Below are 143,546 nucleotides of genomic sequence, written 5' to 3' on the forward strand. Positions count from 1 at the left end.
CGGAGGGTCCCGACGGCGGAGAATTCAGCCCAGCGCCTTTTGTCCCTCGCTCCACCTAGTGGCTAATTGTAACATAACATTAACTCTTCATATTCTGTGCATTTCTAATGTCATGAACTCATTGTACTTTGATAGATTGCTGAACTATGGAAAAATATCTGAATTAAATTAAGAAATTTCTTAAATTTTCCAAATCTTTCAGTCCGCTATCTCATTAAATTCCTTTTTGAACACCTCACGCTGACCTTCTGCCTTTGTTACCAAGAGCAGATTTGCCCAGTTTACTGTGAACAATATCTCTCATGTCTCATTGAATTAAGCCTTACTTGAATCTAGGACCTTTGTCGCTGTTTCGCATTCTCCCTTTCAAACATGACGGTGAACTCATCCATATTATGATTTCTAACAGATAAATGTTCACAAACCATTACGCTGCAAACTAAATCAGGCTCATTACTCAATATTAAATCTAAATAGCACACCCCCTTATTAATTCTGGGATATATTGCTGCAGAAAACTATCCTGGATACGCTCAAGAAATTTATTAACATTCTGACATGTGCTCACGGTACATCGCAAACTTAATAAATGCTAATTCATCTCCTTGCTGTTCATGGTACCTTGCATATTGGCTGCTGCATTTGATCAGCAGGTGGTAAGAGCACTTCTGCTCCAGGAGTGCTGAAGAAGACATTTATCTTGTGGAGCAGGCAGGTCTCATCTCCCTGGCGAGGTCAGGATATCTGATCTCCCAGGGAGCCTGCGCAGCAGGATTGAATTTTAATTCTGATTGCCAAATGCCGTGGTCACCCAATTTAAATATGTTAATTCAGAGTCCCACCTGACTACTGAAGGACGCTCTGACAACTGGATATCCAACACCATTTTTTAAAAAGGCAGCTGGCATGGGCATGCGTTCCCTGTTTTCTAGTCTTTCATCTCTCCCTGACCCTGTCCTACCCATTGTGGAGTGATGGGGATGTAGGGACTGGGTGTGAAGGAAGTGGTATGGTATTAATGTCAAGATTCAAAACCAAAAGGACTGGGAAGCTTTTTGGAACCACTTGAGGTCATAGAAAATATAAATACAAGACCCTGCTTTCAAACTGGAGCCATAAAAGTAATAGAGCATTTGGGGAACAAGGGGCAGGATTCTCTGACACCGGACCGGGTCGGTGAACCGCCGTTGGCACGATCCAGTGATTCACGCGAAGCCGCTCTGACGCCGGTCCGCCGATTCTCCGGTCACAGGAGAATTGGCGCCACTGGTGCCGGCGCGGTCGGCGCAGTGCAGGTCGGGGGCTGCTCTCCGCGGCCACCCACTCCCGGCGATTCTCCACGCGCGATGGGCCGAGTGGCTGCCGAGATAGGCCAAGTCCCGCAGGCGCTGTTCACGTGTGGTCCTACCCGATGGGATCTTGGCATTCATCCTGCAAGGGGGGGGGGGGGGGGGGGGGCGGCCTGGTGGGGGGTGGGGAGCTGACCCCGGGGGGGGGGGGGGGGGGGGCTCCGATTGGGGCCTACCGATCGGTGGGCCGGCTTCTCCTGGTGGGAGCCTATGTTCCTCCTCGCCGGGCCCCTGTAGTTCTCCGCCATGTTGCATCGGGGCTGGTGCAGAGAAGTAAACCCATGCGCATGCGTGAATTCGTGCCGGCCGTAGCGCGCATGTGCGGACCCGCGGCGCCCGTTCTGACGCTGGCATCGGCAGCTGGAGCTGCATGAGTCGCTCCAGTGGCATGCTGGCCCCCTGTGAGGCTCAGGATCGCTGCTCGTAGGGGCCTGTTGACACATAGCCTCAGGATCAGAGAACCCGCCAAAGATACTCAGAAAGTATTTGAATTACCAGTAGCTTGCTATTGTTTTTTTCAACTTTGAAATTCATTGGTTTATGCCATCACTCCACTGAAAGGAACCCCTTTTATACAAGTTAAGGAAAACTTGTATTTTCAGGTCAAACCAGGAAACAAAGTATGAATCTGTGTAAAATCCTTTAATTCAGAGCCTTGAGCTAAATGTTTTAGCAGAAGCACGTCCTGAAAACTTGTTCTGAAATACTTTGTATATTCTGTTATTAAATACACTTTGGGGCAAAAATACATGGGATGAAAAATGTTTCTCAAATGTTCAAAACCTTGGACTGACTCCACTGCTCCTCACTGTGCTGTGTAAAATATATTTAAAATTAAGTTTGATGTAAATAAGCTCTGACAATTGTACTTCATTTTCACCATTGAGATCTGACATTTGGATTCAATTAAACTTTCTTTACAAACAAAATGGTCTCATTTGCTCTCCTTTCATGGAGTTTAACAAATATTGGATTTAAAAATGCATGGAAACGTCTGGCGGTGTCTCCATCTGAAAGGGGAGCCTGCTGATCTCTATTAGTATTGCTTGGAAATGTGTTGGAGGCCAAGTAGCATTCCTGTGGGGAAATGACTCCGAGAGACCTTCCTTCCAGTTTGGGGCACAGCATCTCAGAGCATCGAAGTTTTGGCCTTCATTCAAAGGAGCATTACCATCTCTGAAAAGCGTGTTTCTACGTTTTTATGTCTTCGCCCAAAGTCAGTGTAAGCACTTTGCAATGGGGTAGCGTTGGGCAGCGCTGGTACAGCTGATCCATACAATGCAAAGTCGGAACAGTACGTGAAGTGCTCCACTGTATCCATCAAAATCCAAGATTTGTCTGTACAATTTAACCACTGTGCTTGAGGGAGACAAAGACTTATAACAGAGTCTCAAGAGATTTCAATGTGGAATGGTTGTGGCAGAATAGGCCATTCAGCTCTTCATGTCTATGATGTCTCTCTGCAAGGGCAATGCAGCGGGCCCCATTCCCCTGCCCTTTCCGTCGTCTGCAAATGTTCCCTATTCAGATAATTACCCAATTGCCATTTGAAAGCCCCAATTGAACCTGCCTCCGCCATAAATGTCAGGCAGACTCAAAGCACTCACTGTACAAAAAACATCCTCATGTGGCTTCTAATTCTTTTGCCATTCACCTTCTGCTTCTTGGCGCTCCTGCCAATGGGAACATTTCTCTGTATGCGCTCTGTCCGGACCTCTCGTGATTTTGAACACCTCCTTCAGATTTTCACTCCACTTTCTCGAAAGACAACAGCCCCAGCCTCGCACTCCATCCAGATAACTGAAGTTTCTCATCACTGGAATCATTCTCAGGAATTCTTTCTGCACCGTCGCTAATTCCAAAGATGCGGTGCCCAGAATTGGATGCAGTAATTCATTTGAGGCTTTGTAATGGTTTACTTGCTTTTGTACTTTTTATTTTTTGTTCATTTTACGAGATGTGGGTGTCATTAGTTCGGCCAGTATCTATTTCCCATCCCTAGTTGCCCTTCAGAAGGTGGTGGTGAGCTGCCTTTTTGAACTGCTGCAGTCCTCAAGGTGTAGGTACACCCACTGTGTTATTAGGGAGGGAATTCCAGGATGTTGCCCCAGCGATGGAGTGGAGTGACTTGGAGGAGAACCTCCAGGTGGTAGGGTTCCCAGGTATCTGCTGCTTTTGGCCTTCTAGATGCTAGTGGAGGTGGGTTTGGAAGGTGCTGTCTAAGGAACCTTGGTGAGTTACTGCAGTGCATCTGCCACGGTTTGTCGGTGGTGGAGGTTTGAATGTTTGTGGAAAGGGGAAAAATCAAGCAGCCTGCTTTGTCCTTGACGCTGTTGAGCTTCGTGAGTGTTGCTGGACCTGCACTCATCCAGGCAAGTGGAGAGTATTCCATCACACTCCTAACTTCTGCCTTGTAGATGATAGGCAGGCTTCCGGGGGGGGGGGGGGGGGGGGGGGGTCAGGAGGTGAGTTACTCACCATTGGATTCCTAGCCTTTAACCTGCCTTGGTAGCCACAGTATTAATATGGCCTGTCCAGTTCAGTTTCTGATCCATGGTAACCCCCAGGATGTTGATTGTGGGGGATTCAGCAATGGTAATGCCATTGAATGTCAAGGGGCGGTGGTTAGATCCACTCTTGCAGGAGATGATCATTGCCTGGCACTTGTGTGGCAGAAATGTAACTTGCCACTTGTCAGCCCAAGCCTGGATACTGTCCAGGTCTTGCTGCATTTGGACACAGACTGCTTCATTATCTGAGTCGTCGCGAATGATGCTGAACATTGTGCAGTCAACCACACACATCCCCAATTCTGACCTTATGCTGGAAGGGAGGTCATTGATGAAGCAGCTGAAGATGGTTGGGCCTAGGTCACTACCCTGAGGAACTCCTGCAGTGATGTCCTGGAGTTGAAATGATTGACCTCCAACCACCACAACGATCTTCCTTTGTATCAGGTATGACTCCAGCCAGCGGCGAGTGTTTCCCTTGATTCCCATTGACTCCAGTTTAGCTAGGGCTCCTTGATGCCATAAATCAATCAAATGCTGCCTTAATGTCAAGGGCAGTCACTCTCACCTCACCTCTGGCATTCAGTTCATTTGTCCATGTTTGAACCAATGCTGTAATGAGGTCAGGAGCTGAGTGATGCTGGCAGAACCCAAACTGAGCGTCCGTGAGCAGGCTATTGCTGAATAAGTGCCACGTGATAGCACTGTTGATGGCTCCTTCCATCACTTTGCTGTTGATGGAGAGTAGACTGATAGGGCAGTAATTGGTTGAGTTGGATTTGTTATGTTTATTGTGTACAGGACACACCTGGGAAATGTTGCACATTGCCGGGTAGATGCCAGTGTTGTAGCTGGACTGGAACAGCTTGGCTAGGGGTGCGGCAAGTTCTGGAGCACAAGTCTTCAGTACTATTGCCAGGATATTGTCAGGGCCCATAGCCTTTGCAGTATCCAGTGCCTTCAGCCATTTCTTGATATCATGTGGAGTGAATCGTATTAACTGAAAACTGACATCTGTGATGCTGGGGACTTCTGGAGGAGACCGAGATGAAAGATTGTTGTGAATGCCTCAGCCTCGTCTTTTGCACATATGTCCTGGGCTCCTACAACATTGAGGATGGGGATATTTGTGGAGTCTCCTCCTCCGGTGAGTTGCTTAATTGCCCACCACCATTCAAGGCTGGATGTGGCAGGACTGCAGAGCTTAGATCTGATGCGTTCGTTGTGGAATCGCTTAGCTCGGTCTTGCTGCTTATGCTGTTTGGCACACAAATAATCCTGTCTTGTAGCTTCACCAGGTCGACACCTCATTTTTAGGTATGCCTGATTTTTCTCCTGGCATGCTCTCCTGCACTCTTCATTGAACCAGGGTTGATCCCCCTGGTTTGGTGATAATGGTAGAGTGGGGGATATGCCAGGCCATGAGGTTGCAGATTGTGGTTGAATACAATTCTGCTGCTGCTGATGGCCCACAGTGCCTGATGGATGCCCAGTCTTGAGTTGCTAGATCTATTCAAAATCTATCCTATTTAGCACGGTGGTAGTGCCACACAACACGATGAAGGGTATCCTCAATGTGAACAAGGGACTTTGTCTCCACAAGGACTGTGCGGTGGTCACGTCTACCGATACTGTCATGGACAGATGTATCTGTAGCAGGCAGATTGGTGAGGACGAGGTCACGTATGCTTTTCCCCCTTGTTGGTTTCCTCACCACCTGCTGCAGTCCCAGTCTAGCAGCTATGTCCTTTAGGACCCGGCCAGCTCAGTCTGTGGTGTGTAGCCACCGAAGTTGGCCATTCCCTCAATACAAAATGGAGGAACGCAAAGCTTGCAGGTTAAAATGGACAAAGTTTGCAGCACAAGCAGGCTGCACCAAGCCAATGTGTATTCTGTCTGCTAATAGAGCAGACAGCACCGAAACGAACATTCCGCATACTAATGTGGCAATCTCCAGGATAGTTAACATAGTAATGGAACGATCCCAGGGACAATGGACACAAATAGGGAAGTGATTGCAACAGTGTATGGGAAACCAGACACCCCGGCACCAGCGGGGTTCGAAAACAAAGCACCTGAAGGCCCGCCCAGTAGCCGAGGGACAGCCTCAGTATTGGGGGGATTCAAACAAATCGATTAGGAAGAGACCCAATCAATTCCCAGCGGGTAAAGGGTCCACCCAAAAGGGCGCGAAGCCCTGGGACCTATAAAAGACAGGTCCCACACTTAGTTCGTTCTTCTTGACCAGCCCTCCTCTCTTGACCAGCCCTCTCGACCAGCCTTTATCGAAGAAGACCTTGACCGAGATAGAGAGGAGAGGTTTGGGACAGCAGCCGCCAGCAAGTAAGTGTCTCACAACGATCGCTCCCAAAGATAGACACTCCTGACCCCTTTTTAACCCGTACCGACCTGAAGTCTGCGGACCAGTGCAGTGCAAGAGGCCTTCTCCCCTGATCCGGCAGTTCCTTTAAGATAAGTATTGGTTTATTTAGTGGTAGGAATAGTTTAGTCATCTTAGCGTGTGCATGAGTAGATTGTAATTGTATTATAATAAACTCATTTGTTTGAACTTACTAATTGGTGTATGGTTTTATTGCTTTGAACTTAACCTTGAAACTTGTGGCAGTATCTTAACGATACCTGGCGACTCCAGAGCTAAGTAACGAAACAGAGCCAAATTGAGTGTTAAGCACACTCACCCAGAACGAGCAACAGGTGATACTACCGAGACACTCTTGGTGATGGACATTGAAGTCCCCCATCCAAAGCATAGTCTTCTCCCTTGCTCCCTCAGTGCTTCCACCAAGTGGTGTTCAACATGGAGGAGTACTGATTCATCAGCTGATGGTGGCCAGGATGTGGTAATCAGCAGGAGATTTCCTTGCCCATGTTTAACCTGAAGCCATGAGACTTCATGGGGTCCAGAGTCGATGTTGAGGACTCCCAGGGTAACTCCCTCTCGACTGCATACCACTGTGCTGCCACCTCTGATGGGTCTGTCCTGCCGGTGAGATAGGACATACCCAGGAATGGTGATGGTGCTATCTGGGACATTGTCTGTAAGGTATGATTCTCAGATATGACTATGTCAGGCTGTTGCTTAACTAGCCTCTGAGACAGCTCTCCCAATTTTGGCACAAGCTCCCAGATGTTAGTAAGGACGACTTTCCAGGGTTGACAGGGCTGGGTTTGCCATTGTCCTTTCAGTTCAATGCCGGTTGGTCTGCCCGGTTTCATTCCTTTTATTGTGTTTTCGTAGCGGTTGAATACAACTGAGCGGCTTGTTTGGCCATTTCAGAGGGCTGTGAGGCTGGAGTTACATGTCGGCCAGACCAGGTAAGGATGGCAGATTTCCTTCCCGAAAGGACATTAGTGAACCAGATGGTTTTTAACAACAATCAACAATGGTTCGATGGTCATCATTAGACTTTTAATTCCCGATATTTTATTGAGTTTAAATTCCATACCCTGTCCTGGTAGGATTCAAACTCTATGCCTCTATGATTGGGTTGGCCTCATTAACCACTTTCTTGACCTGCACTGCCACCTTCAACCATTTCTGCACATTTCCCTCCAAAATCGCTCTGCTCTTCAGTCCTTTTTCAAAATGCACTCTTTACTTTACATCACCTCTCCTTGCGTCCCAAAATATATCTTTTCACACTATTCAGCATTGAATTTCACCTTCTACCTGTTGGGATGTTGAAAGCTGTCACTACCATCCTTTCAGTTCACAACATTTCCAAGTTTGATGTCTTGAGCAAATTTTTGAATTGTGCTCAACACAGCCAAGCCTTGGTCAGTAATAAAGCTCAAAAAATACAGCGGTCTTAGTACCAGGCTCTGGGAAACCCGACTGTATCTTCCTCCAGTCTATTCCTCTCACTTGGCCAACTTTGTTTCTATGTTGCCGGTGTTCCTTTTCCTCCAATGGGCATTGACTTTGCTGACAAACCTGCTGTGTGGCACTTTAGGGCTGAAAATTCAGCGTGGGAGTAGATATGGATTCTCTGATCACAGTCTGTGCAACTTTGCTTGGTGGAATTCAATGTCCTCAGAATTGGAAGATGGGAGAGCGTGGCTGAATGTCTTCCTGACACCAAAATTTTTAAGAGGGAATCCTCTGCCCCCTGGGGAGATTATTCAGTAAAACCTGGCAGCCCTTCTGTGGGATCTGAGGGTGGAGGTGATGTTTGATTTGATTTGATTTATTGTCACATGTACCGAAGTACAGAGAAAAGTATTTTTCTGCGGATGTGGCGGTGTGGTAGCACAGTGGTTAGCACTGTTGCTTCACAGCGCCAGGGGCCTGGATGCGATTCCTGGCTTGGGTCACTGCCTGTGCAGAGTATGCACGGTCTCTGTGTCTGCATGGGTTTCCTCCGGGTGCTCCGGTTTCCTCCCACGAGTCCCGAAAGACCTGTTTGGCAGATGATTTGGACATTCTGAATTCTGTGTACCCAAACAGGCATGGTGGTGACTAGGGGATTTTCACAGTAACTTCATTGCAGTGTCAATGTAAGCCTACTTGTGACACTAATAAAGATTATTATTATGTCCCTCCCATTCCAGTGCTGTGTCCCACATAGAGCTGCCACACAGAAACACCCAGCACCTCAGTCCCCAACAGCTAACCGTCCCCCAGCCGCTCTCAGCCTCCAGTCTGCCAGCCGTTCTCCAGAAACCCCAAACCCTCTCACCTTTGGGTTGGATGTAATCCCAGCCATGGCACTATTCCCAATGGCGCTGCTGGATCTGCAGAGCTGCCGGCCAATCAGAGGGGGCAGGAGTTCATAATCTAAATGGACAGGAGCTCTGCTGACTGCTCATTAGCTGCCCGATTGCCACAGAATGTGGTCAGGACTCCGTAAAATAGTGACGCAGGGTTACCCCCGGCCTGTTGGAGCGTATTATCCTGACAAAGGTCAGCCCTGCTGTGCCCCTATCGGTTGCTGCACCTCCAACACCACAACAGTGATTACACATCAAAAGTGCTTCAATGACTGCTGAATGATTTGGGATATCCCCAGATCATGGCAGGCACTGTATAAATGCAAATGTCATCTTTCTTATGCGTACTGCATGAGAATCAATCTTGGCATTCACAATCCCAAGAATCTCTCTGCTATGTTAGTAATGCCATACTAAACATGTCAAAATAGGAAAAATCATTAATATTTGATTTTAACACAATATGGGAACTGATGGCCAGCCAATTTTCAGCAATGACGCCTTGCACAATGTTTCAGAGCAACAATTTATCCAGTTAGAGCCTGTTAATCCAAAAATTGACTTGCCAGGAAATTCAGAGTCATGGCCAGATAAAGATCTTTTTCTGTAAATTTTAAGTATTTAAAATGCTTTTCAATAATACACCAAATACCTTATTGTGCATTTACAGTACAGACTGATAAAGTTATTAACTCAATGATAACATTGTGTCACCCCCCTGCATGTTCTAATAGCAAATAGCATAGATTTAACATGAAGTTTAAAGTTAAAATAGAATTAAAGGCACAGAAGGACCATGTTTGGATCGGAGATTCTGTAAGAAGGGACTGATTGGAAAATGAAGTGTGTGTTAGAGTGCAGGCCTGATGTCAAAACTGCACTTTGACCTGGTGTCTATTCATCTTGATTTGTCTGGAAGGAAAATGCTACTGATTAGGTGCAAGAAACTGTTATAAGTTGCTGCTTTTGACAGTGTTAACCAAAAAGATTGCTTCATGGTTTTGGAAGCCATGCCTAAAGCTCTTTCGGGTAACACAGCTGGTGGATTATCCGGCTTATATAAAAACAACTGGTTGCAGGGTTATGGCGCTAGGACTGCCTTCCAGTGAGAATTGCTTGCTGCTAAAGGGAGCTGGTTACAGTTTCTTGGCCAAGGCTCATGATGGGAGTAGTGTGGATTTTTTTTTTTTTAAGCACAGAAATTCCGAAGCAGAACAATACCATTCAGCCCACATTGCTACTTGTGCTAACCCTAGCTCACAACAGCAGCCACAACTGGATTTCCGCCAGGTGAGGATGACTCTCCCTTTAAAACTGGGCAGGTCCCAATCCTGGGATTCCCGACCACCATTCCCAGGGGTTCCAATTTTCCACAGGTCGTTTGAAGGATACAGGTTGGTTCGGGTTATGAGCCAACGCCCTCCACTCATGGCTCTGAAGTGAGATAGGCATGTCCAAGGTCTCCACAATTATCATAGACTTGGGCAGCTTTTCAAAGAGTTGTGGTTCACGGCACTTCAGGCTCCTCTCCAATTCTCGACTGGAGGGTGAAAATCGAGCCCATCTTCCCAGATTACGTTCACCTGACATTTTTTGCGACACTATTTCTCTTTGATGCATTCCATATTCTAATAGTCTTCCTTTGGATTATGAAAACCTGAAGAGGAGAATTTAAAATTTAGCCACTTGTCAACTATGGGTTAATCTGTAGCTGGTTTCTACTGATGGCCGTGTGGGTTCAAGTTCCATTCCAGGGAGCACAAAATCTAAACTTGTCTTACGCAGAGGGGTTGAGCAGTTTAGGCTTAACTGGAGTTTAGAAGAGTGAGAGAAGATCTAATGGAGGTATAGAAGATGCTAAAGGCGATTGAGAGGGGAGATGTACAGCTGTTTCCACTTGTTGGACATTCTAGAACGAGAGACCATAGTTTTAGGCGAAGGGGTGGCATTTTTAAAACAGAAATGAAGAGGAATTATTTCACTCAAAGGGTCATAAATCAGTGGAATTCTCAACCTGTGTTCAGTGGACGTCGGAACACCAAACAAATTTGAGGAGATGGGTAGGTTTTCAATTAGCAGCGGGATGAAGGGTAATGGGCAGAAATGTAGCAATGAGGCCAAGATGATGTCAGCCATAATTGTATTGAATGGTGGAGCAGACTCGAGGGGCTGCCTGGCCTACTCCTGCTCCTAGTTCTTCTGTTCTCATGTTCTAACACACCAGTGCAACATTGGGGAGTTTGTACTGTGGGAGGTGCCATCTTACAGACATGACATTGAACTGAAGCCTCATCTGTCCTCTCAGGGCGGGAATAAAAAGTTTCACAGCACTATTTGAAGATGAGATGAGTTTACAGTGTTCTGGCCAACATTTAACTCTCAATCAATCTCACTGAAATGGATGATGTGGTCATTACCTTATGGGTGTGGGAGCTTGCTATGTAAAAGTAGTTGCTGTGTTTCCTACATTGCAACAGTGACTGCTTTTCAAAAGTCACTCATTCCGTGTGAAGAGTTGTGTGACTGGCTTGAGGCCTTGAGAGGTGCTATATAAAGTTAATTTTTCTTTCAAAATAGGTGTCTACCAGGCAGCATGGTGGTGCAGTGGTTAGCACTGCTGCCGCACGGCACCGAGGGCCCGGGTTTGATCCCAGCCCCGGGTCACTGTCCGTGTGGAGTTTGCACATGCCCCCCGTGTTTGCCTGGGTCTCACCCCCGCAACCCAAACGTTGTGCAGGGCAGGTAGATTGGTCCCGCTAAATTTCCCCTTACTTGGAAAAAAAATTGGGTACTTTAAATTTATAATTTAAAAACAGTATCTACCAATGCAGTTTCCTCCACAAGCTACAATAACATTTGAAATATTTGCTCGACTATCGGATCCAGATGTTTTTACTGATGCAGCACGTTTCTGAACATATGAAAAAGTAGGCCATTTAGCTCCTTGTGCCTGCTCCACCATGCAATAATGGCTGATCTGTTCGTGTTTCAAATTCCACGTTCCCATCTACGCCCCGGTATGCCTGCAAACAATATTGCAGATAGTTGGTGATACGGCCTCCAACCAGCAAGTGGCAGTCTTGAGGTATTGGCCAACTGACAAGGCACTCGGATACAAGTGCGGGCCAATCCAGTGGTCCTCAGATGGTTAATATGTACAGGACAGTCCTGCATAGGGGTAGTTCCAGGGGAGCACAAAGAAACTCCATGATAACTGGCTCTGTATCAGATTGTTATCTTACCACATGTGTATTCATAAACATCCTGGTTTGTCAAGTCACAAGCAGTTCTGTGGATTACTTGCTAGACATCAAACACACCGATAACCTCTGATTTCATTGCCCGACAAGAATCCCTTGCCCGACAAGAATCTATCTACCTCCACCTTACAAATATGCAATGATCTCCGCCTCCGTTGCCTGCTGAGGCAGAGACTTCCAAATTTGCACAACCCTCAGAAAAACATTCACATCTCTGCCCTAAAAGGGCAACTCCTAATTTTACAATGCCCCTTAGTTCTGGACTCACCCACAAGAGGAAACATCCTTTCCACGTCTACTTTGTCAAGACCATTCAGGATCTTACATTCTTCAATCAAGTCACCGCTCATACTTCTAAACTCCAGTCTGTTAGTTAGCTAAATCTCTACTCACGTTAATATATCACTCCAAAATTATGAACTCTTATCTTATGCAGTAACCTACCGTCCCTTACGGCTTCCTGACCATTGGCCCAGAAACTCCAGGTCACAATTCAATGCCAGGACTTGTTGTCCAGGGAAGGAAGGTTCTACGGGCCGATATTCAGCTTGGGAATCCTACCACCACTTCCCCTCCATTATTTCCCAAAGGGTAAAAAAAAAGTGTGGGTGTGAAGATACACATGAAACAAAAACATGCTTCCTCAGGTAAATTAATCAAAACACATCTGGTATCTTGCATTCTACTACTTTGTAAGCCAAGTCTATTTGAAAATGTAAAAAGCATTTAATTTTGTACTTCATGGGCGAATATGGCACAGTGGTTAGCACTGACGCCTACGGAGCAGAGGACCCAGGTTTGAATCCCGGCCCTGGGTCACTGTCCATGTGGAGTTTGCACATTCTCCCCGTGTCTGCGTGGGTTTCACCTCCACAACCCAAAGATGTGCAGGTTAGGTGGATTGGCCATGCTAAATTGCCCCTTAATTGGAAAAATAAAAATAATTGGGCACTCTAAATTTATTTTTTTTAAATGTTGTACTTCACAGAGCAAACCTGACACAGCTTATCACCATCCGTTACCCATCAGTTCTTTGGTGGGGGAGTTTAATGACATCCGCAGTCACCTCCAGACATTCCTACACATTTACATAGACTAGACATTTCATCAACTGGCTAGATGAACTGTAGCCGTCTTCCTGGTCTTGCACTATTTTAATTCAGCGAGAGATCTATAACAAGATAGAAAGCATAAATTCCCACTGTTATATTTGCATATTAAAATACCACTAAGGTCCCATTAGAGCTCCCAGTCAGAATTTACATTTATTCTGTACCTACAGCCATCTTCCAGCTCTGTACAAAAACAGTGTCAGCATCAAAATATTCAGAAATCAGAGGCAGATACCGGCAATACTATGCAAATTAATATTTAATATATTATGTACATTCTTCATAAATGGCATCAGCAGTTGCTTCAGGTACCTCTTAAAACAGATTATGCATCATTCCAAAAACACAATGATCAGAAATAGACCATGGCACCACACGTCGAGAACTTGTCAAACAGTGGGCAAAACAACAAAAATGGCAGTTTTGTAGAAACATCATTTTATGTAAAATGACTATGCCCATATTCTGCAATACCCAATACGATGTGCAGCATGTTAGCATTAAACAATATCACTAAACTTCCATCCAATTCAATTTTGCAATAAAAGCACTGACACTCAAGCTAATTTAATGTTTCACATGTTTCATTACATTATGTTATCATTGCACAATGTTGTATCTACAAAGGTAATGCATTCCTTGCCCCCAGATCAAAAAAGTATAGTCTAATCCCTTTTAAAGCGTTAAATTTTAAGATTTAATACTGTAGGCATATACACGAGAGCTTGCATATGTTAAAATGGTTAGTATTGCAGAAGCACAAATTAACAAAATAATTCTTTGTGCTTGTTGAGGAAAGGCATTTGTTTAGGGGAAATGGAAGAGTTCTGACTTTACAGTAACTGGGCATCCGAGTCTTCCAGGTCAACCTGAATATCAGCGTTTACCAGTGTCCCCCCTTTCACCTCAAGTCCCAACAACATGCACTGAAACAGAAAGTGTACGCAATGAGGAAGTACAATCCAGTCATGAATTTCAATCATTTGACAATTTAATTAACTTTTAATTTAATTTTTTAAATTAATTTATTAATTTAACAGGCGTCTGAAGTGCTCATTCCTGATCGCATGCCCAAACATAATGGAAACCTATCATTTTGAATTACGGTTGTTGCGCGACTTTTCTACTTTGGAGACAGTAGACAGATACAGTAGTTGGTATACTGGCTTAATTTAACTTGTAGAAAAACAGAGGTTGTTCGGTGAGAGAGAGTTCAACAGGAATCAACATATTATTTAATAATTTTCAACAAAAACAGTTCTTACAAGTAATGGCTGAGTGTTGAACGACCTTTGGTGTGGCAGTAAATGCACTTACATAAACAATTTAAAAGGGAGCCGTCCCATAATGTTGTTTATATGGGTCAACATTGAACCTTTTGCTGGAAACGCAATACAGAAGACAGGTACAATTGAAGATTGAATATTAAATACAAGCTGAGTAAAACTTTATCTATAATCCACAAACAGAATGCATCCCCAAAACACATTTTTTGAACTCATCGGCCTTTAGCACGGAACTCTAGTTGTTTGTCTGCACTGTTTACCGTATGATTTTCATGGTGAACGTGTCAAAAAGAAAAATGTATTTCAGGTATCCTGTATTTATTATCCAGTATGACATCCGACTATTCTAGCCATTTTATTTACTTTTAGACTACAGCTAGCCTAGGTTTAGGCTATGGCAATGTTAAGTTCATGTTCAGAATCCAAAATACGGAATTATCTGAAATCCGAAATGCAATTGACCCCCCCAGTGTTTCGGATAAAGGATACCTCGACCTGTACGATGAATGATAAAGATTTTGTAAATAATGCAAAGTTTCGCGGTCCTGTAAATGTATTTCCGTGGGGAGCAGTCACTGCCCCTTCCTTTTCTAATTTTGCTGGAAGCTCGATGTGGATGCAAAGTAAAATTTAAGGAGAAACCAAGGTGATTGATGTCTTATTAGCGTTAAAAGCAAGACCTTTTAACAGCCACCCAACTGGTCTTAAAGATATTAATGCAAGCAATCATTCATCAGGATTGGTAACATGTTACTCAGGTAGTGGGATTTTTTTTTTAAATGTCTGGTTGCTTCAGATTAACATCCAGGCCCCTAATGAATCTGCACATCCATCTGTTGAGCAGCTAATATGACTTGCGTTTGATTAAAACCATTAACCCTCTGCTGTGATGATACACACCATAGTACTAATATTTGAGCTTTATGATTAAAGTGCACATGGGAATTATTTTGCATTGTAAACTATTCCCTAGTTTCCTTGCCTTTTAAATACAAAGTTCAGGAAACAATTCCCTCTACTGCGCCACTGATATTTCCACTTTCCATACCATTTAATCACTGAAAGGCTGCTCATTTTCAAATTAACTGTGTTGTAAACATGTAGCTGATAGAAATTAAACACAGGCTGGTGAGATTGGCAACTCTCAAAACGGTATTCTGCCCGAAAGCCCCGAGATCCGCATTCCTCTAATTCCAGCTCTGCCACATCCCCATTTTAATCACTCCACCAGTAGCATCCATGTCCTCAGCTGCTTACACCTGAAGCTCTGGAATTCCCACTCTATGCTGCTCTCTCCTTTAAGATGCTCCTTAAAACTCTTTGACCAAGGTTTTGCTCACCTGTCCTAATGTTTCCCTACGTACCTTGCTAGTAAATTGTGTTTGGTGACACTCCTGTGAAGTGTCTTGGGATGTTTCACTGCAGTAAAGATGCGATACAAGTTGTTGCCAATTGCGAAAGGGGTATTCCATCCAGCTCTACCATTCAGCTCTTCCTTAATTTTATCCAATGCATTCGTTCATTTGGCCCTTGATTTGCAATTTTTTTTTAATTTATTTTTTTTTTTTTTTTACAATATTCGGCCGAGCATATGCCCCAGTCAATGCACAGCACAACTGCAACACTGTATTAATGGTATTGCATACATTTCTTTGGATTTTTCCACAGTAGGTAGTTTGACATGCACTTTCCATGAATCTACAATCTGACAATATGAAGCTTAATAGAATTGAGAGACAGGTTGACTGGAGTGAACCTATCAACCATTTTTAACACTTGCTTCCAACAAAAACACACTGTAATAATATTAAACATACTTCAACAGCTAAAGAGTAAATATATCCTTTATAAACAATTCACAAAGTAGTTGTCCCACAAATTCCTTTTTGTAGATGGAGCAAAATGAACCTTTTTTTCTAATTTTCTGGAAGCACAATTCAGCTGTAAGGTACAATCACCGGGGACAATAAGAACAGCTTGCTACGGACAAAGGCAAGTACTGCAAACATGTGCACAAAGGAAGTCCAAAGTATAAAGCTATGCTTATTTTTAAATAGGGAAACTGAAAAGACAGAATAAAGAGGCATGTAAAGGCGCAAAGAAGAAATAAAATTGTGACACATTCACAATCCTGCTAAATGCATTGATAAACAAATAAATTATACATTAAAATGTTCACTCTGACTGGCCCTCCTCTTATCTTGACTGTGTCTCAACCTTGATCTGGTTGGTGCCCTTCCAATGTCTCATCCAAGTAGGCATTGCTCTCGTGTCAGAACTGGTAGCAATGTCAGGAGATAAGTAGATTACGTGGGGCTAGGGTGGAATTTCAAGTCTCAAGGGTTTAGGCAACTTCAGTCTCAAGGGTTTAGCACTGGTTTTGAACATAGAGCCAGCTGGTAAAATGATATTCTTTGTGTCATACACATTCTTGACAAGTCGTCCTTTATCTAAATTCTACAGCCTTGCAGATAAACATGAATATACTCTCCAAATTTCAGTGTGTTGAACTGTGAGCTGCCAAAATAAGATCCACAGAATCCCTACTGTGCAGGAGGTGGCCATTTGGCCCATTGAGTCTGCACTAGCCTTCGAAAAAGCACCCTACCCAGAGATACAATGCTTTCCAATGGTAAGGTGTAGTAAAAGCAATGGCACTCTACTGGCAGTCTCCCAGAGAAGCTACAAGAATAGTTGGCGGCAGAAATAGGTCAAGTAATATAACTGCTCTGAAATTAATATGAAGTTCCATTGTTGAGACACAGTTTTATTCTGAGCATGACCCACGCTACACTGGAATTAGAAGCATCGGATACGAACTTTTAAGTGCAAACATAGAATAGTATTGTTATGTCCTGCATGCTTGCCATCATACCTTCGACAAAAATTACAAAGGCTTTCCCGGATGGGTCAACTGATTTAATGTTTTACCTTTATAAGTTTCAGAGTTCAAATTTACAGGCTCAGCGATGGGTATGTTGAACCCAATATTGACAGCCGAGAAATTAAAGAACATGCACTGGTAAAGCACCTTTCATGATCGATCGACATCTCAAGCGTTGTTAAGTCAATGAGATGCTTTTCTGAATTGTATTCACTGAAAATCCAATAGCCAATGTGAGACGAGCAGGGCACCAAAAGCAGTAATGAGATAAAACAGTTGTTCACCCAAATCCTTTAAGTTACTTTTGTTGAGGGATACAAATTGGTCAGAACACCTCGAAAACTCCCCTGACTCTTAACTGTGGAATCTGTGGACAGCACGGTGGCACAGTGGTTAGCATTGCTGCCTACGGCGCTGAGGATCCAGTTTCAAATCCCAGCCCTGGATCACTGTCCGTGAGGGGTTTGCACATTCTCCCCGTGTCTGCGTGGGTTTCACCCCCACAGCCCAAAAGATGTGCAGGGTAGGTGGATTGGCCACGCTAAATTGCCCCTTAATTGAAAAAAACAATTGGGTACTCTAAATTTTAAAAAAAAACTGTGGAATCTGTTATGCCTAATGAGAGAATATAATTTTATCATCTCATCTGAAGGATATCATCTCCAATAGTACACTACTCCTCCAGTAATGCTCTCAAGGGTTAACCTAGATAGGGCAGCACGGTAGTGCAGTGGGTTAGCCCTGCTGCCTCACGGCGCCGAGGTCCCAGGTTCGATCCCGGCTCTGGGTCACTGTCTGTGTGGAGTTTGCACATACTCGTGTTTGCGTGGGTTTCGCCCCCACAACCCAAAGATGTGCAGTGTAGGTGGATTGGCCACACTAAATTGCCCCTTAATTGGAAAAAATGAATTGGGCACTCTAAATTTATTTTTTAAAAAGAGTTAACCTCGATTATATGCTGGAGTAGAATTTAAAAGTGTTAGCGAGCTCTAGTCGGTAGCTCTTTCATCTGAAGGTTGTGGATTCAAGTTCCACTCCAAATGCTGAGTACAAGAATCTGGGGTGACCCTCCAGTGCAGTACTGAGGGAGTGCTGTACTGTCACGGGTGCTGCCTTTCAGATGAAACATCAAACCAAGGCCCGATCTGTTTTCCATGGTGAACATAAAATTTCCCCATGACACTTTCAAAGATCAAGGAGTTATCCCCTCTTGTCCTAGCCACCATACATCCTTTGATCAACATCACAAAAAAAGATTATCTAGTCATTATCATATTGTTGTTTGTGGAAGCTCTCTGTGCACAAACTGGCCACGGTTTAAAACTTCACGGGACCACCCAAGGTCATGCAAGATGCTATACAAATGCAACCTTCTTCTGACTAAAGGTGCAATCCAAAGCTGACACCACCTCAAAGAAACTTGGGCTCATACACAAAATCAGGCATCACATCACCCTTCTTTAACTACTATACGACATTTCTTTTTTTTAAATATAAATTTAGGGTATCCAATTATTCTTTTTTCGAATTGAGGGGCAATTTAACACGGTCAATCCCCCAACCAGGCACATCTTTGGGTTGTGGGGGCGAAACCCACGCAAACACGGGGAGAATGTGCAATTATACTACATTTCTAAAACAATAACTTTCACAATCATTTAATCTTATCTTCAATGATCTAATATAAGGGAAGCAACGTAAATTTTATGAGGCCGATGATGGTCTTCACCTGCACAGGTTGGATTTAAAATTCTAGTCTACAAACCCAACCAGGATTCTAACCCCAGGCAAAACTCATGAACAGCATTGGGAAAGCTGTGGCACTGTTGGCAGCCCACAACAGTCACCATATTCACTGACAGTAAAGCAACAGGCACTTGACCGAGATAAGAGAAAGCCTCCCATGCTCATGGAATGACAACCAGAAAACAAGTCCCCACTCTCAGGAGAAATGGAAAAAAATGAACTCGGAACCTCAAACAGGAAAATAAAATTAGTTTGCATTATTAGAGTTACAAATGAGTTTGAAAATTACTACTTTAGCTTCATTGGTCTTCAGAGGCCCGAGGAGTTTATCGTGTCTATCCTCAAATAATAATGATAATAATCTTTATTGTCACAAGTAGGCTTACATTAACACTGCAAATGAAGTTACTGTGAAAAGCCCCGAGTCGCCACATTCTGGCGCCTGTTCGGGTACACGGAGGAAGAATTCAGAATGTCCAAATTACTTAACAACACGTCTTTCGGGACTTGTGGGAGGAAACCGGAGCACCAGGAGGAAACCTATGCAGACACGGGAAGAACGTGCAGACTCCGCACAGAGTGACTCAAGCTGGGAATTGAACATGTGACCCTGAGCTGTGAAGCAACAGTGCTAACCATAGTGCTATCATGCTGCTCAGTCTCTTTTGATGTTAAATAACTCAATTGCACAATACCGGGAAAAATACCCAATCCCAAGGCTGAGGATCAACTTATCTTCAGTTCTATCATAGAATTTACAGTGCAGAAGGAGGCCATTCAGCCCATCGAGTCTGCACCGGCTCTTGGAAAGAGCACCCTACCCAACGTCAACAACTCCACCCTATCCCCATAACCCCACCCAACACTAAGGGCAATTTTGGACACTAAGGGCAATTTATCATGGCCAATCCACCTAACCTGCACATCTTTGGACTGTGAGAGGAAACCGGAGCACCCAGAGGAAACCCACGCACACACGGGGATGTGCAGACTCCGCACAGACAGTGACCCAAGCCGGAATCGAACCTGGGACCCTGGAGCTGTGAAACGATTGTGCTATCCACAATGCTACTGTGCTGCCCGTTCTCACATTTTGACGCAGACACAGAAACACCCAAGTCATGTTAATAAAGAACCTGAATATTTTTGACAAAATTAAGAGTTTGCTGTAATGAACTTTAATATATCCAAGATTATGTCGCTGCTTAGGCTAACCACAATATTACACATTAAATCCGGGATGGATAACTGAGAACTTAAACGGTTATAAATCTGCAGATGTAGGTCAGATAGAACACAAGTTGTGGAAACAACAAACAATTTATACAAAGAGTTCTGTTGTATGCTGGCGATTGCTGGCTCTCTCACTGATACAGTGAGATGTAACTAGAATAATGTACAACAGAAAGGCCTGGAGTGACTCCACAGTCTGAGGTCCAGAATTGTACAAATTATTTCAACAGAAACACAATACAAAACGTGACAAATCATCAGACCAACATCGTCTGCACACAAATTACAGATCTCTTGGCACTAACCTGCATCAAACACATTAAGATTATATTCTCCGGGCATGATTGAAGAAGATTGCTACTCTTTATCCATGCAGCTGAACTATCTGTCCAAGTTATTTATTCCCATTTTAGTGCTCAGTGAAATCTATTGTACCTTTGGGATTCAACTGAAAAATCCTGTGCTTCTGAACACCAGGCCACTAAAAGAAGCTCAAACCATATCCACTCAGAAAAATGAAAAAAAAACAACCTCAGAGGCACATCTTGGGCTGAGATGACTTCATCATCAAATAAGAACATTAATTTCAAGATTCAACCAAGTGTCTTGCAGCCAAATTCCTGATAGTTCAAAACTATAACAAAAATCCTAATGGGCTCCAAAGGCCTTTGTCTTTATAATCACGGGACATTTCTAAGGATTTTATATGGAATTTATCCATTCGCAACAGGAAGAGTAAAATCTCCCAGTTATTAAACCAATGTTTTTGTTTCTGTTTAGATTCACAATTGCTTAGCAGATCTATTTTTAAAATTAAGGGGCTTTATCTCCAAATCGCTCGAGCCTCGTGGAGTAGGTGGGGACTAGAGGTGGCCGAGGTAATCACTTCATTCTTCTCCCAAAACAAAGGAAAAATGAACCACAGTGAAGCTTGGCCACCACTGGTGCTACCTTGGTCATATAGTTAAATGCAGCAACAAAGAGTAAACTAAACCATTTACCATCATGGCAGGTACCACATACAATAGTACAATAACTTTACAAGAGGCAGTCCAGTTATAGTAGGCTTCAAGTATGCAACACTGCAATTGTATTTCTTTGGAATTCTATTGAAGAAATGTTATTTCCCCCCACCCCCAAGAGAAGATTGTATGGAAATCCATTAGTGTACAGCTTGCAATTACAGAAGTCCCAGTAGGATTATGAAGGGATAGTGAAACTCAGCAGCATCTATAAATTTATTTTGAACTGTAATTATCCAACACAGATCTCAGTTAAGTGCCAGATATCCTAAGCTTACCTCGCGTGCTTAGTACAAGTATTCGGAATTATGTTTTTTTGAGAGGTGGAAAATGTTCTACATCTTGAGCCAATCCTTCCCCAAGTGGGTTGTGGGCTGGCATCCTTGCAACCTTCGCATGCTTAGCTAGCCTAACTGAAAGCGCATTTACCAGGTATAAATAATGCTTAGGAGACTTTGTATACCCTGCAGAAGGCCTCTCTGTGCTGGTCTATAGTGGCATTTCACTTTAAAGTGCTGTAGTGGGTTGCTCCAGTTTTTTCACTGTTTAAGGAGGTCTTTAAGTACAGCCCCCGCACTGGAATCTGGAGACACTGGTAGGGGCGTGAAGGTGGGAAGGGCATTGGAGATTGGTTTCATGAGGAGATGGGGGGCCCCAGCACCAGTAGAGGCTGCTGATGTGATGAGAGGGATGGCGGCAGATCGTGGAGCCAAGAAAGGATTGGAGTCAGATTTTTTCACTGAACCTTCTGATGGACCTGCAAATAAAATTCAACAGCATTACTCATGATAATGATTACTTTGCCAATTAAACAAGATACTGAACAAATAAAAAATTTGTACTGGACATCTAGCTGCTGATGTTGGGACTGCAGTAATACGAACATTATTACTATACACATATTTTCAAACACTTAAGTAACTGGATAGTGCCCCTGAGCTCTGGGCTCCAAAGTGTCGCAAATCCAGTTAATGCAAACTGCAGACTGGCCAGTATAACAAACCAGATGGCACTCGGCATTGGAAAAAGTCAAAAGTGGAAACTCCTGGGGCTTGCCTTAAAACTTTCTGCTTGGTAACTAAACATTCGGACAAATGGTTTTGTTGTATTAGCTGTCATCATCCAAACAATTTAAAAACAAAGTTCTCTGTGTTCACTGAAAGGACACAATAACATTGTCTTTTGCTTTAGATTTACGTGGCATATCATTTTCTTGTAACAGATTGTCAACTGAATAAAGGAAGCATTCAAATCATTTGAAATAAAGCACAGAATGAAATGGCAGAGAAGGCCTTTTAAACCCACTGCCTGTGCCAGTTATTCTATTAGTTCCACTCCCTGGCTCTTTTCCCATAAACCTGGAAATTTTCCTTCTCAAATATACAAGCATGCTCTGAAGAATACTGGTGAATTTCAAGGGCTTGTTTCAGAGTGTGACCACATTGCATTGGATACACAGCAAAGAAACAGACCGTCAGCCCAGGGGAGCCTCCTTCCACCTCTCTTCACAAAATCCTGCCTATTCTATTCTTTTCACTCTCGTAATTGCCTGGCTTCCCCATAGATGCATCTCTACCATTCGCTTCAGCTACTCCATGTAGTAGTCAGTCCTGAATTTGTATCACTCTTTTAAGTTAAGTGTCTCCTGAATTCTCTACTGGATTGATGACTGATTATTTTATATTCATGGCCCCTGCTTATGGTCTTCCCCACACAAGTGGAAACATCTCAACATCTACCCCATTGATATCATACTTCAAATCTTTCCCTTTCTAGAGAAAACATCTTTATCCCCAACATTGATACTTGCAATTATTTGAAGATCTGTACCCTTCTACATTTTAATATTAACACAAGAAACATAGAATGTAACAATATGAATGCCTGTACCTGCAGAATGGCCAGTAATGCTATTGGATGGCTGGCTGCTTCCAGAGGGGGCTCCAATTGAGTGCATATCGTAAATTGGAAGCTTTAGAGGAGGAAGAGAAGGTCGAGATTCTACTTCCAGGAACTTCACAAACATTTCAGAGAAAGACTGTCAGGAAAAATGCAGAGAGATACCTGATATGATAACGTACTTTACCAATGCGGAAACCTTCATTACAGCAAACCACGCTGGTCTGAATGAATCCATTTTTAACTGGCTTGCACACCTGAAGATTTACTTTGATTCGTAACAGAGGACCATTTGCCCCATCATGTTTGTTCATTTACTTCCTATCTCAGGTATCTACTTTAATCCAATTTTCATTCTGTCCCTGTGCTGCTTAATATTTTTCCTCATGCATTAACTTAATCACATTCACATAATAATGAGGATGAATTATGCAAGTGATCCATCGGTAGCAAAGAATCTTGGGTCACTGGGGTGATGCTAAAAAAGGTACCACATAAATAAAAGCTCTTTCCATACTTGCAATTTGAGAAATGTTTCCTTTGTCTTACTTTCTTGAATTCCCTCCTGATACTCCTGCACAGCCCTCTCTCCCTTGAAAAACTCTCAAGATCCATCCTTTCAATCGGAGTGATAATCAGCTCTCATACTTTGCTCGACTCTGGCTCAGCGTCATTCATTTAGCTCCTTCCATTGGGATCTTGATACAATTCTAATTCATTAAGGTAGCACATTCCATATTGTAAAAAAAGTCTTAAGTTCTAAAAAATTTAGCGAGTTGCACACAACATTTCCTTGGGAGTTTTCTGAGCAGTAGATCTATGATGGTGGGGAGAAGAGCAGGGGGTGAGTGAAAGGATGAAACAAGAGATGAAAACAGAGAAAATGGGCGGCATGGTGGCACAGTGGGTTAGCACTGCTGCCTCACGGTGCCGAAGACGAGGGTGCAATCGGGTCACTGTCTGTGTGGAGTTTGCCCAATCTCCCCGTGTTTGTGTGGGTCTCGCTCCCACAAACCTCCAAAAGGATGTGCAGGGTCGGTGAACTGACCACGCTTAATTGACCCTTAAATCGGGGGGAAAAAAAGAATTAGGTACTCTAAATTTATTTTAAGAAAATAAAGAAAAGAGATGGCAACTACTCAGAAAAAGGGATCGGCATCAGGTTTATGGTTCATTTCCAGTATTGGCACAAGTGGGGCCGGCCTTGCAGGGAACCCGGATGGCGGTTGTAGCGTACCACAATCCATGACTCCCATCATTGAAGACAAATTCAGTGGAGGGCCCGGAGAGCTCCATTTAGCCACTGCCTGGCTTGGTGTTTGCTACACACGCCAATAAAGAAATTCCAGTAGACCAAAGATGGTCTTTCAATGAGGAACACTTCAACCTATCTTGAAGATGCAGCTGTGAGGTCTGAGGTAAATGCCTAACTGCTTCACCAGCTATGGGGAAAATACCAATCTTGGAAAATACAATCAGAGTCCAGAGAAATAAATGAGTGAATCGGTGTGTCACAGATAGGTGCAACCAAATTACAATTCTGGAAAATTCAACAGAAAGTTTGTGCGTGGACAAGACTAATGTTACACAATGTTATAAAAACGAAAGGACTTGCATTTATATGGAGTGTTTCATCAACTTAGCCATTCCAAAGAGCTTGCATAGCTAAATACTTTTGAAGTGCAGTCACTGGAGAAAAATAGGCACAAATATGCACCCCCAACAAGGAAGGTAGTCACAAAATAATGAATCTATTTTCAGCGATATCCATTGAGGGATAAACGTTGGCAAGGGAACCAGGGAAAAGGGTCCTTCTGTTCTTTGAAAAGTGCTAAGAAAACTAAGATTTCTTACAATATGGAATGCATTACCACAATGAACTACCACGCCTGCAATTTAGAAAATGAAGCGAGATCTTTTGCAATCCACCTGTGAGGGCTAGCAGGCATTTGACTTAAATTCTTATCTGATTATTGTAGCTTCGACAACACCATGCTTCTTTTGTACTAAACATTGAAATATTAACCTGGATTTTCTGTTCAAATGTCTGGAATTGGACTTGGACCTGGTCACCAAGCCAACGTTGACTTTATAATTTCAATGCTGCTATCAGAAAATAATACATTGTACAAACATGTGACAATTATTAAAATTGTTCCCATGCATCAGCTGAGTGCAGCCCCTTATAATGATCACCATATAACATGAAACCTTACTCCAAGAGTTCAAGAAAACAAACGGTCCCAATTTCTCAAATCTTTTTATGTAACTGAAGTTCCTGATAACCATTCTCATGAATCCTTTCTGCACCTTCTCTAACAACTTCACATCCTTCCGAAAGTCCAGTGTCCAGACATAATTCTCCAGGTGAGGCTGAATTAACTTTGCGTATGCTTTGGCCCCTATACTGCACATTTTAAAAATCAGGATACATTAATGAGGATATATGAAAAGCGAGCAGAACTTACACTGTTGAAGATTGTGCGCTGATTTGGCCTCTGCGGGGTACTTGGGAAACTTTGGGTTCCACTAACTCGGTTACCGCCAAGCCAACTGGTTACCCACCCAGTAACACCACGATTCTCGCCATCCAAGAGCTTGTAAAAACATAGCACACAAGGGTATACTTTTAAATGTAAAACTATTACAACTGAGCTACAGAAAATGCAACCATCAACTTTACCTGATGCAAGGGCTCGCCTTTTGATTTCTGTGTCCGCCAACGTTAAGAGCATGGAATAGGTTCTCTTCTCTAACCTAAATAACAAGTATCTAGCAATGTGTATAGGACTAAATTATAGGTTAACTAGTTGTTACGTGAATAAGTGTGAAAATATCAAATATGGATGTCTGAAAAATGTAGACCCGAGGGCTGATTGGAGAATGGATGTGATTTTTAAAAATCCTTCGAGGGGAATATTGTGCTATTCTGTTAAGACGACTGTGTGTTGGTGTAAATTATTTAATTAAGCTGGAAAAAAGATTAATGGAAACCATTTGTCTGGAAGAGTTAAGGAGTAAAAGTGCTAGAAGAATGCATTTGTCATTAGAATTTCCTCGTCAAGTGGTTTATAAGTAAATAGGCTAGGTTTCAAAATTTGCACGAGGAGATACAAGGCATTCTGTTGTTTTCAGCTGATAAAGCATTTTACTTCCCTTTGAAATTTATCAGCTTGCATTTTTCATAAGTAAACAAGGGAAGGTTATTAAATGTTATTTTATCCCAAAAGTGGGGACAATAGAAAAGGCAACTTTTATATTTTGGAAAAGTTGAATTCAAAGAAGTGCTGAGGACAATGGAATTGAATAGGAAAGGGGAAAATGATATTAAGAGGTGTTGAGAGTATTTGGGGTTGTCTGTGTGAGCAAGGCCTGCTGGAAACAGCTCTGGGTTGGAAGAAGATGAGAAGTTCTAATCAGCCATCCAGTGAAGCCAGAGAAGTTCTGGCCTGCAAAAAGTAGTCTTGCTTCTTAAGGTTTCTTGCATTTCCACAGCAGAGTGGAAGTTAGTCTGAAAGGTTGTGGGGTAAATCTTATTAACGCTACAGCAGTTTAGGGCAGCACGGTGGCCTAGTGGTTAGCACAACCGCCTCACGGCGCTGAGGTCCCAGGTTCGATCCCGGCTCTGGGTCACTGCCCGTGTGGAGTTTGTACATTCTCCCCGTGTCTGCGTGGGTTTCGCCCCCACAACCCAAAAATGTGCAGAGTAGGTGGATTGGCCACGCTAAATTGCCCCTTAAATGGAAAAAATAATTGGGTAATCTAAATTTTTTTAAAAAACGCTACAGCAGTTTGTCTTGGCAATATTACTACATTCATACAGTTAAACATCTATACCGAATTATTGCCTGGATGGTGTTTACTTGTGGGTCTGGCCAAGTAGTGTGTCTTTTGGGGGGGGGGGTATGCAATGCAGGTATATACTGCTCAGGAACTGTCTCCTGATTCTCAGCAGACTGAAGCCAGAGTTCCTGTCTGGCAATTTGTAATGCAATTATGGTGTTGGTGATAGCATTTCTAAAACACAGATAGGCTGGTTTATATAATAAAGGTTTATATAATAAAATCAATCAGACTTTTCACATGAACTTGACTTTCATAGGAATGTCACGTTTGTAAGAAGGGAAAACTAGAAAATACAGCATTACTGAAGATTTGGAACACCACAAAACTAAGGTTAAACTAAGAGGTCACAGTTTGCATTATTTTAGTAGGAAATATATTACTGCATATAAACATAAAGAGCAGTATCCAGGTGGGAATTTTGGTTTCAAGAAAACAAGTCGCTCAAATGCCTTGCAATTTTACTAACTGCATTGGAAATACTTGTGGTCATTTCATCATACCTGATTGATCTCTTCTCTCTTTAGTTCCAGAACACTTCCTAACAGCCGCATTGCTTCATTACGTTTGCTCTTTGGTGTATGGAAGTAGCCCACGAACAAATTTCTCATCAGGACCCTTCAATAGAAACGGGAATGGCTTAGAAACATGAACACAATAAATGACAGGCCCATACTTGGGCTGGTTGGCACGCACGATAGCAAAACTTTCAATGGCACTTCTTAAAAATACACATTCCAAACATTACAAATTGAGCTGTTGAATTTAGGGGTTTAAAGTTTTTATTTAAGTGATCAAAATTGTGTTCAATGATTACTGCTTTATTCACTGTTCAATATTTCCTTCAGGACATTTCAATAAATATATATAATCAACTTTTAGTAGATATTCACCTGCTGTGTGAAATGTGAGGCTACTGCTGACCATTTTAAACATCCCTGCAAATTCCTCAGTCGCTTATGGATTTTTAAATTAAACAGCCAATTTTATTGAGGTATTTTTGGCATTGTAAACAGTAACAATATACATTAGTGTGCAGATACCAATTACAAAAAACATAGTGCAAATAACAGTATCACTCTCGCAGATAGACCCGCCTATTCTTCCCTCCTACTTTACATTATTCTACCCCCCCCCGCCGCTGCCGATTAGTTCCCCGCGAAGAAGTCGATGAATGGTTGCCACCTCCGGGCGAACCCAGATAGTGATCCTTGTGAGGCGAACTTGATTTTTTCCAAGCCGGGAAAGCTTGCCATGTCCGACAGCCATACTTCGGTCTTTGCGGGCCTCGAGTCCCTCCAGGCCAACAGAATTCATCGCCGGGCTATCAGGGAAGCAAAGGCCACAACGTCGGCCTCTATCCTCTCCTGTACTCCCGGGTCTTCCGACACCCCAAAAATCGCCACCTCTGGACTCATCGCCACCCTTGTTTTCAGTACCCGGGATATGACGTCTGCAAATCCCTGCCAGTATCCCCTAAGTTTTGGACACGCCCAGAACATGCGGACATGGTTCGCTGGTCCTCCCCCACATCTAGCACACTTGTCCTCCAGCCCAAAGAATTTGCTCATCCGGGCCACCGTCATGTGGGCCCGGTGAACCACCTTGAACTGAATCAGGCCGAGCCTGGCACATGCTGCGGTTGCATTTACCCTCCTCAGAGCTTCAGCCCATACGCCTCCCTCCAACTTCCCACCAAGCTCCACCTCCCACTTAAGTTTCAGTTCCTCGGTCCCCGTGTCCTCCGCTCCCATAAGCTCCTTATAAATATCTGAGACTCTCCCCTCTCCTACCTCACCCATGGAAATTACCCTGTCCTGAATCCCCCTTGGTGGAAGGCGTGGAAAGGACGGGACCCGTCTACATACGAAATCCCGCACCTGCAAGTACCGAAAGTCATTCCCCCTCGCCAGCCCGAACTTCCCCTCCAGCGCCCTCATGTTCGCGAAGCTACCTTCCAGGAACAAGTCGCCCATCCTTCCCACCCCTGCCCTCCGCCACGCTCGAAACCCGCCATCCATCTTCCCCGGGACAAATCGGTGGTTGTCACATATTGGGGACCAGACCGATGCTCCCACTTCCCCCGCATGCTTCCTCCATTGGCCCCAAATCTGCAAAGCGGCCACCACTATAGGGCTGGTGGAGTACCTGGCCGGCGGGAGCGGCAGGGGAGCCGTGACCAGGGCTGCCAAGCTGGTGCCCCTGCATGAAGCAGCCTCCACCCACTCCCAAACCGACCCCGTACCCACCATCCATTTCCTTATCATGGCTATGTTAGCCGCCCAGTAGTAGTTGCTGAGGTTCGGCAACGCCAGCCCCCCTCGCTATGGTTCCGTTCCAGCATCACCCTCTTTACCCGTGAGTACTTCCCCGCCCAAACAAATCCCAGGATGATTTTATTGATTCTTTTAAAGAAGGACCGTGGAATGAAAATAGGGAGACACTGAAAAATAAAGAGGAATCTCGGGAGGATCGTCATCTTCACCGTCTGTACTCTCCCCGCTAGTGACAGCGGGAGTGCATCCCACCTCCGAAACTCGCTCCTCATTTGCTCCACCAGCCTGGACAAGTTCAACTTATGCATCTTACCCCAGTCACGCGCCACTTGTATCCCTAGATACCTAAAACTTTCCCCAACTAGCCTAAATGGTAGCTGCCTCAGCCTATTCTCCTGACCCCTCGCCTGCACCACAAACATCTCGCTTTTTGCCAGCCCGAAAACCGGCCAAACTCCCCTAGAATTTCCATAATCCCATCCATCCCTGCCGCTGGATCTGACACATACAAAAGCAGGTAATCCGCGTAGAGCGAGACCTTGTGTTCTATCTCCCCCCTGACCATTCCCTTCCATCCCCTTGCCGCTCTCAGAGCAATTGCCAGCGGTTCTATGGCCAACGCAAACAGCAGTGCAGAGAGGGGGCATCCCTGTCTGTCCCGCGGTGTCATCTAAAATACTCAGATGTCGTCCTGTTTGTCCTTACACTAGCCTCCGGGGCCTGATATAGCAGTTTAACCCAGTCCACAAAGCCCTCTCCAAACCCAAACCGTCCCAGCACCTCCCAGAAATAGTCCCACTCCACCCGGTCAAAAGCCTTTTCGGCATCCATTGCCACCATTACCTCCACCTCTCTGCCCTCCGGGGGCATCATAATTACATTGAGAAGCCTTCTTAGATTGGCTACTAGCTGCCTGCCCTTAACAAACCCCGTTTGGTCCTCCACAATCACATCCGGTACGCAGTCTTCAATTCTGGACGCCAGGATCTTGGCCAGCAGTTTAGCGTCTACATTAATCAGGGAGATTGGCCTATTGGACCCACAGACCTCCGGATCCTTATCCCGTTTTAATATCAGCGATATGGTGGCTTGCAACATCGTCGGGGGTAGCACCCCATTGTCCCTCGCCTCTTTAAACACCCTAACCAGCACTGGCCCCAGTATACTCGCAAACTTTTTGTAGAACTCCACTGGATACCCATCCGGCCCCGGGGCTTTACCCGACTGCATGGCCTTCAGGCCTCCCCATTACTTCTTCAGCTCTAATCGGGGCCCCCAGCCCCTCTATCATCCCCCCTGCCCACCTTTGGGAAGGTCAGCCCATCTAAGAAGCGCCTAGTCGCTTATGGTTTAATAATTCCAATGGTCTGCTATTGACTCTCAGATAATCGGCTCCCAGATTTAATCTCAAAGCTGATGATCTCAAATTAGACAACAATAGAGAGATCCAACTACTGGCCCGGCAATCAATGGTGTAAAACAGAGAGGGTGCAATGTTGGGAAGAAAGAAATCAGCTGGAATTCACACTTAATGACTACCCTTTAACCCCTGCTTTAAAGTATGAATATGTGAATATTGTGTGACATCAGGATATAGCTTGAATGTATTGAACTCCATAGATTAATAGTAATTGGCAGTCTGTGTGTAGGCTCACAAATAGAGACTGGCTGCTTTAATTAGGTAATGCAGAGTGCAGTTAACTGTAACATCATGTAGCAATAAGCAGAGTTGACAACTAGCATGGATTTTCCGTAATTTGGACATTCTGAATTTTCACTCCGTGAGAATAGGTGCCGGAATTTGGTGACTAGGGGCTTTTCACAGTAACTTCATTGCAGTGTTAATGTAAGCCTACTTGTAATAATAAAGATTACTATTATTAGAATTTTCCCCACTACCGACATCAGGCTGACTGGTCTAGAATTCCATTTTTTCCTCTACCTCGCGTTTGAAATAGTGGGCTTACATTAGCTACCATCCAATCTGCAGGAATTGTTCCAGAGTCTACTGAACCTTGGAAGATAGCCGCCAATGCATCCACTATTTCTACACCCACTTCCTTAAATGTAGATCATCAGGCCCTGGGGATTTATCAGCCTTCAATCCCAACAATTTCCCCAACACTATTTCCCTACTAATACGGATTTCTTTCAGTTCCTCCCTCTCACTAAACTTGTTGTTGCCCCGCATACCTGTCCTCCTTTGCTGATTTCTAAACTGTTCCAAATCCTCAGGTCTGCTGTTTTTTCTGGCCAATTTGCATGCCTCTTCCTTGGATTTAATACTGTAATTTCCCTTGTATGCCATGACTTGGTTATCTTTCTAGTTTTATTTTTGAGCAAGAAAGGAATGAACAATTGTAGCAGTTCACCCATGCACTCTTTGAATGTTTGCCATTACCTATTCACCGTTACCCCTTGAAGTAACATTTCCCAATCCATCATGGCCAACTCGCACCTCACACCGTTGTAGTTTCCTTTAATTCGATTCAGGACTCTAGTCTCAGAATCAACTATGTCACTCTCCATCTTGATGAAGAATTCTATTATATTATGATTGCTTATCCCCAAGAGGCCTTGCACATCTACATTGCCAATAATTCCGTCCTCATTACACAATATCCAGTCTAGAATAGCCTATTCTCTAGTTGGTTCCTCAAAGTATTGGTCCAGAAAACCAGTCCAAACACACTCTTGTACAGTATTCCTCTTGTACAGTATTATTACTAATTTGATTTGCCCAATCTATATGCAGATTAAAGTATCCATAATAGCATACGTCTCTAATTTCATGTTTTATGCCATGCCCAACATCACCACCACAGCTTTAGGGTCTATATGCCATCCCCACCAACATCTTTTTCCTCTTGCTGTTTCTCAGCTCTACCCATTCTGATTACACATTGTTGGAGCTAATACCCTTTCTCACTATTGTGTTAATTTCCTTTTTAACCAGCAATGCAACCTCACCACCTTTTCCTTTTTGTCTGCCCTTCGTAAAGAGCGAATACCCCGGGATATTCAATTTACATCTCTGGTCACCCTGCAGCCATGACTCCGTAATCCCAACTATTTCATACTCACTTACATAAGAACATAAGAACTAGGAGCAGGAGTAGGCCATCTGGCCCGTTGAGCCTGCTCCGCCATTCAATGAGATCATGGCTGATCTTTTGTGGACTCAGCTCCACTTTCTGGCCCGAACACCATAACCCTTAATCCCTTTATTCTTCAAAAAACTATCTATCTTTACCTTAAAAACATTTAATGAAGAAGCCTCAACTGCTTCACTGTGCAAGGAATTCCATAGATTCACAACCCTTTGGGTGAAGAAGTTCCTCCTAAACTCAGTCCTAAATCTACTTCCCCTTATTTTGAGGATATGTCCCCTAGTTCTGCTTTCAGCCGCCAGTAGAAACAACCTGCCCGCATCTATCCTATCTATTCCCTTCATAATTTTAAATGTTTCTACAAGATCCCCCCTCATCCTTCTAAATTCCAACGAGTACAGTCCCAGTCTACTCAACCTCTCCTCATAATCCAACCCCTTCAGCTCTGGGATTAACCTAGTGAATCTCCTCTGCACACCCTCCAGTGCCAGTACGTCCTTTCTCAAGTAAGGAGACCAAAACTGAACACACTACTCCAGGTGTGGCCTCACTAACACCGTATACAATTGCAACATAACCTCCCTAGTCTTAAACTCCATCCCTCTAGCAATGAAGGACAAAATTCCATTTGCCTTCTTAATCATCTGATGCACCTGTAAACCAACTTTCTGTGACTCATGCACTAGCACACCCAGGTCTCTCTGAACAGTGGCATGCTTTAATATTTTATCGTTTAAATAATAATCCCGTTTGCTGTTATTCCTACCAAAATGGATAACCTCACATTTGTCAACATTGTATTCCATCTGCCAGACCCGAGCCCATTCACTTAACCTATCCAAATCCCTCTGCAGACTTCCAGTATCCTCTGCACTTTTCGCTTTACCACTCATCTTAGTGTCATCTGCAAACTTGGACACATTGCCCTTGGTCCCCAACTCCAAATCATCTATGTAAATTGTGAACAATTGTGGGCCCAACACGGATCCCTGAGGGACACCACTAGCTACTGATTGCCAACCAGAGAAACACCCATTAATCCCCACTCTTTGCTTTCTATTTTTGAGGAACTACTTTTCAACATCTATTTGGTTGATTAATTCATCCACTTTATTGCGAATACTCCATTCATTAAGGCACAAAGTTTTGAGCGTGGTCTTTTGAACATTCCTTGTCCCATTCCCATTATTTTTCACTGTGGCCCTGTTTGATTCTGGCTCTCAATTTCCCCGACTGTCACTTCTTATTCTCCTTTTTGTCTTTTGTTCTTGTCCGTGTTTCCCCTTCAGCTGACTCCTTGTATAGGTTCCCATCCCCCTGCCGTTTTGTTTAAACCCTCCCTAACCACTCTCCTTCGGGCATCAGTCCTGGTTCGGCACAGGTGTAACCTGTCCAGTTTGTACTGGTCCCACCTCCCTCAGATCCGGTTCCAATACCCCAGGAATCTGGAAACCCTCCCCCTCGCACCATCTCTTCAGCCACGTATTCATTTGATATATCATGCTACTTGTGCTCTGACGACCACAGGGCACTGGTAGTAATCCTGAGATCACTATTTTTGAGGTACTACTTTTCAACTAACTTTCTAACTCCCAAAATTCTGCTTTTAGTACCTCATCCCTTTATTTTAACTTATGTCTTTTTGTATCAAATGTGAGATAAATGTAGGATTTCAGATATATTGTATTCTAAGTATTTGGTAAAGCAAGAGTTAAAAGCCTAGATTATAGTGTATCTGACCGCTGAAATCAAGTTTTTAAAGATTTTTAGATTGTGTATAAAGGACTTTAGTTGGCGGATTAGTTGCCTTAATACCCTGTATTCATTTTAACCAGTTGCTTGCCTATAATTCATGGAAGTAGGCACTTGGCAAAGCATGATGGATATTTAGCCTTACCTCAGTCAAGAGTTTTGTATGATATAGTCAGAAGGTCATACAATGTAAACAAGCATATAGCTGCACATTGTTTTGCTGACAGCATACAATTATTATTTTTCTTAGGCAAGGAACCCAAAGCCTGTTATTAAAATCTAACTCCGGCCTACTCGGTTTTCTGTCTCTTGCTAATCTAAAGAATGCTTTCTGTCCTAGGTATTGCTTACTGTATCATATAAATTGCCTGCTTTTACCTCTGTAAAGGGGGACATTTAGAGTGACTGTGGATTCTCCAAACCCCTCACGAACTTGTGTTTAATTAAAGGACTTTTGGGAAAAAACTCAAAAGTGCTGACTTATAATTCCGTCGACAGATTGAAATACAACTAAGCTTTTGGGAGCCAGAGGTGCAATTAACCATCGTAAAAAGCTTGGGTTAATGCAATTTTGTCTTGATTCAGGGTATTCCCTGTGGAGTTAATTAGTTTTCAGCTTGGTGAGATTATGTAATTGCTGGGTGGAGCTACGGCATCAGGCTTTTTGAAAAAGTATTTTCAGTTCAGTTCTTTCAGTTCAGTTTTAGGCACATGGAGCACAGCAGAATGACAGGGCATGGGAAAGCTTGATTTTGGTTTCAGACAAAGCTCAGCACAACATCGAGAGCCGAAGGGCCTGTTCTGTGCTGTACTGTTCTATTCTGGATGAAGCTGGGACCGCAAGTCAGGGTTTGCTCTCTGCAGTTTAGTTAAAAAGTGATCTACAGTCTTTAAAGCAGTGCAGACTTGTTGGAGGACAAGGGGGAGCTGAAACAAGCCAGTTGAAACAGCTTTTGAAGACACACAGCCAGAATTTCTGACAGGAGTTAGATCTTTTCTGTAATGCAGTGTCAAACGGTCGCTTTCTCAAAGAATAACTCTAAAGCAAGTACTCTGTGCAATCGGTATTTCAGGTGAATTGAGAGCAGAGATGGTTGTTTTCTTGTTTAAATGGGAATAAAGATAGCAATCACGGGTATTGTATTCACTGTATCAAGTAGTATTGTTTATGGGGTAATTGTACGCTATTTTCTAGAGTGATGTTAAAGATTTTAATACTGTGTTAGTAATAAGGCTTGTTTTAATATACCATGTCCTTTTTCTTCGTGAAGTATCCTTTTCCCCACAGTTTTACAAAATTAAAATTAAATATTGGGGTTTCAGTCTAGTATCCTAGCCACTGTTGTGGTCTGGTCTGGGATCGTAGTAACAGGCACTGGCGGTTCACCCTCCCTCTCTGGAATGTCATGGAGCCACTCTGAGATATCCTTGACCCTAGCACCAGGGAGGTAACATATCATCCTGGAGTCTCATTTGTGGCCACAGAGTGGGACTGAGCTATACAAATCAAGTTAATCTTAAGTTCCCTCTTCTGGACATTGCCTGGTACTAAAATGGTTCAATGGCCCTCAGATTTGAGAGAGAATGAAGGGAACAATTAAGGATCCTTTGCCCGAGTACCATTCAATGACTACGGGAAAATATGTTCATGTGAACATCGGACAAGTGCAAGTTTGGGCCTGGTGATCTCCACTGTGAGCCATTCAGCTGAAAAAACATTGGCAAGCTCATTCATTGAGGATAACTACTTAACAAAGAGTTACTGGTCACGATGAGCTGTACCCTCAGTCAAGGTCAGGAAGACAGATCATGTTGGAAGTACAAAGGCACAAAATAACACCATGGTGGAATCAGTAGGGTGCAGATGATCTCGGCATTCAGATTATGGTTTACAATGATCGAAGAAAGCTTGACACCAGCAAAAGGCCCCAACCAAAATGAGAGTTTCAAACCAAAATTGAACAGATGATTAGCTAATAATTCATGAATTAACAAGCATTCAGAACATTATAAAATGCAAATATCACACACAGCCAGAGGACAAAAGGCTCAGGCCAACTCTAGGTTGTTACAAAAGTCAAATACAGAGAATGCTGGAAACAGAGAATGCTGGAAATACTCACCAAGTCAAAACAGCATACGTGGAGAAAGAAAAATAAAACTAACATTTCATCAGGACTGTAATAAAGTTAGTGACGTAACAAGTAGGGAAGGAAAGGAAGGGAAAGGAAAAGAAAAGAGGTCTTTGGCCGGGTTGAGGGCAAAAGAGATCAAGAGTTAAAGAAAAAGGCAAAAGATGATGATAATGGCCAAGAAACAACGGTAAGGTGAGGACCCGCATTCGATCCTGGCCCCGGGTCACTGTCCGTGTGGAGTTTGCACATTCTCCCAGTGTGTGCGTGGTTTCTTCCGGGAGCTCCGGTTTCTTCCCACAAAGTCCTGAAAGACGTGCTGTTAGGTGAATTGGACATTTTGAATTCTCCCTCAGTGTACCTGAACAGGCGCCGGAGTGTGGCGACAAGGGAATTGTCACAGTAACTTCATTGCAGTGTTAATGCAAGCCTACTTGTGACATTAATAAAGATTATTATTATTATAGGTGAATTGGCCATGCTAAACTGCCCCCTAATTGAAAAAAAAATTGATATTCCAAATTTATTTAAAAAGGAGAAACAACGGTAGGTATAGAGTAGATTGTAATAGTTGTTTAAATAAGTACCACTGAAAGTCAAATGTTTCCGAACATTTTTCTTTCTGATAGTAGGACCAAACTACTGTTACATTTCAAACTGAATTACTTCAATCCTGAGTTATCAGAAATCTTCTTTTATAATAATAACAATCTTTATCTCAAGTAGGCTTACATTAACACAGCAATGAAGTTACTGTGAAAAGTTCCTAGTCGCCACATTCCGGCACCTGTTCAGGTACACCGAGGGAGAATTCAGAATGTCCAAATTACCTAACAGCACATCTTTTGGAACTTGTGGGAGGAAACCAGAGCACCTGGGAGGAAACCTACGCAGACACAGGGAGAACGTGCAGACTCCGCACAGACAGTGACCCAAGCTGGGAATCGAACCTGCGACTCTGGAGCTGTGAAGCCACAGTTCTAACCACTGTGCTACCGTGCCACCCATTATTGAATGATATAACTATCACACCCATTCGAGGTGCATTGTTTGCTGGAGCATGGCCACATTAGGACTGCAAACAATCTATTCAATAAGTAAACGGCCATACATTTCTGGGGGAGAAAATCGATCAGTGCTTACTTGTCAATTCTACCTTCACTGTTGTTGACCAGGTTCAGTAGTTTTTTCTGAGCATCTTCCAACATGTTGTGTTGAGCCACAACTATAAAAGAAATACAAAAGATTCATGGAGGGAGGTTTCCTTTGGGTCATTTGCCATATAGAGGAAATGCCATTTAATCAAAAGCACCCCAGAAGAACCCAAGTGTTTCAGTCCTGTATGTTACCCACATCTCCTCTGCTTTGCTGAGTTTCAACAGTTCCAGAAATGGAGCCGATGCCGGTGAAATATTCTTTGGGCCATGGATTTGAAGATGGGAATGAGAATTTCAAAACATAAACATTGCTAATTTGGCCTCTTTTTTTTACAGAATTCAATCAGATTAGTGAGGCAAATCTGCAGTTGATTAAAGTTATGCTGGGATCCTCCAATAACTGTCAGCTCTACCATCCTTTTTCTCCAATGTGCTTTTAACATTTTAATAGCACCTTTATCAAGCCGATCTGCATCTTATGCACACACTAACCCTCCTGGCAGTTATTGGCTTTGTACGAAGTTGAACGCTTCTTTGAGAGTCATTTTAACAATATTAATTTGCATACATATAGTACCTTTAACACAGAAAAATATCCTGAGGTTCTTCACAGAAATATAATTAGAAATAAAAGGACACCGAGCTAAGGGAGGAGATATTGGAAGGCGTGACATAGCATCATCGGAATTGGGTTTAAACAAGGGTCTTAAAGGAGGACAGCAAGGTGGAGAGATTTAGGAAGGGAATTCCAGAAATGAAGACAGCGTTGTCAATGCTGGGCAAAGGACTAATATGCACAAAGCCAGAATTAAAGGAATGCACTGGTCTCTGGGGTTTTAACAGTGGGAGGAGAAAGTTCAAACACCCCTGAGTGATGGGTGAAGGGAATTTTCTTTGTGAAGCACCCCCTCCCCCACCCCAGTTAGGTTTCAATTAGATTACAAAAGACTAATTTGCACATGTATCTGAAATCCAATGCTACAGATGCATCGCCATCTGGATGCTTGATACCATTACCAAAGACTCAATGTTATAAATCTGTTTTTTCTAAAGTTAGTATTTTCTCTGCTCAAGATGTGGGCCTGATTAACATCTATCTATTTTTCTCCCTAAACACTTAGTGAGCTGCAAACTACAGAAGACCATGGCTGATCTGCTTATTTCTGTGAGCAAACACGTACAGATAAATTAAAAAGCAAATTAAAACTAACCCATACAGCAGATTTCCATGGTAACATGGCACACTTAGGATACTCCCAACAGAAATCTAGACTAATTATCTTCTCACTTCAAAACAACTTTGATTCTTTTCAGGACCCACACAAATAATTTAATAATTAAATAATCTCAATTAACTGCCCTCTCTTCAGACCTGCCAGTTCCATGAAGAAACCCTTTTGTTCACAAAGGTGCTTGTAGATCTGGGATCTACAAGAAACCCAGGAAAAATAGTCCACCGTTTAGCGTTTTCTTACTTCGACTTCCGATCTCTTTACCTAAACGTGGACCACCCTTTGAATGGCAATTATCTTAGGGATGTTTACCAATTTCGCAAACCCAGATTTTCCCCACTTATCTTGCGTTTAACAGTTTAACCCTCACGCTAAAAGTTATACTTCTAAAACAAATTATAAAATCAGATATTCATAACACCTCCCTTAGATAATCAAAACTGTGCACAGTACTTTGGGCGAGTTCTTACCAAAGCCGTATGCAATTGTAGTAAAACTTATTTATTTGCGTGCTCCAAGTGCCTCGCTATAAATGCCAAAATTCTATTGCCTACTTGCTTGCTGTACCTGTACGCAACTTCTACTCTTTGCCCAAGTTCGCCAAAAGTCTCTCTGAACATCTACATTTGGAGGCTACATGCCTTTAAAAAAAATTCTGCTTTTCTGTCCTTATATTAAAGCAAATAATTTGCTTCTGTCCTCAAAATAAACACATTTTGATGACTTCTGGTGGTGGCAATGAGTTGTGCAGTCACATGAAAGGTGACTCCCTCGAAGGAATTAGAATTAGAATTAGAACAGTACAGCACAGAACAGGCCCTTCGGCCCTCAATGTTGTGCCGAGCAATGATCACCCTACTCAAGCCCACGTATCCACCCTATACCAGTAACCCAACAACCCCCATTAACCTTATTTTTTAGGACACTAAGGGAAATTTAGTCTGGCCAATCCACCTAACCCGCGCATCTTTGGACTGTGGGAGGAAACCGGAGCACCCGGAGGAAACCCACGCACACACGGGGAGGACGTGCAGACTCCGCACAGACAGTGACCCAGCCGGGAATCGAACCTGGGACCCTGGAGCTGTGAAGCATTGATGCTAACCACCATGCTACCGTGCTGCCCTTAACTTCTGGTTAGACCTTCTAATCCCACCAAATGGTGACCAAAAGTGCAAAATGTTCCCCAGTTAAACCCCCCCCCCCATCCACTGCTTAATCAACCAGGCTGCCAACAAGCCAGCAATCAAGCTGCAAAAACAGTAAGAGCAGGGAGAAGAAAACCTCAACCATTGAACATGGAGACCCGCATGGTGGCCCAGAACCGAACATGGCAGATCCAACGGGATCACCAAAGCCAACCCAGGTGATGATAGAGAAGCTGATGGAGATCATCACAACGGAACTCCAGAAACACAGAAGCGGTGAAAGAGGACCTCATGGAGGTGGTGGGGTCAGCAACAGAGGCTGCGTTGGCTCCATAAGGGAGGCAATAGACAGAGCAGAGCGGAAACGGGGGGCTTAAGAGGTAATGGTGCAGGACCTAAATAAAGCAGCCACAGACCAGGGGTAGCGGATCGCTTCACATGAAGCCATGGTGGCAAGGTTGGTCATGACCCAGAAGGCTTTAACAGGGAAGGTTGATTACCAAGAAAACAGGTCCCGTCGGCAGAACCCGAGGATAATCAGGCAACTAGAGGGCATGGTGGGGAGGAACACAAGAGTTTGTGGCATCGATGCTCGGAAAGTTAGTCAGGGAGGAGTGCTTCGTCAAGCCCCTGGAGGTAGACCGAGCACACTGGTCGCTCTGACACACCCAGGTCAGGGGAACCACCATGGGCAATGAGAGTTCCACAGATTCCAGGATAAAGAGCGGATCCTGAGGTGGACGAAGAACACGTGGACGTGCAAGTGGGACGGACACATCATCCACTTGAACCAGGACATTGGGGCGGACCTGGCCAAGTGCTGGGCAGAATTTAACTGTGCCAAAACCACGCTGTTTAAGAGCAAAGTGCAGTTCAGTACGCTGTACCCGGCCACACTATGGGTCATGTACCAGGGCAAAGAACAATATTTTGACTCGCCAGAAGAATTCCAAAAGAATGAACCCGGGACGAAGCAGTGAGGGACAATGAGCTCGGGACGAAGCAGTGAGGGACAATGAGCTCGGGACGAAGCAGTGACGGACAATGAGCTCGGGACGAAGCAGTGAGGGACAATGAGCTTGGGACGAAGCAGTGAGGGACAATGAGCTCGGGACGAAGCAGTGAGGGACAATGAACTCAATGTGGACTTTAACAATCCAGGGGGGAATGGGAAACTGTTCTTGGGGCTGTGGGGGGAGGGGGGTCTGGTCAAACACACCCGCGATTCTGGTACTGCACCCAACTCAGCAGGTTCTGGACTGTCTTCTTCGAGGTCATGTCTAGAGTGGTGGGGATAAAGGTGGAGCCAAGCCCTTTAGTGGTGGTCTTTGGGGTATTGGAGCATCCAGAGCTCTATAATCGGGAGAGGGGGGTCACTGTCCAGGCCTTCACCTCCCTAATTGCCCGGCAGAACCCAACACCACCTAAGAAAAAGCATCCCACTTGATCAACAACCCAACCATCATTTTAAACATTCATACTCTCCACACAGCACACAGCCATGCCATGCCATGCCGTCTTCAAGATGCACTGCAGCAATTTACCAAGCTTCCTTTGATAACTTCCAAACCGGTGATCTCTACCACCTAGGACGAAGACAGGAGGCCTTTGGGAACACCACCACCTGCAACCTCCCCGCCACATCGCTGGCAATCCCAAATTAGAACAAAACCATCATTCCTTCACTGTCACGAGGTCAAAATCTTGGAATTCCCTCTCTACAGGACTGAGTACATCTGCACCAATTGGACTACAGTGATTCAAGAAGGCAGGCCACCATCATCTTCAAGGGCATTGGTAACAAATGCTGGCCCTCACCAACAATGTTCACAACCCATAACTGAATAAAAAAAATAGTTGCCCCAGAATAGAAAAATAAACCATAGGAACTTGCTGGCCTGGGCAAACAAAAACACACAATGCGTGCAAAGCTTCAGCAGCATTAAAGAATAAATGTTAGATAGGAAACTGAGAAAAACATAAAAAAGCTCCCACTTGTGCGAAAAACCAAAATGCATGTCAACCATAAACAGCAAGGAAACAGGGAACACTGCCATTTTATTTGGAGTATATTTGATAAGGTTCAGTTTACTAGACTGGGTTAGTTCAATACAAATTAAATAAGACAAGCAGCTCCATATTTAGCTTGGCTTTGACTGTCAATCGATATTTTCCTCTCTCTCCTGCCCCCCATAGCTTTTCTTTGGCTCGTCAACTGTTTGTGTTTCAATGAATATTTTACCACTGAGTAATCAAGGTCAGATCATAAGCCAATAAATGAAGCAGAAAGAAGGAATGAAGTTATGCAGGAAACATCACTGGCAAACAGAGTCCCTCAGCACATGAAACATCTATATTTATCACAGATTAAATGGAGTTCTATGTAGTCAATCATGTTCAGTCAAACAAAGAAGTGGACAAATGCCATTGATCCAATTGACATGAATGCCATCAGGACATCGCTGGTTTCTACCAAATTACAGAACTAATTGACTTATTATTCTCTTGAAGTATCCATCCATTTTAACTTCGCCTTGGATCACTTCAGCATGGAGAATTTGCTGCAATCTTGAAGTCGGCTTTGCTGGCTCGCCTACTTTTGTACAAAATGTTTATTAGTAAATCAACTGGCGCTGGTCAAAATGAGTTTATTCCATCTTAGAAACACGTGAAAAACCTTCTCAATCGTAAATGTATTTCACCATGTTTTGTTCACTTTCCCCCTCCACCGCCTCGAACTTTATTGGTACTTACCTCTATCCTCATTCTTATATCAGAAAGTGATCTGTACACTTGCATATGGAAAGTTTTTGCCAATACTGCAGCATGGATTCAAACCGTCAAACTGCTTGTTGCATCACCTACTTCACTAAAGCTCAACTCTTAATGGAATAGAACCAAAGTACATTGTGGATCACAGGTAAGAAATGCCCAAATCTTGGTGTGGAGAGGTAACCCAAAAGACTAAAAGATACTAATTTCCATGATGGACCCTTAACTTCATTCAAAATTATGCACTGAACCAAAAAAGACATCCTTCCAATTAAAACTCTCCTCAAAATATTTGAAAACAGTCCAGATAACTTACAGCATGGCAAATTGTTTTCAGCAATCCAAAATCAATTCCACATCATTTTAAACATCACTTGAAACATCAATTCAGCTTTGCAATGGCAGCCAAATGTGGTTGAAGGTTTTTCACACTAGCACCCATAAACCGTTACACCGAGTCCCTTATTACTCTTCATAAAAGCAGAACGATGAATTGCACCAATAGAGGGCATTTGGCCCATCAAGTTAATCAGCGTTTAACTAACAGCATCTGCAGTTTTCCTTATCTTAAATCTTGTTTTTAAATCAGATATGTGTCCTGATTTTTGTTTTTAATGTTAATTGAAACAGCATGAACCACTTCAACGGAGAACCGAGTCCTCATATACATTATTCTACTGAGAAAAAACTCTCTGTATTCCAAACATGTTCATCTCATCTTTTCATTGAATAAGAGTATCATAGAATATCTACAGTGCAGAAGGAGGCCATTCGGCCCACTGAGACTGCACCAAAGCTCTGAAAGAGCATTCTACCTAGACACACCCCCCTGCAATCCCATAACCCCACCTAACCTTTGCACACCAAGGATCAATTTAGCGTGGCCAATCCACCTAAACTGCACATCTTTGGGTTGTGAGGGTGTGACCCAAGCAGACACGGGGAGAATGTGCAAACTCCACTCGGACAGTGACTCGGAGCCGGGGTTGAACCTGGATCCTCGCCACCGTGCCACACCTGGACTTACTCTGTTGATTAAAAAGAGGATATTGATAAAATATTGAGGAAAGATATTAGTACAGATGATGTGGAATAGAGTTACGAAACATCAAGGGGCAAGAACATTCGTAGTTGTGGTATACAGAATACCAGACTGTAATGGTAATGTTGGGAATAGCAATATACAGAAAATCAGAGTTGCATGTGATAAAGAAACATCTGTGATTATGAGCGACTTTAAGCTGTATATAGATTGGGTGAGTCAAATTAGTCACAGTACAACAGAGGAGTGTTCTGGACAAATATATTGATGAACCAACAAGCGAATAGGCCATCTTGGGCTGGGTGTTGTGCAATGAGAAAGGATTAGTTGGCAATCTAGTTGTGAGAGAACCCTTGGGGATGACTGACCATAATATGGTAGAATTCTTTATCGAGGTGGATAGTGAAGGAGTTGATTCTGAGACCAGGGTCCTGAACCTCAATAAAGGTAACTCTGATGGTGTGAGGAATTAGCTGGCTATGACGGACTGGGAAACATTAATGAAAGGAAGGATAGTGGGCAGGCATTCAAGGAACAAATCAATGAACTCCAAAAGTTGTTTATTCCTATTTGGCTCAAGATAGAAAGGGAACTGTGGCCAAACCATGGCTTACAAGGGAAATTAGAGATAGTGTTAGATTCAAAGAGGCATACAAATTAGCAAGAAAAAGCAATAGCCCTGAGGATTAGGAACAGTTTAAAATTCAGCAAAGGCGGACAAAGTGATTGATTAAGAAGGGGAAAATATAATTTGAAAGTAAGCTAGCAGGGAACAGAAGTACTGACGGAAAAAGTTTCTATAGGTATGTGAAGAGAAAAACATTGATAAAAATTAATATCTAATGTAGGTTCCTTACAGGGACAGCACGGTGGCCCAGTAGCTAGCCCTGCTGCCTCATAGCCATGAGGACCCTGGTTTGATCCCGGCACGGGGTGGCTGTCCGTGTGGAGTTTGCAAATTCTCCCAGTGTCTGCGTGGGTCTCACCCGCACAACCCAAAAAGATATACAGTGTGGGTCATGCTAAATTGCTCCTTGATTGGAAAAATAAAGAATTGGGTACTCTAAATTTATAGAGGGAAAAAAGGAAAATAAAATGTAGGCTCCTTACAGTCAGAAATGGGGGAATTCAGGGAATAAAGAAATGGCTGAAGAACCAGATTTGTACTTTGCTTGTCTCTTCACAAAGGAAGTCATGATTAATGTACCGGGTGGCAGCACGGTGGCTCAGTGGGAGCACTGATGCCTCATGGCACCGACGTCCAAGGTTCAATTCTGGCTCTGGGCCACTGTCCATGTGGAGTTTTCACATTCTCCCCGTGTTTGCGTGGGTTTCGCCCCCACAACCCAAAGATGTGCAAGGTAGGTGAATTGGACACACTACATTGCCCCTTAATTGGAAAAAATGAATTGGGTACTCTAAATTTTAAAAAAAAATGATTAATATACCAGAAGTTCTGAGAAACAAGTTTCAGTGAGGAAATTAGTATTGATAAAGAAATGGTTTTGGGGAAATTAATGTGTTTGAAGGCGGATAAATCTCCGGGGCCTGATAATCTTTCTCCCAGAGTACTTAAGGAAGTGGGCCTATAAATTGTAGATTAATTAGTAGTCATTTTCCAAAATTGTTTGGAGTCTGGAGTGGTTCCTACAGATTCGCGGGTAGATAACATAACCCCGCTATTCAAAACAGGAGGTAGAGAGAAAACAGGAACTATAGACCAGTGAGCCTAATGTCGGCAGTGGGGAAGTTGCAGAGCCCATTAACAAGGATTTGATAGCACAGCATTTGTAAAGCAGTGGTGTAATCAGACAAAGTCAGCATGGATTTACGAAAGGGAACTCATGCTTGACAAATCCATTAGAATTCTTTGAAGATGTAATTAGCAGAGTTTGAGCAGGGAGAACCGGTGGATCTGGTTTATTTAGACTTTCAGAAGGCTTTCAACAAGGTCTCACCTAACAGATGACTACAAAGTTAAAGCACGTGGGATTAAAGGTAGCGTCTTGAGATGGATAGAAAGCTGGTTAGCAAACAGAAAGCAGAAAGTTGGAATAAATGGGTCTTTTTCTGATTGGCAGGCAGTGCCGAGTGGGATACCGCAGGGATCTGTGCTAGAACTCCAACTGTTCATATCATATATTAATGATTTGGACAAGGGAACTAAATGCAGTATTTCCAAATTTGCAGATGATACAAAGTTGGGTGGGAGGGTGAGCTGTGAGGAGGATGCAGAGATTCTTCAGCGGTATTTGGACAGGCTGAGTGAGTGGGCATATGCATGGCAGATGCAGTATAACGTGGATAAATGTGAGGTTGTCCGCTTTGGTACCAAAAATAGGAAGGCATATTATTATTTGAAAGGGTGTAAATTGAGAGAGGTGGATACTCAACGAGATCTTGGTGCCCTCGTACATCAGTCGCTGGAAGTAAGCACACAGGTACAGCAGGCAGTAAAGCAGGCAAATGGTGTGTTGGCCTTCATGGTGAGAGGATTTGAGTATAGGAATAGAGATGTTTTATTGCAATTGTATAGGGCATTGGTGAGGCCACACCCGGAGTATTGTGTGCAGTTTTGGTGTCCTTATCTGAGGAAGGACGTTCTTGCTATAGAGGGAGTGCAGCAAAGGTTTACCAGGCTGATTCCTGGGATGGCAGCACAGTCATATGAGGCGAGACCAAGTCGGTTAGGATTATATTCATTGGCATTTAGAAGAGCGAGAGGGGTTCTCATAGAAACATACAAAATTCTAACAGGATTAGACATGGTAGATTCAGAAAAAATGTCCCCAAAGGGAGAGAGGGGGGGGTTCAGAGCTAGGAGTCATAGTTTGAGGATAAGAGGTAAATTTTTTAGGACTGAAATGAGGAGAAATTTCTTCACCCAGAGAGTAGAGAATCTGTAGAATTCAGTACCACAGAAAGTAGTTGAAGCTAAAACACTGATTTCAAGAAGGAATTAGATATAGCTCTTGGGGTTTAAGGGATATTTTGGGGCGGGGAGGCGAGGCAGGATCAGGGCATCGAATTTAATGATCAGCCATGATCATGATTAATGGTGGAGCAGGCTCGAAGGGCCAAATGGCCTCCTCCAGCTTCTATTTTCCATGTATGTATAAACTTACATCCTTTGCATCACTTTTTTTTTACATGTCCCAGATTGATATCAATGTCAAGAACGAGGAATATTTATCGACTCATGTGATTTTAATCAAAGTTATATGCTTGTTTTACTACCCGGATAACTCTAAAAGACCCATATGTAGATTTGGTTCAAAAGTTGGAATAGAACATAGAACATAGAACAGTACAGCACAGAACAGGCCCTTCGGCCCTCGATGTTGTGCCGAGCAATGATCACCCTACTTAAACCCACGTAACCCGTATACCCGTAACCCAACAATCCCCCCATTAACCTTACACTACGGGCAATTTAGCATGGCCAATCCACCTAACCCGCACATCTTTGGACTGTGGGAGGAAACCGGAGCACCCGGAGGAAACCCACGCACACACGGGGAGGACGTGCAGACTCCACACAGACAGTGACCCAGCCGGGAATCGAACCTGGGACCCTGGAGCTGTGAAGCATTGATGCTAACCACCATGCTACCGTGAGGCCGTGAGAATGTATACAGAAACATACCCTCTAAAAAAAGGAATTGAAATGAATGTCATGCAAGTCTGCATAAGAACCTGTATAGAACATAGAACAGTACAGCACAGAACGGGCCCTTCGGCCCTCGATGTTGTGCCGAGCATTGTTCGAAACCAAGATCAAGCTATCCCACTCCCTGTCATTCTGGTCCATGTGCCTATCCAATAACTGCTTGAAAAGTTCCTAAAGTGTCCAACTCCACTATCACAGCAGGTAGTCCAATCCATACTCTAACCACTCTCTGAGTAAAGAACCTACCTCGGACATCCCTCCTATATCTCCCACCCTGAACCTTATAATTATGCCCCCTTGTAACAGCTACATCCACCCGAGGAAAGTGTCTCTGCACGTCCACTCTATCTCCCTCATCATCTTATAAACCTCTATTAAGTCGCCTCTCATCCTCCTCCGCTCCAAAGAGAAAAGCCCCAGCTCCCTCAACCTTTCCTCATAAGACCTATCCTGCAAACAAGGCAGCATCGTAGTAAATCTCCTTTGCACCCTTTCCAATGCTTCCGCATCCTCCCTATAATGAGGCGACCAGAACTGCACACAATACTCCAAATGTGCTACGGTTTTCATCAGTTCAGATAACAAAAAAAAAATCATACTAGGTGTTTTCCTCAACTAGCAAATTTTTCTTTTTTATTAGATTTACCAAGCCAGAAAGTGATGAGATATAAACGCACACACAGTTAACGGCATCTTTAAATACAGTCCACTTAACTCAAATGTTTATTAAACTTATAAAGTTAATGGCTCTGTATGGCTGCAGCCAATATTATTCTCCTTGAAATCCTTCTCCATAGATCTTCTGCCCTTAAGGTTAGCTATTTCTGTTCTGCATGAAATTAATGGCTCTCATTTAAGCTGAGATTGTTAATAGTTCTCTGTAATAACCCTCACAAGACCACAGGGCAGTCCCGATTATCCAGTGAAGGTTATTACACACTCTGATTTTGTCCCGTTCTCTTTCAAATCATCACCCAGCTCCTCAAAACGTTATACTTGACACCTCTGTACAAGCAACTACGCCACCTCCAACCTCTCCATTCTCTTCCAAAATCCTTGAATGCATTGTTGTCTCCATGCAGACCATTCCCAGAACTCCAACTTTGAATTCCTCCAGCGCCAAAATGGCCAGTTACAAATGTGTTTGATTCGGATGGAATACGAAAATTTATTACCTTTCTAATAAACCAGTTTACACCAGCAAAGCCAAGCGTTACCTTGTTTCTTAAAATCTTCCAGCTGCTCCTCTTTAAGATCCAACTGTTCAGCTAGTCTTGATGCAGAATCTAGAGCATCATTTGCTTCCTTTAAATGTTGCTGGAACAGGAGGAAAGCAGTTAACAACCAATTGTAAAATACATGTGGAAAAAAAATAGTTTCTAATTAGCGCTGAGAATTAGTGCTGTAGATGTGCTGAATTTTGGATAGGAAAAGTTGTCTACTCCCAAATTAAATTCACAATGGAATCAAAATGCGAACAAAATTCCAAAGTACTCTCCCCAGTGCCAGACCCGCAGGCTTGTGGCCACTCCCGATGGCAGACCCTTCAAATTGTGGTCTCTCCCTATGTCCGGCCCTTTAGCTTGCAGCCATTCCCCATACCCAGTCCTTGGACATGTGACCTATCCTCCTCCCAGATCTTTAGTGTGGACTTCGAGCCCCACCCACCCTCTCTCCAAACCTCCCCAACTAGTCTCTTTGCTCTCCTGAACCTGCATTTCAGTTCAAAATCCAGCTCCGATTTGAAGTTGGAGCTCTGTGGTTTTGAAGGTGAAAGTCTCAATGGTGCAGAAGTGCAAACAGGATCTGTTATAGAACACAGAATCCCTACAGTGCAGAGGACGTCATTCAGCCCATCGAATCAGCACTTTACCCATGTCCAACCCACCCTATCCCCATAACCTAACTTGCACATCTCTAGACTCTATGGGGCAATTTATCTTCACAAATCTACCTAACCCGCAAATCTTTGGACTGTTTGAGGAACCTGAGCACACGGAGGAAACCTACGCAGACACGGGAAGAATGTACCACCCCCATGCAGCCAGTGGCCCAAGGCCGGAATTGAACCGGTGCATGGCACTGTCAGACAGTAGTGCTAACCACTGTGCCACCTTGTTATAATCCATGTTTCTTTTTTATAAATAACTGTTATGCTGATTTTACTGTCTCTCGCCACTCTGGCGAGAGTTCAGGAAAGGGAAAAGGTGAGCGGGAGCAGTAAAAAAAAACATGGATAACAACAACCCGAGCTTGAGCTTGGTACACCTGCATCATCAGGACTTGAACTTTCACAGCCTGAGCTCAGATCAGATCGGATCTGGATCTTGAATGGATGCACAGGCTCAGACGAGGTGGCGAAAATAGGGAGAGTCAGTGTTGGGTTCAACAATTATAGAGGGGGGGGGGGGGCCCTTTAAAATATTAGCTAAAATATTCTGGAAAATAAAATGATTCTAGAAAATTATTGAATTTGTAGAAATATAAGTTATAAAATTGGCTAATCTTTTGAATACTGTCCATGATTGTCTCACATCTTACCAATATTGTACTGCAAGTACTCTTACTGAAAAAGATACAAGGGTATATTCAACGAGTTTGAAACAATCTCGTAACGGAGACCGGACACAACGTAGGGAGTTTGAATGTGGGACAAGAGTCGTGGGAAAGATAATTAATTTGGAGTAATTGATTGTCTAATTAACCAATCGCTTGTTAAGTGACTGACACTTTGCCATTTACCTGAACGAATCAAGGGGGTCTCAGCTGAGAATTAGAACCAATGAAACTAAGTAAGGGGCTTAAATCCAAATAAGGATTCCCTTAAGAATGTGATCCGTTTGACTGATGAGAGAAAGATTTTAGCTGGAGAATCCTTGAAGCATTTGTAAAAATTACTTTTAAGGCCTTTAGTTGAAATGACTTCCAATTTGTAAATCTGGAGTCACTTTTATCTTGGAAGTTTTTGCTTTCACTCTTCGGTGTCTCAAGGATATTTCAAGGCACGCAGGAAAAGTCTTCAATTTAATTGTGTGTGAATGTACCAAAACGAGTTGTTAAAGAAATAAACAGTGCTTGCATATTCATTCAAACCGGACTGAGACCTTATCTATGAGCGAGAGATAAGGGGAATCTTAGCAGGAAGCAGGAGGTTTGGCGAGAGGGTGGGTCAGGCACAGGAGAGGCCGCAAGTCGGAGAGTCAGGGAGGGGAAGGATCTGCAGCGACCAGGAGGATCAGGGCGATTCGGGAAGCAGGATTGGTGGCGAGCATGAGGTACTGCAGGTACAAATCTTGGGGGGATTCTCCGCCGCCTGCTGCCACTAGCGGAGTTCCCGATGCGCGGAGAATCCCATGTTGTCCAGACCCCACTTACGGCAGCATTAGGTTTGCACATACCAGCGGGAGGATGCAAATGGGTCAATGGATAGGTGCAAGTATTTGCCAGCTAGGCCCTGACGCAGTGGAACTCGCAGTGGGGCACGTACCATATTTAAAGTAGATGCCCCCAAAATTCATTGGCGGGCACCCTCCCAAGCAAAACCTGCCTATCCCAGCATATCCTGCCTACCCCCTCAGCACCCCCTATCAGACACCCCCCTCCCCCAACCAAAGATCCCCCACCAAATCCCACATCAGCCACTGCCCCATTTCAGAGAACCCCTCCCCCATCCACCAGTCAGCTCAGTCCAGAAGTTAAAGAGTAGTCCAGGCTTAAACAGTGATATAAACCACGTTATTGACTCACCTGTCCCTTTCACCTGCTGCCTCAGACAGATGTCTAGAAAGCAGCATCTATTACTTTATAGAAAGACAAAATTGCATCACAAATCTTTAACGGCTTCCATTTACTTCAAAGATAAATTGCTTTTAGTAGGCTGCAGTTGAAAGCTTTCAGGCAGCCAGATGTCTGGATTGTTCATTTTCATTTCCCCTCTCCCTTGAATATGTCTCAAGTAGCCTGCTTTGAAACTAACCACAATGTATATAACACCTCAGAGTTAAGTGCTTTCACTTCCTCTTTTCCTCAACAGAAAACACTTAACTGCTTTTGATGTGGTCAGGAGCTATCAATCCTAGCTAGATGTTTATAAACAATGCGGTTAGGTCCTCTGATATGGTGGGGGGGCCTCTGATTCGGGTGCCTCTGATTGGTTGGGATGGGGGCCTTGTGTCACCATAATGCAGCGTATTGTTGTTGGGTGGGGGGTTTCACCCAGCAATTCCTGTGGGGGCTCAGGGCAGTCACCAGACCTAACTATTGTGATGCACACTCAAAATGACAGCCCAATAGCTGGATTTGCGGTGGAATTCCTTGCAATCCCCGCCATGCATAAATTTGCATGGCTGGGAAGAGTCAATCGCTTGTGGGCACCACTCCCAGTGCCAGCACAAACCACAGGCGATTCGGCTCCAGCGAGAGAACAGTCTTCCAAATGGCAAATCCAATCCTTTACATTTTTCTTCACGTTTACATTTATTTTGTTTTAAAACTTATTCAATTTACCAACATGGTAATTTAGCACAACATAGTAATCTAGGAATGTCAAGTCAGGGCAGCACGGTACACCATGGTTAGCACTGTTGCTTCACAGTACCAGGGTGCTAGGTTCAATTCCCGGCTTGGGTCACTGTCTGTGCGGAGTCTGCACATTCTCCTCGTGTCTGCACGGGTTTCCTGCGGGTGCTCCGGTTCCTCCCACAAGTCCCGAGAGATGTGTTTGTTAGGTGAATTGGACATTCTGAATTCTACCGCAGTGTACCCGAACATGCACTCGAGTGTGGCAACTACGGGATTTTCACAATAACTTCATTGTAGTGTTAATGTAAGCCTACTTGCGACACTAATAAAGATTACTATTATTTCAACTTGCTTGCAGGGTGTTTTAGTGGGTTTCTTTCTGATAAAGAAGGGCCTTTTGAACTTCAGCCTACTTTAAATGCCGACTCCCAAGGGAATCCATATTTCACAAAGTCATGATTTTCAGGAACAACTTTAAATGAGGGCTTACTGTACATAAAACCAAAAAATATACTGGGAGTGGTTAAAAACAAATAAAATGCAGGCTCATTTTTGTTCCTTTTGACTGCAACATTTTCTATTAGAGTTTGTATACTTTCTTAGCTACACAAATTACTTTAATAGTTGGTCCAAATTCCCTGCTGGCACTTTATGCCTTGAAATAATTGATGCTAAGCACGCTGCTTTTTCTTGTTACTGTCAGCTTAATTGAGTCAATCCAGGCTTTTCGCAGATGTCAGCTGGACAATACTTCTCACCATATTTAAATAGATGGATTTAACCCAGAGATCTAAAACTAATTTAAAACATTTCTGAATGCAACATTCATGGCTTTTAATGCAGACATTTTCGAGAAGCAGCATTGGTGCAGCAGTCAGGAAAATATTAAACTAGTTTAAGAGCAAAACTGCAATCAGCAGAACTAAGCTGCTGATGTCTACTAAATAGAGAGATTTCAGAGGAGTAAAAGCCTACTGCCTCTGAAATCACTAAAGCTATCTTACAGGACAATAAACTCGATCTTGCAGATTAGATCCTCCCACAGTCCAAAGATGTGCGGGTTAGGTGGATTGGCCATGCTAAATTGCCCGTAGTGTCCTAATAAAAGTAAGGTTAAGGGGGGGGTTGTTGGGTTACGGGTATAGGGGGGATACGTGGGTTTGAGTAGGGTGATCATGGCTCGGCACAACATTGAGGGCCGAAGGGCCTGTTCTGTGCTGTACTGTTCTATGTTCTAGAGTAAAACATATTCTTTCTTCGAAAATCCTGTCTTAGAAACAATTGCTCTTAAATACAGACTCTCCGAATTGAATCTACTACCATCCTTGAATACAGAAACTAATTCTCCCACTTTTTGGGATTACTGGCCCAACTACAAATGTTGGGGACCATAATTTCACAAACACCAAACAATAACCTCAAGATCCAAAATCTTAACTGGCTGTTGGGAAGCTCCTGTACACTTTAACAGCTAGAGACCAAAGTCATGCAGCGACGCATCAATAATGCAAAGTGCTAAAATATGATGCTCCATCCCCACTCCTCTTTGACAAAATAGTACAAATAGCCTGCTGTCGTACTGTCTTTTGACAGCAACCCATTTAAGCAGCAAGGGAAAGAATCATTGTTTTAAGATTTTATGATATCCTATCCCTCCCCATACCCCACAAAACATGTAGATTGCCGAATAAAAACAGAAGTGAAAGATTTAATGACTAAACCAGTGTTAACATCACTGTATATTGGGAACTGTTATTCTCTACATCCCATTTGTGTGGTCTTATTTTTTAATCATTGTGCATAGAGCAGAAACACAACTATAGACCAGTTGGGCCAAATGGTCTATTTTCTTTGCTGTATTGTTTTACATCATTCTATGGATGATATAATTTTGCTCCCGTGTTTGCTTTTCTCTCCCTACCTTCCAAAATTAAAAAAAAGCCTGTCTTCAGAAACAATGAATCAATGTAGCTTCTTATTGGCTAGGCCATCCAAAAAGGAACAACAGCAATGCTGAATGCACCCTTGGACTCTTGTTTTCACAGGAATATGTAATCGCCATGTTAAGATTAGCGATAGCTGGCAGAAACTACTTTTGGCAGTATTGAACTGAACGTACTCTCGGTAGAATTTCAGCAATCTAAACAAATCTTGCAGTTTAAAAAAAATCAATGACACTAAAGAAGCCATGTGTAGATGACATGATCATAGGGCAGTTTCATCAACTAGTTCGGATGACATTGTGCATGTTCAAGAACTGGTCTAAACTAATTACTGTCAAACACTCAAGTTATTGAAGCGAAGAAAAATAACTGATACAATAGAGGACCCTACAGGACATAACAGGTGTAAAACCTCACAAAATAGCAGGTATTTTTTAAAATAGCAAATTATAGAAAGATTCACTATCCACTTATGAATCCTTATACTCAAACCTGGCTAGAATATCAAACGGTATTTTTTTCCTTACCTCTAAGTCTGTGACTGTTTCCTCAAGACTTGATGCTTTCTTCTTCCACTCGGCAATGTCCTTCTGATATTTCTCCAATTCAGTTGCATACATCGCTTTCTCCTCTACACAGGCATATGAATAGGCACAAAAAATACAAGTGCCGATTAAATGTTTGTCTCCAAAAGGAACCTGGAATTTACTACCTTAATTTAGGCTTTTAAAAAATGAATTAACACAAAGTGGACGTCACTGGCAAGGCCAACACTAATTGGCCATTCAAACTAACCAGTGGGAAGCAGGAGGTGGAAAAGTTCACTTAAAGCTTTTTGTTTCAGCTTTTTAAGACAACTGACTTGCTTGTTAGATCACAGTTAGAAGAGAGTTAAGAATAAACCAGGTTATTGTGGGGTCTGGAGTCAGCCAGACCAGGTAAGGATGATGGGTTTACTCCCCCATAAATGGGTATCAGTGAATCAGGTGGGTTTTTATGACAAACCAGCAGCTTGAAGGTCTCCATTAATGACACCAGCTTTTTATTACTGATTTTTTAAATTAACTACACTTAATTTCCCAACTCCTGTGGTGGGATTTGAACTCTCATTTCTGGATTATTAGTAACAAGCAACATAACTACTATGCTACTGCATCTTAATCGAGATCCCTTACCATTAAAAGAAAATTAAAGATTTGTAGTGAGTTGTTATAGCAGGCAAGAAAAATAAATCACAACAGAAACCCATTAAATAACGAAGGACCATTTTACAATAACCTTTAGGGGCAAATAGACTACTTAATAGACACTATTTTATCAACACTGAAGAAACAACGATTTTAGATAGTCGAAGCTGGGGTTTATGCATTTGAAAAGATGATGAGGGTGGAAATACATATTGGGAAACTGAACACAAATTCAGCAGCAGAGATGGGTTTGGGTGGAGTTTTAAAAAGTTGAATTTTCACCATATATACACACACAAGTATTTAGAATATGTGTACACTACTGATTACCAAACGGTTCCAGTTTGCATTTAATGACTACTAATAAAATAGACAATTATAGATTTAAAGAATTAGTAATCAGTAACACAGGGTGCAGCGGACAAACAAAAAGCAATTGCGCAGTGAATCACATTGTGGAGGAACATCGCCTACGGTTTTATGTAAATAGATAAGCTAAATGAGCTGTAAAGCTACAACACAAAACTTGCAGCATGAAGTGTAGCACTACATCTTTCCTCCCTGCTCAACCATGAGCATTGATCATCACGGGGTCTTGTGTGATGAGAGTACATGTACTAATATTAACTGAACAAAGACATGCAGAGCGAGATCAAAGATTTAACCTTTCATTTACTTTGAGTTAATTGATCACAATTAGAGAGTTAGTGGAGCTGCTACATTTTTCCTCAACATCCCATAAATTAGTGACGGAGGATAAGTGAGAGGTAATGCACTTGGGCAGGACAAACAAGGGAACACATCAGCAGGACCCTGGGAAACATTGTGGATCAGAGGGACCTTGCAACTTACAAGTGACAATTTTTTTTTTCTGTTGCCACATCTAGCTGTGGCTTAAAAAATCCTTGTGTTATAGCTTCAGCTGCTCTTCTAAGTAACCCATTCCAACTACTAAGCTGGATTCTTGGCTGTATGGGCTTCATTCTGAAATATTATTGAAATGTATTTCTTCCTGGAAAACCCTTTGTGCTCCAGATGGCCAAGAACAAATGCTTTTCAGCTCTGATTCCACAATTAGTCTGATCATTTTAGCATTCATGATGCCAGTTATCCAGAAGACAGTACATGAATTGAATGCTGTCAGTGGACTTTGAATATTGGTTACATCACTGAGGGGATTAATAAGGCATTTACAACCATGCTTACAGATTATTCCACATTTCCTGGTAAAACACCTTTGGTTTGAAAGAGTTTGCCAATGTAGTCAAAGACACTATCATGAAGTGATACTAAACAGGATCATGTGCATCTCTCACATAGCTATTCCACATTATGGTGAGGCCACTATGGAAGATGCTGAGCCATGATTATTTAATTTGAGGATGTGGGAAGAAATATTTTAGAACTGGAGAAACTCTCCACACATACCACCTCTGCCCCCTACTGTCAGATTTAAGAGTACAACAGGCAACTTGCTCCTATGCCTTACTACATAGAACATAGAACAGTACAGCACAGAACAGGCCCTTCGGCCCTCAATGTTGTGCCGAGCCATGATCACCCTACTCAAACCCACGTATCCACCCTATACCCGTAACCCAACAATCCCCTCTTAACCTTACTTTAATTAGGACACTACGGGCAATTTAGCATGGCCAATCCACCTAACCCGCACATCTTTGGACTGTGGGAGGAAACCGGAGCACCCGGAGGAAACCCACGCACACAGGGGGAGGACGTGCAGACTCCACACAGACAGTGACCCAGCCGGGAATCGAACCTGGGACCCTGGAGCTGTGAAGCATTTATGCTAACCACCATGCTACCCTGGGATGCACATGATCCTGTTTAGTATCACTTCATGATAGTGTCTTTGACTACATTGGCAAACTCTTTCAAACCAAAGGTGTTTTACCAGTATATGTGGAATAATCTGTAAGCATGGTTGTAAATGCCTTATTAATCCCCTCAGTGATGTAACCAATATTCAAAGTCCACTGACAGCATTCAATTCATGTACTGTCTAGTTTGGACAGAAAAGTATCTGCCGCATATGATGATCTTAAAATAATTAAAGGGGGAAAGGAAAGCTGGCAAAATTAAAGTAATCAAGTAAAACTTAGTTAACCTTGTATCGGTCGAGATCCATCCCCAAATACAGTCACTTTCGATATATGCACAGTTTAAATAATGGCTTACCCTGTTGAAATTGCTCTATCACCATCTGCAGGTTTGTCAGTGACATTGCATACTGCTTCACTTGTTCCTGAGACGTATTCAATTGCATCACTGCTTCATCTCGCTGTTTTGCAATGGTTTGAAGTTGCTCCTGCAAGGACTCCACTTGAAGGCTGGCTTGGTGGCTGGTAGGGAGAAAAATCATGCAGCTTGGGTCATTTGGATTGTCTAAGACACCCAGAGTATAACTTCTGCATTAAGAGCCTATTTAACTAGTAGCAAGAAGGCCCTTCAAGCCTGCTTCTCCATTTAATAAGATGACATCTGATTTGGCTGTAAGCTCCCGCTGATCATCAGCCCCGATAACCCTTCATCCTCTTGTTTACCAAGAATCTATCTACCTCTGCCTGGAAAACATTCAAAGACTCTGCTTCCACTGCCTTTTGGAGGAAGGATGTTCCAAAGACCCACTACATTCAGAAAAATTCAAAATTGGTTTAGAAGCACTGACATGTGGAGAAGCTGAATTTATATCTATATTATGGCAACACTGCACAGTCATACATGTTACGATTCATGTGGAGGAACCCTAAACCAAAATAACTAAAAATTACCAAATGATCCCCAAGTGAAGAAAGTGACAAGAAGATTTCACTTTTTATAGATTTTACTTTTAACTGGAATCAGAATTAACAAACTAAACATGATTTAACAGGTAAATAAATTACGGGTAATATTTATAGTGTGAGCTATAAATTACACATGGTATAGCAGATACAACAAGGACTATCTCACGAGATTACATGCATTCACATCACTCCTCGCACAAACGTGGCCCACGAGCAATTCCAAGGTCTGCCCATCTCCAGTATGTTGGATCTCTAACTTTTCTCCCTCAATGGATTTGGCCACGTATCACCTGCAACAGTAGTTCTGTGCCTTCTCAATTCCAGGAAGATAGTCGTCCCCCAAACCGCATACTCCTTAGCGAAGGGTGACCAAGTGTCCCAGATTTTCCATCCCGTAATTTGACCTTTTGACCCATGTCCCGAGTCGCTATCTTGAATTTCTGGTGTCCAGCAGTCCTTTTCTTCACAAAGGCATTGAACAGGGCAGGTTAGTAGCTTGTGGGGTGGCACAGTGGTTAGCACTGCTGCCTCACGGCGCCAAGGACCCAGGTTTGATCCCGGCCCCAGGTCACTGTCCGTGTGGAGTTCGCACATTCTCCCCATGTCTGCATGGGTCTCATCCCCTCAACTCAAGGATGTGCAAGGTAGGTAGATTGGCCACGCTAAATTGCCCCCGGATTGGAAAAAAATAATTGGGTACTCTAAATATACTTTTTAATAAGTAGCTTGCCGTCAGAGCTGGTCTGCAGGTGCCCAAGGGGTGGATCCAGCAGGCGATAGCATCAGATTCAAGGCAGGTTGCATGCTTGTGGACCATCTCAGCTCCAGGTTTCACCACCATCCCCATTTCCTCCATCCCACAGGTTTGCCAGCATGCTACCCCTCCCCATTGCATCCATTCCCCTCCCCCAAATTCGCTACACTCTCACAGGTACCAGGCTCCCAGCTTTACCCCCGACGCCCACCCATCGACCCCTCATGTTCACCAATCCACTACCCTCATACCCATCACTCTCATGGCTTCACCAGCACTTGTACAGCAAAGTGTCCTTTATTTTTACGACTACAGTTGGTCACCGTGCCTTAGCTAGGCTCATGACAGTCTCAATGGTGCAGATTCCACCAGACTCTGACTGATGTGTACTCTTTAGGGCATCATTTGCACGGAGAATGTTTAATCACTCAATTTATAGTGTTTCAATATATTTCATTCTGGTCCCTGCTCATGTACAAAATAAAGGCACACAGCTTTTGCAATTTTATACACACTGTTAAGTTAACTTGATCTTTTTCTACTTGGGTGAATCCGATGCATTACATCACCTCATCACTTTGTTACCAATCGAACCAAACCAGGAATTTGTTCAAGCTCAACTAATGGATTTGAGCACATAAATCTAGGCAGAGCTACAAAGGGAGTGTGGCATTATCAGAAACAGCATCTTTTGGATAAAAGTTAAACTATGTTGCTTATTCAGAGTGTGCAGTCAGATGTAAAGATCAATGATACTATTGAAAGAAGAACAGGAAGTTCTCCAGGTCTTGATCTGAGCTCAGCCTTCCTCTTTGACAAAGCTTTTGGTCATCTAGCAGCTTTCATGTCCAATTTTGCTTTGTAATATTCCTGTAAATGTTTGATATTAAAGATTCTAGCTAAATACATTTTGTTGTTATTCTTCCCTTGATCAACACCACCACCAAAATTGTTGGTGAACACAAAGACTCCATTGCATATTTTAAATGAAAGACAAACATTTATATGTTGTTATTCTGGATCTTCCCCAAGCACCTTACACCCACTGAACTACTTTTGAACTGTTGTGATGCAGGAAGGATGGCAGATTTTTGTGCACAGTAAGCTCCCACTAACAGCAATGTGATGTTGATTAGATAATTTGTTTAAGTGATGTTGATTGAAGGATAAATATTGGCCTGTTCCTCTACTCTTCTTTGAAATCATGTCCTGGGATTTTATACACCTCCCTCAGAGGACTGACAGTGATTGGGTGTTTTAAAATCTCATGTGAAAAACACTTTGGAGCATTTCTGGAACACATGATTAGCGATTATCATGAATGAAACTCTTTATTTCTTCCTATTCCAATATTGACTGGACATGTGTATTTGCCAGGGGTTGTGTGCTTAAAGATCAGGGCTATCAACTGTAGTTTATCTTTCTCCTCTTCTTAGCCTGGGACCATTGAGCTGACTGCAATGAACTCACGGGGGCACTAAAATGAGCCAACTCTATGTACAGCGAGAACTGACTCTGGATGCTGTGTGACGCAATATCATTCACCTATTTTTACAAACTTATTACATTAATTATCCCCCTGTCCTGAACACTGGGCAATTGTTGACTGATGGGCAATCAGGTATATCACCTTTATCGCTGCAGTTAGCCCAGTCTTTCACATGATGCCGTAACTGAGATTAGAGATATGGGGAGGCAGTGGCATAGTGGCATTGTCACTGGTCTAGCAACCCAGAGAACCTGGGTAATGCTCTGGGGACCCAGGTTTGAATCCCACCGTGGTAGATGGTGAATTTGAATTGAATAAAAATCTGGAATTAAATGTCTAATGATGACCATGAAACCATTGTCAATTGTTATAAAAGCCCATCTGGTTCACTAATGTCCTTTAGGGAAGGGAATCTGCCATCCTTATCTGGTCTGGCCTACATGCAAGTCCAAACCCACAGCAATGTGGTTATTTGTCAGTTCATAAGAAATAGGAGCAGAATTAAGCCATTTGGCTCCCCGAGTCTGCTCTGCCATTCGATCATGGCTAATCTCGTCCTGGCCTTAACTCCACCGTCCTGCCCATTCTCCACAACCCCTTAACCCATTACCGTTTAAAAATATGTCTAACGCCTCCCTAAATGTACTCACTGTCCCTGCATCCACTGCATTCTGAGGTAGCGAATTCCACAGATTCACAACCCTTTGGGTTGTATTTTCCCCTCAACTCTGTTAGAAATTTGCCACCTCTTATCCCAAGATTATGACCTCTCTTTCCAGAATGCCTGAAGAAAGGAAGCATCTGCTCCACGTCTACCTTATCCATACTGTTTTTCATCTTGCATACCTCAATTTGATCTCCCCTCATTCTTCTAAACTCTAGACAGTATAGGCATAAACTGGTCAATCTATCTTCATATGACAAACCCATCATCTCTGGAATCAATTTAGTGAACCTCCTCTGAACTGCCTCCAATGCCATTACATCTTTCCTCAAATAAGGGGACCAAAACTGTGCACAGTATTCCAGGTGTGGTCTCACCAAGCCTTGTACAGTTGCAACAACACTTCCTTACCTTTACACTCTATTCCTTTAGCTATAAATACCAACATTCCAATTGTTTTCTTTATTCTTCAATTACTCTTAAATGCCCTCTGAACTGATGTAAAAAGCCATTCTGTTAAAGAACAATTAGGAATGGGCAATAAATGCTGGCCAACCAGCCTGTCCAGTCATGAACAAATGAAAAAAACCGTGGAGCCAGTCATAGTCCAAATTTATGTCATATGGTGCATATAGGACATGTTAAGTACTACAGCATCTTTAATAATCACAATTAAAATCTTTATTTATTTTAAAAGGCTTTGCTTCTACCTGGCATTTTCCACAGCACAAGACGATGATGCCAACTTTTCCCCCAGGAAATTAGCCCTCTTCCTTAGCTCAGCCTCTCGGTCCTCAGCTGCTAAGGCCTCTTTGGTGTATGACTCTTCCATCTCAATTAAATGATGTCGCAACCGCTGCAAATCCTGGTTCAAGCGCTGCTCCTTATCACGAGTGTGCTGCAACTGAATCAAGAACGGACATTACTATCGCCATTCCACTGCGTTTGATTAAGATTGCTAATTGTCTTTCTCCAAGATAACAAACTACGTAGAAATTAGAGACAAATAGCTAACTTAATAGAATGTCAGGACTAGAGGAGAGTGAGACTAAATACAGTAAGTTTCAATTGTACCAAAGTGCAGGTGAAAGCGAGCATTGAGCTAGTCCTCCACTCCAGCCTTAAGTCTGCACTAACCAAATTTAACTGATAAGAAAGCAAAATGCTGCAACTCCTGGAAATCTGAAATAAAAGCAGAAAATATTTGAAATACTCGGCAGATCTGGCAGCATCTGTAGAGGGAAACAGAGTTAACATTTCAGGTTGATGACTGTTTCTGTCCACGGTTGCTGCCTGAATACTTCAAGCATTTTCTATATTTACTCCTTGGTCCTGGCGTTAGCAAGAACCCAGATTATTTTCCGCCTAACAATTTACCTCTTGCTTCACTAAATCAATTGAGCCAACTGCAGGGTACCATTAAACATTTTCAGTTACAGTACAATGCGCAACTTTGAAACTTGGTTATGGCTTATGGCACAAAAATGCCCCTACAAGTAACATACCATGCTTCTTTTTCTGCGCTATTAGTTCTCACACTCATTGGCTTCATGCCGAGTTGATTGAAGATTTTTAAAAATAAATATCTTCCGCAGTTGTCAGCAGAATAGTGCACAACTGTATCAGGATGTGCTATTTTCAGCCTGCTCCCTACAAAGCCTAATATTATTTAAGCCATGAAGAGTTGCGGCAGGCTGCAAATATAAATAAGGAAAGACAGTATGTGGAGAACATGTTCCCAAAATTAAATATTGAATCAATGGAAAAGTTCAGAAACTATACTCGTATGTTTAAACATTCCCAAAAGTTCAAATAGCTCAGGGATGGGGACATGTGAGACCTTTAAAAAGAGATACACAAATACCCTGTTTGCTGTGCTTTGGGATGGCTCATGCTGATGACAAATAATTAAACAGAACTTTCTGTATCATTCATAAACGTTGTCCTCAAATAAACCCTAAATGGTTTGTTTAGGCAGGCTCAGAAAGATCCCAACATATGTAAATACACCCAGTTGCAAGAAAATGGACACTTTTAGAATATTTGCAAACTACCAAAGCAGGCTTTGCAGCTTGCAGAGTACTGTCCATCAATGAATGCGCTATTTCTCATCAGGACTTCTGCCAATGTGATGTGAAACTAAATCTGAACCGCTTCCCAGTGGATACATTTTACCAGTGCATTGGCTATGCAGGTAGTGTTGCCTTGAATGCACCATTCCAATTGCAAAGTTTTTTGATCTCTGCATAAGAAATTTCCCACACTTCAGCTGTGCTTAGAACATCAGAGAAAACCAAAATAGGGAGGGTAAATATGACTTCAACTTAAAGCTGATTACTAGGTTCACTATGGCTAGATGTTATATCTTTGAGCCTGCAGTAGATACCATCTCAATGTCAATAGCATCAGACAATTTAGACTTTATTTATAATGGGTGTTGACTCACTGTCCAATCATGACTTAGGTGATAACACACCTAGGGTTACATTTACATTACCTCATGACCAAAAACAGATATTTATGTGTTTTGCATAAACACTTCTTCAATCGTTGTAAAGATGGACTAGGCGAGGAGTCAGTCAGCTACTTTATTTCACAGCAAGTGACAAGATGGAACAGTTACGATCAGATTCACTAATTTCAATCAGTAAAACCTACCTGTGCATAATGATAATAAAGAACACATGGCACCTCCTCACATCAGTTAGTCATCTTAATGAACTTGAACAAGGTAACAAACAGCTTTCTTTCTTGACTGCCTTGTTAAAGCTTGCTCCCCAGATCCATCTACTTGAACCTCTAACAAGTGCTGGAGGCTCACACATTTCTATGTCACCAGACAGGGGCAATCCAACCAGATGTCACTACTGTTCCCCTTCCTCTTTCTGATAAAGCCACATCTCCCTCATGCCCATCCATTCCAGTCCTGAACCTCCACCTTGATCTCCCATCTTCTCCCCACTAACCCCCACCCATCCCCTTTCGTGAGTGCATTTAATCTTCAAGACTCATCTATTATTTTCAAATTGTCGAACTCCCAATTTTCCTTCTCTTGGACCATTGTAATTGGCTCATTTAGTCAGGCATTGCTCCCTCCCTTTTCAATCATAAGTTCACTGCTCAAGATTTTTAATCTTGCAATTACTGCCTCACAGCCAACCTCCCAGTCATGTCTGAAAAATGTTTTCACTCAAAGACCCATGATCATCTCCCCCATGGGGTTTCTGCTTACTCCACATTATGAATACAGTCCTAAGTGGAGGTGTCAATAACATCCTCAGTAAACACCACTGTGGAGCACTATCCTGCTTATTCTTTCAGCAGCATTGACTTCAATTTCCTGAAAAACATTTCCTCTGTGGTCTAGTTTAGTGGGACTGCCTTTACTTCATTCTACTCTTACCCAGTCAATCGCAGCCAGATCACATTCAGCAATGGCTTGCTTCTCTTCCCACTGCTGTACTGTCACTTTCTAAGTCTCTAAAGGATCCATTCTTGGACACTTCTTCCATAGCATTTAGCAATTCTGGCATATTCCGTACATGCACTGCTAGAAGACTGATGTGTGGAAATTCTAACAATCTAAATGCTCAACTCCATTAGGAGCCCAGGGTAATGTCAGTGCTCTTGCCCAGAAGGCATTTAGTTTCATGCACAATGTGGCACCACAACTCAGAGTTGTACAGCAAAACTGGAACAAAGCAAATTTGGCTTGACAAGAGTGTCATTCTTTCTCCCCAGGCATGAAGGGGCCCCTGGCGTAGGCCCTTGCAACATGTTACTTTGATGACTATGATGTTCTCTTTTGCTGGAAGAATCTTTCTCAGACATGAAGAGTTTGTGTTTCTTTGTTGAGTTGAAATGTAGATAGTTCACAATCTGGCTTCCAATGAGCAAAACACTCAAACGTGAAAGGAACGCAAGCACAGAGCATGCTCATGTCAGGTCATGTGTTGCTTGTGCTTAATAAGACTTTGCTAATTCGGTGCAGTTTTACAGCCTGTTGGTACCACTGGCAGATTAGTGCCAAATTCAAAGATTAATTAACACTGTGGACTTGTGTTTATCTGGTGTTAGACTGACAAAGCTTAAACCCGCCAATCTGCACAAGATTTAAACTCAAATTCCCGAGTTGTAATCATCACATCCCTTTCAGCTGTGCTCAATAGGTTTTACTACATCTACAATACTTGAATGTAATCACTATTTGAATAATATTTTACCTCATTCACTAATGCAGAGTTTTCCATCTGTTTCTGTTTGAGGGCCAGCATTACTTGGTCTCGCTCACGCTGAAACATCCCAGCTTGCTCTTGCATTGATTTCACTTCATTTAGCAGCTGATTTAACTCACCGGTCTTCCCCTTCAAATTATGAAATAGAACCGATCAATTCTATAATGAAGCTCGAGTCTAGCAAGATAGAAGTCAGCAAATCTCTTTAAAAACCATTTAACTATTTGGTCATTTAAGCCATTAAGTAGTGTCCAGAGATGTATTCTTTTGTTTCACACCATTACTGAACTTTGACATTTAACGCTGTCCTTTTTTCTGTAACAGTAAATTGGAGGAAGGCAGAGCCTAACGTGGGAGAGGGAAGGTTAGTTTCAAGTATTATAAAATAAAATAAAGAAATAATCTTTATTGTCACAAGTAGGTTTACGTTAACACTGCAATGAAATTACTGTGAAAAGCCCCTAATCGCCACATTCCGCGCCTGTTCGGGTACACAGAGGGAGAATTCAGAATTCTCAGCTGGTACGGGAATTGAACCCGTGCTGCTGGCCTTGTTCTGCAACACAAACCAGCTGTCTAGCCCACTGAGCTCAACCATTTCCTAACTAACAGGAGATAATACCTCAAATTTCTTCAATGTTTTAATTTACCTATTTTATTGGTGTAATAAAGGTTTTTTTCTTCCCCAGCATTTGATATTTTGGGGCTACATTCACTGAAAGAATCCCCGAACAGCTTCAATGGAAACAGTGGCACGACGGAGAGGTAGAAAAACCACTTCAAGAGTCAAGCTGGAAATTCCAATCTAGGGAAACCATTCTACTGGATGGGTATACAGATTTCTCAAAGAATAACATGGTTCCTGGATCAACTTTCAGACCAATGAAAAATGGTGCCATGTTAGGAAACACGAACAATCCCTTTAGTTAACATCACAGAAGTCACCTAGCAGGGAAGCAGACAATCCCAGGATTGAAAGCCAGTTGAGCAATTTGGAAATTCTTTCAAATGGCAAAGAAATATTTGCCGTTTTTTCACAAAAAGTTTTCCAAACTTTTCTTACGCTTCATAAGGAACAAAAATACACTTCCCTGGAGCAGGCTGTGTGTTTATATGAGAGTCATGGGGTAGAACACAAATATAAAAGTAAAAATACTGGAAATATTCAGCAAGTCAGGCAGCATTTGGACAGAGAAAAATTAACTTCATGTTTTCGGTCCGCGACCTTTCGGCAGAAGACTTAGTTAATTTGATCCAGAAATACAATTCACAGATTTAACTCATCACATTCAAGACTATCTGGACTAGCAACGGCACAGTCACATTGGCTCAGCCTATGCTTACAATTTAGAAGTTTTTCCAAATCTTAGACCAGGGGCTTTTCACAGTAATTTCATTGCAGCTAATGTGAGCCTACTTGTGACAATAAAGATTATTTATTTTATAATACTTGAAACTAACCTTCCCATCTTGCTGTCAGCTACATGGGTCCATGAATTAGATCAATGTTGGAGGTGTATCTCAAGAAATTCTTCTGTTCCCTGTGTCTGCGTGGGTTTCACCCCCATAACCCAAAGATGTGCAGGTTAGGTGGATTGGCCACACTAAATTGCCCTTAATTGGGAAAAAAAAAATTGGGTACTCTAAATCTACAAGAAGAAGAAAAAAGGAATTCTTCTGTATATCTCATGCGTTTGCCAGAAACTGAAGAGTAATTGGAAGGAGGTAAGAAAATTAGAGACATCCAACTCACATTTATGAATTGGGCGAGTTAAGTCAAGTAGATATAATGCAATAAGAAAGCAATTTTATACATATTGTGGGCAAAGAATCTCAAATGTATTAGGATTTCCATACAATTCTCATATACCCTCCCAGCAACCTGAAGACTAGATAGAAACAGCTATTAATGCAATAATTTAAGATCGAAAATTAAGTTATCCAGTGAGTCTTTAAGTCTGTGTCTGATAAGTCATCAGTCTATAATTGATATATATGTGGGGTGCATTTGCTTCGTTGAAAGTAAAAATTGGTCACAATACAAACTTTGCTATTCAATCTTACAATTGTATGCCGTCCATCAATGCTGACCAAAACTAAAATAAGCTAAGACTCTCAGAAATGTCTCAATATGGACTTCCGGTGGTGGCATGTAGGAAGAGATCGCACATTGAATGGCTCCTGCTCGAGGCTGGATTTTTTCAAATTTAATGCTCAGTCCCAGGGGCAATTTTTGGTTAAATAAGTGCAGGAAGATATAAGGAAGAAAGATGAACAAAATCAAAAGGAAAGCTGCAATGAAGAAGGGCACAACTGAAAATTCGTTACTGAGTGGAAGGGTCAGCTCAGCAACTGGAAGGATAGCAGAGGCTGGGTCACTAGGTGCGGCCGCACTGTTCACGGCAGAAAAGATGACCGAGGTGATGGCTTTGGAACTTAAAAAACAGCTCGCAAAGCACATGGAGGTAATGAGGAAGGCAATGATGGCAGCATTGAAGTTGCTGATGAAGGAGGCGATTGTTCCGGTGAAGGCGGCGGCGTCGAGGACATCGGCCGAGGTGCGGGAGCAGGGTGAGAAACTGATGGGAGTGGTGGAGGCCTTGTCGCAACACATTGATCAGCTCACATCGATTGGTGAGGAGCTGCAGAGGGTGGTGGAGGCCAACAAAGGTCCGCGAGCCAAAGAGGAGGACCTGGAAATCAGATCTAGGCAGCAAAATCTGAGGGTCTGCCCGAAGGGGTGGAGGGCCTGAGGCAGAGTATTTTGCCAGGATGTCGGCGGAGCCGTTGGGGGAGGGGAAAGATCCCTCCCGGTATGAACTAGATAGGGCTCAAAGGGCATGGAGGCCAAAACCAAAGGCAAATGAGCTGCCAAGAGCAATGATTATTTGTTCCCGTAGGTACCGCATGAAGGAGAAGGTCCTGTGTTGGGCAAAGCAAAAGCAGGAGGTGCAGTGGGCTGGAGCTGGTATATGTATATACCAGGACTTTACTGTGGAGTTGGTAAGGAGGCAGGCGGCCTTCTGTCGAGTGAAGATGGTACTGTATAACAACAGTGGGTTCGGCATAGTGTACCCAGCTCAGTTGAGAGTGACCTACAACTCTAAAGACTTTTATTTCGAGATGGTGGAAGCATCCGAGGCGGGTAGCACAAGTGGCTACACAGCGCCAGGATCTCAGGTTCGATTCCCCGCTGGGTCACTGTCTGTGCGGAGTCTGCACATTCTCCCAGAGTCTGCGTGGGTTTCCTCCGGTTTCCTCCCACAATCCAAAGACATGCAGATAAAGTGGATTGGCCATGCTAAATTGCCCTTAAGTATCCAAGAGGGTTAGATGGGGTTATTGGGTTACGGGAATAGGGTGGAAGTGAAGGCTTAAGCAGGTCAGTGCAGACTTGAATTGCCGAATGGCCTCCTTCTGCACTGTATGTTCTATGTTTTTGAAGGCAGAAGGACAATGGGTGGTGTTCGTGAACTTAGAACCATGGTCCCTAGAAGGCATTTTTGGGGGATCGGATCAGCTTGGGGGGGGGGGGGGCTACTTGAATTTCTTTGACTCTTGGGAAGATGAAGGGGATAAAGGTAGGGTTTCACAACTCATGGGGGCTGGTTATTATGCACTTCAGAGAATTGGTCGCCATTGAATATTCTCACCGCCTTGTTGTCTCTTGTTATACTGTTTACGGATTAATTGTTAATTTGTGCTTTTTACATGAAATGTACAGGTGGATATTTTGGTATGTATATTGAGCGAGATGGGGGTTTGTATGTGGGGGATTGTTATTGTATTTGATTTTGTTTGTTCTTTCTTCGGTTGTTTATCGATGGAAATGTTGAAAATGAGGAGAATAAAAAGATTTTTTTTTTTAAAAAAAGTATCTCAATATATTTGTACTTAGCATTCACCATAACGAAAATTAATTCTTAATATCTGCTCCGTCTATATTGCAAGCATTCATTAAGATTTTGAACTCACCTCTTCTTTCACCTTTAGCAGTTTTTCCAATGTAGAAGCCTTTTCTCTCATGGAGTTCTTTTCAAACTCCCTTTCTCTCAACATCATAGAAAACTGCATGTTAGTCTCCTGCAGAGCTCGAAATTCGGTTTCCTTCTCTCTCGATTTAGCTACAATTTGGTCATTCTCCTCTTGGACTTTACGAACATCTATTTCCAAGAATGAAATCCTCTCTTTCAGATTAGTGACAGCTTGCTTCAAAACTTGATTTTCACTGTCCCTGTTCCTCAAACTTTCAGTCACTGATGACAACTGATCACCTTTAGATTTGATGAACAGATCTTTTTCCCTGAACGATCTTTGTAGTTCATCATTTCTTTCTCTCATTTGCTGAATTTCCAGAGCTGCTTCCTCTTGTTTCCTCTTCTCCATTTCAGCAAGAGGGCCAGATAATTTGGTGCTATTTTGAAGTTCTACTATTGCAGCCTCCTTGCCCTCCACTGTTTTATTCAAACGTTCTACCTCTTGTTGCAGTTTTACAATTTGGTCCAATTGTCCTTCTGATGAGCATCCACCAAAAGAAACTGGGGCGTGCAACACTCCTTCGGCTGTTGCAACCGCCTGCGGTTCTACAGGTACTCCATCCAACTTGTCGAGTATAAAGTTCTTGGTACTGCTGAGCTGCCCAATGCTTTGCTGGACCTCCGCTAGTTCTTGACTTAGGGTTTGCAACCTCTTCTCTTTTTGCTCGTAACTATGAATTAAACTGTTGTAGTCTATTTGAAGCCTAGAGTTGCAATCACCATCAGTCGACAATCGGCCCTGAAGCTTAAGGAGCTCATCCTGGAGCTGAGCAGATTCATGTTGCATGTTCTGAACAGTGGTGATCACCTGTTGCTTCCACTCCTCCATCTTCTTTACCTGTTGTTTTAGTTTGTCACGTTCTTGCAAAAGCTCTTCAAACTGGTTACTGCTCACCAAGCCCGACTCACCACCAGACCCCATTCCAGATGTCTGTAGGATGGTCACTAGAGTTTGGCACTTCTGGGTAAGAGCATCCATTTCAATGTCCTTCTCACGGATAATCCGAGACAAATTCTGGATAGTTTCGCGTACCATGTCTTGACTTTCATTCTCATACTTATTGACCATTTTCAGATTTTCTTCTTGCAGTTTCAAAAGAGCGGCTTCCTTTGCAGCTACAATGTCCATAATTCTATGATATTCAGTCTTCAGTTGGCTGTTTTCCCTCGTCTTTTCATTTAATACCGCTAGCATTTGCTCTCTCTCATTCACGTACGCCTGCAATTGCTGCTGTAAGTAGGCCACATCTGCACCAACCTGCATATACGAGCCCGGTGTCACCCTTGCATGAAGGGACTGGATCTCCAAGTTTTTCTGCTGAATGATTTGAGTAAGTCTTCCCACTTCATCTTTAAAAATGGGTAACTGATCCAACTGCTTATTCAGAGACAAATATTTTTCATTCAATACTTTTATCTCCATTTCTTTTTCTTTTAAACCATTAACCAATCTGTCAATCTCCACTTTGGACAAATCATGCTTTTCATTTCCATTTTCTCCATTCACTATTAGCGTTTTAGTTTCTTGCAGAATGACTGGAGCATCTGTCGGAGCGACCTGGAGTTCTCTCTGAAACTGAGTTCTCATTTGATCAATGGATTCCTGAAGGCCGTGGATTTCTTGGTCTTTCTCGGAAATTAATTTTTCATATGTTGAAGTAATTTCTTCACGTAGGGTTTTTGCTTCATCCCCTTCTTTCCCTTGCGTCTGTATGGAACGTTGAAGCTGCAAAACATTTTGCTTTTGCTCCTCAACCATATTTTTCTGAAGCCTTATTTCCTCTTCAAGGCTGTTCATTTTGTTGTTCAGCTCAGTTATCTCTGTCTCAAGTTCTATTATTATATCAAGGGTCTTGGGCTCAGCAGTAGCCGGAGGCTTGTTTTGTTGGTCCCTGAAGCGATCCATTTCTTCCTTGAGATGGTTATTTTCTTCCTTCATTGTACTTAATTGCCGGTCTTTCGCTTCAAGATTTTGCTTCAAGGATTCATGCTCTCTGAAAACTTCGGAATTCTTTTCAATTTCTTGTTGCAATTCTGAACTTCTTTCCCTAAGCGTTTCAACGAATACCTCCTTTTCATTCAAAAGGTCCGTCAATTGTTGCTGGCCCTCCAGGCTAGATTTCAGCATTTCTCTGGTCTCTTCATGATCGGTTTCCAACTGTTGGACATTGCGTTTCAATTTTTCAATCTCAAAATCCTTCTCCTGATTCGACTTGATCAGTCTATTGTGCTCTTTCTGCAAAGCTGTAGCATCTAGATTTCGAGCCTTTGCTAGCTCATTGATGGTGTGCTCATATTTTCTTGCCTCTTCGCTTATCCGTTTTTCAGCCTGGTTGAGTTCGGACTCCAGCTGGGTTTTCTCCATCCGCAATGCCTCCAGCAGAGCGGCATTCTCCTGGGAAATCTCACTTTTACTGGTTACAGCTTTCTTAAGTTGTTCTTCAACTTCATTTAGATTTAGATCGACTTCCCTCTTTTCTGCATCCAGCTGTTTATTTTGGATTTTGAGATCATAAAATTTAGTTTGCAACTCATCACTTAGACATTTTGTTTCTGAGAGCTGTTTCCTGAGTTCTGAAATTTCGTTCTCTTTACCTTGGAGCAATTCCTGGTCTAGATTGCTGGGAGCTTGTTGAACTGCTTGTGTTAATTCCACCTTGGCTACTGACAGTTCAGATTCTGCACCCTTTAGCTTGTTCAACAGACTTAAATTGTCAGCCTTCAAGTCTGAGCATTGCAATTTTGATTTGTTTAGCTCCTCCATTTGGTCTTTGATCTTCATTTCCAGCTGCTGTTTGCTCATGTGCAGTTCATTAAGAGCAAAAGCACTCTGACGCAGCTTGTCCCTTTGAGATTTCACCTCTTGCACCATTAATGCCTTATCAGCTGCAAAGGTCTCCAGTTCCAATTGCAATTCTTTGATCTTTCCTTCAGAATCTTTTCGCTGCTGCGCCAGCAGATCTTTCAATGTGATCAGATGCTTCAGGAAAAGTTAAGAAAGTACAATGTTATACAGACATGTTTCAATTGCATTTGTTGGCTGTATAACTTATTAAAAGCCCATTTGCCAATGTTATAAATTGCTTCTGTTTGTTTAGTCATGTTAAATGGAGTTAAGTGCCAACTGGAGGAAGACAATTCTTCAGAGTGGGGGAAGGAAGAATAGAATGAATGGAGGAAAGAAAATGAACCAAATATTGGTGCAAACTGCTACACCAGGCCAGCACTTGGATGAAGAGCAGGACCAACAGAAGCCTGTGTGGCTAATCTCCAAGATACAAAATGCTGGGTGACAGAAAAATGAAACAGAAAATTACTTCAAAATAAGGAGTCATATAAAAAAAATCTTAAACTTGATCATTCGTATTTTCTCAATAAGTGAATTTTTAAACAAATGTTTAACAATAAAAATGTGCACATTTTTTTTTTTTTAAAAGAGGAAGACATATCCATATTTCAGTTGTTATAAAATATATTCCATGATTGAGAACACAATTAATTCCAGGTCTCAACAGTTATTCTAATGCCACGGCCTTCTTCTTCAAGAGAAAGCTGGGGAGAGATCTGACAGAGGGGTACAAGATTGCAACAGGTTTTAATAGAATTCCTACAGTGTAGAAAGAGGCCATTTGGCCCATTGGGTTTGCATTAACCCTCTAAGAGTACTTCACCCAAGCTCAATCTCCCGCCCTATCCTATTAACCCCTTAATGTAACCTACACATCGTTTGGACACTAAGGGCAATTTAGCATGGCCAATCCACCTAACCTGTACATCTTTGGACTGCGGGAGGAAACCGGAGCACCTGGAGGAAACCCATGCAGACACAGGGAAAAAGTGCAAACTCACACAGACAGTGACTCAAGGCCGGAATTTAGTACTGGCTCCAGGCGCTGTTAGGCAGCAGTGCTAACCACTGTGCTACCGCACCACCCCAAGTTTTGATACGGTAGCCTGAGAAAAGCTGCTCCCATAAGCTATTGGTACTGCACCAGGGGATACAGATATACGGTTTTCTGATTCAGAGGGGTAATCCGTGAGGAAGAGTTCTTTTAAAGATGCAGCGAGTGGTAATGACCTGAAACACACCATCCACAAGGTTGGTAGAAACAGGAGAAGAAGATGAATGACTTCAAAAAGGAAATTGGATGGGCACTTGAGGGGAATAAACTTGCAGGGGCTAGAGCACTCAAATGAAACTGACTGGTTTGCTCCAAGACAGCTTTGACGGGCTGAATAGACACCTTCTGTGCTTTTTTTTTTTAAATTTAGAGTACTCAATTCATTTTTTCCAATTCAGAGGCAATTTTAGCGTGGCCAGTACACCTACCCTGCACATCTTTGGGTTGCAGGGACGAAACCCACGCAGACACAGGGAGAATGTGCAAACTCCACACCTGGGACTGGGATCAAACCTGGGATCTCAGCGGCGTGAGGCAGCAGTGCTAACCACTGTGCCACCATGCTGCCCTGAAACAATTGAATTAAGAGATAAATTCAACTGTTCCACCGGTTGCATTTTTGAAGCATTGAGAAGGGGTCGGGAGTGGCTTATCGGATCATCTTCTCAATCTAGAATGGCGAATGGGGGAAAAATGCAACCAATTAAATATACAATCAACTTTACTTTCAACATCATTTTCCAGGGAACTTTACTTATTAAGTATTTGTAAAAACTATTAGAAATTAAATAGTTACAACTGCAATATATTAAATTCTTATTTAAAGGAACCAGAAACTACAAGAAGAAACTAGTTATTACGAGGGTACTACTACTCATGCCATGCATACCTCAGTAGCTTCTTGATTCTGCTTGTCCAGTTCTTCCAACTCAAACATTAATGTGTCTTTCTGCCGAGAGACCTCTGTCAAGTCACTCTCTTTAGTTGACAAATTATGCTTTAGCTCATTCACTTCCATGGTCAAACTACTCAGGTCCAAGAGAGCATTTTCATTCCTTTGAGTAGTCTGCAGGTTTGAAAGTTCCTCTTGGATAGCCTCCTGGCATTGGGGTGAAAAAAACAACTGTCAATTTGCACTCATTACTGTAGAGCAGATCACCTTTTAACCAGCTGTACTTAAAGAAAGACAACTATCTGACCATGGTGTCAGTTCCAACAAAGTTTGGATTCAGAGATTAATCTTCATCAATCAATCTATAAACTGCAAGTGAAAGATCCTGGGCTGGATTCTACGCACCCAGACACAGAAATCTGAACCGGCTGACCGGCCGAATTTTCAACAGCGTATTTCTGATGTGGTCCTGCCATTTGGGAAACTTGCATGGCTCAGTCCGCGGCCGCCACAATTGGGGGCGGGCCGATCGGAGGGCAAGGGGGAGGCCTCATTCGGGACTGGGGTTCTTTTGTGTGGGTGGTCTGAGCCAGGTGAGCGGGGGCACCATTTCAGGAGTCCAGGTCCGTGGGCCAAGTCCGCCATGGAGCACGGCGCTGGCCACTCGAGGTCGCTGCCGTGCGCATGAGCGGCCTCTGACCCGTATCGGCAACTGGAGCTGCGTGCTCGACAGTAGTCTGCTCGCCCCCTGCAAGGCTTCGAATCTGTGGCCTTTTGACGCCAGTTTTCCTGGCGTAAAAGACCACAGTTTTCACAACGGCGTGAGGACATAGTCCTGAAAACAGAGAATCCAGCCCCCTAAAGTCCTGACACTGATCTTAGTGCATTAGTGTCATGCGAAAGTATCTTTGAGAAATGGGTGTTTATAAATTGGTGTATATAAATATCTGTAGTGAGAGTACCTTTAAGAAATGGGTGTTTATAAATTGGTGTGTATATAAATATCTGTAGTGAGAGTACCTTTAAGAAATGGTTGTTTATTACTGCAGTGATGTCAGAGAGTGGGTGGAGCTGGGCTGTCTGTCAGTTTTTTACTTTCGTTTTTGAGCAGGTTGCAGAGTGTTTTTTAGTTTTGTTTTCAGAGCTGGATAGCTGCAGTTACAGCCAGAAGGTGTATGAATCTCTCTCTGTAATCTAAAGACTGTAAATCCTGGTGATTTAAAACTAACAACAGTAGTGACTTTAACCTGATGTGCTTCTGGTAAAAGGCGTTTTAAATCTTATGGATGTTAAAGGGAAAGCTTAAATGATTACTTGGTACTGTATTCTTTGAGGGTTGTATTTGAATTGGTGGTTGCTAAGATGTTCACTGTATGTTTTAGTAAAAAGGTTAACTTGAGTTCATAGAATAAACATTGTTTTGCTTTTAAAAAATACTTTTCCATTTCTTCTGTACCACACCAGTAGAGTAGGCCGTGTGCTCCCATACCACAATCTATTAAAAGTGGTGGGTCAGGGGGACTACATGATACACTTTTGGGTTCTCTAAACCCTGGCCCATACATTAGTACACTGAGTAAGGTTAGAGGCTATGGATCCTGTGGTGACTAACTCACCTCCTCAAAGCCAATCCACATTTACAAATCACAAGTCAGGAGAGTCATGGAATACTTTCCACTTGTGCAAAGAGTGCAACTCCAACAACACCCAAAGTACAACATCATCCAGGAGAAAAGCAGCCCACTTGTTAGGCACCCCATCCACAACCAACACATAGTAATAGCAGTGTACCATATGCAATATGCACTCTAGGAACTCACCAAGCCTCTTTAGACAGCACCATCCAAACCCACTACAATCTAGAAAGGTAAGTGCATCAGACATATGAGAACACCCCCCCCCCCCCCCCCCCCCCAACCACAAGACACTCACCATCCTGACTTGGAAACATATCATTGTTCCTTCATTGTCACAGTCAAAATCCTGGAAATCCCTCTCTAACAGCACTGCGGGTATACCCATACCACATGGACTGTAGACCTTCAAGAAGTCAGCTCACCACCAGCTTCTCAAGGGTAATTAAGGATGGCCAATAAATGCCGTCTAGCCAGTGGAGTAATGAAGAGGATCATGTGATCTGAGAGAAAAGAAGACAGAGATATGGTGGTCTTCTGCGAGCTACCAGATGGAATGCGGGAAGGAGGACAGTCTCTAGTCGAAGAGATGAATTCCCTGGCAATCTAATGATTCTGGACAATTTTCCATGATGAGACTTACTGCTAATCATCAATTCAAGTATTCTCTGAAAACTGAGAGAAGAGCCTTACAACGACTCAGCAAAATGAGGAGATGTGAACCTATTGAAAGCTGTAAGACGTCTTACAACACCAGGTTAAAGTCCAACAGGTCTGTTTCAAATCATTAGCTTTCAGAGAGCAGGTGAGGAAGTTACTTAAACTCACTTAAATTGTAGCCTTCAAATGGAAAAAAAAAAACAAGATCCTATGCCCACCTTTTCTTTTTGTAGTTCCTCCTTTTCATGGTTCAGCAAATTCAGACTTGCTTTTAGCTCTTGAATATCTTCCTTTCCATTATACTTAGCCTGAAAAGGAAATTCAAAGCAATAATTATGAACCTGGACAATTTTTATACTATACATGAGAGCACTTTACACGAGAAGTAATTTTAAACAGTTTTTGATTTCTCTCTCCCCCCCCCCCCCTCCCCCCCCCCCCCCCCCCCCCCCCCCCCCCCCCCCCATCATTTTCTGATCTCTATTTTGATAAACGGTGTTCTATGTGCATAGTTACCCTTGCCCTGGATTATAACTCCTGTAAATATATCCAACCATGATCTCTTCAACAGAAAGACCACATTTTCTACCACACAGAAATTGTGGAACCGAGGACTTCCGGTGGCGGCGATGACGTAGGAAGCCGCACATTTGGGAGCTCCAGTTTTAAACGGACTTTTCGGCTCTTTTTAGAGCCCAGAACGGAAATTTTTTGACATCTCCCGGTGGGAGAAGGTGTGCTGATCGACTTTCCCCGCAGTCCATGGCTCGAACTCGGAGTGGAAAGGGGGAAAAAACGGCAGCAGCTCCCCAGAAAAAAAACGGGGGAAGGAATCCAAGATGGCGGCCGGCGGAGCTCCAGAGGAGTGGAAGCAGTGGGCCCTGGAGAAACAAGCTGCTCTCCTGCGCTGTTTTGCAGACTTCAAGGCTGAGGTACTGAGCTCTCTGCAGGAAATGAACAAAAGGCTCTTGGAGATTTAGACAACCCAGGGTGCTGCCATCAAAGAGCTACAGACGCAGGCCACTGAACGAGAGGAAGAGGCCGGGATCCTCGTGAGTAAGGTGGAGGGACACGAGGCGCTCCACAAGAAGTGGCAGGAACGCTTCGAGGAGCTTGATCACCGCATGAGGCGGAAAAATCTGCGGATCTTGGGCCTTGCGGAGGGGCTGGAGGGGTCGGATCTGACAACCTACGTGGCTATGATGCTGAACTCACTAGTGGGGGCCGGGTCTTTCCATCTGCCCTTGGAGCTGGAGGGTGCACACAGAGTACTGGCCAGGAGGCCTAAAGAGAATGAACCCCCGCGTGCGGTGCTGGTGAGGTTCCACCGGTTCAGTGATCGGGAGTGTGTGCTGCGCTGGGCCAAGAAGGTGAAGAGCAGCAACTGGGAGAATGGGGTAGTATGGATCTACCAGGATTGGAGTGCGGAGGTGGCTAAGCGGCGGTCCGGGTTTAATCGGACGAAAGAGGTGCTTTACAAGAAAAAGATAAAGATCAGAATGTTGCAGCCTGCGCGCCTGTGGGTAACTTATTCGGACCGGCATTATTATTTCGATTCCCCGGAGGAGGCGTGGGCCTTCGTGCGGACGGAGAAACTGGACTTGAACTAGGGGTTGGGGGGTCGGTTGTAATACTTTATTGCTGGATTCTGCTGTTTCTTTTTCTGTACTTTTGCAATTTTGATATGGTTATTTATGGGGGTGTTGTTCTGTTATGTTTTTTTGCTGTGGGGCATTGTTTGAGTTCTGTATCTTGCGGGGAGGGTTGGGGGGGTTTGTTGTATTCTATGTCGGGTTGGGGGTATGGAGTGGGGCTGGTATTTGGGCGCTGCGTCAGAAGGGTGTGGTGAGGCAGTGTGAAAGCGCGGGCTTTCCTCTGGTTTCCCGCGCTGCGGGGTGGAGACGATGATGGGGGGAGGCGGGGCCTTAACTAGTTCTTCCCCGCACTGGAGCGGTGCCTGGAGGAGGGATAGATTGGGGGATGATCCCACTCTGGGAGGAGTCGGGTTATTGGCGGGAGTTCCCGGGGTCAGCAGAAGTTAGCTGACCCACAAAGTACAATGGTAGGGTCAGGAAGGAGCTGGTGGGGGCCGGGGGGACAGAGGTGAGGTGCTGTCGCTGTGGGGACTGGGTCGGGCAGGGGGTGCTGGCCTGGGGCGGGCAGCCCTCTGATTCGGTTGGTCACCTGGAATGCGAGAGGATTGAATGGGCCGGTGAAGCGGTCGAGGGTACTTGCTCATCTGGAGGGGCTAAAGGCAGATGTGGCAATGCTTCAGGAGACCCACCTGAAGGTGGCGGACCAGGTCCGTCTGAGGAAGGGATGGGTGGGGCAGGTTTTCTACTCTGGGTTGGATGTGAAGAACCGGGGAGTGGCGATTCTGGTGGGGAAAAATGTGTCGTTTGAGGCATCGGAGGTGGTGGCGGATAAGGGGGGTAGATATGTTATGGTTAGGGGCAGGCTACAAGGAGAGAAGGTGGTACTTGCTAGTGTGTATGCCCCAAATTGGGACGATGCGGGCTTTATGAGACGTATGTTGGGATGGGTCCCGGATCTGGAGGCGGGAGGTCTGATCATGGGGGGGGGGGACTTCAATACGTTGTTGGATCCTTCACTGGATCGGTCCAGCTCTAGGACGGGTAGGAGGCCGGCGGCGGCCAAGGTACTGAGAGGGTTTATGGACCAGATGGGTGGGGTGGATCCATGGAGGTTTGTGAGGCCGAGGACACGGGAGTACTCTTTCTTCTCCCACGTACATAGGGTCTACTCTCGGATAGACTTCTTCGTGGTGAGTAGGGGACTGATTCCGAGAGTGGAGGAGGCTGAGTATTCGGCCATTGCAATCTCCGACCACGCTCCGCATCGGATAGAGTTGGAGATGGGGGAGGAGCGGGACCAGCGCCCGTTGTGGCTGTTGGATGTGGGGTTGTTGGCGGAGGAGGAGGTATGTAGGAGGGTCTGGGCAAGTATCGAGGGGTACCTCGAGGTGAATGATACGGGGGAGGTTCAGGTGGGGGTGGTCTGGGAAGTCCTGATGGCAGTGATTCGTGGGGAGCTGATATCCATCCGGGCACACAGGGAGAGGAGCGAGAGGGATAGACTGGTGGGAGAGATGTTGGAGGTAGACAGGAGGTACGCAGAGGCACCAGAGTAGGGACTGGTGGGGGAGAGGCGCAGCCTGCAGGCTAAATTTGATTTGCTGACCACTAGAAAGGCGGAGGCACAGTGGAGGAAGGCACAAGGGGCAGTGTACGAACATGGTGAAAAGGCGAGTAGGATGCTGGCTCATCAGCTCCGCAAGCGGGATGCGGCTAAGGAAATTGCTGGAGTGAGAGACAAGAGTGGGAATGTGGTGCGGAAGGGGGTAGAGGTGAATGAGGTCTTCAAGGACTTTTACGGGGAACTGTACCGGTCGGAGCCAACGGGGGAGAGGAGGGGAATGGAGACAGGCTTTCTTTCCCGAAGGTGCAGGAGGAGCAGGTGGAGGGGTTGGGTGCGCCGATTGAGCTGGAGGAGCTAGTTAAGGGGATCGGGCAGATGCAGTCAGGGAAGGCACCGGGGCCGGATGGGTTCCCGGTGGAATTTTATAAAAAGTTTGTGGACCTAGTGGGCCCCTTGCTGGTGCGGACACTTAATGAAGCATGGGAAGGGGGGACTCTGCCCCCGACGATGTCGCGGGCGCTGATCTCGTTAATTTTAAAGAGGGACAAGGACTCCCAGCAGTGTGGTTCATACAGGCCCATATCTCTCCTCAACGTAGATGCCAAGGTGCTGGCAAAAATCCTGGCCACCAGGATAGAGGACTGTGTGCCGGGGTTGTACACGAGGACCAGACAGGTTTTGTGAAGGGAAGGCAGCTGAACACGAATGTGCGGAGATTGTTGAATGTCATCATGATGCCAGCGATTGAGGGGGAGGCAGAGATAGTGGTGGAGCTGGATGCGGAGAAGGCCTTCGATAGAGTGGAGTGGGGGTACTTATGGGAGGTGTTGGGGAGGTTTGGATTTGGTGAAGGGTTTATTAGATGGGTGAGGCTGCTATATGAGGCCCCGATGGCGTGCATGGCCACGAATGGGAGGAGGTCGGAGTACTTCCGGCTTTACCGAGGGACCAGGCAGGGTTGCCCCCTGTCCCCCTTGTTGTTTGCACTGGCAATCGAGCCGCTGGCGATGGCTTTGAGGGACTCAGAGGTGGAGAGGTTTGGTGCGAGGTGGGGAGGAACATAGGGTGTCGTTGTATGCCGATGACCTGTTACTGTATGTGGCGGACCCGGTGGGAGGGATGCCGAGGGTGATGGAGCTGCTAGCTGAGTTTGGGATCTTTTCAGGTTATAAACTAAATTTTGGCAAGAGTGAGGTGTTTGTGGTGCACCCTGGAGACCAGGAGGAAGGAATTGGTAGGCTCCCGATTAGGCAGGCAGGGGAGAGCTTTAGGTACCTGGGGGTGCAGGTGGCCAGGGACTGGGGGACTCTTCACAAACATAATTTCACCAGACTTGTAGATCAGATGGAGGAGGAGTTCAAGAGGTGGGACATGCTGCCATTGTCGTTGGCGGGGAGGGTGCAGTCTGTCAAAATGACGGTGCTTCCGAGGTTCTTGTTCCTCTTTCAGTGCCTGCTCATCTTTATCCCCAGGACCTTCTTTAGGAGAGTGACTAGCAGTATCTTGAGCTTTGTGTGGGCACATGGGACTCCGAGAGTGAAGAGGGTGTTCCTGGAGCAAGGGAGCGATAGAGGCGGGCTGTTGCTGCCCAACCTTTTGGGGTACTATTGGGCGGCCAATGTGTCAATGGTGCGTAAATGGGTGATGGAGGGGGGAGGGGCGGCGTGGAAAAGAATGGAGATGGCGTCATGTAGAGGTACGAGCCTGGGTGCCGTGGTAACGGCGTCGTTGCCGCTCTCCCCTAAGAGGTTTACCACGAGCCCGGTGGTGGCGGCGACCCTAAGAATCTGGGGACAGTGGAGACGGCATAGGGGGGAAACAGGGGGCTCGATGGAGGCTCCATTGGGTGGCAATCATCGGTTCATCCCAGGGAACAGGGATGGGTATTTAGGGGGTGGCAAAGGGTGGGCATCAGTAAATTGAGGGACCTGTTTATTGGCGGGAGGTTTGCGGGCCTGGGGGAACTGGAAGATAAATTTGGGCTTCCCCAAGGGAACATGTTCAGATACTTACAGGTAAAGGCGTTTGCTAGGCGACAGGTAGAGGGATTCCCTGTGCTGCCCTCGCGGGGGAAGATGGACAGAGTCCTTTCAGGGGTGTGGGTCGGAGAGGGGAAGGTGTCTGACATCTATAAGGTAATGCAGGAGGTGGAGGAGTCGTCAGTGGAGGAGCTGAAGGCTAAATGGGAGGAGGAACTCGGGGAGCAGATAGAGGACGGAACTTGGGCGGATGCCTTGGAGAGAGTCAACTCTTCCTCCTCATATGCGAGGCTTAGTCTCATCCAATTTAAGGTGCTGCACCGGGCCCACATGTCTGGGACTAGGATGAGTAGGTTCTTTGGGGGGTGAGGACAGGTGCACCAGATGTTCGGGGAGTCCAGCGAACCACGGCCATATGTTCTGGGCATGCCCAGCGCTGGAAGAATTCTGGAAGGGGGTGGCGGGGACGGTGTCGAGGGTGGTTGGATCCAGGGTGGGGACTCGCGATTTTTGGAGTTGCAGTAGAGCCGGGAGTGCAGGAGGCGAAAGAGGCCGGTGTCCTGGCCTTTGCGTCCGTAGTAGCCTGACGAAGGATCTTGCTGCAGTGGAAGGATGCGAGGCCCCCAAGTTTGGAGACCTGGATCAGTGACATGGTGGGATTTATAAAATTGGAAAGGGTCAAATTTGCCCTGAGAGGATCAATACAAGGGTTCTATAAACGATGGCAGCCTTTTCTGGACTTAATTTGGAGATTACTTTTATGTATTCATACATCTAATATGTACTAATGAAACCAAAATGACAGAATAGCTGATCATTTGCCTGCACCCACGTTAAATATACCACAAACCGAGATAGTAGTGTGAATAAAGAATACAAAGAATGAGTGCATTACTAGGTAGAGTAGATATTTCAGATACCCGTCAGTTCTCCCGTCACTGAAGCAAGCCTCTGTTTTCTAATAACTGTCTCAATTTTGAAACAAATATACAAGTTCTTTGGGTACCTTATCAATCAAGACTGTAGCTCTATATTTACACCTCAATAGAAGGAAATACACTGTTTCAAATAGTGATGACACTATTCCTCACACGTTATGCGTGAAGCTTAAGGTTTACTTAATAATTGTTTCACATATATGCACATTTTAATTATTGCGATGTCAATTGAAATATTTCTTCAAATGAATGCTCAAGTCATGATCACTCCAAGCCCTGAGTTTAGCTTGATTCATTTTATCGCAAAGGAATATACCATTAGAACATTTTTCTTCAAAGTGTCCATAATCATCTTTGACTCCTTTCAGTTGATTTTTATTTAAGGTACACATTTACACAGAATCATGGTGCACTACTGTACCCCACTCATGGATAACACTATCACTCAGGTGTTATAGAGACAGCCTGATAAAATACAAATTCTATCTCAAACAGAAATATTGAACACAAATTCAAGGTGGCAACATTCATGCAGCTCAGAAAGCCACTTGCAAATACATACTTCATTCATGTTAGACAGTCTCTTCAATTCGTTCTCTGCATCTGCAATAGTCAATGGAAATGTGAAAACAGGTTAAAACCTTAACATATAGGACATAAAAATCCACCTTTATTGATCATTACAATTTTCCTGGAAGAAGCACATACCTTCATAGAATTATCTGAGCAAAAGATACATCAAATCAGAAGCTTCTTGAAAATAAAATCTAAGCTGACCTTGCCTGTCATTGGAATATAGATTAAGAACTTTGGATCTAACCAAAAATTTGTTATCTCATTTATAAAAAGTTTAAAAGAGTCTGGTGGTTCCCATACTTCACGTATTCAAGAAGTACTGGAATCAGATTGGCAAAGTGTGTTCCAGTCCAGTTGAAGTAGTACCACATAAGTATCAACTAAAGTGATAGTTTTGCATCGATCCACTCCTTGCATTAAATAGTGTTGCGGTGCAGAGAACAATTTACCAGCTACAACTTTTAGAATTCTACAAATGAAGAGTTTAAATCAGGCAGTGTGAAGAGTTGGATGTGATGTCCATTGGATTAGCATATTTTACTTTCCGTTCTGGAACTGCGTTTAAATCTGGTCCAGAGCAATGGGATGAAAGTTAACGTCCTTAAGAGAGGTTAAATTATTCTGAGCCGCCTGGATCCAGATTCGAATATACACTTCAATGCAATTACAATAAATGACCTTGGTAAACTCGCTTCTCAACTTTTTTGTTCAGTCTACAGCCTCCAACATACTTGACCACACCATCCTCCTCCAATGTTTTTCCTCCATTGTGCAGCGGATTGAAATGGCCATTATTATCTAGTCTCTGTTACCTATAGAATCATAGCTTCTCTTCCCACTCCTGCACTATTACCTTTGGAGTCTCCCAAGGATCTATTCTTCACCTGCTCGAACATCTCATCCACCTCTGGTCTACTGTCTCTGATTTGCTTTTTTGCACTTTGTCCTAAATCTAGTACCGGATGATCAGAAATTTACTCCAACTAAACACTGCCACAAACACGACCACTTCTATCAATTCCCCATTGCAACAGGGCAGCAAGGTAGCACAGCGGTTAGCACTGTTGCTTCACAGCACACCGGTCAATTCCCGGCTTGGGTCACTTTGTGCGGAGGCTGCACGCTCTCCCAGTGTCTGCGTGGGTTTCCTCCAGGTGTTCCTGTTTCCTCCCACAAGTCCCGAAAGATGTGCTTGTTAGGTGAATTGGACATTCTGAATTCTCCCCCTATGTACCCGAACAAGCACTGGAGTCTGGAGACTAGGAGATTTTCACAGTAACTTAATTGCAGTGTCTACTTGTGACAATAATAAAGATTATTATTACAGCTTGAAGTGAGTCATGCCTTGGTGTCGTGTTTGACCCCAAGATGAGCATCCAACCTCATATCCACTTCTTACCAAGGCTGCCTACTTCTGCTTCCACATCGCCAGACTCCATTGCCACCTCAGCTCACGTGCTGTTGAAACTTCATCCATTCAGCGAATCAGAGGAAACTGTTAAATAGCAACCCCTTACAATCTGTGGAGGGAGCCCCAACCATCTCCCGGTAAAAATTAGGTGTTGATTCTCATTCTAAGAAGAATGGAGCCAGTCGAGTTGAGAGTTCAAAACTTCTACCTCCCTTTGAGCATAGAAGCATTTCGAAATTTCACTCCTGAAAGATTTGGCTCCAATTTTTAGACTAGGCTCCTGATATGTGGACGCTCTAACCTTTGGAATCCTGCTTACCTATCCCACTGGAGTGAAATGCAGAATTTGAGGTGGTGCGAGAAACCATTACATACATCACTAAAACATGTTTTGCTGAAAACAGACAGTAATTGAGGATTACTCTTATGTGTACCATTAATGATCGATTGCTTTCATTCTATGGAAACTACACATTCTGCACAAAAGATTGATTTTACAGTATTTCAAGTGAAGCATTAACCTACTTGTACTCCTTTCAACTTAATATACAGTATTCACAGCACATATCATAGCCTCCCCTACACTGGGGAGACTAAATGCAGATTGGATAATCACGTTGAACAACTGTCCCTTGCTACATTGTTTAGAATTAGTAAGAATGAGAAATGATCTAATTAAACAGATAAAATAGATGCTGAGAGGCTGGAGAGTCTAAAAGAAAAGATCATAGCCTCAGGATAAGATGGGAGCCAATCAGGACAGTTGAGGAGACATTTCTTCACCAAGGAGTATTGTGAATCGTTGAAACAGTAAACTGTTTTTTGCTCAATTGTTGGGTGAGATAGAGACATTTGGACACGGGAATGAAGAGGTTTAAGGATTAAGCAGGAAAGAGGAGTTGTGCAGGAGATAAACATTCTTTCCGAATGGCAAATTCGTCTTCAGGGCTGTAGGGCCTACTGTTGCTCGGACCTCCACCTTTTAATTCAAAATATAATACTCCACTGTATTTTCACAAATAAACATGGTTCATTTGACTACCTGGGAGATCAGCAGGGAAAAAGTAACTGTTGTAGGATCCCTATCCTACCTCTCCAGTAGCATGGTCTTCTTGGGTATAAAGCAGCACAGCAGCTACAATGAAGAGCATATTGTACCTGTCACAGCCTGCCTTAGCCGGAGCACTTCTTCCTCCAGTGCCACTTTCCCTGACAGTTGTTTTTCCTGTTTCTCCACTTTACCCTCCAGCTCCATCATACAGTTCTGTGACTTCATGTGTTCCACCTGCAGTCTCTCGCACTCCTTCTTCAGCTGACTGATCTCTGCTGAAGCATTGTCCCTCTCTTGGAGCAAACCAACAGTCAGTTCATCATCCTTGGTCTTAACTTGCTGTTCCAGCTCTTCTCCAGATTGCTTTCTGGCTACCAATTGAGTCCTTCTCCCCTCAGGGAGTATTGACTGGTCTGAGGACATGGCACCTGCTTCAGCTACAAGCACAAAATAGATTAATTTACTTGAAACACAATTTCTGAATCTGGGCAAACATCCTTCTGGACTACTTCTTCAACCTCAAGTCCAGATGATGCAATCATTATTTTGATTGCCTAATCCAGCAGCGATAACATTGCCAAGATCACAAAATTAGATAAACTGGTTTGTTGTTTTATTGGGTATATATGATGGCCTAAACTATCAAATCAAATGACCAGAATTCCACACATGTTCCAGTTAAAAGATGCAGCATATTTTTTTCAGTGATAGCTGCATGGAAGGTGATGCTAAATTGACTTTGTGCACAGCAAACATTCCATGCTTCGACCACACCCCACACTTCAAAAGGGAGATGGGACATTTAGGTAGCTTTTTTTCGATAGAACGTGCTTTTTTAAAAAATATTTGCATTTCTTTAATGCACTCTTGAATCCGGCACAGTCAGCAGCAAGCCAACTGGAAATCTAAGGATTTCACTGGTGATTGAGGACAGTTCTGTAGATCTGCTGGGCTGCCAAATCTAGCAAATAAGCAGGGGTTTATACCATTAGTATCAGTGGCTTCCAACTAGCTAGGAAAGACATTTCTGATAGGAACTGTCCACATTAGCGTGGGTCTCACACAATGCAAAATCATTACGGTAGTTTTCCCTTCCTCCACAACTTAGGTACGGCATATTTTAACTACACTTTTCCGGATTATTCCTGTGTGCAAATGAATTGCTGCATTTCCTATGTTACAAACAGGACTTCTCTTCATTAGCTATTAGACACTTGAGGGTGTCCCGAAGTTGTGAAAGAGAGCTATATCAATACACGGCTTAGTTTTTTCCTTTCTAGTAGGACATTTGATTATGTTTTACTGATATCCTTAACTGCAATCCCCTCACTGCAGTGGGCTGTTAAGCTAATGTCAGAGGAAAGAATATTCAACACTGGGCAGCTCCTCAATCCAGAGTTCAATGTCCATGCAGTTAATCAGCTTTCAATAGGTTGAAGACAGGCTGATAAATCATGTTTTTACATGTCTACGTGGGGCTATGGAAAATAGATTTAGCAATGCAAATGCTGTCAGCCAAAGCACAGGCTTCCATAATTCAAAATTAGTGAAGCTACTGATTCTTTGACATTTATTTAAATTGGCAATAGCTGAACAACTATCTGGAACAATGAGGCCCAAAATAGCAAGTGGAGTAAGCTAAGAATATTCGCCGCTCATGAGTTTTTCTTTAAAGCGGTTACTTTCATGTTATCTGATTGAGGGGTGTGGTGTTCTATTTGAAAATATGCCCTCCTCCCCTCCAACAACGTCGACTCTCGCTGTGATACAGTTCTATGCTAATCCTCTGGTACCATGACCAAGAAGCCATTCTTCATGTGTGAGCCTGTAGAGTAACTCCTGCCCTAGCAGAATCCTGCCCTCAGCCAATTTTCGCATACACTCACTCGGCAGCAGGTGGCTTCCAGATGGTGATCAGGAGCATGAATCTTTATAGCGGAGACTAAACTTCTTCACTAATTCAACAAGTCAGTTAAATAAGCACCGGTTGTGAAATGAACCTGTCTCTACTGGACTGCAAGGCTCATCAACTGGCATCTGTAAACACTGAATACAGCAAACACAAATTTAACAGCGTCTCACTACACGGAGCAAAAGGAAAACTTAAAATTTTAAAAGTTCCGCTGCCCCACAACCAAACTAACTTTATTCTTCTTTCGCCATGTTAAAAAATATAAATTGACACTAATTTCATAATTGGAAGTTTCAAGACATGGCACTTTTTACTTGAACACATATGTTTTACTTTAGGACTCCGCATATTGCCAATTATAAAATAGTTCAGAGGAAACAGGGTCATGAGGAGAAATAATTTACAGTAATCACACAATAGTGCAAAAGATTGAACATTCACATAAGCAAATTACTCTAATCCTCAAATGCTTCCCTGCAAAATTAAACACAAAGTACAACTGCACACGCGATTACTTCTAACCTTGCAACTGCTGCTCCAGCTCCTCAATCCGTTCTTCATATTCTGCAAGCTCAGTCCTATGTCGGAGCGTGAGACTGTTTAGTTTCTGCCGATGTGCGTCCTGCAGAGCAGACAGCTCATGCTGATGTTCATCAATCTCCTGACTAAGTTGCTTCTTCACCTCCTATAATAATTAACCAGCTGGATATTATTAGAGATATACCAGCCAATTATTACCGTAATCAAAATATCTCACGAGGAACATCAATCATGAACTAAGTGATTCTAATTTAACTGGGAAGCGGGCTAAATGTTTCATTCAGCATTCCATACACAACACACAAGCATAATCAGAGCGCTGAGGCTTACAAGCCGTTACATTTTCATACAAGGGATCATATAATTTACAGTGCAGAAGGAGGCCATTCAGCCCATCGGGTCTGCGCCAGCTCTTGGAAAGAGAACCCTACTCCAGCCCACACCTTCAACCTATCCCCGTAACCCCACCTAACCTTTTTTTTGGACACCAAGGGAAATTTTTCATGGCCAATCCACCTAACCTGCACATCTTTGGACTGTGGGAGGAAACAGGAGGTAACCCACCCACACATGGGGAGAACGTGCAGACTCCACACAGACAGTGACCCAAGCCGGGAATCGAACCTGGGACCCTGGAGCCGTGAAGCAACTGTGCTAACCACTGTGCTACCATGCTGCCTGGATCACGTGCATGCTTTACAACAGGCAACATTAAGAACTCTCAAATTAAAGATTTAGAATGTAAAACCTCTGCAAAGTGAAGCGCACTTCTCAGCGTCAACCAGTGACCATCACTGGGAAGTGCGGGCACCAAGCGAGAAGAAAATTGGATTTATTGGTGATGCCATTCTTTGTAAATTGGTATAAAATTGTGAGAAGTCACATAAGTGAAGCACCAAGTGACTGACAGCAACTATGGTATCATCTGCACATCAGTGCCGAACAGAGAGAGGAAACAAAAATACAGATAGGATCCATGATGATTTCAACAGTTATTTCTTAAGGTGACCGCTGGAACATAGGTCATTCTTCGCAACTTAGTGAACAATTTGGTTGAAAAGGTCTTACCTCGATTGTCTTTTGCAATTTGTAATTATCATCCTGACCAGAGCTGACTGCCCCTTGACCCTTGGGTGCCTAAAAATAAAGTTGGTAAGGAGTTAACTTTTCCCCCAAAATTGCACTGTGGCACAAGCATCCAACAAGATCTAGAAAATAGAACATACAGTGCAGAAGGCCATTCGGCCCATCGAGCCTCCACCGACCCATTTAAGCCCTCATTTCACCCTATCCCCATAACCCAATAACCCCTCCTAATCGTTTTTGGTCACGAAGGGCAATTTATCATGGCCAATCCACCTAACCGGCACGTCTTTCGACTGTGGGAGGAAACCGGAGAACCTGCAGGAAACCCACGCAGACACGGGGTGAACATGCAAACTCTGCACAGACAGTGACCCAGCGGGGAATCAAACCTGGGACCCTGGCGCTGTGAAGCCACAGTGCTAGCCACATGTGCTACCGTACTGCTACAATTGCTTCAGTAAAATGTAGCAGAGATATAATGGTGTATTGTCTTGCTTTGTGTGCTGTACCTTCTTAGATTCTATTATAAAGGGAGGGCAACAACCAAAAATAAATCCTTCCAGAATGCAAAACTCCATATTGTCACAAATGATCAGAAAATCCTCGGCATTATTCATATCAAAACCTTCATTATATATCCCCATCCAAAGACAATAATCACAAAAAACAACAATAGTAATGTTATACAATGATAAATGATATACATTCACTATTTTGGGGAGGGCATCAAAAATCTACATTTCTCCAGCGAATTTTTCAAATTCCCCACATTCACTGTATTGGGGGAAGTCAGTGGTGCAGTAATCCAGAGGGACATGGGTTCATGGCTGCTGGCAGAATTTAAATGCAACTAATTAAATCTAGAAGATAAAGCTAGCCTTGGTGGTGGTGGTGATCACAAAACTATTAATTGTCTGGTTCACAGGGCGACATGGTGGGGCAGTGGTTAGCACTGCTGCCTCACAGAGTTAAGGATCCAGGCTCTGGGTCACTGTCCGTGTGGAGTTTGCACATTCTTCCCGTGTCTGCGTGGGTCACACACCCACAACCCAAGGTGTGCACGGTAGGTGAATTGACCTCGCTAAATTGCCCCTTAATTGGAAAAAATTATTGGGTACTCTAAATTCATCCAAAAAAAAAAAATTCACATTGGTTCACAAATGTTCTTTATGGAAGGAAATCTGCCATCCTTACCTGGTCTGGTCTGTGACTCCATAGCTATCTGATTGAGCCTTAACCACCCTCTGTAAAGGCCAAGCAAGCTACTCAGTTCAAGGGCAATGAGGGATAGACATCAAATGCCGGCCTTGCCCACAAAATATTTTTCTTTAAATGCTTGCCTTTACTTCTAGAATCTGCCTCCAAGTATTTTTGTTCCTATTTAATATTAATTTAATATCAATTTAATATTAAGTTGCATGTTTGGATTAAAATTATATCCAACTCTGCTGTGTAGGGGTATAGTGTACCCATCCTGGTTGGTCAGTGTGGCGTTGGTCGTTTGATGCCCCCATGCATCAAATAATAGGCTTACCCGAGAGGCGACAGATTACACAAATCATTCAGAACGCAACGCTGGTTGAGCACTGGCATTCATTTGTACTGACCATACAGATTAATGAAGCAGCATGGGAAATCCCATAAAACTACATCAACAATTATCTAATTACTCCATCTTATGCTGGATGGCATTCACTGACCTGTGCTAGCACTTTCCAATGGGAAACATCAGCTTCCAACCTGGAGACTTCTTTGGAAAGCCGATTGATCTCTTGCTGGGACCAGATGACATCACCAAAATCCATCGTATCTCCGTGAAACGTGGTTGGGCGAGACATGTCCACGGGCAAGAAGGTGGTGGAGGTTGTGCTCGAGGCAACGCCAACTTGTGATGGCTGTGCGGCAGATTGGAGCTTCTGGACTTGATCCTGTAAGGAATTGTGCCTGGCTTTCAAATGGCTTATCGTAACCTTAAAAAGGACAAAATAATGAATAAGACAGCCAGCCACATCCACTGAGCTGAATTAAAAATATATTCTAAGCAAGCTAAAACTGTAAGTGGAAAGTAACATTCACAAAACAGAAGTGTCCCAAAGTAATCACTGTGAACAAGAGAAATCCCGACCATTTCCCCTTCACTGGCAACAGCACCCACTTTGCAGTCCCCAAACTACTAAGACTGTCTTAACCAAAACCTGAACTGAATTACCAAGTCTGATAGAGAATGGAGAATGGGTCAAATGGCATGGACAAGTTTGGCCAAAGGGCCTGTTTTCATGCTGTAAACCTCTATGACTACACCAATAGCTGTCTCTTGACATGGGAATTAAGAAAGGACACTTTATTTCTAGTACGAGATGTTTACAAAGTAGGTTTCTTTGGTTCTCGAGTTGCACTGATTAATTTCAAAAAAGGGAATAAGTACTTCTACTGAACGACCCTGTTGCAATGTCATACCTGCAGAGGAGAACTGGAGGGAATGCCATGCTCATGTAAGAATCCCATCATTTGTCAGTTGGCAAGGTACACTGCTAAACAATGTGAATAAGTGGGCCCCACAATGCCAGTATGTTTAAGACTTTACAAATCTAACTATTCGGGATACCCGCCTTGCCTGCTTCCAAGTCGGCAGAGTATTTCTGGAATTTAACCAATTAAAATTATGGAGTCTACTCTCATGGTAACTTCACTCTATTTCTCCAGTCACAACCACCTGTTAGAAGTCATAGAGACCGTACAGTGCAGAAAGAAGCCATTTGGCCCATCGAGTCTGCACCAACCCTCTGAAAGAGTACCCTACCGAGGCCCACTCCCCAACCCTATCCCCATAACCCCACCTAACCTCCACATCCTTCCACTGTGGGAGGAAACCCAAGCACCCAGTGGAAACACACGCAGACATTGAGAGTCCACAGAGACAGTCACTCAAGGCCGGAATTGAACCTGGGTCTCCGATGCTGTGAGGCAGCAGTGCTGACCGCTGTGCCACCCACATTGCAGTTGCAGATAATTGGTAATCAATTTTTAAAAGTACCAGCACTCAGTAACAAGGAAGCATCTCCTACTGCCGATGAAGCAGATTAACTCAGCAGCATGCTCGAGGAAGAGCTACCTGCCCCGACTACCAAACTGTTGAATTTGCCACAGAGGGTTGACTTGGTTCTCGCTCCTCACTGCCAGTTTTGACCTTCTGTAGCTGTCCAACAAGTGAAGAGAATTGAATTTTTAGACTATTACAATGGACTAATGATTTCTTTCTGACATTTCCAAACATTTACCAACAAGCTTTGGAGATTTGAAAGTGACATTTTCCAGTTTTTAAAGGGATGTATCATATATATTTTATACCATGGGCAGCATGATAGCAGAAGTGGATAGCACTGTGGCTTCACAGCACCAGGGTCCCAGGTCCCACACTGTGGGGTGGGGGGGGGGAGGGAGGGTGGAAGTGAGAGCTTAAGTGGTCAGTGCAGACTCAATGGGCCGGGTGACCTCCTTCTGCAGTGTGTGTGTTCTATATGAACTCACAGCAGAAGTAGGCCACTCAGCCCTTTGGGTCTGCTATGCCATTCAATAAGATCCTGAGCTGATCTGACTGTAACCTCCTGCCCATCTGCTGCCTCACGGTGCCGAGAACCCCGATTCAATCCCGGCCCCGGTCACTGTCCGTGTGGAGTTGGAACATTGGATTGGTTTATTGTCACATGTACCGAGGTACAATGAAAAGTATTATTCTGCGTGCAGCTCAAACAAATCATGCCGTATATGAAAAAACACATAATAGGGCAAACAAACTACACAATGTATATACATAGACACAGGCATCGGGTGAAGATGTGTGAAGAGATCAGTCCGCAGACACATTCTCCTTGTGTCTGCATGGGTCTCAACCCCACAACCCAAAAAGATGTGCAGGGTAGGTGAATTGGCCACACTAAATTGCCCCTTAATTGGAAAAAAAGAATTGGGTACTCTAAATTTACAAAAAAAATAATAATAATAAAACTCTCGTGCCACATCCCCTTGTATCTCACTCTCCACTGCAACCAAGAGGAGGGACAAAAACCCTGTCAGTACCATCCTGAACCAGCCCTAAAATATAATAGTCAGGATGACCAGTCTTTCCAGCTGATAAGGCAGTGCTTGGTATGTCCAAATGACAGGACAGGCAAAATTGACAGATAGCATGAAGTGCAAACCTGCATTCTACTATCAGATTCCATTTGTTGTGTCTCCTCATTAAGCCTAATCAGGTACCATTAACATTTGAGCTGGCTACGTGTTCCAATATCATTCTTACTTCAAGCTTGGACTGAAAGGCATAACAAGAATTTTTAACTCTGAAAAGGTCCACTTTCATTCTGTCCACGATAGCTGCACAGAAATACAAACTGGTTGTGTGAAATAAGAATCTTACTAACTTCCTGAAGTTTGCTTGCCATGCAGGAGCATTATTACAAAGCAGTGCTTACAAAACTCCTTCTCGTGGCAATAAAAAAAGAATGTTAAATCCTGGTTAGTTCAGCTCCTATTATACTGCAGTGATCACGTTGAGCTTTTAAACTGGCCAGGAGCTGTGCATTAACAAATTATTTTGGTAATTAAATCTAGTGACTGTGTCAAATCGGTTTTTCAAATACAGTAAATTATGAAGAGTCTAATTTCCTGATTACGTGTGCTCATCCTCGGAACACACACCACATAACCCAACATTTACAATCCGGTACCCTTTCTTTTGAGGGTTTCACCAAATGCCTCTAATGCAATCCACTTCAGCAATTCAGATCCAGATAACAGGATGCATTTAAAAAAAAATTAAAAGTACAATTTAAAATGTACAATTTTTATTTTTAAAAAAGCAAATAAAGCCATTTGTTTTATGGGAAACAGATCTAGGATTCTGAAATTAAAAGCTGGGGGGGGGGGGGGGACCTTTTTACTTTAGAAATAGCAATTCACACACACAATTTGAAATGATCCTCAGTTTCTTTATCCATATCAGACTGGCTGAGCCATCAGTGGGCGAAGAGGAGAAAAGGAAACTAAAGGTGTGTTTGAATTTGGACTTTGATATTATTCCAGGGGAGGAAAAAAATCCACATTTAAGAACTCAAAAGCATTTACATTGATTAACTAACGACATCACATCAAAAAGTAACTGAAAACTTCCAGCCCTGACCTGCAATTTTTGCTATGGTAACTATAACTGCTAGAGATGCTACAACTGGTCTTATTTTAGCTTAATAGTGGGGCTCCCAGACCAATGGGCTGCACAGTAGCATAGTGGCTAGCACTGTTGTTTCACAGCTCCAGGGTTCCAGGTTCGATTCCCAGCTTGGGTCACTGTCTGTGCAGAGTCTGCACGTTCTCCCCGTGTCTGCGTGGGTTTCCTCCGGGTGCTCCGGTTTCCTCCCACAAGACCCAAAGGACGTGCTGTTAGGTAATTTGACATTCTGAATTCTCCCTCCGTGTAACCGAACAGGAGCTGGAATGTGGCAACGAGGGGCTTTTCACAGTAACTTCATTGCAGTGTTAATGTAAGCATACTTGTGATAATAAAGATTATTATAATTATTAGCCAGCAGACCTAACAGCCAGTCACTGGGTGAGATAGGATCTGGCAAATGCATAAAGCCTCGTCATCAAGTAGCTTGCCAACACTCTTTTTCTATGTTCACCCATGAAACATGATCACTTTGGCAAGTAGTGAAGACAGACGAGTATCCACAGAGAAAAAGTTTCTCCCATTAAACAAAAACTTCAACGTCTTTGGATAAGGGGAAAATAACAGCATGGAAAAAATGAAAGAAAATTAAATCTGCTGCAGTAGCCTTTTTCTAACAATGCACTTAGAAATTCATTTGATCTTGGAACAAGAGGTTCCACTGTAAGGAACAGAAATGCATAAAGCCTTTGACCTACATCTTTCTGCTGTAGCTGACTTCTGTATTCTGAAGATAGGTGCTTTATCTGGAGCTCTGCTGCTGCCTCTTTCTCTTCTAGGTCCGAGTAAAGTTTCCTCAACCGTTCGTACTGAAATTGGAAAAATGAATCTACTTTAACATGAAGGAGCACATGCAGATATGTAAAGGAACTTTTAATACACAGCTTTGTTCACCAAAGTAATCATTAAGAGATTTGGAGAACGTAGACTTAAATTCCTTCATTAGCTTCTATAAGATGACATGCACAAGTTCTACCATTCCATTTGTTTCATGGACCAATTACAGAGCGTTTATGACAGCTCAAAGGAATAAGCACCAATCACCTTAGAGAAAAAGGGGCTGGGAAAAGGTGCTCTAATGGTCTGAATGCTCAAACCACAGCCTGGAAATGTAGCATTTGTTACCCTTCCTTTTCTTCCCTCCTATTCACAGAGCTCAATCGTGCATCTCTTGGTTTCACTGTAGGCTGTTAGAAGCTACACTTGAACATGCTACTACATTTGACTCTAATAATGCATTCACACTCCACATGGTCAGAATAAATGCCAGAACTGTGTGTACAAATGCCATCTTTGAGAAGTTAAATTGCATGAGATGACCTGTCCAATGTAGGGAATCTTATTCTTCTTCACTCCAATATTATATTAAAGATTCCATTTGTTCTTCAATGAATCCTGTCTCTACTTCAAGTTAAGACAGCAATGTGGCATAAAAATGACCTTAAAGTCTTTGAAACTCTCCGGTTTGACCACTTCCATTTTGAGGTGGCAAAAGGAGTCCAGGGGCTTCAACTGTTAATGTGTGATGTTTCATGGGAAACTCAGTTCCAAAATTTTGGGACTCAAATTCTATAGATTGGTCCTGTTTTGATATAGTTGATATAAGTTGCGGATTCTAATGATAGTTTTTTTTTTTAAATGGTATTTTGCTCCTTCTTTGTATTTAACATGCTTATGAATAAAGTAAACTGTTTCAATCATGTGATGTTTTCTAACTTTTGAAACAGAAAATGGGGAAAGGACAGGCACCAGTGGCACAGTGGTTAGCACTGCTGCTTCACGGCGTGAAGACCCGGGTTACATCCCAACCCCAGGTCACTGTCTGTGTGGAGTTTGCACATTCTCCCCGTGTCTGCATAGGTCTCAATCCACAACCCAAAAAGATGTGCAGGGTAGGTGGATTGGTCACGCTAAATTGTCCAGTGTTTGAAAAAAAAATGAATTGGGTAGTTTAATGTTTTTTTATTATATTGGGGAAAGGAGCTTTTGCATTCATACAGGAGACGTGGCTTCATAATAATGGCCTGCACAGTAGCACAGCGGTTAGCATTATTGCTTCACTGCGTCAGGGTCCCAGGTTCCAATCCCACTTGGGTCACTGTATGTGCGGAGTCTGCACGTTTTCCCAGTGTCTGCGTGGGTTTCCTCCGGGTTCCCGGTTTCCTCCCACAAGTCCCGAAATATGTGCTCGAGGTGAATTGGACATTCGGAATTCTCCCTCCGTGTACCCAAATTTTCATTTCAAATAGACACCAGAGTGTGGCCACAAAGGGATTTTCACAGTAACTTCATTGCGTTGTTAATGTAAGCCTACTTGTGACAATAATAAAGATTATTAATAATCTTTATTATTGTCACAGGTAGGTTTACATTAACACTGCAATGAAGTTCACTGGCTAGGCAAATATTTATTGTACATCCCTAGTTGCCTTCGAGAAGGTGGCACCGCTGCACTCCATAAGGTGTGGGGACATGCACAATTCTGTTAGGGAGGGAGTTCTAGAATTTTGATCCAGCAACAGTGAAGGAATGGTAAAATATTTCCTAGTTAGGATGGTGAATGGCTTGGAAGGAAAATTGTAGGTCATGATGTTCCCACGCACCTGCTGCCCTCGTCCTTCTAGGTGGTAGTGGTTGTGGGTTTGGATGGTGCTGCCTAAGTGTCCTTGGTGAGTTCCTGCAGTGCATCTTGTAAATGGTACAAACTGATGCTGCTGTGCATCGGTGGTGGAGAGAGTAAATGTTTGTGGATAGGGTGCCAATCAAGTGGGCTGCTTTTTTCTGGATGTTGTCAAGCTTCTTGAGTGTTGTTGGAGTTGCACTCATCCAAGCAAGGGGAGAGTATTCCATCATATACCTGACTTGTGCCTTGTAAGTTATGGACAGGATTTGGGGAGTCGTGAGGTGAGTTACTCGACACATGATTCCTAGCCTCTGACCTGCTGTTGAAGCCACAGTATTTATATGGTTAGTCCAGTTAAGTCTGTGGTCAATGGTAACCCCCATGTTGATAATTGGGGATTTAGAGAGGGTATTGCCACTGAATGCCATAGGACGATGGTTAGAACCTCTCTTGTTGGAGATGTTCATCGTCTGGCACTAGTTTGGCGCAATGTTACTTGTCACTTGTCAGCCCAAACATGGATATTGTCCAGATTTTGATAGTTAGACGACATGGACTGCTTCACAATCTGAGGATTTGTGAATGATGCTGAACAGCAGCGAACCTGGGGAATCATCAGGGAACCTCTGCCTTATGATGGAAGGTCATCGTGAAGCAGCTAAAGATGGTTCAGCCAAGGACACTTCCCCTGAGGAACTCCTGGAGTGAAGTCCTGGAGCGGAGATGACTGACCCCCAACAAGCACAGCCACCTTCCTTTGGAATATGCAGGATTCTAATCAGTGGAGAGCTTTTCCCCCTGATTCCCATTGACTCCAATTTTTCTAGGGCCACTCGATCAAATGCACCATTGATGTCAAGGACAGTCACTCTCACTTCACCTCTGGAGATCTGTTCTTTTGTCCATGTCTGAACCAAGATTATAATGAGGTCAGCAGTGGCCCTGGCAGAATCCAAACTGTGGATCAGTGAGCGCGGGTTATTGTTTAGCAAGTGCTGCTTGATAGCATTATTAATGGCCCCTTCCATCCCTTTACTGATGATAGTGTGTAGACGGATGGGGTGGTAATTGGCTCAGTATACAGGACATACCTGGGCAATTTTCCACATTGCTCAGGAAATGCTAATATTATAGCTGCATTGGAATGGTTTGTTTAGGGACTGGGCAAGTTCTGAAGCACAAGTCTTCGGTACTATTGCCGGAATAGTATCAGGGCCTGTAGCTTTTGCAGTATCATTTCTGTCATTTCTAGGTATCACCTGGAGTGAATCAAAATGCCTGAAGACTGGCATTGGTGATGCTGGAGACATCAGGAGCGGGCAGCCTACATGATCTCATCTCTACTGCACCACGCCATAGCAAAAGGCTAATTCACATCCCATTGTTATACACAAGGACGCAAGTTTGTAGATTTACAAGATACGAGTCTGCTAATTGAAAATCTATTTTATGGTTAACATGAATTGTAAATAAAGGAAGAAAACCTAACTTTTAGCAGACGTCACAAGACCAACAAGCATACGTATCCAAATTATAATAGCTCTGTCTTACTTCCTTAAATGTAGATGAAAATGAAATAAGCATAAATAACCTGCAATAAGTGGCAAGTTACACAAAGAGCAGTGGGGACAAGCCAAAATAAGGCACAGAAGATGCTGTCTGCAGAAACTATAGCCAGAGCTGTGAATGTTGCTGCCAGAGAATTTCCAGTACCAGTTTGTTCCTACAATATTTCAAGATTCATGCAAAAACTGCATTCTTCACCATGTACAAAGTCCTAATTATTCAAGTTAATCTTGTAACCTCTAGTGGCGGTTCCAGGGATCTTTTTTCCAGGGATTTGACAGGTACTCGAGGAGGAAGAGCTTGCAGAGTTCTGGAAAAAAGTCAGGGGTGTGGGATTAAGCGCCACTGCTCTTTTGAAGAGCTAGCACAGGAATGATGGGCCAAGTGGTCTCTTTCTATGCTGCAAAGGTTCTTTGGGTAGTTGCATGTAGCTTACAGAGCAACTTTGAGGAAAGTTAGTTTTCAGTCGTCATCATTTAAGAGTTATTTTAATTTTGCAGTGTGTACCTTAGAACAAATCATGCCGAGGTTGCAAGAATTTCAAAATGTACTCCAGTGTAACACTTGCAACTGACACTATCAACAGCTTTAAAGCATTAAGACTGAGCACATGCAAGTACAGACAACCTGAAATAAGAGTCTAAATGCATTTCAATCAGGATCTAACATACAAAATCAATCTGAATCCAAAGCACCAAATGCAAATATTTTAATGTACAGGGAAAATTGAGAGCTTATTCTAAAAGGTAGCCAAAGTAGCGCCTCGTAACATTTTATTACTGAAGTGCCTGTAGCATAAAGTATTCACATACCAACCTCTGATTTTTGTGCTGAGTAAGATGTTTCAACATCCTTCAGTCTGGAATTCGATACATGTAATTCACTTGCAGCATCTGAAATTCAAGCACAGCACAGCTATGGGCATTCAATTTCACGTAGCTTATTGTTAGACCAATAATGCAATAGAATATACGATGTTAGAAATATTTCACTTCAATCTAAAGATGTGTTTTCTTAAAATAAACAGTTTGACTGAGGGAGCTCTGGCCATATACGGTGAACAAAATATCACTGAGGGTGGGAAAAGATCTAGAATGTTATTGTTTTCATTCCACTCGGAGGAAGCTACCGGCGTTTGTATGCTGCTGGCAGCTCGGGGCAAGCTTGGAAACCCACTGCAGACGAGTGTCTGCAGGAATACCAGTAAACTATCACCTTGAAGATCAAGGGCAGGAGTTGCATGAGAACACCATTAACTGCATGTTCACCATAAAGCTGCACACCATCCTGACTTAGAACTATGTTGTCATTGCTTCATCATCACTGGGTCAAAATCCTGGAACTCGCTCACCAACAGCTGAATGGCTGGAACAAAGCACATGAACTGCACCAGTTCAAGAAGGTGGCTCATCCATTGGCTTCTCAAAGGCAGTCAAGGATGGACAAGAAAGGCCACATTCCATGAATTAATATAAAAGAAGCTCTTGTGCCTGTGAAAATTATTTCTCAAAGGTCAAACATGAGGTGTTCAGGGGAATTGAAAAATTATTCTACATTATACATTATGCTGAATTGTCTGCAGATCTTCCCTTCGATATTAGCTCCATTGCAGGGTGATCTATATAGCATTGAGATTTATACAATTCCCTACTTCTAAAGTTAGCCTGTAATTTTGGCATGAAGCAATTAGAGGCCATCCTCGCGCGTAATGATTACGATGGCAGTGGTTAGCACTGCTGCCTCACAGCACCCGGGACACGGGTTCAATTCCAGCCTTGGGTCATCATTTGCTTGGAGTTTGCATGTTCTCCCAGTGTTTGCGTAGGTTTCCTCCGGGTGCTCCAGTTTCCTTCCACAGTCCCAAAATGTGCAGGACTGGCCCTGCTAAAATTGTCTCGTGTCCAAAGATGTGTAGGTTGGGCAGTGCGATGGCCTAGTGCAGTGTTCTTCAAAGTCGGGGGGCACGACCCGCGGGTGGGTCACGGGCAGGTGTCGGGAGGGTCGCGGAGCCGTTCCGCGGTGCTCCCGATCGCGCAAATCCCTGCACAGCAGCCGGCTTTTCATAACGCCGGCTGCAAGTGGCCGCGAACATGTTTTTAAAAAAATTTGGCCGCATTGCGCATGCACGCACGATGATCGGCACGCACACGCATTCCGCTAACATGTAAAAAAATTCAGCCGCATTGCGCATGCGCGCCCAATGAACGGCGCCGATACTCGCGAACGCATGCGCAGTGCAGCCGCTTTTTTTTTTTAAAAAACGGTTGCAGCTTTTTGTTTCATAAGTTCTGTAGTGGTTTTTATTCATTTATTTTATTCATTTAATTTTATTCATTTCATTTTGTTTTACAAGTTCGGGGGGTTTATTCATTTTTTTCATTTATTTTACTCATTTTATTTTTATTTTTTTACAAGTTCAGGGATGGCGGGGGGAGTTTATTTGATAACATTTTACAGGAAGAAAATTCAGAACTTTGGACAGATGGACACTCCATACTTTCCGACACCGGAAGGCTTCACCTTCATCCAACAGGTTCCATTGGAGGAGCGTGTACGACGGCCAAAGGGACCCAAAACCATTTCCTCCATTTTTGTCAGCAGCAAACAAGGTAAGAGAAAATGGTGGGTCGCGCAGGTCGGCCAGCGTGGGTCGGCCGGTATGGGCCGCGAAGGTCGGCCAGTTGGTAAAAATGGGTCCCCGGAAAAAAAGTTTGAAGAACACTGGCCTAGTGGTTAGCACAGCTGCCTCACGGCGCTGAGATCCCAGGTTCGATCCCGGCTATAGGTCACTGTCCGTGTGGAGTTTGCACATTCTCCCCGTGTCTGCGTGGGTTTCGCCCCACAACCCAAAAATGTGCAGAGAAGGTGGATTGGCAATGCTAATTTGCCCCTTAATTGGAAAAAATAATTGGGTAATCTAAATTTATATTTAAAAAAATAGATGTATAGGTTATGTGGGGTTAGGGAGATAGGGCAGGGGAGTGGGCAGAGCTGCTCTTTCGGCAGGTCAGTGCAGACACATTGGGCAAATGACCTCCTGCTGCACTGTAGGGATTCTATGGAACCCAGCACAGAAGGAGAAATACTGAGCGGGACAATCCTTGCATATTAATATTATTTCAACTTCAGGTTATTATAGTTACACTACCAAGCCACAGAGAGCAGAGAGACATGTGGATATAACGATAAATTTTGAGTCTGCCTGTCCCACATTGTTCTCAGAAGGTAAAGAGAAAATGGAAAATCTCAGCACGTCTGGCAGCATCTGTAGGGAGAAAAGAGCCAACGTTGAGTCCAGATGACCCTTTGTCAAAGATGCAAGAAAGTGGGAAATATTTATACTGCGGAGTGAGAACGAAAAATGAGTCATAGCCACAGAAACCCAGGGAAACGGAGTGCTAATAGCCACGGAAACGAAGGGGCAAGAGTGCTAATGGCAGTCCCCAGAGAGAACAAAAGGTGTGAAAGGCCAAACAGCAAAAGGTATTGTTTTAAAACCAGTCCTAACATTATAACTGCTCCAGTAAGAAAATCACACAGTAAATACACAAGAGATTTGTTTTCAAACTGGGAATGAGAATACTGCAAACACAGAGTAGCTTCTAAAGTATGATTACTCCGTGTGGAGTTTGCACATTCTCCCCATGTTTGCGTGAGTCCCACCTCCACAACCCCAAGATATGCAGGTTAGGTGCACTGGCCATTTTATATTGCCCCTGAATTGGAAAAAAAAAATTGGGTACTCTCAATATATTTTTTTAAATCCAAAAAGCGATTGTAGGCGCAGTATGAAGATGCAATTTAGCGTGGCCAATCCACCTACCCTGAACATCTCTGGGTTGTGAGGGGGGCGAGACCCACGCAGGCATGGGGAGAATGTGCAAACTCCATACTGACCTGGGGCCGGGATGGACCCTGGTTTTCAGAGACCTGGGGCACCAGTACTAACCACTGCACCGCTGTGCTGTCCCACAGCACATTATGCCTTTCAGAAATGCCTGAAAACACTTCACGTACAATCCACTACATTATAGTATAAACGGTCAATAAATTGCAGGCAAGGCAATTTTGTGGGTTAAAATTTGATCTAATATTGAGTATTGGGATTAATTATCTAAAATTTTACACAGAATTTCTACTTTTCACGGAAAACTTAACCAAATATTTCAGAAAATGTCACATTTGCTTGGAAAGGTTCAAACAACCCTTGTCAGAATTACAAGAATCACTCTCAAATTGAACAGGTGAGTTTCAGTCATTACTATTCATATTAGTTATTACAAAGTCCAGTCGTATGGGGTTTACATCACCCGTGAACTCTCCACGTTTGCAAATATGCATCAGTCATTCTTTGTTATCCCAGTATCAGCAATAGTCGCACAATTATTAACAGCTATTCAAAATTGACTTTTACCCTGAAGACTACACACATCTCATCTTGCACAATCACAGTTGTTGCCCTGTGCTCTCAAGACTAAAATGTGGACAAATCTAATTATCAAGATACTTCCACTCAAACGGACATGGTTCTACAGATCAGAACTGCTATCACCAATAGCTGCCCGCATCGCACAACACTGCTTATATTGTACATTTCAAACACGTGGTAATTTCACTTTGAAGAATTTTGCCTGAAAAGGGATTAGAAATTCATATTATGCTCATAAATTACATTTGGGCACACAATGGATTGATTAACTCCCAGAACATACACATTGCTCAGGATGAAGATTAGATCCATCAGTAAAGAACGTTTCTCACATAAAATAGAGGTTATTAGCACATTCTAGAAAGGTTTACACAGAATGTCAGGGAATGTTTTTTTTTCCAGATACTGGGCTGCAAAAGCAACCTTCATATTACAGGAGTGAGCAACTAAAAATTAGTAAGAACAGACCAATACCACGAGCTCTGGGTTACTTTCACCAAGTAGTGGAACGAGAGAGGTGCCCTATGTTTCTCCCCCGATTATTTGCATTTGCGATAGAACCTTTGGCCATCGCTTTGAGAACTGAGGGTAGGTAGTGAGGTATAATTAGGAAAGAGTGGAGCATAGGGTGTCCCTGTATGCTGATGACCTTTTATTTTATGTGACATACCTGGGCCCCATCATGGGTGATATAATGGAACTGAGGTGCGTTGGCTCCTTCTCAGGATATAAGCTAAGCTTGGAAAAGTGTATTTTCCAGTGAACCCCCTGGGGAGGGAGCCAACCTAGGAGTGCTACCATTTTGCAAGGCCGGTTCCAGCTTTAGATATCTGAGAGTCCAAGTGGCTCAGGATTAGGCCCAACTTCATAAACGGAATTAAACTAGTCAGGTAGATAGAAGTAGGTAGAATCAAGACCGACCTGCAAAAATGGGATAACCTTAACCTGTTCTTGGCGGGCAGGATCCACTTGTAGAAAAAAACTAGAACCTGAGGGCACAGCCTCAGGCTGAAGGGACGATCCTTCAAAACTGAGATGAGGAGGAATTTCTTCAGCCAGAGGGTGGTGAATCTGTGGAACTCTTTGCCGCAGAAGGCTGTGGATTCCACATCACAGTGTCTTTAAGACAGAGATAGATATGTTCTAATAAGGGGATCAGGAGTTATGGAGTGAAGGCAGGAGAATGGGGTTGAGAAACATATCAGCCATGAACGAATGGCAGAGTAGACTCGATGGGCCGAATGCCTAATTCTGCTCCTATGTCTCATGGTCCAGTTGATCAAGATGATTTTTTTTTATTCCAGTGTTTGCCAGTTTTACTTCCCAAATGTTTTTTGGAAGGGTCAAGAAGTTCATATCATCCTTTATATGGGCAGGAAAGTATGAAGCTTCGTGGAGCAGCCCTTCAAAGGGACAGACTATCAGGGGCCTGGCATTGCCGAACCTGACATTTTATTTTTAGGTAACTAATACAGAGAAGGTAATGGGTTGGTGTAGTGATCCGGGAGCTGCGTGGGTACAGATAGAATCACGGTCATGTAGCGGGGTCTAGTTTGTGAGCATTCGTGATGGCCTCGCTTCCATTCTCACCGCAAAGCCATCCGAGATGCCAAGAGAGAATATCAGACCAAGCTAGAGACACAGACTAGCATTACAGACTCTCGGCAGTTTTGGCAAGGCCTAAACAACATAACGGGCTACAAAGCGAAGCCGAGCAGTATCTCCAGCAGCAGCACCCCTCCCCGATGAACTCAATGCATTCTATGCTCGGTTCGAGCAGGAAACAACGATCCGCTGTCGACTGCCCCAGCAGCCCACACCCACCATCACAGCTCTCGAAGTCAGATCGGCCTTCCGGAAAGTGAACCCGAACGGGGTCTCTGGTCGTGCACTCAGAGCCTGCGCGGACCAGCTGGCAGTGTTCGCTGACATCTTTAACCTGTCCCTACTCCGCTCAGAGGTCCCCACCATCATCATCATCTCGGTGCCAAAGAAGAACCAGGCAACGTGCCTCAATGATTACCGTCCAGTGGCCCAGACTTAAATCATAACAAAGTGCTTCGAGAGGTTGGTCATGAAGCGCATCACCTCCATACTCCCAGAATGCCCTGATCCACTGCAAATCGCATACCACCGCATCCGGTCCACAGCAGATGCCATCTGCCTGGCCCTACACTCATTCCTAGAGCATTGCGACAACAAGGACTCCTACATCAGACTCCTATTTTTTGACTACAGCTCTGCCTTAAACACCATAATCCCAGTCAAGCGCGTATCAAAGCTCCAAAACCTAGGACTTGGCTCCTCACTCTGCAACTGGATCCTCGACTTTCTGACCCACAGACCACAATCAGTAAGAATAAACAACAACACCTCCTCCACAATAGTCCTCAATACCGGGGCCCCGCAAGACTGCATACTTCGCCCCCTACTATACTCCCTGTACACGCATGACCGCGTGGCAAAATTTGGTTCCATCCACAAGTTTGCTGACGATAAGACCATAGTGGGCAGGTTCTCCAATAACAACGAGTCAGAATACAGGCGGGAGACTGAAAACCTAGTGGAGTGGTGCAGGGACAACAATCTCTCCCTCAATGCCAGCAAAACTAAAGAGCTGGTCATTGACTTCAGGAAGCAAAGTACTGTACACACACCTGCCAGCATCAATGGGGCCGAGGTGGAGATGGTTAGCAGCTTCAAATTCCATGGGGTACATGATCTCCAAAAATCTGTCCTGGTCCACCCACGTCGATGCTACCACCAAGAAAGCACAACATCACCTATACTTCCTCAGGAAACTAAGGAAATTCGGCACGTCCACATTAGCTCTCACCAACTTTTACAAACGCACCATAGAAAGCTGCATCACAGCCTGGTATGGCAACTGCTTGGCCCAAGACCGCAAGAAACTACGGAGAGTTGTAAACACAGCCCAGTCCACCACACGAACCTGCCTCCCATCCATTGACTCCAACTACACCTCCCGCTGCCTGGGGAAAGCGGGCAGCATAATCAAAGACCCCTCCCACCCAGCTGACTCACTCATCAACTTCTTCCATAAGGCAGGAGATACAAAAGTCTGAGAACACGCAAGAACAGACTCAAAAACAGCTTCTTCCCCGCTGTTTCCAGACTCCTAAACGACCCTCTTATGGACTGACCTCATTAACACTACACCCCTGTATGCTTCACCCAATGGCGGTGTTTACATTGTTACATTGTTTACCTTGTGTTGCCAATTATGTATTTTCTTTTATTTTATTTTCATGTACTTAATGATCTGTTGAGCTGCTCGCAGAAAAATACTTTATTGTACCTCGGTTCACGTGACAATAAAGAAAAATCCAAATCCAATAAAGTATTTGTTAAATCCTGTGGTTGTTTCCACTTTGAAGATATGGAGACAATTCCGACAACGTTTCAAATTGGGGTCAGTGCTGAAGCTTGCTCCAACCTGTGCTAACCATCTGTTTGAGCCTGCGAGATTAGATGCCACATTCGGGAGGTGGGAAGGGAAGGAGCTGGATTAAATGGCGGTTTGCCAGTCTAGAAGAATTAACGGAAAAGTTTGGGCTCTCAGGTTCAGAGTCATTCAGAGAGCTTCAAGTTCGCAGCTTTGCGAAACTGAATTTCCCGACATTCCCTATGGCACCGTTAAGATCTCTAATGAGGGTTCATTCGCTTGCAGGGTCGGAGGAAGAACATAAGAACTAGGAGCAGGAGTAGGCCATCTGGCCCCTCGAGCCTCCTCCGCCATTCAATTAGATCATGGCTGATCTTTTGTGGACTCAGCTCCACTTTCCGGCCCGAACACCATAACCCTTAATCCCTTTATTCTTCAAAAAACTATCTATCTTTACCTTAAAAACATGTAATGAAGGAGCCTCAACTGCTTCACTGGGCAAGGAATTCCATAGATTCACAACCCTTTGGGTGAAGAAGTTCCTCCTAAAAAAGAGGGGAGCACTTCCGGTATTTTTGGACAGATCGTGTCAGAAGATTCATCGTCAGTGATGGGGGGTTATGGTTAGATGGGAGGAGGAATTGGGCCCATATTAGATGACGAGATGTAGAGTGAGGCCCTTCGAAGGGTGAACTCCATGTCCATGTGCGCCAGGCTCAGTTTGATCCAACTTAAGGTAGTTTTTAGGGCGCATTTGGCCAAGTCCAAAATGAGTTATTATTATTATTATTTTTTTTTAAACAGGGGTGAAGGACAGGTGCGAACTCTGTTCAAGAGATCCAGCTAACCACGCACAAATGTTCTGGTCTTGTCCAATCTCGTGGGTTTTTGGGTCTTCTTCTTCAGCACCATGTCAGCAATTCGGAAGATTGAGCTGGAGCCCAGTCCTTTGGTGGCCGTATTTGGGGTGTCAGACTCGCCGGAACTGCAGACAGGCACAGGAGCCGATGTCCTGGCCTTCACCTTGCTGATTGTCCAGAGGCGGGTACTGCTGGGGTGGAGATCGTTGTTGTGGTTGGGAGACCTGGCGGAGTTCCTATACCTCAGGAAAATCAAGTACACCGTTAGGGGAGCAATCGAGGGCTTCTATTGGGAGATGGCAGCCTTTTGTTGTCTATTTCAAGGAATTGGTCACTGTTCGTTGTTATGGGGAGGGGGGGGTTACGTTTTGGGAGGGGTTATTTTATGCCTTTATTATTTTATGAATATAACTGTTTTTACTCTTCCGTGTTATTGTGTATTGTATGAAGTGAAAAATGTGAATATAGACATCTATTTATTAAATTAATAACAGCGGGGCAAGAGGAATTTGCTGTAAATTCACAGGGCTAAGACTTATCAGGCTCCGATCACCTGTGGAAAGAATTCCTTCAATTGTATGACTGCACGCAACTGAGATCAATGCTGAAATCATTCATTGTAAACTGCCCCTTTGCATTTCTGTTACTCTCAGATACATTAGCTGAAACAGTTTAGTTTCTGAACATTAGCATATGCTAAATATCTTACCATTTAGCAGTGATGTATTCCTGTTTCAAAATATCAATACAGCTCAACTGAAATTATGCCAGAGTTCATTTTAAAAATGTAAGAAAGCAAGGTATGGGAATAGCTATACTGCCAGATGAAGCCTGTTCCTTTCACCAACCCCACTCTGTAGAATCTCTCGAGGGAGAAGCTTCTACATAAATACTCACTATTCCCCAAAGGATCGCCACACAAAACTCAAAAATATTCTTCCATCTTCCTATTCCCACAAGTCAATCCTAGTCTTCTACTATCCAAACAACCCTCCACATGCAGAGGAAACAGCTCCATGGGAGTATTTGACTACCGCAGTTTATCCCCACAGCCACTTATCCTATTGGTAGCCATTTATTCAGCCTTCATTTTGTCTGCAATTCAAATGCTTTTGTTGGGAATTAGGTCCAATATACTCTCAATCCTTTTGGAGGGAAGAATACCCATTGAAGAATTGGTTCTGATGAAAAGTCATGACCTGAAACGTTAACTCTGTTTCTCTCTCCACAGATGCTATCAAGCCAGCTGAGTATTTCCAGAATTTTTTATATCCACATATAGGATCAGTATTGTTTAATTTTCTCTTTTTTTATTTAAATGTTATAGATACCCTAAAAAAAAAATGTTCAGCTGATTCATCAACAACCGTCCCTCCATCATAAGAGCAGGGGTGAAAATGTTCGCCGATGTGAGATCCCTCAGGTACTGAAGCAGTCCCCGTCTTCATCCAGCAAGATCGGGACAACATTAAAGTTTGGACTGATAAGTGACGAATAACAATCTGGCCACACAAGCACCAAGTAATGACCATCTACAACGAGAGAGAGAATCTAACCACCTGCCCACGATGTTCAGCAATATTACGCCGATCATCAAATCCCTAGGGGTGATCATTCACCCTAAACATAACTGGACCAGCTAGATAAATACTGTGATAAACAGAATATAGTTCCGTAGGAATTCAGTGGCAAGGAACTGACCTCCTGAGTGTGATGGAATATTCTTCACTTGCCTGAAACAGGGCAATTCCAACAACACTCAAGAAGCTCAACATCAGGGTAGCACGGTGGCACAGTGGTTAGCATTGCTGCCTCAAGGAGTGGCACAGTGACTAGCTCTGCTGCCTCACAACGCCGAGGACCCGAGTTCAATCACATCCCCTCGCCCGTGTGGAGTTTGGACATTCTCCCCGTGTTTGCACACCCAAAGATGTGAAGGGTAGGTGGATCGGCTAAATTGCACCTTAATTGGGAAAAAAAATTGGGTACTCAAAAACTTATTTTTAAATATCGTCCTCTAGGACAAAGCAGGATTGGTGCCCCAGCCACTACTTTAAACATTCACTCCCTCCACCACTGGTCCACAGTGGGAGCAGTGTGTACCATCTACAACAGGGGTGGGCAAACTACGGCCCACGGGCCGCATGCAGCCCGCCAAAGGTCTTTATGCGGCCCACCAAGTCACTAAAAAAAAAAAAAAAATTAAAAAATTTTTTTTTTTTTTAATTTTTTTTAAGGTTAATGGGGGGGCTGTTGGGTTACTTACTGGTATAGGGTGGATACGTTGACTTGAGTAGGGTGATTATTGCTCGGCACAACGTCGAGGGCCGAAGGGCCTGTTCTGTGCTGTACTGTTCTATGTTCTATATGAGGCACCCAGAATCATAACCGGGTGAAGTAATTATTTTACTTAATATACTATGCGGCCCTTTAAAATTGTGAATTTCTGAATGTGGCCCTTGCACGGAAAAGTTTGCCCACCCCTGATCTACAAGGTGCACTGTAACAACCCACGAAGGCTCCTTCGACTGCATCTTTCAAACCCACGAGCTTCACAACCTAGAAGGACAAGGTCAGACACATGAAAACAGCACCACCTACAAGCTCATCTCCAAGCCATTCACTGTCTCTCTTGGAACTATATGAACATTCCTTCAATGTCCCTGGGTCAAAGTTCTGGAACTCCCTTCCCAACAGCACTGTGGGTATGGCTACACCACATGGACTGCAGTGATTCAAGAAATTGGTTCACCAATGCCTTCCCAAGTTACATTTGGGATGGGCAATAAATGCTGGCCTTTCCACTGGCAATCGGAAAAATAACTTCTAAAAACATGGACAGGGAAATAGAATATGGGTTCTTTCATTTGGCTAACGGTGTTTTCCCTTCCTTGTGCGGAGTGTGACAATTTCCTTTATTTCAGGCTTGTCCAAAGTATGGTGCGGGACCCCTCTATGCAGCACCCAGCACCAATTTTCAAAATCCTGGCCAATCAGGTGAGTTTCAATGAACAATCATTCTTGGAGCTGTTCCTCCAATCATGGGTGTTATCCTCTCCTGCTTTTGCTTCTGATAAACAGTGTTACATTGCTTGTTTGTAATATGTCATTATCTCTTTGCTTTACTTCCAGAATGATCTGAAGGTTGGATTTCAAAGAAACTACCAATCTTCAATTCAAAGCAAAATAGGTTCAATGAATTAAATACAAGAGTTTGTTTTCACAGAACTATAACGGGTGATAAAGTAAATCAGAATAAGTATTAACTGTATTTAACTACAAGTATTAACTATGCTATATCTCCCTCTGTAACTGCTGTCTAGTCACTCCTGGTTCGGAGAGACCCAAGGTCCTTTGAGTTCACTTATTTGTACATGAAACTAGTGCTGCCATCTAGTGATTGTCTTATACTATGATGTAGTTGTTAACTCTTTATATACCAGCATATATACATGTCACTATAATCAGTAGCAAATGAGAGAATGAAACAGTGTTTGGAGAAGCAGCGAACATGCACTAGTAAACATGCTGAAGGCTACCGAGCTGAGGAAAGCAAAGGAATGGCGAGACTGTCGCTCAGGGAGTCAGGTATCTCTGGCCCAGAGTCCAAGGAAAGCGAGCCTGGGTGGGGATCCTGGGAGGCCATATTTTTTATGTGGCCAGGGGGTGGAGTGGCGTTCTGGCGGGACCTCGGTGGAGTGCCATTTCTGCATCTGTGCGGGATGCGATGGGTGGGTGCTTGCAAGAGAGTGGATGGGTGGGAATGAGATTTTGTCGGGGTGAGTGGCAGTCTGCCTTATGCCCAGTCTCGGGTATCTCACTCACTCTTCTCACCATACACACGTATCCACACGTTATTTATATTACTTTGTGCACTGCTGCCTCACAGCTCCGTGGACCCGCTTCCATCTCGGCCCCGGGTCACTGCCTGCGTGGAGTTTGTACATTCTCCCCGTGTCTGAGTGTGTCCCATCCCAACAAATCCAAAAGGATGTGCGGAGTAGGTCAATTGGTCACGCTAAATTGACCATCATTTGGGGGAAAAAAAGAATTGGATACTCTAAATTTATATTTTTTTAAATAAAGCAAGCTATGCAATCTTTTTGCATATTTTCTCAATTAAAAATTATGTTGCTTTTTTGTTTAAACTTAACAATTTGTTATGACATTGTTGTGCTTTTTGTCAACGATTGTTTCTTTCCTTAAAGCCTCAACTTTTTTTGGGAAATTCAGTTTACTTTTGTGCCAAAGCTTGTCTTTCTGTTACTTGCCCATCGGCCCCTTGATTGAGAAAATATGCAAAAAAGATTTCACAGCTTGCTTTATTTTGACTTAAAAGTTTTGTTTTTGAATGCTAATGACGTGCTTTTAAAAACAACGATTTAAATTGAGAGATTTTAAACGGGGGCTGAAATGCAAAACTGTCAATGTACAATTAATGATTTCGGCAGTGATCATCTGTTGACTGCTGATGTGTTTATACTCATTAGGTAAATCAAGCATCACAAAATTAATCGTGCTGTATGGCAGAATCACAATGGAGTAAACACTCACTGCAGTATATGTCAGACAAGGAACAGCACCAGGAACTTGGCATGATACTGTTGTAAGATTCCTGCTCAGGGATTTAAATGCAGCACATTTCCTGTGAGACCAACATGACCAAACAAGTAATATGGAGACACAAGAGCTTTGAGCTGCATAAACTACTTAACAAGCATAAAACCACAATTCCACACAACACATACGCAACGTACTCTCGTCCCGCTGTATCATTTCACAAGCCCCAGGCAATATTTCCTGCTTTCTTCCAAGGAATCCTCTCACATGAACACTTCTTACAGTTAGCCGAATAACTGACTGGACTACTGCTTCAAGGCAAAACGAAAATTACAGTCAAGGATTTCAGCTTTAAGCCCAAACGGTGATCCAAGTGGAAAATTGCCCTAGTTTTGAGAACTAGTCCCTCTAGTTCTATTTGTCGAACATAAAATCCACCATGAACCATCGCAATGTGGCAGCTTTTCAAAACATAGTATTTTTCTTTAATTTTGCATTTGAAAATATTTGTTGATCATATTTAAGAGTGGTAACCAGGTGCAGTGTCATTAATACAGCTGCCAATAGATTTATTAAAATTAAGCATTTTAAATCCAACTATTCGGCGAGCAACGCAATATAAATAACTGAAAGTTTTTAAAAATAAATTTAGATTCATTATTTCTAATTAAGGGGCAATTTAGTGTGGCCAATCCACCTCGCTGTTAGCATTTCTGCCTCATGGTGCCAAGGTCCCAGGTTCGATCCCGACTCTGGCTCACTGTCCGTGTGTAGTTTGCACATTCTCCCCACGTTTATGTTGGTTTCACCCCCACAACCCAAAGATGTGCAGGCTAGGTGGATTGGCCACACTACATTGCCCCTTAATTGGAAAAAATTAATTGGGTACTCCAAATTTATTTTAAAAATTAAATAAAACACAGAAAATACTGGGCAAACTCAGCGGGTCTGACAGCATTCGTGGTGAGAAAAGGGAGCTAACGTTTCGAGTCTGGATGACTCTTTGTCAAAGGAATCACTTACTAGTTACTTTGGTGTACAGTAGATACTATTAGTAAATTCTTAAAATATAAAAGCTTGTGAAAGTCCACGCACCTGAAATGTATATATTTTGGAGTCTCCTCAAGTGTCTGGAAATAGGCATAATTAGCAGAAATACACATTAGTAATTAGGTCAAAATGGGGGCATGGCCAGTTCCGTAGCCAGAACCAATTTCTAGTATCCTGTTGTTTAAACTAGTGCGGCAGATCACAGGAACCTGAGTGCACTGAAATTAATTTGTGCTTAAAATTATGAAATCCTTTGTACTGATTTAGCCGGTTTCAGGTAAATTGCACTGAAAAAAATACCACTGCAACCTAATGAAAAGACCCCAGCCCTAACCTTTAACTCACATTTAATTTCAAAATTGATGCTGGTTCCGTCTCTCTGCTCATGGGATTCACGTGGATTACAGATTTCATGATATTATTCGAAGAGGAGCCGGGAGTCAACCGAGCATTTCTTTCATCTCTACACCAAGGGAAGCAAACTATTTGGTGATTTTCTTTGTGTTGCTTGTTATGATGCCCCTGTCACAGAACATCTGATGTATTTCCTGCATAACAGTCGCTGCATTGCATGACGTATTTGAGGACACGGACAGGACAAACACTCAAACTTATTACCACGTAATGTTGAGAGATAAATCTTTAATTCCAAGATGATTACTCACCTTGGAAACCCAGTCAACATCCAAAGATGTGCAGGTCAGGTGGATTGGCCATGCTAAATTGTCCCTTAGTGCCCAAAGGTTAGATGTGGTTACAGTGATAGGGCGGGGGAGTGAGCCCATGTGAGGTGCTCTTTCAGAGAGTTGGTGCAGACTTGAAGGGTGGAATGGCCTCCTTCTGCACTGTAGATTCTATGTTAAATCAACACGTGGCTCTAAAATAACACCAGTCATGGTACCAACGTTTTCTCCCCCATGGCAAGAGCTTTCAAATTAACTTCAGGTTATGTAAACATTGGGCTGGATGGCTTTATCACATTCAAACTCTGAGCTCAAACTCCCATTTACACCACCATCGTCAACTAGGTGAGATCAGTGGACTGAAGATCACCATCAAATCTGGCTGAACCCCCATATCTCTGCTGAATGCAGACGCCAAAATACTGGCCAAAATCCTAGCCAAAAGGCTAGAAGACTGTGTACCTGAGGTGGTCACAGAGGACCAGACAGGCTTTGTCAAAAGTAGACAGCTTACCGCGAACATCAGGTGCCTGCTGAACGTGATAATGACCCCCTCCGGGGAGAGAACACAAGAGGTGATCGTCTCCCTGGACGCAGAAAAGGCCTTCGACAGAGTCGAGTGGAAATACCTCAGAGGTACTGGAGCGGTTCGGGCTTGGAACAGGGTTCACCGCTTGGGTAAAGCTCCTGTACAACGCTCCCATGGCGAGTGTACAGACCAACAATACCAACTCCCAATACTTCCAGCTGCACAGGGGCACCAGACAAGGATGCCCACTGTCCCCGCTGCTGTTCGCACTAGCAATTGAACCACTAGCAATCGCGCTCAGGGCAGCAAAAAATTGGAGGGGGATCCGAAGGGGAGGTAGAGAGCACAGAGTCTCACTCTATGCGGATGATCTGCTCCTCTATATCTCGGACCCACAAAGCAGCATGGACGGAATCATCGCGTTCCTGAAAGAGTTTGGAGCCTTCTCGGGCTACAAACTCAACATGAGCAAAAGTAAGATCTTCCCATTACACCCGCAAAGGGGGGGGGGGGGGGGGGGGGGGGGGGGGGGGGCAGCACTAAAGGGGCTGCCGTTCAAACAAGCCCGACATAAATTCCGCTACCTGGGGATCCAAATAGCCCATGACTGGAAAGGGATCCACAAATGGAACCTCACCAGCCTGACGGAGGAAGTTAAAAAGGACCTGCAAAGATGGAACACACTCCCGCTCTCCCTCGCGGGGAGAGTTCAGACGATCAAAATGAACGTACTGCCCAGGTTCCTCTTCCTGTTTAGATCCATTCCGATCTACATCCCCAAGGCCTTTTTCAAAGCGCTGGACAAACTCATCATGGCGTTCGTATGGGGGGGTAAAATGCTAGGATCCCAAAGAAGGTCTTACAAAAAACAAAACCAGGGGAGGGTTAGCCCTCCCGAATCTACAATTCTACCACTGGGCAGCAACAGCCGAGCGAGTAAGGGGATGGATCCAGGAGCCAGAAGCTGAGTGGGTGCGTGCGGAGGAGGCCTCCTGCATGGGAACCTCCCTCCGGGCCCTCGCCACGGCAGCACTCCCATCCCCACCCAAAAAACACTCCAGCAGCCCAGTGGTGACAGCCACCCTCCAATCCTGGAACCAACTGCGGCAGCAACTTGGCCTGACCAAAATGTCGAACAGGGCTCCCATCTGCAACAACCATAGGTTCACACCAGCACTGACTGACGCCACCTTCAAAAGGTGGAGGCAGGACGGGGGGACACTGACAGTCAGGGACCTATACACGGACGACAGGATCGCAACACTGGACGAACTGACAGAGAAATTTCAGCTAGCTGGGGGGAACGAGCTACGGTACCTGCAGCTCAAAAACTTCCTACGAAAGGAGACAAGGACGTACCCACAACCGCCTCGACAGACACTACTGGAAGACCTACTGGACGCAAGTATCCTAGAGAAAGGGAACTGTAGTGACATGTATGACCGACTGGTAGATAGGGACGACACCGTACTGGACGCAACAAGGAGGAAATGGGAGGACGACCTGGGGATGGAGATAGGGTGGGGACTCTGGAGCGAAGCACTGCATAGGGTCAACTCCACCTCCACGTGCGCAAGGCTCAGCCTGACGCAACTAAAAGTGGTACATAGAGCCCACTTAACAAGAACCCGTATGAGTAGGTTCTTCCCGGAGGTGGAAGACCGATGTGAACGGTGCCAAAGAGGCCCGGCCAACCACGCCCACATGTTCTGGTCTTGCCCCAGACTCGTGGAGTACTGGACAGCCTTCTTCGAGGTTATGTCCAAAGTGGTGGGAGTGAGGGTGGAGCCATGCCCGATAGTGGCGGTCTTCGGGGTTTCAGAACAGCCAGATATATTCCTGGGGAGGAGGGCGGACGCCCTTGCCTTTGCCTCCCTGATCGCCCGCCGTAGAATCCTGTTTGGCTGGCGGTCAGCAGCACCGCCCAGAGCTGCGGACTGGCTGTCCGACCTCTCGGAATCTCTCCAAATGGAGAAAATCAAATTTGCCATCCGAGGGTCGGACGACGGCTTCCACAGAACGTGGGAGCCATTCATGCAACTGTTCCGGGACCTATTTGTGGCCAATGTACAAGAGGAAGAATAGTCGGGGGAAGGTAGCGGGAGGGGGGGGGGCTACAGGTTCGTTACGGGGGTTCGATGGCTAGCTAAGGCCCAAAACCAAACTAAATAAACATGTTGGGGGGGGGGGGCGCAGTTACTACTACGAAGATGCTTACCTGTAAATATGTATGTTAATTTTTGCGTGTTTGTTTTTTTTTTCTCTCCTAACAATTTGTAATTTGTTCAATATAAAATATGAAAACTGAATAAAAACATTTATAAAAAAAAATCAAATCTGGCTGAACCACATAACAGGTCAGGTCCCATTTCCCGAGCCAAAACTTCACAATTCTGGAATGCAACCAGCCTCTCTACCTCCTCTACTTGTATTTCCAAGAAGTGGGAAAAATTCCCAAAATTCTTTGTGACTTGATCACTGAGATCTAGCCCATCCCATTAGTTGTCTCTGCTGTTTTTCTCCCTAGCTCACTCAGCCAAACTTCTTATAACATAGAAATAGAAGCAAGAGGGGCGGCACGGTGGCGCAGTTGTCAGCACTGCTGCTTCAAGGCATCCCGGACCTGGGTTCGATCCCGGCCCCGGATCACTGTCCATGTGGAGTTTGCACATTCTCCCCAGTGTCTGCGTGGGTCTCACCCCACAATCCAAAGATATGCGGGGTAGGTGATTTGGCCATGCTAAATTGCCCTTCATTGGAAAGACAGAATTGGGTACTCTAAATGTCTTTTAAAAAAGAAACGGGAGCGAGAGTAGCCAACTCTGCCATTCAGTATGATCATGGCCATTTGCCCCTCCACAACTCCCATGTTAATGAAAAATCTGTTGAACTCAGCCCCAAATATATTCAATGTACCAGCTTCCACTGATTTCAGGTATGGAGAAAAATTCCTCCTCATCTGTCTCTTAAATGGGAGACCCCTTATTTTTAAAACTGTGCCGCCTAATTCTGGGTTCCCCCACGAGAGAAAACATTCTTGGCATCAAGTCTGTCAAGAACTCTCAGCATCTTGTATGTTTCAATAAGGGGAAGCAGAGATAGCGTGAGTGAGCGCGTGCCTGTGAGGGAGAGATAGCACGAGTGAGCACACGGCTGAGGGAGAGGTCATGCGCGCCGATGAGAGATGGCGCGAGTGAGCACGCGCCTGTGAGGGTGAGATAGCGCGAGTTACTGCGCTTGTGTGGAGTATCCCATTGTCATGGTCATGTAGGTACCGACATAAGTAGAATGAGGAAAGAGGTTCTACTTAGAGCGCTTGTGGAGCTAGGCACTAAATTAAACAACAGAAGCTCCAAGGTTTATAATCTTTGGGTTACCAGAGCAACATGCAAATTGGCATAGGCTACATAACACTAGAGATGCCCACGTGGCTCAAAGACTGGTGTGGGAGAAGTGGTTTTCAGTTTGTACGGCATTAGCATCAGTACTGGAGAAAGTGGGGACTGCACCTTTAGAACGGCCAACATCTGAACCAGGGAAGTAAAAAGGGCTTTAAATTAAATGGGGGTGGTTCTGTAGATGGGATATGCAAGCTTACAAAAGGATATGACAGCATTACTAGGCGGCTATTTAGGTCATGATAACCAGAGTGTGACAGGTAGGGACAGAATGTACAAACATTTTTTTTTACATCAGCAACAAAGGGGCTGGTTTAGCTCACTCAGCTAAATCGCTGGCTTTTAAAGCAGACCAAGCAGGCCAGCAGCACGATTCGATTCCCGTACCAGCCTCCCCGGACAGGCGCCGGAATGTGGTGACTAGGGGCTTTTCACAGTAACTTCATTGAAGCCTACTCGTGATAATAAGCGATTTTCATTTCATTCAAGGGGGTCAAAAAGGGAGAAAATGGTCAAGGGAAAAAATAACAAGGCAAGATTAATGGTTCTTTACTTAACTCCAAGTAGCATTCGGCATGAAATAAATGAATTTCACAAATTGAGGTTAATGAGGATGATCTTATAGTTATTACAGAGACATGGTTGCAGGGAAATCAAAACTGGGAACTATATATTCAGGGGTATGTGACTTTACGTAAAGCCAGGCAAGAAGGAAAGGGTGGTGGGGTAGCTTTGTTAGTACGAGATGGAATAAGTAAAATAGCAAGAAATGATCTTGGATCGGAAGATGTAGAATCCACATGGGTGGAGGTAAAAAAAGAACATGGGGAAAACGACACTGGTGGGAGTTCATCTAAAGGCCCCTAAACAGTTGTTATATTGCAGGACAGAGAACACATCAAGAGATAAAGGCATGTAAAAAGGCTTTAATCGTGGGTGACTTTAATCTTCATGTAGATTGGGAAAATCAAAATGGCAGAGATAGTCATCAGGAAGAATTCATAAGAGTGCATTTGGAATGGTTTCCTCGAACAATGTGTTATGGATCCAACCAGGAATCAGGCTATTTTGGATCTGGTAATGAAGCAGGTTTAATAAACAATCTCAGAGTAAAAGATCACCTAGGATGCAGTGACCATAACATGGTAGAAGTTAGCATTCAATGTGAGAGTGAGAAACCTGGGTCAGAAACAAATGTGCTACACTTAAATAAGGGCAATTACAAAGGAATGAGGGCAGAGTTGGCTGGAGTGGACTGATAAAAGTTTAGCAGGAAAAATGTTGATCAGCAGCGGCAGACATTTCTGAAAATAGCTCATAACTCACAACAAAAATATATTCCAATGAGGAAGGAGGATTCTAAGAAGGGGATAAATCAACCATGGTTAACCAAGGAAGTGAAGAACAGTATTAAACTGAAAGAACAAGCATAATGCGACAAAGATTAGTGGCAAACCAGAGGATTGGGAAAGTTTTACAAACCAACAAAAGATGACGAAAAAAAAGAGGGAGAGGATAAACTAGCAAGTAATATGAAAACTAACAGCAAGAGTTTATTTAAATATATAAAGAGAGAGAGGCCAAAGTGAACATAGGCCCATTGGAGAATGAGACTGGGGAAATAACAGTGGCAAACCAGGAAATGGCAGAGGAGTTAAACAAATACTTTGTGCCAGTTTCCACAGTGAAAGACACTAATAACATTCCAAAAATAAATAATCAAGGGGCAGAAGGGCAGGAGGAAATAAATCCAATAACAATCTCAAGAGGATAGATACTAGAAAAACTAATACCTGTAGTGCTAAAGGCCGATAAGTCGCCTGGACCTGTTGGGTTGCTTCCCAGGATATTAAAGGAAGTAGCTACAGAGAGAGCGGATGCACTGGTAGTAATCTTGCAAGAATCTTTAAATTCTGGAAAAGTCCCAGAGGATTGTAAAACTACCAATGTAATACCATTATTCAAAAAAAGGAGGGAGACATAAAACAAGCAACTATAGGTCAGTCACCTTAACTTGCCATTGGGAAAATGTTAAGAGTCCATTATATATTTTTTAAATAAATTTAGAGTACCCAATTATTTTTTCCAATTAAGGGGCCATTTAGAGTGGCCAATTTACCTATCCTGCACATCTTTGGGTTGTGGGGGTGAAACCCACGCAGACACGGGGAGAATGTGCAAACTCGACACGGACAGTGACCCAGGGCCGGGATTCAAACCCGGGTCCTCAGCGCCGTAGGCAGCAATGCTAACCACTGTGCCACCGTACTGCCCTAAGAGTCCATTATAAAGGATGTAATAGAGCATTTAGAAATGCGTTATACTCGAGCAGAGTCGGCATGGCTTTATGAAGGGGAAATAATGCCAGACAAATTTATTAAAATTCTTTGAGGTGGTAATGAGCAGGGTAGATGCAGGAGAAGATGTAATAAACCTGGATTTTTTTTTATAAAAGTGTTTGATACCGCACAAAAGGCTAATTAAAAAGATAAGAGCCTAGGGTGTTGGAGTTGTGTATTAGCATGGATAGAGGGTTGGCTAACTGATAGAACACAAAGTTGGGATAAGATGAGCATTTTCAGGATGGCAACCTGTAACTAGTACAGAGGAATAGACAGGTTAGGTGAATAAACAAAAATTTGGCAGATGGAATATAATGTAGGAAAATATGAAGTTGTGAACTTTGGTGGGAAGAATAAAGGAGCTGAATATTATTTAAATAGACAAAATAATCTTTAAGAAACTTCAGCACAGAGGGATTTGGGGGTCTATGTACATAAATCACAAAAAAATAGCATGCATGGGAAGACAAATGGAATGTTGACCTTTATTTGAAAGGCAATGGAATATAAAATTCTTGCTAAAACTATACAAGGCACTAGTTACACCTCACCTGGAATACTGTGAACAGTTTTGGTCCTCTTATCTAAGGAAAGGTATATTGGCATTGAAGGCAGTCCAGAGAAGGTTCTCTCGATTGATCCTAGGTTTAGAGGGATTTTCCTATGAGGTTGAGCCTGTACTCATTGGAGTTCATATTGAGACATATAGGATTCTCAGGGGGCTTGATAGGGTAGGTGCTGAGGTTGTTTCCCCTTATGGGAGAGTCTAGGATCAGAGAGCATAATCGCAGAGTAAGGGCTCACCCATTTCAGACAGGAGGAATTTCTACTCATAAAGAGGGCAGTGAATCTATGGAATTCTTTACCACTGAGAGGCTGGATCAGTAGGTATGTTTAAGACTTGAGATAGACATCATCACTGTGCCAAGGACCTGGGTTCAATCCCAGCTCAGGATCACTGTTTGTGTCGAATTTGCACATTCCCCTGTGTCTGCATGGGTCTCGCCCCCACAATCCAAAAAGATTTGCTGGGTAGGTGGAATTGGCCACACTTAATTGCACCTTAATGAGGGGGGGGGGGGGGGGGGAGATTGAGTACTCTATTTTCAGCAGTGTTAACCACTGTGTCACCCTGCCATGGTCTTCTTAAATGGCGGAGCAGGATCGAGGGGCCGAGTGGCCCAACCTCTACTCCCAAGTCTCACGGAGGCACTAACTTAACCTCCCAAATAAACACTCATCTCCTCTGGCTCCTCCAGACCAGGGTACTTGCAGGCTCTGCACAGCTGCAGTGACACTTGGCCCAAACAGCTGTTCTTGTTGTGGGAACATATGGAAGAACGCATTCCCCACATACGACTGCAGGTTCTGTCAAGATCGACGGTTTTTAAAGAAAAGCGAGAGTGAAAGGTAAACCCATACAGCTTGCTGCGGCCACAGCCGAGGCGCGCCTCTGGCTGGCGTGGGGACAAGCTGGCGGACGGAACCTCTCACCTTGCACCTCCTCGGCGCCTTCTGCCAACATGTCTTTAGTGAAGCTGGAGAGCTGCCCGGTCAGGGAGGACAGGCTGCCGCCAACATGGCCCAGGCCCGAGCCGATCCCGCCGAACCAGGAGGACATGGCGAACGAGCGGCGGGGCAAGCAGGAGCTGGCTCACCGGGTCGCGATGGAGGTGGCGGAGGAGGTGGTTACCCAAGATCCTGGCTTCCTTCCCCCGCCAAAGGCCGGACCCAAAGGGGGGCCCGCGGCCTCCGGGACGGTGAGGGGAATTGTGGTGGGAGCGAGTGAATTCCCAGCCGATAGTGTCCGTGCTGCTACCGTCGAGCTGCTTATCTGTTATTGTTTCTGCTGCTCAGCTTGTCCGTCCGTCCGCCCGTCACTCACTCACTCCTCAGCCCACCTCCCTCCAAGCTCTTACTCTGCCAACTCAACGGCAGCCATATTGTCGGCGTCAGCAGTTGCGCGCCGCCCGGCACCCTGGGTACCCGGCCGCCGGATAGACCACTTGCGCCGCCGCCATCTTGGGGCGGGCTGCCGCGGGGGATTGTAGGGCAACAACAACACCTCTTTCCAGCAGCTGGCGCCCAGTGAACTCGGAGCCGCTGGCATCCGCCTGGCTTTGAAATAATCAAATTGAACCGATTGGTGCCGTCGGCTCGAACAAAAGCATTCTACCCAGAAAGTCCTCGCCTGGCGTAAACACCCAATTCATACAGAGAGGGGCGACTGACAATCCGAATCTGAAATCGCGGCATTGTTCACAGGTATTTTTTACAGTGCGGGCAGCACGAAGGTGCAGTGGTTAGCACTGTTGCTTCAGGGCGCCCGGGTCACTGTCCATGTGGAATTTGCACATTCTCCCCGTGTTTATCTGAGTCTCACCCCCACACCCCAAAAAGATGTGCAGGGTAGATGGATTGGCCAGGCTAAGTTGCCCCTTATTTGGGAAAAAAAGAATTGCTCTCAATTTAATTTTTTTAAGAAGTATTATTTACAGTGTGTGCACAATGCACGCCTGTCTCCGCGGTACCCACCTGTCAGGCTTCTCGACCACCGACAATAAACCCTCAATGAAATAAATGCAAAACCCTTCAGGTCCTGGGAGGTCTGAAGCAAAATTAGAATTTGCTGAAAAAAACTTGTAAGCCTGTAATGAAATTGCGAGACATGTGCACACGCACACCTCTTTTAACTGAGTTTTCAATTTGCCATTTTCTGCAAAATTGTATTATGTCATTTAAAAGAAATTCAATACAAATCCCAAGATTGTCTTTTGTATACACCAAATCTATTGAGTAAAGTCACACCTAATCCTCATTTTATTAAATATTTATACTCTAGCCGCTATCTTGTAGCTTAAATTTATTGGCTTTTTTTAAACTTTTGTTGAAAAAAACTATTACAATTAAAGCAGCAGCAATCACTGGTTTGTGGTTTAGTTTCCATTTTTAACACTATTTGGATTGCCCTTCAGATAACCTGTTCAGGAATGGGAAGTTTTCTTCCTGCTGCTGAATGACTTAGTCTAACTGCATAGGTTGCTTCAAAAACTCCTTTTTTAACATTTTTTTTAAGAGTACCCAAGGGCAGCACGGTGTGCAGTGGTTAGCACTGCTGCCTCATGGCGCCAAGGTCCCAGGTTCAGTCCCGGCTCTGGGTCACTGTCCGTGTGGAGTTTGCACATCCTCCCCGTCTTTGCGTGGGTTTCGCCCCCACAACCCAAAGATGTGCAGAGTAGGTGGATTGACCACGCTAATTGGGAAAAATTAATTGGGCACTCTAAATTTATAAAAATAAATGTTGTACAGGTATGTCACTTGCTACATTTACAGTTAATATTTACAAAATTCATTACATGTCAAGCATACAGTCCCAGTGGTTTTACAATTTCCAGCTCCTTGGTGTACTATGGCAGGAGGGCCTGAACAGTGGTCTTTCCCCATTGTGCCTTGTGGAAGCCGCTCCAAGTTTTAGTGTTTCCTTCAGCATGTACCCCTGGAACTTGCAATGTGCCAGTTTGCAATACTCAGTCACCAACAGCTCTTTGCACTGCAGGACCAACAAGTATAAGGTAGGCCAAGGAGCACCTTTCACCGAGTTGATGGTCCTCCAGCAGCATTGGACAATCAACATAATTAGACCAAAAAGACTCTTTCTGTGGTGTAAGCCTATGCAATTCATCTCTGCTCTGGTCCCCCTTCCTTCATGCACACGCCCTTAAGATTATAAGAAATAGGAGCAGGATTCAGCCATATAGCCCATCGAGCCTGCATCACTACCCAATAAGATCATGATTGATCTCTGCCTGCTCCCATAACCATTGACACAGTTGCCAATCAAAAATCTGTCTAACTCAACCTTGAATATATCCAGTGACCCTCTGTGGAAGAGAATTACTTAGAACATAGAATATACAGTGCAGAAGGAGGCCACTTGGCCCATCGAGTCCACACCGACACAGCTAAGCCCTCACTTCCACCCTATCCCCGTAACCCAACAACCCCACCTAACCTTTTTGGTCACTAAGGGCAATTTATCATGGCCAATCCACCTAACCTGCAGGTCTTTAGACTGTGGGAGGAAACCGGAGCACCCGGAGGAAACCCACGCAGACACGGGGAGAACGTGCAGACTCCACGCAGACAGTGACCCAGCGGGGAATCAAACCTGTGACCCTGGCCCTGTAAAACCCCAGTGCTATCCACTTGTGCTGCCCAATTACTAAAGACCCTCTGAGGGAAGAAATTCTTCCTCATCTCCATCCTAAGTGGATGACCCTTTATTTTCAAACTGCCCGCTAGTTCTAGATTTCTCCATGGGGGAAACATCCTCTCAGCATTTATGTCAAGCTGTACCAGAATCTTATGTGTTTCAATAAGATCACCTTTTATTCTTTTAAATCCTGATGACTACAGGCTCAACCTAATTAACTTTTCCTATTAAGACAATCTCTTCATCACAAGAATCAACCTAATTAATCTACTCTGAACTGCTTCGATACAAGTACATTAGGAGTTAGGTCAGGAGACCAAAACTGTGCACAGTGCTTTAGCAGCAATCTCAAAAATGCTTTGCAGAATTGTAGCAAGGCTTCCTCACTTTAAACTTTAATAGAGGCCAACATTCCATTTGCCTTTCTTTTCCTTTTAAAAAATTTAGAGCACCCAATTCATTTTTTCCAATTAAGGGGCAATTTAGTGTGGCCAATCGACCTATCCTGCACATGTTTGGGTTGTGGGGGCAAAACCCACGCAAACACGGGGAGAATGTGCAAACTCCACATGGACAATGACCCAGAGCCGGGATCGAACCTGGGACCTCAGCACCGTGAGGCAGCAGGGCTAACCCACTGCGCCACCGTGCTGCCCACCATTTGCGTATCTAATCATTTGCTGTACCTGCATGCTGATCTTTTGTAATTCATGTACAAGGACACCCAGATCCCTCTACACTGCAGTATTCTGCAGTTTCACTCCTTTCAAATAATATTCTGCTTTACGATTGTTCTGGCCAAAGTGAACAACCATATATTTTCCAACATTGTACTCAATCTGTGAAATTTCAGTCCACTTGGGGCAGCACGGTGGCGCACCGGTTAGCACTGCTGCCTTAGGAAGGCGTGGGCTCAGGTTCGATCATGGCCCTGGGTCACTCTCCATGTGAAGTTTGCACATTCTCCCTGTGTCTCCATGGGTCTCACCCCCCACAACCCAAACATATGCGCAAGGTAGGTGAATTGGCTACGCGAATTGCCCCTTAATTGGAAAAAAAAGAATTAGGTACTCTTCAAAAAAATTTTTTAACCTAAAATGGTTATTAGCACTGGAACTGCAGCGCTAAGGACCCTGGTTCGAATCCCGGCCCTGCGTCACTGTTTATGTGGAATTTGCATATTCTCCCTACATCTGCCTGGGTTTCACCCCCACAACCCAAAGATATGCTGGTTAGGTGCATTGGCCACACTAAATTGCCCCTTAATTGGAAAAGAAAAATAATTGGCTACTCTAAATATAAAAAAAATTCAATCCACTTGCTTAACCTATCTACATCCCTTTGCAGATTCCTTGCATTCTCCTTATAACGCTCTCTTTTCCATTTGCCTCTCCACATTCCCACTTTTTTTTTGCCCAACACCAATTGTCCCACACCATTTACCCCTGCACAGATTTTGGTGGATCGCTGCCAAATGTGAGAAATCTTGCTACCTAATGCATTGATCTCACCATTTCTAACTAGTTTTGAAACCTTCTGGTTTCTAATGAGATTATCGCAAAATGATTACGGTGCAAATAAGGCTCTCAACTAGATTGAAGAGCTGGAGCGAGTTGCAGTCACCACCAAGAGGGTGTGAAAAAAGCAACCCCGTATATCTGCAGCTAGATTCGTTTGTAATTATAGCACAATCTCTTGGAAAACGTGGGGGAGTTTGACAACAACACAAATGTAAGAATGGTGCAGTCATCCAGAGATTTGTGGTGATTCACAGTTTCTGGCATATCTATTCCTTACTGCATCTTTCACAGTAATAATGATAGTCCCTGTGAACTTGCACATTAAAGTTCGGCACAATCTCGCCACAGAAAAGATGCAACCAAGTCAATGATTATTCTTACTCTCCCTATGGTCAGTCATATTAGAAGGTCATCAATATGTACTGTAGAGTTTGATTGTAAAAAAAACTGACCTCTCCCATTTGCTGGCTGCCTTTCTGAGGCAGCGGGAATTATAGATAGAGTCAATGGATGGGAGGCTGGTTTGCGTGATGGACTAGGCTACATTTACGACCTTTTGTAGTTTCCTGCGGTCTTGGGTAGAGCAGTCTCCATACCAAGCTGTGATACAACCAGAAAGAATGCTTTCCATGGTGCATCTGTAGAAGTTGATGAGGGTCGTAGCTGACATGCCAAATTTCCTCAGTCTTCTGAGAAAGTAAAGTCATTGGTGGGCTTTCTTAACTATAATGTCGGCATGGGGGGACCAAGACAGGCTGTTGGTGATCTGTACACCTAAAAACTTGAAGCTCTCGACCCTTTCTACTTCGTTCCCATTGATGTACAGTAAGAAGTCTTACAACACCAGGTTAAAGTCCAACAGGTTTGTTTCAAACACGAGCTTTCGGAGTGCAGCTCCTTCCTCAGGTGAATGGAGAGGTATGTTCCAGAAACATTTATATAGACAAAGTCAGTGGTCGCTGTTCTGAAGGCTGGGTAATTTGCTGCAAACAATGGTTTGTTTGAGGTTGTGCGGTTGTTTGAAGGCCAGTAGTGGGGGTGTGGGGATGACCTTGGCAAGATGTTCATCTTCATTGATGATGTGTTGAAGTAGAGCTGGTGTACGAGGTGTTTGAGGAGTGTGACAGAGGTGCGGCGGCAGAGTCTTTCAGCGTAGTCTGTGTTGTAGGTCGACTTGAGTGGGTTTGTGATCTGTAGCCCTTTCGGGATCTTGTCTGCTTTTTTGCATCCTTGTAGAAACTTAATGTCAGTGTCTATCTGCGCGATCTTCCTGGAGACCCTCTCCACTTTGAGCCGACGGTTTGCGGTGTCAATGGTAGCCACTTCAACACATCATCAATGAAGATGAACATCTTGCCAAGGTCATCCCCACACCCCCACTACTGGCCTTCAAACAATCGCACAACCTCAAACAAACCATTGTTTGCAGCAAATTACCCAGTGCGGCCTCAACCGGGACCTTGGATTCATGTCGCATTACATCCACCCCCACCATCTGGCCTGGACTTGCAAAATGCTACCAACTGTTCTGGCTTGAGACAATTCACACCTCTTTAACCTGTGATTATCCCTCTCCCTGGATCTGTAATGATTTGATTACCTGCAAATGCTCGCATTCCAAGCATTGTCCAGCATTTCTGACTTTGTCTATATAAATGTTTCTGGAACATACCTCTCCATTCACCTGAGGAAGGAGCTGCGCTCCGAAAGCTCGTGTTTGAAACAAACCTGTTGGACTTTCACCTGGTGTTGTAAGACTTCTTACTGTGCTCACCCCAGTCCAACGCCGGCATCTCCACATCATGCCAATTGATGTAGACAGGGGCATGTTCTCCACTATGCTTCCTGAAGTCGATGATAATCTCCTTCGTTTTGTTGACATTGAGGGAGAGATTATTGTCGTCGCACCAGTTCACCAGATTCTCTATCTCATTCCTATACTCTGTCTCGTAATTGTTTGAAATCCGACCCACTACGGTGGTGTCATCAGCAAATTTGAAAATCGAGTTGGTGGGGAATTTGGCCACATAGTCATAGGTGTATAAGGATGCGAACCACAGGAGGGTGGGTAAGAGGGAAGAGACAGGGAACAAGAGAGGACAACCAGGGAGGTGGGGGGGGGGGGGGGGGGGAGCAGGGAAATGAGAGCCGGAAGGAAGGCATGGGATACAATAACGAGCTTGCCCTCTCCAGGAGCAGGGGACAAGGAGAATAAAGACAAAAGACGGGAGAAACGGCAGAAGCGGAGGTGAGAGCAAGACGGCAGCGAGATCCGTCTGGGAGAAGCAAGCGACAACACCAACACGAAACCCATTCGAGTATTGCCCACTGTAATTGTTTCTCCGGCACCCAAATGTATGTTTACCTCCCCAGTCTGCAACCCCACTCCCCCCCCCCCCCCCCCCCCCCGCCATAAACAGTCGCCGACTTATGTGTTGTAAATAATTTTGCCAAGTGTACAGAGTTGCTGCTGTTGAGCTGGTGCACGATACCCCACCAGTTATTCTATTTTATTTGTTATTGTATGTTTTTTATTATTTTTTATTTTAGTTTCTTTGGTATGTTTGTGTGTGCCCTTCTCTTCTATATATGTATATATACAGATGTTTCTTATCCTGTGTACATAACGGTAAATATACTTTGTTCAAAAACCCAATAAAAAACATTTCTAAAAGAAAAATAGGTGTATAAGGATTCTTTGTCCCATTGTTTACCATAAGTCACAGATGCAGAGTTGACTTTGTTCTGTGACAAGATCAATTTTCAGTTGGCGGCACAGAAATAGTTTACCAGCACGGTGGCGCAGTGGGTTAGCCATGTTGCCTCACGGCGCCGAGGTCCCAGGTTCGATCCCGGCTCTGGGTCACTGTCCGTGTGGAGTTTGCACATTCACCCCATGTTTGTGTGGGTTTCGCCCCCACAACCCAAAAGATGAGCAGGCTAGGTAGATTGGCCAAGCTAAATTGCCCCTTAATTGGAAAAATGAATTGGGTACACTAAATTTATTTAAAAAAAGAAATAGTTGGAGCTGAAGGGCAAAGAAAAATATCCACCTCAGAGGACTCACCAAGAGATTGCTCACTTCAGAAAATGCTGGATCCATCTTTATGGCAGCACTCAGTGAAGAATGTGGACCCTTAATTACGGCCGCATTGACAAACTCTTCTCACTGTTTATTTGATTTAATGTGTACAGTGTGGTGAATCACATTCCTAGTAATTCACACTGTGTTATATTGTATGTGTTGTGTTCTTGTAAGCTCGGTATACAAGCAGTTGTGCGGCTCTGCCCATAGGGGGAGATGAGGAGTTTGTACTGGGCTCCACCCTTGGCTCCGCCCATGGTTCCGCCCATGGCTCCTCCCACTAACTGGAAATATAAAGATCTGCGGTTGTGAGCCTCAGAGGGCAGTCATCACGGGGCCACTCCAGCACAGCTGATCGAGCCGCCGACTACCCGCAACTCAGTACGGTTACGTTGGACCAGTCGCGTCTAAAACACCTCCGCAACTCAACCTCTTACAACTACCTCGCCCTTATTGTCCCAGGGCCCTCAAAAGGTGCCTGGGGTTTTTCTCTATTATGCCCAGTGGGTCCCTCAGTATGCGGACAAAGTCTGCCCACTATTTAAGGCCACACTCTTTCCTCTGTCAGATGAGGCTCGCCAGGCCTTCACCTGCATCAAGGAGGACATCGGCCAAGCGGGCGATGGATGAATCTGTCCCTTTCCAGGTAGAGAGCGATGCCTCAGAGGTCGCTCTCGCAGCCACACTAAATCAGGCAGGGAGACCAGTCGCCTTTTTCTCCCGGACCCTCTCCGCTTCGGAACTGCAACACTCCTCGGTCGAAAAGGAAGCACAAGCCATCGTGGAAGCTATACGTCACTGGAGGCACCACCTCGCAGGTAGGAGGTTCACCCTCATCACCGACCAAAGATCGGTTGCCTTTATGTTTGACAAGTCACAAAGGGGCAAAATTAAAAACGATAAGATCCTACAGTGGAGGATCGAACTCTCCACCTACAAGTTCGATATTATGCACCGACCAGGGCAGCTCAACGAGCCCCCAGATGCCCTGTCCCGCGGCACGTGCGCCAGCGCGCAAGACGATCACCTGAAAGCTATCCACAGTGACCTCTGCCACCCGGAGGTCACCCGGCTCGCCCACTACGTCAAAGCCCAAAATCTGCCTTTCACCACCGAGGCGGTAAAAGCCATCACCAGGGATTGCTCGATTTGTGCGGAGTGCAAACCGCACTTCTATAGACCAGACAGGGCCCACCTGGTAAAGGCATCCCGGCCCTTTGAACGCCTGAGCATTGATTTCAAAGGGCCACCCCCCACGACCAATCGGAATGTGTACTTCCTAAACGTAATAGACAAGTTCTCCCGCTTCCCCTTTGCTATCCCGTGTCCCGATATGACCTCCCACACAGTCATTAGGGCCCTGCACAACATCTTCACCCTGTTTGGTTTCCCCAGCTATGTACACAGTGTACCGGGTTCGTCCTTTATGAGTGACGAGCTGCGTCAGTACCTGCTCGACAAGGGTATTGCCTCGAGCAGGACTACCAGCTACAACCCCAGGGGGAACGGGCAGGTGGAGAGGGAGAACGCGATGGTCTGGAAGACCGTCCTACTGACCCTCCGGTCCAGGAAGCTCCCGACCTCCCATTGGCAGGAGGTCCTCCTCGACGCGCTCCATACTATTAGGTCCCTCCTATGTACGGCCACCAACTAGACCCCTCACGAGCGGCTATTTGTTTTTTCCAGGGGCACTACCACGGGGGTTTCACTCCCAGCATGGTTGAAGACACCGGGCCTGGTTCTCCTCCAGAAGCACGTCCGAACCCACAAAACCGACCCACCCGTGGAGAGAGTGCTCCTACTCCACTCGAACCCCCAATACGCGTTCATCAAATACCCTGACGGCTGTCAGGACACTGTTTTACTCCGGGACCTGGCGCCTGCAGGATCCAACTCGGACACTACTACCACCGAGGTACCCCTCACACTATACCCCACCCAACCCCCCGCGCCCGGCGCCCCACGTCTGCAGGTTCGCTGCCCGTGCTCCATGCCCCGTGCGCCTTTGGGTTTCCGGCGCTCCCCGTCACCAGTCGAACCAGTCAGATACGAAGCTCTGACCGAATCACCCCCGGAGTCCACCATGGGTCCCTCGCCGACCGCCACCACCCAGCCACCAGAAGAGGCTGCAACCCCGGTGCTTCGTAGATCTCAGAGGACGACTCGACCGCCGGACCGACTCAATTTGTAATTTGTAGACCCATCACCCCCGCTGGACTTGATTTTTTTTACAGGGGGTGAATGTGGTGAATCACATTCCTAGTAATTCACACTGTGTTATATTGTATGTGTTGTGTTCTTGTAAGCTCGGTCTACGAGCAGTTGCGCGGCTCTGCCCATAGGGGGAGATGAGGAGTTTGTACTGGGCTCCACCCTTGGCTTAGCCCATGGTTCCTCCCATGGCTCCTCCCACTAACTGGAAATATAAAGCCTGCTGCCAGTTCATCTCGTCGCAGGCAGGCTCAGTTGTAAGACTATTAAAACCACTGTTCACTTCCAATCTCGTGTTTTGTGAATTGATGGTCACATCATACAGTAAATTACACTGGCAGCTTAGTTGCAATCTCAGAGCATATCTTTGGCATCATATTATTGGCGTGTACCTCGATTATCTCTGCAGCAGAAGAAAGCTATTTCTAGAGTAACTGCATTGCTAAATCAATGAAAGCAGAACATTAGTCTGATATTAATTACAAATCTTTATCCCGAAGCCAGTGAAATGGTTCGGCATTCTAATCACTTCATGCATATTCTCCCCGTGTCTGCGTGGGTTTCACCCCCACAACCCAAAAATGTGCAGGATAGGTAGATTGGCCACACTAAATTGCCCCTTAATTGGAAAAAATAATTGGGTAATCTAAATTTATTTAACGTGCCTGCGTGGGTTTCACCCCCACAACCCAAAGATGTGCAGATTAGGTGAATTGGCCATGCTAAATTGCCCCTTAATTTAAAAAAAATAAAAAAAATTCCCCAACTGATTGAAAACTGATCGCTCTCAGCCCTGAAAATATTCAGGTTCTTGGGCTCCACAGCTTCTTGGGATAAAGAATTATTTTACCATAAGACAGGGAATAGGTGCAAGCAGTGAACTAAATAAGCAACTGAGTAAAATCTGGTTTGGTTCCTCTAGGAATTGAGGCAGTTGAAATACTTGGAGGCTAGTCGTCATCAAAAAACTGACAGCAAACTTTTCAATATTGGATTTTGAGCCCGAACTAGGTATGCACGGGATCGGCAACACGGGCGCAAAATCTGGAGAGATTCAGGAAACGCGGTTCTTTCCAGAGAAATTGCATTTCCCAATTTTCCCCACACCTCACTAGCGATGTCACAAGGTTCAGTCCCACAAACCTCATTTAGGCTTCGACAGGCCCCATTCCTAACTGCCGAAATGCTGCTCATAGGAACGCTGGAACCTGCAGCTGCAGATGATTGGGGGCAATACGTGGAACGCGTGAACTATTTTTTCCGAACAAATGCAATTACGGCGATGAAAGGCAAACTGGTATATTACTGACAGCTCACAGAGGGCCCACTGACAGTGTGATAAAGAGTCTGACTCAACCATACACCCCAAATTCCCAGTCATTCGTCGTCCTGGTGGGGGAGCATTTTGACCCTGTAGCCATGCTGGCCACGCAAAATGGACACTGAGCCAAACTAAAATGGAAGACAGCAGGGAAAGCCTGTTTAGTGAGAACAGACAGCCTGCTCTCAACTAATTAGCATTTTGCAAGCAGCAAACCAGTTTTCTGGCCAGGTGCAGATCTCCAAGCCAAAGGTGTTAATGGCAAAGCGCTTAACATTCTGATGAGGCAGCCCAGATCCAGGCACACACAATGGCAACATTTCCATCTCAATGTAGCACTTAATTGGTGGAGCAGACAGGATGGCACCAGAGTAAAGAATATCGAAACCACCCCCCAACATCGCATTGGAGGATTTCGAAGGTAGCCGTTTGGAAACGTTCCAATCGGTACCGAAAGGTAGAGCCCGCCTAGAAGGGGGCAACGACATTAGAGAGGGGTATAAAAGCAAATTCCCCACAGAGCCCGGTCTGTTAAACTCGTGCTCCGGCTCTGACTGACATCTTGCATCCTGACTCCAGCCGTTGAGCACCAGCCGCCGAAACCGTAAGTTCAACGCTCGCTACGCGATCCAAGCCCACTAGACCCCAAAGTACCAGAACGCTTGCTGAAGGCTGCAGTACAAGACCAGGACGAAGGCCTCGTTCTCTGACCTTGCCTGTTCCTGTTAGATAAGTATTCTGTTCACTTAAAGTTTAGTTATAGCTTAGTCTCTTAGTGTGTGCATGAGTATTTATTATAACTGTATAATAAATATTGATCGTTTGAACTTTACTAATCGGTGTATCGTCTTTATTACTTTGAACTTGACCTTGGAATACTTGTGACGTTGCCTAGACGGCAACTGGCGACTCCAGAGCTAAATAATTACATAGAACAGAGCCTAGTAGTGTTAAGCACACGTCGAACTCGGAGGCGTGTTAATACACTCCAATAAACGCGTTTTACAACCACAGTAAAACGTGCAACATTTAGTGGCGACTTCCTGACGGGACACGGTTGTAAGTGGAAACCCCACACCGTCCAGGACCCTGAAATTTGAATTAGAACTCCAAATTGCAGAGAAAGAAAGAGATCACAAGTATTCAAGGTGTTCAAAATAATAAGCGAAATTCGGAAGTGTGTTTAGTGCATGCGTACTAACAGGGCTGTAAGGTAAAACTGAAAGCTTTTTGTTGCGACAAACTTTCGGTAGTTTTGTGATCGGAAAATAGCGTAAGCCGTACCCGTTTCTCGAAACACCACCCCAGCAACCCCCTGTTCCAAATTATAAAAAGAGAGTCAGAGGAAATGGCCATGCAGGCAATGGAACGTCTGATGGATCCAGCAAAGTTTGTGGTCGCAGCGACCAGCAGCAGTAGCAGAGTAGGCCAGTGTCCCACGTGGGAGCTGGAACTCCGCAAATATTTACAAGGAAAGGGATGGCCCCTTTGGAAAGAGTTTTGTGCAAATGAGGAGACAGGTCCCGGGAGTATAGGTCATACTTGGTGGGAGAACCTGTCTCAAATACACAAAAAGAATCTAGGTAAAGCACGCAAGCCGATGGCGATTGTGTCCTGTTTGGCACAGTTGCGAGGCGCAGAGGAGGTCATCAGGACGCTCCGGACAGATTTAGAAGAGAGGAATAGGATGAGTAAGGTCGATGTCAGGGACGTCGAGAAAGAAAACCTGGAATTAAAAGGGAAGTTGGCAGAGAAGGATAGAGAGGTGGATGATGCCAAGAGGGCTCACCAGTCTTGTCTAGCTCATCTGAACAGTTCCCAGACCCAGTATGAGAAAGCCTATCAGGACGTGCAACGTGCCGTTCTGATAAGACAGGAATCGGAAAAGCAGGTGGAGGCATTGCAGAGGCAATGTTCTGATCTCAAAGCAGCTTTGAGAGCACTCCATGCTGCAACGACCGAACAAAGACAAAGCACAGTTGACCACGCGAAATGCAGGAAACAGATTGCGGAACTGCAATCTCTGCTTTCGGTGCAGAATGGCTTCCAAAGCACCTTTGGAGCACAGTTAGATGAGGAAAATGCCCCAGATTGGCAGGAATTAAGCGAGACAGCGCAGCGTTATGTTCAGGGAACATGTGCGCCCGCAGCTCAGCAGAAACGACAGGCACCCCAACCCCTCACAGCTCAGACCATAACCGCACCCATGAATCCCGTAACCACGCAGAGAAAAGCCGAATCCGAAGGCGCCCCAGACATAACTTACACCACCCCTTTAACAGTAACCCAGCTAAGGGACGCTTGTGAAAAGATCACTCCGTTCCTCCCCACCGCAGACCCCCACCAGTTTTTCGCTAAAGTAAAACAGCAGGCTACCATGTACGGCCTGGATGAGAGAGAGCAGGTTAAGCTCACCGTGCTGAGTTTAGACCAGAGTGTAGTAGCAGCCCTCCCCGACCCACAAAACGTGGCAGGAGGCGGCCTAGAGGAGATGCACACCGCCATTTTAGATGCCATCGGGTACAATAGAGGTGACCCCGTAGAAGGATTGAATAAGTGCAGGCAGAAAAGATCCGAACACCCCACAGCATTCGCAGGAAGGCTGTGGATTCATTTCAGCGCAGTTTTCGGACAGCTAGATAGAGCGCATTTAACCCGCGAAAACATGGTTAAGTGGACGCGCACAATTATCTCACACGCAACAGAAGCAGGACAGAGCGCTTGCAATAGCTATGACCCCTCAGAAGAGGCCCATAACGAAAAATGGGTCCTGAAAAGATTGTCCCGCGCTTGGGAGCAATCGCTTCAGGGAAAAGGAAAAGTTAGATCCCCAGAAGAGGCTCAGGCTGCTGCAGATATCCAAGCAGTCAGAGAGCACCAGAAGCCCGCATGGGTAAATGAAGGCAAGATCAGCCCTCAACAGAAAGGACAGGAATGCTATAACTGTGGACAGTTAGGGCATTGGGCAAAAGAGTGCAATGCACCCCAGCGATCTCAGAGAGGCCAGCAGACAGGCACTCTGAACCGCAACAAGGCAAAACCCATCCACAATGTAGCAGTACAGTCAGGACCCACCAATGTGGACGAGACGAACTGACGGTGTTCGGGCTCCCCCACTTGGGTCTGTGACACACTATGGGACTCATCAGGGAGGCCCGTAGTCACAGCGAAAATCAAAGGGAAGCCCATAGAGTTACTGTGGGACACAGGAGGATCCCGCACCACCATTAACTCCACAACCACGGCACACTCAGACACGTGGCCGACCACCTCCACCATCACACTTAGCGGGTTCACCGGACACTCGCAGCAGGGGCACATTACAGCACCCATAGCAATTCAGCTAGGGAACATTAGCACAAGGCACCCCGTAGTTCTAGTAAATCTTCCCCGGACAGCAGAGCACATCCTGGGGATAGATTTTATGAACACACACAGCTTGTCGTTCGACCCAGTGAACCAGTGTGTCTGGCGAATGGCGAGATCAGACAGAGCACCAGCCACCCTCACAGTAGGAGACTACGCTAATCGGATTAGCGCAGTGGGAGAGTACTCATTCGACCTGACTACGCTCCACACCGACAGACAAATTAAGGCCCTACTAAACAAACACAGGACAGCATTTGCAAGTCACCGTCATGACTGTGGCAGAATGACTGGACAAGTTCATGTTACCGGACAGGACCCCCGACCGCAAAAGCAATATAGATTTCCCCTTGAAGCAGAGGTGGAAATAGAAAAGGTTATAGGTAGCTTGTTGGACCAAGGTGTACTGAGAACGGTAGCCTCCACCAACAATGCCCCTATTTGGCCAGTGAGGAAGCCCGATGGATCATGGCGTCTGACCATCGATTATCGGGAACTCAACAAAGTAACCCCCGCAGTAGCCCCAACGGTAGCTACTAGTCCCGAGACCATGCTCAAGCAGGGTCTCAACGCCAAGTACTTCACGGTATTGGATATCAGTAACGGATTCTGGTCCATACCATTGGCAAAAGCGTGCCAATACAAATTCGCATTCACTTTTAAAACTCAGCAGTACACGTGGACATGCCTCCCACAAGGATTCCACAATTCCCCCTCCATTTTCCACCGACAGCTGGCAAGTGGATTAGAGAAATTTTCCCGACCCGAATGTCTGGTACAGTATGTAGACGACCTACTACTGCAGACAGACACAAAGGCAGAGCACATTACGCTTCTGGCCGAACTCCTGGAACTCTTGACTGAAATTGGCTGTAAAGTTAACCCGAAAAAGGCCCAAATATTGGAAAGTAAAGTGATGTATTTGGGATCAGTCATCACGCACGGCAAACGCGAGATCGAATTCAAAAGAATTGATTCGATTGTCAAATTGCCCCTTCCCCAAAATGTATCAGCCCTCCGGTCGTTTTTAGGACTGGTTGGCTATTGTCGGAACCACATCGACGGATTCGCGACAAAAGCCGCCCCACTTTCAGACCTCCTTAAGAAAGGAGCCCCCTGGGAATGGCTTCCGCAGCATACAGGCGCTGTGGAAGAGTTAAAACGAGCCCTTAGTGCAGCACCCGCGCTGCTAGTCCCCGACCAACTTTCCCCGTACGCAATCGAGGTAGCTAGCACAGATCTGACCCTCTCGGCCGTGTTGCTTCAGGAACGGCACGAGCAGCTAAGACCAGTGGCTTATGCCTCCCGACTGTTAGACCCGGTAGAACAAGGATTTTCAGCCTGTGAGAGGCACCTCCTTGCTGTCTTCTGGGCAGTACAGTATTTTTCATACATAACCGGACTAAACCCCATCACCATTCTAACCGAACATACACCCACACAGCTACTACTAGACGGTCGACTGAAGGACGGTTCAGTTAGCCAGATTAGGGCAGCTAGGTGGACCCTACTTTTACAAGGACGGGACATTACTGTAAAACGGACACGCACACACACATACTTAGCAGACAACCTCCAATACCCCGGACAGCCCCATGACTGTGAAATTGTAGCTCCCCTGCATAACACAGGACCCTTTTTAGCAAAAACACCCCCCAGGAAGATAGGGAACCCAAAACAAAGCCCCCAGCCCACAGACACGTGTGGACCCTTGAGGATTTATGTAGACGGTTCCTCCACAGTTTTAAATGGTGAGCGTATCACAGGATGCGGCATCTATGTAGAGGACGCGCAGGGGCGCGCTCTCGAAGAGATAGCTCTGAAGTTACCTGGTCACTTAGGCGCGCAGGCAGCAGAGCTAGCAGCCATAGCGTACATAGTGGACCACCCCGATTCTTTCCCCAGCCCAGCAGACATATATTCAGACAGCTTATATGTATGCAATAGCCTAACAGATTTTTTGCCCCTGTGGAGGACACGAGGTTTTGTATCCGCAGACGGAAAACCCCTTCCATCAGCCCCCTTACTCCAGCATATCCTAGACAAAGCGAAGGACAGGACCTTCGGCATTATAAAAGTTCGCAGCCACCATAGGTCATCACCCCCTGGGAATGTAAAAGCCGACGCATTGGCTAAGGCAGGTTCCAGGAGAGGACACTTATGGACCCCCCCAGCTAGCGCACCAGCTAGCGCCCCTGTGAGCGCAGTACAAGTCTCACAAACAGAGGTTAAAGATCTCGTAGCAGCACAGAAACAGGACGGAGACCTCAGGGAGGTTTTCAAGGGAAACTTTGTGCCTGCGTACGAGCACTTTAAACACACACTGACCACACATGAGGGTGTGATCATTAAGGACCAACTTTATGTGGTCCCACAGCAGGACAGGAATCAGATGATTGCCTTGTTCCATGACGGACACGGGCATCAGGGAATTGATGCAACAACGAGGCACCTCAGGCAACTCTGTTGGTGGCCTAATCTCAGGACTGATGTCACACATTACATAGAGAATTGCCTTATTTGTGCACAGAATAACCCGGAGAGGTATTCTAGGAAGGCACAACTTCGGCATACTCGCCCAGTTAACGGCCCTTGGACAAACCTCCAGATCGATTTTATAGGTCCATTGCCCCCTTGTAGGAATGGCTATAAATACGTTCTGGTGGTCATCGACACCTTTACCAAATGGGTAGAGGCATTTCCCTCACGAACAAACACAGCTAAGACAGCTGCAAAGATCCTGACCCACCACATCTTCACGAGATGGGGTTTACCCCGAAGTATCGATTCGGACCAGGGATCTCACTTTACAGGACGGGTCATGAGGAACGTCCTGACAATATTCGGTATAAAGCAAAATTTTCATATTGCGTATCATCCACAGTCCAGCGTGATTGTGGAGCGCATGAATCGGACACTAAAAACGACCCTTAGGAAAATGGTTCAAAAGAATAATTCCACATGGGATTCAGTGCTCCCCTTTGCACTTATGTTCATAAGGAACACTGTCTCCACATCTACAGGATACACACCACACACACTCATGACCGGACGCCCTATGAAAGGTACAGAATTCCTTTTAGGACTGGACATGACAAGCCCCGAAGTGACGGCCTTCACACATGAAAAGGCAGTTAAAGATCTAGTTGAGACTGTGAGGTCTGCACAGATCGCAGCCGCAGTCCAGCTAGGGAAACGCCGACAGCAACGTACTGCCTGTTTCAATAAGACCGTCCACACCACAGAATTCCAGGTTGGGCAACAGGTAATGTTATCTGTTTATAACCCCAGCAGTTTTTTGGCTCCAAAATATTCCGGTCCCTACTCAATTTCGGACAAAATTAGCCCCTCCGTTTACAGGATAAAATATCCTAATGGGAAGACCGCGTGGTTCCATATAAACCAGTTAAAGGCATATGGAACACAGGCCAACCATGCTCACCATGTCCTGCTGGATGCAGCAGAACACTTCACCCCGCCCACCAGAGACACTTTTCCACCATCCCCCTCACAGACCAGTTCATCCACGGACTCGCCCACGACTCCGCCCACAGACCACTACAGACCACGCCCCGACACGCCCACAAGCTGCCACAGCAGAGACAGCAGGACTGACACTGACTCTGAAGACAGCGACAGCACACAGCCATACAGCCCACACTGCACCAACTACGACCCCGACTCCAGTGACCCCATGGAAGTCACTTACCTTAAAAACCCAGAACCACCACCCGACCCCGACTACCCCGACAACACACTCGACACTACACAATGGCACAGGGACAATTCCTACAGACTTGTCCGCAATGACGAGAGTGACCCCCGTTCACACAATTCCAAAGTTTCATGCCTGATCCACACAAGGGTGTGGGATCCGGGAGAGCAGGACGACACGGTGTCTGACTCCCGACACGGCAACCCCTTTGTGACCCTGTTCACAGAGGCAGAATCAAAGTGAGGTGTCCAGATGATGTAAAATAGGAATCGTTTGAGGGAAACGATGTCCTTTCTGATGGAACCTGCACGTATGTTTGTCTTCGTTTTATGTTTGTTTGTCTCAGGATTGTACATTGTTCAGCTGGAGGATGGACATCTTCTTTTCAGCTGAAAAGATTGTGACCACCTCACATACACGTTAGCTTGTCTGCCGAAACTTTTGAGAACTTCGGTTTGATTGGAGATCTTTTCCAAAGTTGTAAGGCCACACGCCAAATAGCTTGTCCGCAGATATCTCTGAGAACTTCAGTGATGTCCTCAGTTGGAGCATCTTGGCTCCCTTGGTTTTTTAGGTGCCCCTCTATTCGGCGAAATAGAGGCTGCAAGTCATGGTAAACACATTCGTACCCGTTTCTTTCCAGGTTACTCAGGCAGTGGACAAACGGCACTGAGGACCCGCCCTGTCTGAGAACCAACCCTTGGTCAGCCAAGCTCGGGTATGGCACAGCACGCCCTACCCGGGGATCCCATCCAACTCGTACCCGTAGCGGCCCATACGCAACTCATTCGGATGTTTGTTTCAAAGTTTGTTTTCATTTTACGTTAGGTAGCCCTTCGGCCACCATCCCACATGCTATTTACATCCGGGAACATTCGGATGGTAAATCAGCAAAGCCTGCGAGACGGCTCGCAGAAGGAAGGATTGTTAGGTGTATGCTGGTCTTTAAATTCGCTTTTTGAAAAAAAAAAAAATGAGGGGAGTCACAGGGTGTGACTTAGCCAGTCATTTTAAAGGGTCAATTGGGTTTTGAAAGACAGATGCACTAACAAGTAAAGGTCTTAAACTGTGTATTGACAGATACTGTGCTTGATCCCAAAGGTTTCAAAGGACGAGACAGAGGTCGAAGCCAGGATTGTCAATACCGGAGGAAGAAGGAAGAGAAAGAAGAAGAACAGCAAAATGATGGAAGCCCACTTATTACTGTTTAATGTCATATGTATATGTGTGGAAACAAGACACGTTTCCCCCACAACCCCCACCGTAAATGTTTCAATTACAGCAAACCCCCAGTGCTCAGCTCTGATCAGCGAGGTTCAGACCTGGTGTACTAAATTCATGACGTGGTACTCCATGTCCTATATAATCGAATCACTGTTGGTGATCGCGATCCTCATCATACTAGTGCAGACCCTCAGGTTGAGGAAATGGAAGAGGAGAGCCTCTCGTTCCAACACCTCACCCATCTATAGAGTTCAATCGCCCATCTTCGGATTCCACCAAACCCCTCAACCCCTCACTGATTACAACACTCTGTAAATAAAAGGTTCAGCCATGTATTATATTGTTCCATACTCGACTGCCGAGTTGGGAAGTGTGATGTTGTGGTGTGAATGGTTAAGATTTTAGAGTGATGAAATGTTAAGTTAAGGTTAAGGTTAATAGTGATAGGTAGAGGTTCCCAGTTGTAGTAATGCATGTCCCTTTGACATAGGGCCAAGTAGAGATGTTAGTTAAAAAAAATTTTCTTCTTCCCATAGTTTAAGATAGAGTAGAACAGGAACTGGCAAGAGGTCAGAACACAAGGAAGGCAAAGTACATAGGTGATCCTTCACAATAGTATGATTGTGAGGATCACAAGGAGGGAATGTAGCCATGCTGGCCACGCAAAATGGACACTGAGCCAAACTAAAATGGAAGACAGCAGGGAAAGCCTGTTTAGTGAGAACAGACAGCCTGCTCTCAACTAATTAGCATTTTGCAAGCAGCAAACCAGTTTTCTGGCCAGGTGCAGATCTCCAAGCCAAAGGTGTTAATGGCAAAGCGCTTAACATTCTGATGAGGCAGCCCAGATCCAGGCACACACAATGGCAACATTTCCATCTCAATGTAGCACTTAATTGGTGGAGCAGACAGGATGGCACCAGAGTAAAGAATATCGAAACCACCCCCCAACATCGAGGGAAGCCCCCGCATTGGAGGATTTCGAAGGTAGCCGTTTGGAAACGTTCCAATCGGTACCGAAAGGTAGAGCCCGCCTAGAAGGGGGCAAGGACATTAGAGAGGGGTATAAAAGCAAATTCCCCACAGAGCCCGGTCTGTTAAACTCGTGCTCCGGCTCTGACTGACATCTTGCATCCTGACTCCAGCCGTTGAGCACCAGCCGCCGAAACCGTAAGTTCAACGCTCGCTACGCGATCCAAGCCCACTAGACCCCAAAGTACCAGAACGCTTGCTGAAGGCTGCAGTACAAGACCAGGACGAAGGCCTCGTTCTCTGACCTTGCCTGTTCCTGTTAGATAAGTATTCTGTTCACTTAAAGTTTAGTTATAGCTTAGTCTCTTAGTGTGTGCATGAGTATTTATTATAACTGTATAATAAATATTGATCGTTTGAACTTTACTAATCGGTGTATCGTCTTTATTACTTTGAACTTGACCTTGGAATACTTGTGACGTTGCCTAGACGGCAACTGGCGACTCCAGAGCTAAATAATTACATAGAACAGAGCCTAGTAGTGTTAAGCACACGTCGAACTCGGAGGCGTGTTAATACACTCCAATAAACGCGTTTTACAACCACAGTAAAACGTGCAACAACCCAAAACCACCACTCATCATCCGCCGCTTCCGGTTCCACACGACTGCTCAGACTCAAGCCGAGTCGGTGAGTGACTTCTTGGCCCACCTCCGAAAACTGGCTGAGATTTACCGAATTCAGAGCGACATTGAATGAGGCATTCGGTGATCATTTGGTGTGTGGACTCCGCAACGCAGCCACGCAATGGTAACTACTAGCTGAGGCCCATCTGGGCCTGCACCGCGGGGTGGACATAGGTATCTCCAGAGAAAGCGCCGAACAAGGAGTTCAGGAACCCCAGGGACTGGGATGCCAAAAGAAGCGCCAATCACCCTTGGCTAGAACTGAGGGGGTCGGCCCCCAACAAATTGGACAGCTACTGGAGGAATGTAAACCGCCGTATTCGAGGCTGGGAACGTCGCCAGGCATTGACCCCGACCAGGAGGAACAGGAATATGATTACCAGCCAGTGGGGGCCGCAAGAGGCTGCAGAATCCAGAGAGACAGGAGGCCCCTCTGAGGATCTACCCACCCACCCATCCAATAGGTGCGACCATCCCCATGTGACAGGGCTTACTGCGTGGAAGACAACAACAACACCTTCCAGTAGTTACACTGCGTGACTGCTCCAAGAGTGTCATCCAGCCACACCTCCATACAAATTAATGGACACCCAATCTGCATGGAACTCAACACTGGGGCAGCAGGGTCGGTAGTCAGTCGCCATATGTTCGACCACATTCGGTCTGACCTTCTAGCGCTGACCCTGTCGACACCAACGTGAGGCTGGCCACTAAATGGGGAACCACTGGCAATAGCGGGCACTTCAACGGTTCCAGCCCAGTATGGTCAACAATCTGCAGACCTTCCTCTGGTGGTGGTCCATGGGAGCTGTACGAGCTTGTTGGGACATGACTGGTTACGCCACTTGCAGTTAGATTGGCAGCGAGTGGGCAGCACGGTGGTGCAGTGGGTTAGCCCTGCTGCCTCACGGCACCGAGGTCCCAGTTTCGATCCTGGCTCTGGGTCACTGTCTGTGTTTCTGCACATTCTCCCCGTGTTTGCGTGGGTTTCGTCCCCATAACCCAAAGATGTGCAGATTAGTTGGATTGGCCAAACTAAATTGCCCCTTAAATGAAAAACAAATAATTGGGTACACAAAATTTATATTAAAAAAATATAAGATTGGCAGCGAGTGTGCCGCATGCACCCACATGGCCCTGAAGAGGTTCTGACGATGTTCCCATCAATGTTCCAGAATGGCTTGGGCACCATAAAAGGGGCCGTGGCCGAATAAGTGGACCTAATGGCTTAACCTCGCTATCTCCACGCCCAATCTGTCCCCTATGCTTTACGACCCAAGGTGGATGCTGAGATGGACCGGATGGAGAATTTGGGCATCATACGCCTGGTATAGTTCTCTGACTGGCTGCTGCTGGTCGTCCCAGTCATGAAACCGGATGGATCAGTACGCTTGTGTGACAACTATAAATTGATGGTCAATCATGTCTCTCAACTGGACCCTTTCCTGGTTCCTAGGATCAAGGATCTTTACGCAAAGTTCAGTGGAAGGCGCACATTTACGAAACTCAAATATGAGTCACGCTTACTTTCAGTTGGTCCTGGCCCCTGAGTCCAGACGTTTCATAACCAAGAACACGCACAGGGGGCTGTATGAATACAACTTCCTGCTCTTTGGGATTTCCTCCTCGTGTGTAATATTGCAGCAAGTAATGGAGAATATTCTGCGAGGTCTACCTTGCATGGCCTTCTATCTCGGTGACGCCCTGATCACGGGCTTGTCTGACCAGGAGCACGTACAAAACCTGGCCGAAGGCATCTGCCTCTGGCAGGAGAAATGTGTATTCAAAGCCGCCAAATTAACGTACCCCGGCTATCGCACAGACTACCATGGTTTGCACCCGGTGGAAGAGAAGGCACAGGCAATTCAGCAGGCTCCTGTAACAAATGGCCCAATAGAATGCCATGCAATCCTGGGATTGGTAAACTACAATGGCAAGTTCCTCCCAAAGCTGGCCTGCACTTTAGTGCCCCCCCCCCCCCCCCCCCCCAACCGTTTGTTAAAAAGGAGCAACACTGGAA

General features: G+C 44.5%; 1 protein-coding gene across 2 annotated transcripts; it reads right to left on the reverse strand.

Moving 5' to 3' along the window:
• Positions 1-20,040: 20,040 nt before the first annotated feature.
• trip11 (thyroid hormone receptor interactor 11) lies at positions 20,041-121,150 on the reverse strand. Of its 2 annotated transcripts, XM_038774559.1 has the most exons (21): positions 120,708-121,150; positions 98,773-98,849; positions 94,466-94,576; positions 90,244-90,513; positions 88,526-88,594; positions 87,440-87,602; positions 85,113-85,442; positions 82,530-82,570; positions 76,110-76,199; positions 73,595-73,804; positions 68,742-71,783; positions 64,755-64,895; positions 61,242-61,435; positions 57,017-57,180; positions 54,158-54,261; positions 48,384-48,483; positions 37,289-37,370; positions 27,379-27,493; positions 25,501-25,629; positions 23,024-23,171; positions 20,041-21,890 (listed from the first exon to the last, which is right to left on the reverse strand). In XM_038774559.1, exons 1-21 carry the CDS (start codon positions 120,832-120,834, stop codon positions 21,673-21,675), a joined length of 5,925 nt encoding a protein of 1,974 aa, XP_038630487.1. In that variant the 5' UTR covers positions 120,835-121,150; the 3' UTR covers positions 20,041-21,672. The 2 variants fall into 2 exon arrangements, with proteins under 2 accessions (XP_038630487.1, XP_038630496.1); XM_038774568.1 differs by lacking the exon at positions 85,113-85,442.
• Between the last annotated feature and the right edge of the window lie 22,396 nt (positions 121,151-143,546).

Source organism: Scyliorhinus canicula, chromosome 2 (assembly GCF_902713615.1).
Source record: "Scyliorhinus canicula chromosome 2, sScyCan1.1, whole genome shotgun sequence".
NCBI lineage: Eukaryota > Metazoa > Chordata > Chondrichthyes > Carcharhiniformes > Scyliorhinidae > Scyliorhinus > Scyliorhinus canicula.

What these genes read in the sequence shown, in the direction of transcription:
- trip11 (XM_038774559.1), bottom strand. Translation starts at nt 120,834, where the DNA reads ATGTCCTCCTGGTTCGGCGGGATCGGCTCGGGCCTGGGCCATGTTGGC. An exon ending in ACTCAGCACAAAAATCAGAG is followed by an intron (nt 94,577 to 98,772) that starts GTTGGTATGTGA and finishes TTCCAATTTCAG; the next exon opens with TACGAACGGTTGAGGAAACT. An exon ending in GACTGTCTAACATGAATGAA is followed by an intron (nt 76,200 to 82,529) that starts GTATGTATTTGC and finishes TTTCCTTTTCAG; the next exon opens with GCTAAGTATAATGGAAAGGA.